Source organism: Bos grunniens, chromosome 4, assembly GCF_055505025.1.
Source record: "Bos grunniens cultivar Pamir isolate PY7600 chromosome 4, Bosgru_T2T1.0, whole genome shotgun sequence".
Lineage (NCBI taxonomy): Eukaryota > Metazoa > Chordata > Mammalia > Artiodactyla > Bovidae > Bos > Bos grunniens.
This window is the reverse complement of record NC_141168.1, coordinates 43398249-43540725: the sequence shown is the minus strand read 5'-3', so window position 1 is coordinate 43540725 and position 142477 is coordinate 43398249. Positions and strand designations below refer to the sequence as shown.

The 142477-nt window shown below is 47.3% G+C and overlaps 4 protein-coding genes and 1 long non-coding RNA gene across 13 annotated transcripts; 2 read left to right on the top strand and 3 right to left on the bottom strand.

The window, feature by feature from the left end:
• Positions 1-1850: 1850 nt before the first annotated feature.
• Positions 1851-14515, top strand: H2AZ2 (H2A.Z variant histone 2). The gene is made up of 5 exons (XM_086396150.1): positions 1851-1955; positions 5059-5136; positions 7805-7918; positions 12243-12372; positions 13360-14515. Exons 1-5 carry the CDS (start codon positions 1953-1955, stop codon positions 13419-13421), a joined length of 387 nt encoding a protein of 128 aa, XP_086252276.1. The 5' UTR covers positions 1851-1952; the 3' UTR covers positions 13422-14515.
• Positions 14516-21823: 7308 nt separating this feature from the next.
• PPIA (peptidylprolyl isomerase A) lies at positions 21824-25811 on the bottom strand. Of its 3 annotated transcripts, XM_086396147.1 has the most exons (6): positions 25698-25811; positions 23881-23947; positions 23401-23431; positions 23214-23302; positions 22543-22715; positions 21824-22168 (listed from the first exon to the last, which is right to left on the bottom strand). In XM_086396147.1, exons 4-6 carry the CDS (start codon positions 23220-23222, stop codon positions 22036-22038), a joined length of 315 nt encoding a protein of 104 aa, XP_086252273.1. In that variant the 5' UTR covers positions 23223-23302; positions 23401-23431; positions 23881-23947; positions 25698-25811; the 3' UTR covers positions 21824-22035. The 3 variants fall into 3 exon arrangements, with proteins under 3 accessions (XP_086252273.1, XP_086252274.1, XP_086252272.1); XM_086396148.1 differs by lacking the exon at positions 23881-23947 and having other exon boundaries at positions 25631-25811; XM_086396146.1 differs by lacking the exon at positions 23881-23947.
• Positions 25812-44472: 18661 nt separating this feature from the next.
• ZMIZ2 (zinc finger MIZ-type containing 2) lies at positions 44473-60692 on the bottom strand. Of its 4 annotated transcripts, none has more exons than XM_086396143.1 (20): positions 60580-60692; positions 54330-54464; positions 54052-54166; positions 53544-53746; positions 53113-53305; positions 52595-52858; positions 52269-52445; positions 51512-51589; positions 51144-51312; positions 50362-50506; positions 50074-50284; positions 49319-49424; positions 48950-49107; positions 47997-48064; positions 47664-47732; positions 47174-47418; positions 46500-46669; positions 46177-46416; positions 45827-45862; positions 44473-45469 (listed from the first exon to the last, which is right to left on the bottom strand). In XM_086396143.1, exons 2-20 carry the CDS (start codon positions 54377-54379, stop codon positions 45362-45364), a joined length of 2805 nt encoding a protein of 934 aa, XP_086252269.1. In that variant the 5' UTR covers positions 54380-54464; positions 60580-60692; the 3' UTR covers positions 44473-45361. The 4 variants fall into 4 exon arrangements, with proteins under 4 accessions (XP_086252269.1, XP_086252268.1, XP_086252271.1 ...); XM_086396142.1 differs by lacking the exon at positions 60580-60692 and adding an exon at positions 60237-60375; XM_086396145.1 differs by lacking the exon at positions 45827-45862 and having other exon boundaries at positions 60580-60652.
• An 8390-nt stretch (positions 60693-69082) lies between these two features.
• Positions 69083-71168, top strand: LOC147374009 (uncharacterized). The gene is made up of 2 exons (XR_015162330.1): positions 69083-69274; positions 70293-71168. It is a non-coding gene; the product is annotated as an uncharacterized LOC147374009 (long non-coding RNA).
• Positions 71073-138269, bottom strand: OGDH (oxoglutarate dehydrogenase). Of its 4 annotated transcripts, none has more exons than XM_086396133.1 (24): positions 138243-138269; positions 124850-125100; positions 110647-110838; positions 108797-108887; positions 102688-102732; positions 95228-95343; positions 92091-92245; positions 91805-91951; positions 91211-91301; positions 90651-90830; positions 86430-86558; positions 80763-80942; positions 80278-80430; positions 79427-79529; positions 79137-79265; positions 78653-78803; positions 78256-78383; positions 77911-78089; positions 77380-77451; positions 76581-76709; positions 75885-75957; positions 72582-72745; positions 72242-72396; positions 71073-72151 (listed from the first exon to the last, which is right to left on the bottom strand). In XM_086396133.1, exons 2-24 carry the CDS (start codon positions 125069-125071, stop codon positions 72031-72033), a joined length of 3105 nt encoding a protein of 1034 aa, XP_086252259.1. In that variant the 5' UTR covers positions 125072-125100; positions 138243-138269; the 3' UTR covers positions 71073-72030. The 4 variants fall into 4 exon arrangements, with proteins under 4 accessions (XP_086252259.1, XP_086252258.1, XP_086252261.1 ...); XM_086396132.1 differs by lacking the exon at positions 108797-108887 and adding an exon at positions 108571-108673; XM_086396135.1 differs by lacking the exon at positions 102688-102732.
• Positions 138270-142477: the final 4208 nt, after the last annotated feature.

Here is a 142477-nt window from a genome sequence, read left to right as displayed (position 1 = left end):
ACACCTTCTTTTCCTACTATGCACTTGCATTTATTATAATTCACACATTTGTCTATTTACTTCTTTTAACATCTCACCCCTGCTATCAAGGACTGTTAGGGCAGGGACAAGTCTATTTTGCCAATCCCTGAATCCCAAGGACCTAGCACAGTGCCTTCAAACAGTGCCAACAAACCACTAGGTGACTGGTTGAAGGTGAAGTCACAGATGGATGCCTTGGCAGACGTATAATGCCATCCACTGAGGCCAAAAACACGAAAGGAGGAGCAGCAATTAACTAAAAATGGTTATTGCTTACTGAATTGACTCCCAACTCTTGCACCTTTTCAGGGTTTCCTCCCCCTGTCTTCAGGCACCTCCTTCCTCACGTTCATCTACACCTTCACTCATTATTTTTCCAAACACCCTCACTCCATCCGGTCCATTCTAAAGGAGATCAGTCCTGGTTGTTCTTTGGAAGGAATGATGCTAAAGCTGAAACTCCAGTACTTTGGCCACCTCATGGGAAGAGTTGACTCACTGGAAAAGACTCTGATGCTGGGAGGGATTGGGGGCAGGAGGAAAAGGGGACGACAGAGGATGAGATGGCTGGATGGCATCACCGACTCGATGGACGTGAGTTTGAGTGAACTCCGGGAGTTGGTGATGGACAGGGAGGCCTGGCGTGCTGCAATTCATAGGGTCGAAAAGAGTCGGACACGACTGAGCGACTGAACTGAACTGAACTCACTCATATTTTTCCAAACTCTTATGTGGAAACTCTGCCTTTTCCTCTCCTGGAACTCGTTACATTTCCTTAAGAGAATCAGGGGTCCCCCCACCCCACGTTATTTCTCCATGTCAGAAGAGAATTCTCACTTTGGGATAGGATCTGCCCATCTGGTATACTTCTGAAATTCCCGCCTTGGTAAATCCCGCCAGAACAAAATCTCCGCGGGGACCATCGGCTCCACACACTCGGAACGCTGCCCGGCGCGGTCAATGCAGACAACTGTGAAAAGAAGCAAAGGTTCCTAACTGCAGCGGGTGAGAACTGGCCCGGAGCCTGGGCCTGGGACCTGGCAACCAGGGGCGGTGCGGTCCAGGGGATGATCGGGCCAGCACACCGCCTAGGGGCTGCCGCGGTTGCGGGGAGTGGGGAGCAGCCGTAGGCTGACAAGTGAGAAAGCCCTGCTTCGCGCCGGTCCCTCAGGTTCGCAGCGGGCGCGGGGACTCCAACCCCATTTCCTAATTTCTCTCCCTTTGCAACGAGCAGCTAACCTAAGGCCAACGGGAAGGCGCTGCGGAGAAGGGCTGCCGGGCCTGGAAATAGTGCCCACCGCGGAGCGAGTCCCCGCTAGCACAGAGAAATCCTCGGAATCTGTGAAAAACCACGAGGAGAAGCAACGAACACGACCCTTTACTTCCCAATCAAATCTCAGCAAATCTCAGAAACCCTAGAATCGACGCTGAGAAAGAGCGGGAAAGCCAGCGCAGCCACCAATCTGTCCACCCATGGCCAATCGTGCTGTCTTTCCCTAAGGTCCGCCTCCCTTGCTCGCGGGCGATGTTCTTATCGGCTGATTTCCGCCAGCCTTCAGCTCTCATTGGTCAGCTCCTCCGTTCATCAGGTTGGGCCTTGTAGACAGGCGGAGAACGGCGTCTGGCTCCGCCCCCAGTCGCGCACAGGCGCGTCTGTGTAGGAGTAGGAGGCTCCGCCTCCGCGGGCCGTGTGCAAAAACAAACAGCCGTTAGGGAGGAGGGGCTGAGGGGCGGGCCCTGGTTAGAAGGAAGTGCGCGATTGGGCAGCAGACGGGGTTCAAACGAGCAAGGCGAGCGGGCATTGGCCGGGGCGGCGCGAGGCGGGCCCCGGTTATTGTCCGGGCTCTCGCGGCCGCGGCGGCAACGGCGGTCGGTGCTGCGCTAGCGGCGGCGGCGGCTCGGCGGGACCGAGGGCACGAGCGGCCGAGACCATGGTGAGGGCTGCGGGGCGGCCGGGAGGGCGGCGATGGCCGAGTGGCGCCGCTACCTGTTGAGGCGGCGGGCGTCAGGCGGCGACGACATCGGTGGGGCGGGCGTCAGGCGCCCGGGCTGCCAGCGGTCCCGGCCTCGCTCGCCGCGGCGCCGGCGCGAATCGAGGTGCGCGGGCTGAGGCCGGGTGTCCCTGAGCAGGACAACCCTCGCGGCTCCACAGCACCTCCGCTGCTGCTGCGACTGACTTTGAGTCATAAATTGTGCGTTGGTAAGAAAAGTGCGGCTTTTTAGAAACGCGAATGGAGGGAACCGGGCTCCTTGTGAAGTTGAGAGGGAAAGGCGTTGGAGGGGGGCCGTGCCCTGCGCGGGAGTGAAGCAGTAGAGCCGAGGCGATGAGTGGTGTCCGCCCGAGCGCCCTCCGGAGACAGCCCTGCCCGAGGCTGAACCACAAACAGAAATTGTGGTTATTGTGACGTTCTCGCGTCTTAGATCTGGAGTCGACCTTGTGGATGGTAGCACCCGGGCTCTGTAACTTGTAGTTGTGCCGTTAACGGAAGCGCTTTCACAGGCAGACTCTGGCATAGATTACATCTGCTCTGTAAACTGATTTGCTCGAGCCGACAATTCTCGTGATGCTTGCTGGTTTCAAAAGGTGTCATTCGTTTAATCTCTAGCAACCTACCATATATTGGCTGTCCCTTTACCAGCAGCTAAAAATACATACACGTTCGCATGGCTAAAAATACAGGAGGCGTGGAGTTGTCATTCTTGTTTTGAAATTTTAAACGTGATGGGCAGTGAACATGTATCTGTTAAACAAATTTGCAACTTGCTTGACATCCAGTTTGCAACTTTTTCTGAATGAAATATACTCCATTGGCCTCCATAGGCATGTTTTCTACCTGGAGATGCTTAGCCCAGGTTAATACTAACTCAGTTTTCAGAATAAAAAATTTTATCGTGCTTGTATTTTGTTTCTTAGCAAACGTATTAAAATGATTGTGCGAAGTTGGGAAGGTGTGTTTATACTTTGAGGAGGTTGTGAAACGAAAGTATTCATTTACTATGCAATTTTATATTCACAAGTTTAATTAAAATTTTGTTTTTGTTGAGTATAAGAAATGTATCTGGACTCTCCAAGCCACGGAAATAGTCATTTAATTTACTGAGATTTTTAAAAACTGATTTCCTGCCTACTTCCTTAAAAAACAAATAGGTTATACAGCAAATGTAATGGATTTGAAACGGTAGGGATAGAATTGCTTAAGATAAGTAAATTGGGAAACCTGAGGAGTTTTGCAGTTAATAACTTTTTTATTGATAACTTTGTGTTTCATAATTCAGTCATAGAGAAATAATGATTATAGTTTTAGCCTCATGCACTAGTTGAGATGTTTCTTATGTTTTACATCAGGGCAAATAGAGCTGAAAAGATTTATTTGAAGAATAAGTGAAAACACATGGTTACTTGAACTGACCTCAGAAATCCAAAGATGATGCAGTATCTTTTTCTTGTATAGCAGCATGGTCAGAAATTATTAAAAATATATGAGGCATTCTTGTAGAAATCTAAAGATTCTCAGTTCTCTTTGTTAAACTTAAATCAGTCTCTCTTGCTAGATTATTAAATTTAAGACAGATACTAATTATTCATTTTTTGTTCCTGCTCCTAACAACTGCCACGGCCTTTTATTTTTTTCCCTTAAATATAGATTTGAGAGATAAACATTGGCTCAACTGAGACATGGGGTATGGGGCATACATAGTTGATTTTTAGTCTAAAAATAAAGCATTACAAAAGGGATATGCCATTTCTACTTCACAAATACCCTCAAACAACTGGCCAGTTTTGTAAACTGATTTTTTTTTTTTTTAAACAGACAAGAAATAGATTTAAATAGTAAAATCGAGCAGTTCAAAAGGGAGTATTGGTTTCCTTCTCAAGTCAGATCCTTAATATTCCCTCCCTAGTAGCAAATAACTTTTCTGGTGTGTTGTGTGACCTTCTAGAAGTGTATGTTACACACATACTCTGCAGTACCTCATTTTTACATAAACAAAAGCTCACTGTGCTTGCACATACCTTGCCTTTTACCCAAATATGTATTGTGATTTCTTCCATATCAGCACATGTCTATAATTCATTTGTTGAAATGGCTGTATAATATTCCATTGCATTTATATACTGTGTCCTATTTGTGAACATTCAGGTTATTTGAGAAACATTTCTATCATTTGAAAGTGTTTTTTCTTTAACTCCTTAAGAATAAGTTTGAATGTCTTTTCTTTTTTTTTAAACACACATAACAGTGACCATTTTGCAATTTTTAAAATGCCTGCCAAGTCTCTATTCCATCCTCTTCCCAGCCTCTGGCAGCCACCCTTCTGCTTTCTGTTCCTGTGATTTTGACTAGGTAGGTCGTGTTAAGTGGAATCAGACATATTGGTCCTTTTGCAACTGGCTTATTTCACTTAGCATCATGTCTTCAAGATTTATTCGTGCGGTAGCATGTATCAGAATTTCCTTCATTCTTACAGTATATACCACAATTTTCCATGATGGACATTTAGGTTGTTTCTGTCTTTTAGCTACTATTTATAATACTGCTGTGAATAAAATAGCAAATAGTATACAAAATATGTTTGAGTCCCTGCTCTCAATTATTGAGTATGTGCCCAGAAGTGCTAGATCATAAGGTAATTCTGCGTTTAATTTTTTGAGGGTTGTTGTTTTTTCTCAAGATGGTATTTTTTTTCCTCTCAAAAGAGGTAAGTTCTGAATATTTCTATGGAAATGATAGATGCTAACATTTAAAAAATTATTTTATTATGAACTATTTCTAACATAAGAGTTACATTGATGATGAATATTCTTCAGTCTGAAATTTGAAAAATATGTTCAAATTTTTAGAAATCTCATTTTAAATAAATATTTAAGTTTTGATTTCATCTTTATATAAATCAATAAATGGCAATATGGCATGTATATTTAAAATTGAAAGAGAATTTTTTTAACTACCTAAAATAAAACTAGAAGAAATTTTGTTTCCTAGATATTTTTGAAATAGCATTTTTGATTCTTCATCTGGAACTTTTTTCACTTAGGCTGGAGGCAAAGCTGGAAAGGACAGTGGGAAGGCCAAGGCCAAGGCAGTGTCTCGCTCACAGAGAGCTGGGCTACAGGTAACTGATTCATTATTAAATTAATTTCTTAACAGTTGTAACTCATGACTCAAATGTTTCTTTAATTACAGAAATGTACTATTGACCTTTGATAATGAAATTAATTGGTCAAAATACAAACAACAAAGCAACAGCCTTTTAATTTGTACTCTTTTCTAAGCAGCGACAAGTTAGGAAAACATCTTAGGCAAATTTGGTGATTTTGCTGTCTTAAAATCTGTTATTTCTAGATAATAATTATGTTTCTAGTACTTTTATAAACTATCATATTGAAGTGAGTATGCTGTTGCTTTCGTTTTGAAGAAGGTGTTTGTAGTGGTATATCAGCTTTCAGGATAAAATAGAAGAATGGACTGTCCACTAGTCCTCTGAGTCTTTCCCAATACCTTCAAATGTAGACTAAGTTATATATACTCAGGAACACTAGGTAATTTCAAATTTTATATATATGAATTGCTGCAACTTTAATCCATAAACTCAAATTTTTCTGGGTGAGTAAGAATTAATTGCCTTACATATAAGAGATACTTTTTAAACAGGAAAGTTTGAAGGCCAGACTATAAGGTAGTGATGCAAAATTTTTAAGGAAGAAGATGACATTTTCTGAATGGTACTGAAGGAAGTGGAGGGGCAAGAACTTACCCTTTATGGGTACTTTCTCTGTTTTGGAGCATCATGCAAATATCAATTAGAATTTATTTGAGGGAATTCCCTGGCAGTCCAGTGGTTAGGACTTGGTGCTCTCACTGCAAAAAGCCCGGGTTTGATCTGTGGTCAAGGAACTAAGATCCTGCAAGCTGCATAGCCAAAAAAAAAACAAGTGGAATTTATTTGCGGTATCCTTACCTTGAAGTTGCAGATGGAAGACAGATTACAGGTTATTGCAGTGGTTTAGGAATAAGGTAACGCATACTTGAACTTATATGTGTGTGTGTGTATGTTAGTTGCTTAGTCGTGTCTGACTCTTTGCAACCCCATAGACTGTAGCCCACCAGGCCCCTCTGTCCATGGGATCCTCCAGGCAAGAACACTGGAGTGGGTTGCCATTTCCTTCTCCAAAAGGAACTATAAAAAGAAAGAAAGAAAGTGAAGTTTCGCAGTCGTGTCCGACTCCTTGCAACCCCATGGACTGTAGCCTACCAGGCTACTCCATCCATGGAATTTTCCAGGCAAGAGTCCTGGAGTGGGTTGCCATTTCCTTCTCCAACTTGAACTTGAGTGGGATGGAAAAGAATAGAAGGCATATATATGCTCCTAAAAAATGAGAGGAGAGGTACAGGTTTGAGAGGAAGATCAGAAGTTTCTCTAAGGCCTAGACCCTAAGGGGAGTTTGTAGTAGGAGCAAGTTATAAAATAAAAATTTAAGTGGAATCATTTGGAAATTCAGTAAAATATCCATGTGAAAATATCCAAAAGTTGTAGATTTGAGTCTAGCTTTCCAAGAGAAGTGATCAAAAGAATTACAAATTTAAAATCACTTAAGTAAAATGGGTAGTTTGTGCTATGGATGAGTTTCCTCAGTAGTGCTTGAGAAAAGAACAAATAGACATTGGTGGACTCCTCACCGTATTTGACATATTTGAGTCAAACAATGAAGACTGAGGAGTAGTCATTGTTAGAACTGTGTAATCCCTGTGGCCTGAGAAGAATGGTTTTCAAGGTCCTCTGTGTCAGACAACATGTCAATCACTGAGGATCTAAAAGGGAGTAAGGCATAGATCCTGGTCTTGGGGACCTTAGAATTAGGGAAGGAATGTAAATAGAACAGTCATGCATTTTCTTCTGAAGCATGCAATCTGGAAGTGGCTAGTAGATTTGATAATTAAAATGTTATTGTTGATCTTTAAGAATGGTGTTTAACAGAAGCCAAGTTTGGGAGAAAATGGGTGACAAGAAAGAGGTTTCAAGTTTACTTTTAAATTTTGCCTTTGAAAAGGGATGTTTAGGCTGTAAGTGGAGGCAGTTACAGTAGACTAGATTAGACGTGTAGAGACCTTTGAACTGTGCAGAAAAGGAGCCAGCAAAAAGGAGGTAATGGAGTTGTTGAATGATGGAGCAGTAAGGATGAGGAAGGTCCTTAAAGTCAGGGGGTGGGGGTGGATGTAGTCAGAGGCATAGACAAGTGGGATTAGGGTACTGTAGAAATGAGAAAGTACCTATTCTCATAAAGTAGGAAGTCACAATATTGGTTTTCTTAACTATCAGGTTACCTCTTGAAACTGAGGAAGGAAGAATGAAGTTGGGGCCTAAAGAAGGTGGTAGAGGTTCATAGTCACATGAGCCTGTTATGTGAAGGAATTAATTAAATAGAAATAACAGTTATTAGGTCCTGTGGAATGTGCAGTTGGTGACTATACTGCATAGTTTCTCTTTATTTTGTATAATGACTCCATATTATGCAGGAATTAATTTGTAAAACTGTGTTTTTTGTTTGTTTTTAAATTCTGTCTTCAGGGGGTGTAAAATTAGGCATGACCATTTGGGGCTAATTATTAGGACATACTAACTTACAACCCCAAAGAACTGTTAATTGGCAAATAATTTTGGCTTCTAATAAATGTAACCAGATTTTTTATCTTGATTTACTTATGTCATTCGGCTGTTCGTTACGTTCAGTAACGTGATGTTAAAACTTCAGTGTTTCCCGTTTTGATGGTCTCTCTTTCAGTTTCCCGTGGGCCGCATCCATAGACATTTGAAGACTCGTACCACGAGCCACGGAAGGGTCGGTGCCACTGCTGCAGTGTATAGTGCTGCAATTCTGGAGTACCTCACTGCTGAGGTTAGTGGTGGAAATAATTATGTGTTGGAATCCCAGAGTTGTCCTAGACATAAATGGCTGAAACCCATGGAGTATGAGTTTGAAACAAAAAGACTCACTCTTGTTAGTTTCTTTTAATAGCAGTTTTTAGATGGATTTTTCAGCCAGTACTAGTGTCAAACAGAACTTTGGTGTGCTCACTTTTAAAGTTAGGACAATAAAGGACAGAAATGGTATGGACCTGCTGCTGCTGCTGCTGCTAAGTTGCTTCAGTCATGTCCGACTCTGTGCGACCCCATAGACGGCAGCCCACCAGGCTCCGTCGTCCCTGGGATTCTCAAGGCAAGAACGCTGGAGTGAGTTGCCATTTACTTCTTCAATGCATGAAAGTGAAAGTGAAGTCCCTCAGTTGTGTCCGACTCTTTGCAACCCCATGGACTGCAGCCCACCAGGCTCCTCCGCCCATGGGATTTTCCAGGCAAGAGTACTGGAGTGGGTTGCCATTGCCTTCTCCTAGCAGAAGCAAAAGATATTAAAAAGAGGTGTCAAGAATGCACAGGAGAACTATACAAAAAAGATCTTAATGACCCAGATAACTGCAATGGTGTGATCATTCACCTAGAGCCAGACATCCTGGAAGTCAAGTGGGCCTTAGGAAGCATCACTATGAACAAAGCTAGTGGAGGTGATGGAATTCCAACTGAGCTATTTCAAATCCTAAAAGATGATGCTGTGAAAGTATTGTACTCTGTATGCCAACAAATTTGGAAAACACAGCAGTGGCCACAGGACTGGAAAAGGTCAATTTTCATTCCAGTCCCAAAAAAAGGCAATGCCAAAGAATGCTCAAACTACCATACAATTCCACTCATCTCACACCCTAGCAAAGGAATCCTCAAAATTCTCCAAGCCAGGCTTCAACAGTACATGAACCATGAACTTCCAGATATTCAGTCTGGATTTAGAAAAGGCAGAGGAACCAGAGATCAAATTGCCAACATCCTCTGGATCATCAAAAAAGCAAGAGAGTTCCAGAAAAACATCTACTTCTGTATCATTGACTATGCTAAAGTCTTTGTGTGGATCACAACAAACTGTGGAAAATTCTTCAAGAGATGGTAATACCAGACCACCTTTCCTGAGAAATCTGTATGCAGGTCAAAAAGCCACAGTTAGAACCTACATGGAACAACAGACTGGTTCCAAATTGGGAAAGGAGTACATCAAGGCTGTATATTGTCACCCTGCTTATTTAACTTATATGCAGTTAAATCATTTGAAATCCCTGGCTGGATGAAGCACAAGCTGGAGTCAAGATTACCAGGAGAAATATCAATAACCTCAGATATGCCGATGACACCACCCTTATGGCAGAAAGAGAAGAACTAAAGAGCCTCCTGATGAAAGTGAAAGAGGAGAGTGAAAAGCTGGCTTAAAACTCAACATTCAAACTAAAATCATGATATCCTGTCCCGTCACTTCATGGTAAATAGTTGGAGAAACAATGGAAACAGTGGGAGACTTTATTTTTGGGGGGCTCCAAAATCACTACAGATGGTGACTGCAGCCATGAAATTAAAAGATGCTTACTCCTTGAAAGAAAAGCTATGACTAACTTAGTGTATTAAAAAGCAGAGACATTACTTTGCCAACAAAGGTTCATCTAGTCAAAGCTGTGGTTTTTCTGTAGTCATGTATGGTTGTGAGAGTTGGACCTTAAAGAAAGCTGAGCGCTGACGAACTGATGCTTTTGAACTGTGTTGTTGGGGCAGACTTGAGAGTCCCTTGGACTGCAAGGAGGAGCAGGCCAGTCAATCCTAAAGGAAATCAGTCCTGAATATTCATTGGAAGGAATGATGCTGAAGCTCCAATAGTTTGGCCACCTGATGTAAAGAACTGACTCATTGGAAAAGACCCTGTTGCTGGGAGAGATTGAAGGCAGGATGAGAAGGGGATGATAGAGAATGAGATGGTTTGATGGTATCACAGTCTCAATGGACATGAGTTTGAGCAAGCTCCAGGAGTTGGTGATGGACAGGGAAGCCTGGGGTGCAGTAGTCCATGGAGTCACAAAGAGTAGGACATGACTGAACGACTGAACTATACCAGCTGAGCTACTAGGAAAGCCTGAACTGAGCATCAGTAATCCATATTTTTAAGTGACTTGACAAACAAGTGTAAAATAATTTAAATACCATACTGCTAATTAAACTAATTCTGAACTATGTATATAAGCAGTAGGTGATATTTGTGGACTTCACTAATGGTCCGTCCAGTGGTAAAGACTCTGCACCCCCCTGCAGGGAGGTTTGATCCCAGGTCAGGAAAGATTCCCAAATGCTGGGCATCATGGCCAAAAACAAAAAAAGTATTGGTGAAGTTACAGGATAACTCTTAGTTAATAAAAATTTAAAGTGGAGTAAAGTTTTACCAGTGTGATCATACATTTTTTTAATGTTATATTAGTTATTAATTTGGCTGCACTGGATCTTTATTGCAGTACATAGGCTTCTCATTGCATTGGTTTCTTTTGTTGTGGAGCAGGGGCTCTAGGGTGCACAAGCTTCAGTTTTGCACATGGGCTTAGTTGTTCCACGGCATGTGGAATCTTGCCAGACCAGGGATCAAACACATGTCCCTTGCATTGGCAGGTGGATTCTTCACCACTGAACCACCAAGGAAGTCCATCACAACTCTTACTGTGATGATATGATGACATGAAATTTGGTAAAAGACCTAATCAATCCTGGTGCTCTGTGTGGTTGTACACATAAATTGCTGTATCATAACTCAGTTTGACTTTTCAGGAAATTAGATAAGTTATTTGGGCAAAAGTTCTTAATTCATGGACCATCACTTCCTCCATAGTAATCTCTCCTAAGTAAAACAAAAGGGACATCATGAGACTCCTCCAACTGCATTCCAAACCAGGAGAGTAATTTGAGTAGCAAGCAAGTCAAGTGATAGAGTTAGCCAGTCTAGTAGAAGCAAGGGGAAGATTCTTACTTGGGAAAGATGTGCTTGGGAGCTAGGTTGAAAGGTTTAGGTTTAACCTGTGTGTTAATTATCACTGCTGTCATTTCATTAACTTTACCAAATCATTTGTTTTCCCATTGGAGATTTACCATTTACTTTAACATTGATAGTGTCAACTTTACTGTGTCACAAGGAGGGATTTTTGTGTAGGTAATATTTTTGTTGGTACTAGTTAGGAGCCTTTCTCTATCACTTTTATATCAGTTTTTATTAATATTTGTTTAGCTGCAGGCTTTTCAGAAAGGTATGCATTTTGTTCATTTATGTGAAGATACAGGCTTCTGCTTCAGAACGTTCATGTCCCATCTGAACTCCCATTTTCTTTATTCTTAGGAACTTACGACTTTTTAGGTTAAGATTAAATAATAAAGTAAATATACACATTCACTCACACACACGAGCATATACACATATGTAATCAACACGTGTCTTCCACATATCTAAGTTTGGGGTTTTAGAAGTAAAGGAAATACTGAAATCTGAGTTTGGAGGTAATTAACTTTTCAGTGTTCGTTTCACACTAGAATCACTTGCAAAAGCTTTCAAAAGATGGTGGTGCCTGACCTCACCTCAGTCTACTCAGGGTTGCAGAGGAGAATGGAATAGAGAGTGCTGGTGGTTTTTAAAGCATACTGATTGTTCCATATGTTATACCAAGGCTTTCCACCACTCTGCTTAAATCAGGAGACTCTGTGGAGTTAGTTTTGTATTGTTTCCATCAAAAGTTTTATAATGCCAGTACAGTCTATGGATGAGAAAAGAGAAATGCAGTTTTATGGCCAGCTGGGACTTTGAAATTACTCTTGCTGAAAATTCCCATTATAGAATAAAGGGCTTCTGGCATACTGCCTACATATTATAAAGCCCAGCGGTGTTAGAAATTCTGAATAAGGAATTATCTTTATACTTTTAAACTTTTCTACAAGTTGTAAGCAATAAATTCCAGGTGTTAAGGGCTATGAAAAATTAGACTACTCGGGTATATTAAAATATAATCATTTTCTAGATGTTCACAATTAGAATCTTGGCTAAGGGATAATAACACTTATTTCTTGCTATAGAAGTTGATGATTTTTGCTCATTTCTAGTTATTTTGCAGAGAATTAATATAAAAGGACCAAATGAAGTACTAAGAGTTCTATAACCTTACTGTAGAAATTTGGAAATAAATTATTGTTGGTTTATTTATGTATCTTTTGTGTTTTATGTGTAGATGCTATAGTGATCTTTTAGCTATAATTGCAAGTCTAAACAGAATCCTTAAACACTTCACCCTTGTTTGATATGCTGTCTCATGGGTGCTTTGTAGGTGCTGGAGCTGGCAGGTAATGCATCCAAGGATCTCAAAGTTAAGCGGATCACTCCACGCCACTTGCAGCTTGCAATCCGTGGTGATGAAGAGTTGGATTCTCTTATCAAAGCTACCATAGCTGGGGGTGGTATGTATTATTTACTCTTCAACGTAGACGTTATTGGCCTTTATGACTAATACGTAATTCAGATCAGTGATCCAGTACTGAGAACATAGAAGGTTAAATTCCAAAAGTGTTAAATCTTACTTTTCTAGGCTTCTTCTCATGATCTGAATATTTCTTCTCCACATACAATGCTGTTTTTAAAAGGAAGTTCTTTAGCTAAATTTCATAGATGAGATTTGAAACCAAGTGTTTAAAATATTTCCTGTATCCTTTAAACTGTGTTTGAAAAAAATCATCTTGAGAAATTGCATAATGTGATGCTCTTGAAAGTCAGACTGAGGGTAACTGAATGAGTCAGTTCTTCATCCTTTTTGGATTACATTTGGAGAACCTCTTGAAAGCCGTGGTTACTCTTCTCAAAAAAAAAAAAAAGAAAAAAAAAAAAACAGAAAATCACACCATTTTACATACAGTTTTAGAGGGGGTTCCCAGACCCCAAGATGAAGATCCCTTGGTATAGATACTTAAGTAAACTTCATTCTAAGAGAAAAACAAATACCGTATATTAACACCGTATGTGGAATCTAGAAAAATGCTACTGATAAGCCTATTTACAGGGCAGGAATAAAGATTCAGACATAGAGAATGGATTTGTGAACACAGTAGGGGGAAGGAGAGCATGGGAGGAACGAGAAAGTAACATTGACATAGATACACTACCATGTGTAAAATAGATGACTAGTGGGAAACTGCTGTATAGCACAGGGGTCTCCGCTCCATGCACTGTGATGACCTGGTGGGGTGGGAGAGAGGCTCCAGAGGGAGGGGATATATGTATCCTTAGAGCTGAGTCACGTTGTTGTGCGGCAGAAACCAGCACAGCATTGTAAAGCAGTTATCCTTCAGTTAAAAAAAAAACATCTTCATTCTTTGTGAATTGTTCTTTGGGGTTGAGGGCCTGAACTGATAGTTTTTCTACTAATACCGTTTCATTTCATTTCATTCTAGGAGTGATCCCTCACATCCACAAGTCTCTGATTGGAAAGAAGGGACAGCAGAAAACTGCTTAGAGAGCTGTCGTAACCAGCCCTCTTCCTCCCTGTCACTGTACTGTAACGGGACAGAAGAAATAATGGGGTTATGTGGAATTTTTAAAACAGTTAAATGGAAAACCATAGACAATTACTGTAGACATGATAAAAGAAACATTTGTACGTTCTTAGAATCGAAGTTTGATAAAAGTACCTTTTCATGTGGCAACAGTTGTGTTGATTGGCTAGGTTTCTCCCTTGTGTTTTATACAAAAATGGAATTGATAAACCATTTTTTAAAAAAAATAACTTGTCTCAAAACTGTTTGTGCTGTGTTGGAAATACTTTGCTTATCCTTTGAAATTTTTAGTATTTCAAATTGGTTATATATTCAGAAAAATCAGAAATTGGGAATCTGCTTCTATCATTGATACCATATTATATTGGATCTTAGATGCTACCTATTTGTAGTATATACAATTATTTTACATACCACTAAAAAAAGAAAAACTGCCAATTAAACCATGATATGCCATCAATTATAAGATGCATCCAAATTTCAGAGATCTTAGAATATTTCAAGAACTGATGAAATACGTGTGAAATTATTTGAATTAAATGAGTACTTACCATATGGCAGGTTCTGTACTAAGTGCTTTACTGATGAAATTTTATTACCCCCATCTTAAAGGTATGGAAACTGAGGCTCACAGATGTTAAATGGCTTGCCAGAAAACATTTATCCAGTAGATCGAAAAAGGCAGAAGTAGGATACAAACTTAGATTTGGCTGACTCCAGAACCCACACACTTAAACCTAGAATTGAAGATTATGTAAGTTGTCTGCTTTTGGCTTAAAATTCCAGCTTTTAGTGATCTTTTATTGGTACAGTAATATTCAGTAATTTGTACAATATTTTTAAAATATTTTTGTCAGTTTCTAAGTATTGTAAGATTTAAGTTAGTGTACCAGTTAATGGTCCATCAGGAAATTATATTTTTTCTGCCTGGAAGTCTTCATTGACAATGGAAATTCTTGAATGTTTTCTAATACAATACCAGTATAAAACTCTCATTTTTAAAAACTTATTTTATTATGGAAATTTTCAAAAATAAAGAGAATAGTATGATGAACCCCCGTGTACTCATCCTCCAACTTCAGCAGTTATCCTGTGGTCAATTTTGTTTTACCTATATCCCTCCTCAGCCCTCATGTTGATTAGTTTGAATCCCGTTCCAGGCATGATTAATTTTCATATCTACATACTTAAGTATGTGTCACTAAAGAAGGGGTACTTTTTAGACTATAACCACAATACCATTATTTTAAGACAGCTAAGACATTTTGTAATACAAATATCCAGTCAGTATTCAAATATTCCTCATTGTTTCCTAATTTTACAGTTGGTTTGTTTGAATCAGGATCCATACACTATGTCTCCATTTTACTGATAGCTCTTCAGTTTCTCTTTAATCTATAGGTCTCTTTTTTTTTCCTTAAAATTTAATTTTTGAAGAAACAGTTCTATAGGATTGTCTCTAAGTGTGGATTTTACTGAATCTTGGCACACATTTTGAAGAAGCTTCTATACTGAGAAGATCTACAGTTATCATGTGTGAAGTTTTGTAGTTTCTAGAAAACAAAGTAGCAATAGAAAAGGCAAAATAATCTTAACAGAATTACTAGAGTTTTAATAGAGTTCTCCAGAGAATTGCTTCAAATTTTGGTAATGTAATTATTTGCTATGTCCTGTGTTCCCAGGATTGTATTTTTGTTTTCTAATGGAAGAAAACTAGAGCAATTGGGCCAGGTTCTTTGGGCCTCAGCCTCACATTTGGTCCATCTTGCTGCATCTGTACACCACTTCCTCCTACTGGCTTGTTGTAAAGTGTGTCCCAGCCATCATATTTCATCTGTTGTACCTTCACAGGTAACTAGGAAGGGTTTGTGTGTGTGTGTGTGTGTGTGTTTTACATGTTTTTTTTTGTATGTGTGTGTGTATTTTTTTTTTTCCCTGACACCGAGTGGCATGCAGGATTTTAGTTCCCTGACCTTAGTTCCCTCAGGATGGACCTGAGCCCATGCTTCAGGAGCATAGAATCTTAACCACTGAACTGCCAGGGAAGTCCCAATAATAATTTGAAGTGAGCCAAATTTGGTCATACTTCAGAATCCATGCAGGATTGGTTCCAGGACACCTCGGATACTCAGATCCACAAGATGCTCAAATTCATTACATAAAATGGCGTAACACTTGCACACAAGATTGGACCATCTTCCCAAATACATTAACTCATCTCTGGATACTACCTAAAACACTGTAAATACTATATATAGTTGTAAATACAGTGTAAATGTTCTGTAAATAGTTGTCAGCGCATGGTAAATTCAAGTTTTGCTTTCTGGAAATTTGTGGAATATTTTTCTCCAATATTATTTTTTAATTTGGCTGCACCAGCTCTTACTTGCAGCATGTGGGATCTAGTTTTCTGACCAGGGATGGAACCTGTGCCCACTGCGTTAGGAGAGCAAAGTGTTAACTGCTGGACACCAGGTTAGTCCTTCCAATATTTATTTTTGGTTATGCTGGGTCTTCACTGCTGAAGGCATATTTTCTCTTGTTCTGGAGGGTTGGGGCTGCTCTCTAGTTGTGTGGGCACTTCTCATTGTGGTGGCTTCTCTTGTGGAGCACAGGCTCTAGGGCATGTAGATTCAGTAGTTATGCACAAGCTTAGTTGCCCCTCAGCATGACTTGTCCTAGACAAGGGATTGAACCCATGTCCCCTGCATTGGCAGGTGAATTCTCAACCAATGGATTACCAGGGAAGCTCCCTCCCGAATATTTTTGCTCCATGATTGGTTGAATCTGTGGACATAAAACCTGTACCCCAATGTTCATCGCAGCACTGTTTATAATAGCCAAGACATGGAAGCAACCTAGATGTCCATCAGCAGATGAATGGATAAGAAAGCTATGGTACATATACACAATGGAGTATTACTCAGCCATTAAAAAGAATACATTTGAATCAGTTCTAATGAGGTGGATGAAACTGGAGCCTATTATACAGAGTGAAGTAAGCCAGAAGGAAAAACATAAATACAGTATACTAACGCATATATATGGAATTTAGAAAGATGGTAACAATAACCCGGTGTATGAGACAGCAAAAGAGACACTGATGTATAGAACAGTCTTATGGACTCTGTGGGAGAGGGAGAGGGTGGGAAGATTTGGGAGAATGGCAATGAAACATGTAAAATATCATGTAGGAAACGAGTTGCCAGTCCAGGTTCGATGCACGATGCTGGATGCTTGGGGCTGGTGCACTGGGACGGCCCAGAGGGATGGTATGGGGAGGGAGGAGGGAGGAGGGTTCAGGATGGGGAACACATGTATACCTGTGGCGGATTCATTTTGATATTTGGCAAAACTAATACAATTATGTAAAGTTTAAAAATAAAATTAGAAAAAAAAAAAACCTGTGGATATGGAGGACAAACTATACTATAGATTTGTTTTAAAATTAATGTTTTTGAAATTTGAAATATTTAGTACAGGTGAAAGGAATGTGTGATGAGAGTCCTCTCTGCCCATAGGCCTTCACCCCTCTACCCAAAGACACCCACTGGAAAACATTTCTCTGTATTCTCCGAAGGATATATAAAAGCACAAAGATACACTTTATTCTGCTTTTTTACAAAAACTATCATGTTATAGGGCTTCCCTGATGGCTCAGTGGTCAAGAATCCACTTGCCGATGCAGGAGACTTGGGTTTGATCCCCGGTCAGGAAGATTCCCTGGAGGAGGAAATGGCTACCCACTCCAGTATCCTGCCTTGGAAATCCCATGGACAGAGAAGTCTGGCGGGCTACAGTCCTTGGAGTCACAAAAGAGTTGGACACGACTTAGCCTAATCACAACAGTATATGTTAAATTGCATTCTACTGCTTTTTTTTTTTTTCACCTAAAAGTCTAGTTGATGCTATTCTGGAGACGCACTACCTTGTTTTTTAAACAACTACATCCTATCTCATTATGTCAGTGATTTTTAGCCAGAAGGCAGTTTGAAAATTTGTGGGCCTCTGACAATAGATGGGGGTAGTGCTGGATGTATTACAATGCTTGAGACTGCCCCACTGATTTCCAAACATCATGTTTGTGCATGTGAAAAATGCATCTAAGTCTAAACTCCATTTTACATGTTAACACAAAGAGTTTCGTTTTGGGTTGAAAATGTGAATATCCCTGACACTTCCCAGGCCTCTAACTGCTTTGTAATCTAATGGAAGCATAAACTTTAGAAAGGCCTAAAGGCTCCTGGAATTATGTCAAAGAGACACAGAGGTCAACTTAGGGGGGCTTGTACTAGTCAAATTTGGGATGATTTGAACATCAAAAATAATGAGTGCAATCATAATACATTGAATGAAAATCCTTGAGTCTATTGTGATAGGAGGAGGGAGGGAGAGATTAAAAGATTTCTCAGTTTTTTGCAACCACAGAATAATTGATTCAGGGGAATTCCCTCGTGGTCCAGTGGTTAGGACTTCATACACTCAACTGCTGAGGGCATGGGTTCAGTCCCTGATTCCCTGACTAGAGAAATAGGATCCCTCAAGCCATGTGATGCAGCCAAAAACTTTTTTTAATTGATTCAGGTGAAGACCAGTAATTGATATTGAAATAAAACAATCAGGTGAAAGATCTGGGAACAGAGTCTTCACACAGACAAAGTACCATCCCACAGGTTACCTACTCAGTAGGAAGTGTACAAAGTACCTTTCCAGTGGAGCAGCTGATGGTCTGTTGAGTCTAAGCTCATATGCCAACTGACAAGAGGCAGAATTAACAATATCTGATTATATTCTTTGCAGCCAAAGATGGAGCTCTATACAGTCAGCAAAAACAAGACTGGGAGTTGACACTCAGATCATGAACTACTTATTGCCAAATTCAGACTTAAAATGAAGAAAGTAGGGAAAACCGCTATTCAGGTATGACCTAAATCAAATCCCTTATGATTATACAGTGGAAGTGAGAAATAGCTTCAGGGGACTAGATCTGATAGAGTGCCTAAAGAACTATGGACAAGGGTTTGTGATATTGTGCAGGAAAACCATCCCCAAGAAAAATGCAATGGCAAAATGGTTGTCTGAGGAGGCCTTACAAATAGCTGTGAAAAGAAGAGAAGCAAAAGGCAAAGGAGAAAAGAAAAGATATACCCATTTGGATGTAGAGTTCCAAAGAATAGCAAGGAGGGAGAAGAAAGCCTTCCTCAGTGATCAATGCAAAGAAATGGAGGAAAACAATAGAATGGGAAAGACTAGAGACCTCTTCAAAAAAAATAAGAGATACCAAAGTAATATTTAATGCAAAGATGGGTACAATAAAGGACAGAAATGGTATGGACCTAACAGAAGCAGAAGGCAGAAGAGGTGGCGTGGTAGGGGGGTTCAGGATGGGAAACACGTACACCCGTGGCTGATTCATGTCAATGTATGGCAAAACCACTACAAAAAAAAAAGGTGGCAAGAATACACAGAAGAACTATACAAAAAAGATTTACATGACCCAGATGATCACGATGGTGTGAAGACTCATCTAGAGCCAGACATCCTGGAATGAGAAGATAAGTGGGCCTTAGGAAATATCCCTACGAACAAAGCTAGTGGAGGTGATGGAATTCCAGCTGAGCTATTTCAAATCCTAAAAGATGATGCTGTGAAAGTGCTGCATTCAATATGCCAGCAAATTTGGAAAACTCAGCAGTGGCCATAGGACTGCAAAAGGTCAGTTTTCATTCCAATCCCAAAGAAAGGCAATGCCAAAGAATGCTCAAACTACTGCACAATTGCACTCATCTCGCACGCTAGCAAAGGAATGCTCAAAATTCTCCAAGCGAGGCTTCAACAGTACATGAACCATGAATTTCTAGATGTACAAGCTGGATTTAGCTAAGTTAGAGGAAGCCAAGATCAAATTGCCAACACCCGTTGGATCATAGAAAAAGCAAGAGAGTTCCAGAAAAACATCTACTTCTGTTTTATTGACTATGCCAAAGCCTTTGACTGTGTGGATCACAACAAACTATGGAAAATTCTTCGATGGGAATACCAGACCACTTGACCTGGCTCTTGAGAAATCCGTATGCAGGTCAAGAAGCCATAGTTAGAACCTACATGGAACAACAGACTGGTTCCAAATTGAGAAAGGAGTACGTCAAGGCTGTATATTGTCACCCTGCTTATTTAACTTATATGCAGAGTACATCATGAGAAACGCTGGACTGGAAGAAACAAGCTGGAATCAAGAGTGCTGGGAGAAATATCAATAACCTCAGATGGCAGATGACACCACCCTTATGGCAGAAAGAGAACTAAAGAGCCTCTTGATGAAAGAGAGTGAAAAAGTTGGCTTAAAACTCAACATTCAGACAACTAAAATCATGGCATCCGGTCCCATCACTTCATGGTAAACAGATGGAGAAACAATGGAAAGACCTTATTTTGGGGGGCTCCAAACTCACTGCAGAGGGTGACTGCAGCCATGAAATTAAAAGATGCTTACTCCTTGGAAGAATAGCTATGACCATCCTAGACAACATATTAAAAAGCAGAGACATTACTTGGCCAACAAAGGTCCATCTAGTCAAAGCTATGGTTTTTCCAGTAGTCACGTATGGATGTGAGTTGGACTATAAAGAAGGTTGAGTGCCAAAGAAGTTTTGAACTGTGGTGTTGAAGACTCTTGAGAGTCCCTTGGACTGCCAAGGTGGTCCAACCAGTCCATCCTAAAGGAAGAGTCCTGAATATTCATTGGAAGGACTGATGCTGAACCTGAAACTCCAATAGTTTGGCCACCTGATGTGAAGAACTGACTCATTGGAGAAGACCCTGTTGCTGGGAAAGATTGAAGGCGGGAGAAAGGGATGCAGAGGATGAGATGGTTGGATGGCATCACGGACTCAATGGACATGAGTTTGAGTTGGCTCCAGGAGTTGGTGAGGGACAGGGAAGCCTGGCATGCTTTAGTCCATGGGGTCACGGAGTCAGGCACAAATAACTGACTGAACGATGCCTTTCTGCTTAAACACTGAACTCGTGTCCATTGAACCTTCTCTAATTTCCAGTTTACAGATAATTAAGTAGAACAAGCAGGTAACACAAAGTGGAGACATTGGCAGCAGCTCCAATGTCAATGATATTCCAAGTCAATGCGCTGGACTTAAAGAGTACAAGTCAGAGGGACTGCAAATGGGCATGAGGTTCTTCCTAGTGTGGTGAATTACAGGGATGGTTGCATTCACTACTGTACTCTTAAAATGGGTGAATTTTATGGTATATATACAGCATATGGTATATACCTGTTTGCCTGCCAAGTCACTTCAGTCGTGCCCGATTCTCTGTGACCCCATGGACTGTAGACCACCAGGCTCCACTGTCCAGAGGATTTTTCAGACAATAGTGAAGTAGGTTGCCATACCCTCCTCCAGGGGATCTTCCCAGCCCAGGGGTTGAACCTACATCTACTTAACATCTCCTTCATTGGCAGGCAGATTCTTTACCACTACACCACCTGGTATATTATGTAGTGTATATTACACATTATAATACCAATAGTTTTTAACATTAATAGAAATTGTTAGAAAGTAGGACTGTTCTAGATTAAAAAGACATCTAACAATCAAATAGGCTTCCCAGATGGCACTAGGGGTAAAGAATCCACTGATGCAGATTCCATCACTGGGTTGGGAAGATCCCCTGGAGTAGTAAGTGGCAACTCACTCCAGTATTCTTGCCTGGAAAACTCCATGGACAGAGGAGCCTGGTGAGTTACAGTCCATGAGGCTGCAAATAGGACACTACTGAGCAACTGAACACACAGCAAACTAGGGACTGCCCTGGTGGCTCAGATGGTGAAGAATCTGCCTGCAATGCTTGAACTGGGTTTAAACACTGGGTAGGGAAGAATCCCAGTATTCTTGCCTGGAGAATTCCATGTACAGAGGAACCTGATAGGCTACAGTACATGGAGTCACAGAGTCGGACATGTCTGAGCAACTTTCAAATATGTAAAACCTAGGTTAGATCATGGTGGGGTTGGGGGAGAATAGCATTAAGACACTGATTGTAAAGAAACTGTACCTTAATAAAGCAGATTTGGGGCTTTCCTGGTGGCTTGATGGTAAAGACTCCACCTGCCAAGGCAGGAGACATGTGCTTGATCCCTGGGTAGGAGGAAATGGCAACCTGCTCCAGTATTCTTGCCTGGGAAATCCCATGTACAAGGAAGCCTGGCATGTTAATATAGTCCATAGGGTCAGTCAGACACAACTTAGCAACTGAACAAAAGCTGATTCTAAACACAACTTTTGTCTTAGAAGTAACCTGTTGCTGCTTAAAATGAAACCTACATCAATACTCTAATGCAAACAAAGACAGATAATTGTTTAGTTTTTATTTCATAATCATAAATTTAACTTTGCAATCCAGCTAAACTTGGAGGGGGATAAGGAAAATATGGAACCCAAAGAACTGTAGCAAGAGCACAAAGATTATAGGATATTTCAAGCACATGGGGTGAAGGGGTGCTCTCCTGGGCTACAGAAGGAATGGTCTGGTGCTTAAGTAAAACACAAGTCAAATTTATTAGATTTGTCCACAGTCAGCAATGGTGATCTTCTTGCTGGTCTTGCCATTCCTGGACCCAAAGCGCTCCATGGCTTCCACAATATTCATGCCCTCTTTCACCTTGCCAAAGACCACGTGCTTGCCATCCAACCTAGAACAGAATAAAAAACATTATTACCTGTGACCAGAGATGTTAAATACTGGAAACATTTTTATTCTTCTACCTAAAAAAAGTTGGCAACACCAATAGATTGCTTTAGGCCAGTCTAAGAAACATAAAGAGTCTCCACTGTTAAGAACCCTAATTTTAGAACGGACCCTTTAAAAAGAACCAACAAATCACAAGCAAATTAGATAAAAGCACCACTTGTAACTAAAACAAGCAGCTAAATGCCCTGTTTTGCTAGAGTATCTCCACTTACTTTCTATAAGCACACTAGAAATTTTCACTATGGTCCATGCCCTTCCACTACCTTAGAGCAGGCAACAGCAGGGAAAGGGTGCCTTTGCCATCTCCTGTCTTACCACTCAGTCTTGGCAGTGCAGATGAAAAACTGGGAACCATTTGTGTTGGGGCCAGCATTTGCCATGGACAAGATGCCAGGACCTGTATGCTTCAAAATGAAATTCTCATCATCAAATTTCTCGCCATAGATGGACTTGCCACCAGTACCATTATGGCGTGTGAAGTCACCACCCTGTGAACATAAAGAGAAACATGTTACTTTTGGACACAGTCAGAAAACATGCCATGTCTACAAGGTTCAAACTTTAAGACTCAAGTTCAAAATAAGGTGGTCAAGGGACTTCTCAGGTGGTCCAGTGACTAAAACTGTGCTTGCAGTACAGAGGGTCCAGGTTCAATTCCTTGTCAGGGAACTAGATCCCACACATTGCAACCAAGACCCAGTGCAGCCAAATAAATGAATAGTAAATAAATAAAACTAGAAGGTCACTTGGAACCAAAATGGTAGAATAGCACTTCATGTGTGCACATATTTTTTTAAATAACATTATAGAACTATAGCAATTTAGATGGCATCCTATCAGTGCAAAATCGTAAAATAAACAAATGCACCAGAAAAGTTTAACAGCAGACTGGCACCAGTGCAGACAAACCATATATACACATTCTGGAGTATTCTAGTTCAATCCTAAATTAAGACAACCCAAGTAAGTATCAGTCTATTTCATACCTGGCACATAAATCCCGGAATTATTCTGTGAAAGCAGGAACCTTTATAACCAAATCCTTTCTCTCCAGTGCTCAGAGCACGAAAGTTTTCTGTTAAAATAAAAGTATATATACATATATATATAGGGACAGAAAGGGAGACACACACACACAGAAGTTAATAATCAGAATACCTTTGTTAAACTAACCTGCTGTCTTTGGAACTTTGTCTGCAAACAGCTGTAAGAGAAAAATGACAGTTAATTAACAACATCTGTTTGCATATTTTGTTGCTTAGTACCCTTGTCTTTAGGGGTTTCTGAATCATAAATTTGTTTTCTCACAAGAACATAATGCTTCTTCAGTAATTGCTCTGAATCCCAAATAAGAACTGTTCCTGACAGCCTTAAGTCCTGTGGTGTTGGGTTAGCAACATGAGACCCAAAGATGTGCCAAAAATCCAGAACCAGCAATGACTCAAATAGTGTGAGGCTTCTAAAAAGTGACTTAAAACTTTTACGTGTTATCACACCTACTTCTGAACAGATATATGGCTTCTCAAATGTACATCACCTCCCCCAACTTCAGTTTGAACCTAAGGACAAGATTTTCAGGAATAGCAAGTACTCCTGCTTGATCAGGGAGTAAACAGGTGTAATTTCAGTCACTGGTAATGAAAATGCTACTACCTCCAATCTGTTAACATAGCTTTATGGATTGGATGAGCAGTCACTTCTTGGTTTCCAGGTCCCTTACCTAGTAGTGGGGTAAAAAATAAAGATTGGTTTCTAGTACAACTGCTTCAAACCTTTCCTGCATATATAAAAAACATTCTGGCCAAAAATGCTTAAACATCACGCTTAAACAAACCCTTTAAAATATTTTATGAACTATTCCAGAGATCTGTGACTAAATCATCTATTGAAATCCTGTATGTTTCTTAGATCTAGTTACTTAGCTTCTAAGTATTGTATGTAAAACATATGGTCTCTCCTAAGTCTAACGTTTCTCAAATCCTGTACTCAACCGCTTCCCTGGTAAACCGTTACTAAAGTTAGAAGTCCGTACTGGCAGTTCCATCTCTATTCTCACCAATGGATATGCCAAGAGCTCCTATCTCATTTCCATTAAGCCGTCTGGCTAACCGGAGACACGCTAGGAAGCGTAAGGCTTAGGCAAAGTTTCCACGTGGCTCCCAATCAATTATCAGCTGACTACAGATAAAAGTGGGGCGTAGATCAATAGGATCTATTATTTCTCCTTAGAGTTTTACCTCAGGGCAAGCTTCCACATGGGCCCTTACCAATTCTTAGCTCTGACTACAGTACGAGTAGGGTACAGACTCAATAGGACCTAATGTTTTCTCTAACAGGGTTTAGGCGTCTTCTATGTGTTTCCAACGTGGACAGTTATCATGACTGGAAACCCTCTGCCCTCATGATCTGTATGGGGGCCTATCCATCCTTGGGATAAGATCCTAAAACTAACCACTGACAGCTTTTGAGAGATCGTTAAGGAGGATAAAACCACTTAGGGCTACACCCTAAGTGAGACTGCAGGACAGAGGAGCCTGGCGTGCTGCAGTCCATGCGGTCAGAGTTGGACACGATTTAGCGACTGGACACTTCAAGACCTACCGGTTAACTGGAACGGAATCGCATTTACCGTTTCAAGAGCACGCCGAGTAACTTAGCTACCTTGCTGTAACCACAAACTGATTAATAAGTACTCTAACTAGTTAAGAAACCATCAGAGGTGCCCTGCCGCGGAGCCAGTCTGGACTAGCCCATTCTGCAGGACGACGACCGGGAGGAGCCCAGGCGCCTCCCACCCCCCCACCCACTCACCCACCCACCCACCGTCACCGCAGCGGAAGGCGGGCCTCGGCGCCAGCGGAGGGAAGGCCGCCTGTGCATTTCCGCTCGGGGTGGGGGCCGGGAAGGGCACGAGGGGCCTCTTTTTACATTTATTTCAAGATTTTAAAGACATCTGGGGAAACCCTGGAGTCTGCCAGCCCCGCAGCCCTATAACCCAACCCTGAACTAGCAGGCGTCCTCCGGGACCAAGGCTAGACTGCTAACCCCACCGACCCTGACGCGCCCGGGGCGGGAAAAGCAGCCTTCAGGTGCGACCGTCGCGTCAGCGCGAAGGGAGCCGCTTCCGAGCCCTAGAGAGTGGCCTCGCGACCGTGGCAGCGGCCTGGGGCCGGCGTCTGCCTTCCGTTTAGGGCGTTGTCGACCCTCTGGGGCCTGCGGTCCCGCGTGGCGACCAACAGCTAGCAGCCCGAGCACGTGCGCTGCCGGAAGGGCGCGGCTGCCCCTCCCCCGCCCGCCCCGCCTGCCCCGCCTTTGTCTACCCGCCGCCCCCGGCCTCCCAAAATGGCCCCTCATCAGGAAATGGCGCCGCGCCGCCCGCGTTCCTCAAGCAGGGTGCCCGCACCCGGTTACTCGGCCTCTCCCCTCGCCGCCCGCTCGGGCCCACCCGGCTCGTCGCCGCCTGCCCCAACCTCAAAAGAGACGCGGCCCAAGGGCTCGCCGTCGACAGCGATGTCGAAGAACACGGTGGGGTTGACCATGGCTAAACGGCAAGGGAAGCTCCGAGGTGGCGGCGTCTGCAAGGCAGCACGAGCCCCGCCGCCCTCCTCTTTTATAGCCAGTTCAAGCCCCGCCTACAGCCGGTCGCGCGCCTCATCTCTAGCCAATCGCGACCACGGGTCAGTCGAAATGACGGCATGGCTGGCCTATGAGTAGAGATGGCGCCCTAGAGGCAGGACTGGAGACGCGCGTGCGTGCTGGGCGATGCGGGCAGGTTCCCGCCCGTGGGCTCCGTCTCCGCGCTGCGGCGTGAGGTCGCGCGCTAGCGACTGCTATGGGGATGGGGATCGGGAGTGCCGATGGTCCTGGTGGGCCGGTGGGAGCTGGAGGGCCGTGCACCTGCCCGGCCTCGCGACCAGGACGTCTCCCCATTGCTCAGAGGGGGCAACTGAGGCGAACGAAGGCCTCAAGGTCGCGCCGCCCGCCAAGGTCGCTTGGGGTCCAGGGAGCGCGCCTCTCTGGGAGGCTAGGTGGCCTTGGCCATCACCATTTTCTCACTGCAGATGAGGTTAAGGCCCAGTCACCTCCCTCTCTGCTTCCCCCTCTCCCTTCTAGTCTGAGAGGTTATGAAATGTTTCCAAATTGTCCTACTTTCCGAAAATATCTTGTACACTCTACTTGAATTTTCTCCAGGAGGAAGACATTAAAGCAAGAGGCTGGCAGACACTTATCTATAAAGACACACTGCGCACTTTTGCCTTCCTTTTAAATCTTTTAAATTCTCTACCCCGCACCCCGTCTTTCAGAGGCAGAATTGAGTTCTGGGTGAAAGACAAAGCACAACTTAAAAATGAATTCCCTTAGTCAAAGATATTAATAATGCTTTTATTACTAGTACTAAATGCACTTATATGACCCTGGTCTTTTGTTCAGAAAACCTTGAGAAAAAAATTTATATATCCTCCAACATTTAGTTGCAACATTCAGAGTTATTTAGTATTTCTGAAACTTAGTTTCTTCATCTGCAAAACCAGGATAGGGATCTGAGAAGCAAATGAGAATTTATGACTGATGAAATCCAGTGTCTGGCATCATGCCATCATTATTAATAATGGCATTGTGAGCTTACATGTGCTCAGAGTTTATAGAGTGTGGTTTTGTTCTCACAACCACCCCATAATCCCCATTTACAGAAAAGTGGAAAGTGAGCATCTTCCATGTTAAATAGCTTGCTCAGAATAACCAGTTTAGGAGTATTAACAAAGCCAGAACTGGAAACTGAACTGCCTTTTTTTTTGCTCATTCCACATCACCTTTTGCTTTGTGACCCTAAGGAAGCTGCTTGTCCTTATCTGATACAGAAAAAATGACCCAAGACCCTCAGGGGTAAACTCTCTCAACTTCTATCTCCTTCACTCTGAATCTTAAAGCAATTAGGAACCCCTCCTAAGAAATAAATGAATGAATAGTAAGGGCATCACTTACGGGTTCCCTCACATTACTATTCAAAGTCTAGTCTTCTCTTTACTACCATCCTCTCACTTCACACAGGTATACCATATGTACACTCAAGAAAATAAATATGCACGTGTTTTGTTTGTTAAAGGGGGAGCCAGTGTTGTAGGGGATCCTTTATTAGCATTATCTCTTGAATAGGACTTCCTTACCGAGTAAAATTTGAGCAGACATAGAACCTCAGGAATGTGAGGCCGTCCAGTGCCTTATTTGGATGATTCCGACCAAAAGCAAATCCAACTGAATTCAACAGAGCCCTGATCTGGTTAGCTGGAGGTGTACTATACCAACCACCAACTGGTAAGCAGAAGTCTGTGACTTTGTCCATGGAGCATATTATAAACAAATGCTTACTTCAAAAATATCTCTAGAGAGAATGTAACAGGGAAAGGTCAGGTTATTCAAAATTATAAAAACAGGCTACTTTTTTTTCATGGTAGATGACGGAAGATGGTAACTTGTCTCATATGCACTTCTTGCCCAGGGCCTCATTTGTGCTTCTGCCACGTGGCTTCTGCTGAGACCCGCAGTGACATCACAACCCACATACCCATGGCTTTCTCCAGGCCTCATCTTCCCTGATATGACTCTCCATCAGGCACAACCTCCTGCTTCCTTGATGGGCTGGACTTTTCTCTCCCATTTCTCCAACCCTGACCTTTTCCTCTTGAACTGTTCCACACATTTGTCCTGTCATAGTCATATATATGATCTTGTTTTCTTCCTTACACATTGGCTATGGTCAACCTTATTCACTCTCATGGCTCAGATTCTCAGGTAACTTCTCAACCAAGCTCCAGGCCCACATTTACTCCAGAGCTGCAGGTGGCTCCTCCCTGCCCACTGGGTCTCTCCTCAAGAATAAACCCTCAGACAGAGCTCTGCCACCTACCCCTCTTCCCCAGGCCTCCCCGTCCCCTAGGCCTGCTCTCCCTCCCCACCGCAACAACTCTGGCTTGGCCTTTTGCAGTAGCCTCCTAACTGGTTACTTGGCCCAGGTTTTTCTTGTTATTTCTAGAATGGTCATTCGCAAAGTAATCTACTTTTGTAACTCCCAAGTTGTACAACCTCTTGGTCACCCATAGTGACCAGGCAGCCCCTTCATAGTCTGGTCTTAACTTGCTCTTCAGCCTCCTGACTGGGATTTTTCCTGCCACGTTGAGTTTCTCATTGCCACCCCCACCCTGCCTTTCCAGTACTCCTTCTTTGCCTGTGGCCTGTGCCACCAAACCTCACCCTGTGGTCCCCATGGGAAATCTTCCTTAGGTCTCCCAGAGGTACTGGGTCTGCTCTGCAGCTTCAAAACTCAGAAGACATGTATTGAATGAATGCATAAATCCATGAAGAAAGGGCCAACCAAAACCTGGCCCTGGGGACTCCCCTGGTGGTCCTCAGGTCTTCCACGGCAGGAGGCAAGGGTTCAGTCCCTGGTGGACAAGCTAAGATCTCACATGCCACACTGCTTAAACAAAAACAAAAGCAGGCCCTGGAGTGCGACTCGTCAGTGGGGTTGTTAATTAATTTGCACACACTGCTCAGAGCTAATGACTCTGCATCCCACTTAGGCATCAGTAATCATCCAGCCACTTGACAAGCAGCTCCTCACTGAAAATCATCGTTCAGGAGCTGAAGACGTTCACTTCAGCCCCATCATACTGTCCACCCATTTGAGGAGGATGCCTGCCCGCACCCTCACTCCTTGCTGGTTCCATCCTCGCTCCTGTCCACATCTATCCAGGCCCATCCAGGCTGTCTAGCTCCATGGCTGCTCTTCCTTTCCCCCTTAGAGGAAAAGAGCTTCCTGCAGCTCTTCTGGCTGCCTGGATCTTCCTTATCCACCAGTCCCTGAAGACCACATCCTTGCCACCCTCCTCTTTCCTCCTAATTCACTCGCAAGAGTAGTCCACGCTTCTGTGATCTGTCCAATCACTCCCCACTCCATACATGTCATCAGACTCCTGCTCCCACCCTTAACCCCAAGCTGCCCTAGCCAAGGCCTCCAGGGACCTCGCATTTATAAACTTGAGATTCATTTGCTTTATGATCGCTGGCATTTGACCCCATCATGCTGCAGGGTTCTGAGCTCTCAGCCCCAGGTACCCATCCTGCTGTTCAGAATGTGTTCAGTGGCAAGCAGGAGAAACCTCAGGCAGGAGCCGGTTTCAACAATAGAAATCCAGGGCAGGGCGCTGATCAGAGTGGCGCTGAGTAGATGGGCCTACTGAGCTGTGGTTAGAAGTTAGGAAAGCTGCATGGAATGGTCGAAATTCCAGCAGGACCACTTTCCCACCCCTGAGAGTTATGTGGGCCTGGGAAGTCTATACAGGAGTTCAGAATGCCTACCACATACAGAGATGATCAGATGCGGACAGAAAAGATGTTTATTTAGCTGAGGATTCATTCAAATTGAAAGGAAGGCCGACTTTTCTGTGCAGGACCAAGATGGGGGCCTCTGCGGCAGGCCAAAAGGAGTCTGTCTGCAGCCAGGCCAGCCTGGCCATTATTGATCTGAGTCAGGTGTTAAAACATGCAGTAGGTTTCTCTCTCTCTTTGACTTAGATATGCAATTTTTTTTTTCCTTGCTGCACTGCCCAGCATGCAGGGATCTTAGTTCCCTGACCAGGAATCGAACCCATCCCCTCCGCAGTTAATGCTCAAAGCTCTAACCACTTGACTGCCAGGGGATTCCTTGCATTTCCTTTTTTTTTTTTTTTTTTAATTTATTTGGCTGCGCCAGGTCTTAGTTGTGGTATGCAGGATTTTTAGTTAGGGCATGTGGGATCTTGTTCCCTAACCAGGCATCAAACTCAGGCCCAGTGCATTGGGAGCTCAGAGTCTTAACTGGTTCAGAAACTGCCAGGGAAGTCCCTGCATTTCTTTTTTAACAGCTTTTAACAAGTGAATTTCATGGTGTGTAAGTTTTATTGAGATGTAGTTTACATACCATGACATTTACTTGTTTTAATCATACAATTCAGTAATTTTTTAGCAAATTCAGAGCAGTGCAAATATCCCCACAGTCTAATTTTAGAACATGTCCCTTACCCCAAGTACCTTGTACCCTTTTTTAGTAATTCCTTGTTTCCACCCAGCAACTGCTTTTAAAATTCTGTAGTTAAAAAGTGATTTAGACTTGTGGTTTGAAATGGAAATACTATAAAGTTTATATATGGTGTTTAAACATTTAAGAGAACTTTAGGTTCAACATATCCGAAAGTCTATTAGAACTATTTATTGCTCAAGGTGGTTTTTTTCTTTGCTAATTTGGACAATTAAGTACTTCAAAAGGAAACCAAATGTATTACACCTATAAATGCAGTTTAAATGTTGGAAGATGTAGTAAAAGAATTCAAATCTGCCATGTTTATAAAGAGACTAATATGATGTACAAGCTAAAGAACTAGGTTTTAAAATGATAGTTTAATAAGTTAAATATCAGTTGTGAAAATATAATAAAACAAATATAAAATGTAACAAACACTGAGTGGCTTTTTTACATAAAAAAGAAGCTGCAGGACTCCAGTCTACATGTCAAGGGCCCTAGGGCCTTTGGTTTTCTGTCCTCAGGACTGTCACTTCACAGTTTCGGATGGTGCCACCACCTCCCCTCCCCTCCCCTCCTGCATCGCCCCAAGTTCATGTTCAAGATAGTCTGGTTGCCGCAAAGACTAAGGAAGAGGGAGAAAGGGAAAGGGGAAGAAGCCCGAGAATTACGCCAGCACAATCCTGTTGGCTAAGCTTTCCCAGGAGCCCCGCCCAGTGGCTTTCACCCTTGGCTGCAGGAATCCAGGAAGATGAATATTTTGATCTGGGCACATTGCCAACCGAGCCACCCGGCTTCTGTTAGTAAGAAGGAAGGCAAAATGGATGCTTTGGGAGATAACAGGCAGCATCCAAGGCACCAATTATTGTCACCCAGCAGAAAAGGGATAGACTGGGAGGGATGGGGGCGTTCTCAGTCCTCAGGAAACCTGCACAATAGGGCACAGGGAGAAACCCCACTCAGCCTGGCTGGGGAGGACCACGCCCCACCCCCACCAGAAATGTTGGATCTGATGGCACAGTGGGGATTGCATCTGCTTAGTGGAGCCCTGATCATTCCAATCTCCCCAATCACCCCGGATCACAGGAGGCTGGGAAAAGTGGTGTCTGGTGTTCTCATGTATTTCCCACTCAGAAGGTGGGGCATTTCCCTAATACAGAAAAGGGCACAGTAACCAAACAAGGATAAATATGGCTTACGATAGTTAAGTCAGGATTCCAGGAGGAATTGGGTGCCATTATTAAGATCATTATTTAATTCTCACAGCAGTCCTTTGAAGTAGGTACTATTATTTTTGCTATTTTTCACAAGAGGAGACAAGCTCAGAGAAGTTGAGTAACTTCCTTGGAGAGAGAGAGCCAGGGTTGATGCCCATTCTACCTGGCTCTGGGTCCTGTGCTACTCACTGTCATGCCACATCCTAAAATTTTTTTAAATCCTGTTAAATATATGTAACATAAAGTTTGCCATTTTAACTAATAAGTGTACAGTTTATAGGCATAAAGTGCATTCCTATTACTATGCAGCTATCACCACCATCCATCTCCAGAACTTTTTCATCTTCCCAAACTGAAACTGTCCCCATTAAACACTAACTACCCATCTTCCACTCCCAGCTCCTGGCACCCATAGATCTGCTTTCTGCCTCTATGAATTTGCTTATTCTAGAAACTTCACATAAGTGGAGTCATACAGTATTTGTCCTTCCGTGACTGGCTTATTTCACTTAGCATAATGTCCTCTAGCTCTATTCAGGTTGTGTCAGAATTTCCTTCTTTTTTGTAGCTGCATAATATTCCTTTGTTTATCCATCCTTCTATCCATGAACACTTAGGTTGCTTCCATCTTTTGGCTATTGTGGATAACGCTGCTATGAACATTGGTGAGTCCTTTCTTTCAATCTCTTCGTGCATATTCTATGAAGTAGAATTTCTGAATCAGACAATAATACTGCTTTAATTTTTTGAGGAACTTCCATACTGCACCATTTCCACAGCTACACCATTTTTCATTCATTCCAGCCATGCACAACAGTTCCAATTTCTCCACATCCTCACCAACGTGTTATTTTCTGTTTGTTTTTACAAGAGCCGTCCTAATGGGTGTGAGGCGGTGCCTTGTTGTGGTTTTGACTTGCATTTCCCTAATGATTAGTGCTGTTGAGCATCTTTTCTTGTGCTTTTGGCCATTTATATGTCTTCCTTGAACAGAGAAATATCTGTTCAAGCCTAATCTATTCTTTAAGTGAGTTGTCTGGCTTTTTGTTGTTGAGTTTTAGGAAGACTTTACATATTCTGGATATTAATCCCTTACCATATATATAATTTACAAATATGTTCTCCCATTCTGTAGGTTGCCTTTTCATTCTGTTGATAGTGTCATGAATTTTTTTGAGTTCCCAGGCGGTAGCCATTATCTTGATCTCATCTTTGGCTGTGTGATAAGTCACACTCAGTTTGGGTTTGTATTTGAGTCCTACCAGAAAGGGAAGGTCACTTTACCCACACAGCCCAGTTCTCCAGGTTCCTGGGGTGATTTCTGCCAAGTCCCTGTGGTGACCATCCAGGCCTCTTTCTCTAATGCTGAAGGCAGAACTGCAGCAGGTGAAGGCAGAGCCAGCAGAGGAAACTGAGGCAAGGACCATTCAGCCCACTGCCCAGGAGCAGCTACAGCACATACGGTTGTGTTGTTGTTTTAGTTGCTCAGTCGTGCCCGAGTCTTTGCGACCCATGAACTGTAGCCCACCAGGCTCCTCTGCCCATGGGGATTCTCCAGGCAAGAATCCTGGAGTGGGTTGCCATTCCCTTCTCCAGGGGATCTTCCTGACTCACAGATCGAACCCAGGTCTCCTGCATTGCAAGCAGATTCTTTACCATCTGAGCCATCAGGGAAGCCCATCATGTACAGAGCGCAGAGCAAAATGAAATGTGAGGCCCTTGTTAAAAAATTATCAAGGGTTCCAGGACAGAGACAGCAGAATATTAAACCAAGTTCATGGGTTGGGTGGTGGTATGGGGGTTACAAGCAGCTCCTGAAGTCAGCTCTGCCACTGCTTTTGGTGGCAAAGCATCAGGTGCCTGGCAGCCCTGGGCACAGGGAACTTTACACACACCCCCTGTTTTCCAAGGCCATCACCAAGTGCTCATGAGGAAGAGTGGAGGCTGGTCCAGGAGATGGAGACTACCTGAGGCTCTGGGGGAGGAACAGGGGCCTGAGGGACCCTCCAATGACAGAGGCTTGGCAGTAAGCACCCGGCAGTGACTGTCTGCCCCTGAGGGGACAACGAGTGAGACCTGGGTCTGAGGCTCAAGCATGTGGGGCTCCTGGAGCCTGAGAGTAACCATGCCAGCCCTGACACCACGTGCCACTGGGGATGTGGCAGGAGAGCCAAGACCTCCTGAAGGACAGGCATGTGGGGCCTCTATGTCCTGACAGCAGGACGTGGCCAGCTGCACCAGGAGGTGAAAGAGCAGAGTGAGACCACCCCCCATGGTGCAGGGGCCCAGCGCCCGCTGCAAGAGACGCTCACACACTCAGATGCCGATTCCAGCAAAGGAAGGCCCAGTCCGGCTGTCTGTGCTGAACTGAATCTAACGCCGCAACAGAGCTCACCCACAGGCCAGGCAGGCTGAGCCCAACAGCTGACAAGCAAGGATGTTCCATTTCCTGGGTGTCCTGACCCTTTACTTCAGCCGCTGCTGCTCTTTACACACTGTGTCTGGAATTCAGTATTGAATGCCTCGTGCCTGACTGCCTTTGAAGTGGGGCATTGACTTTTTCCTGCCATTGGACTGGAACTTGCGCTTTTGGTTCTTCTGGATGTCTAGCTTGCTAACTCACCCCACAGATCTTGGGGCTTGTCAGCCTCCATAATCATGTGAGCTAATTCCTCATAATAAACAAACAAATATACATATCTCCTGTTGGTTCGGTTTCTCTGGAGAACTCTAAATATAGACACAAAAAAGAAGGAAAAGGAAAAAAAAAAAAACACTAGATAAAGTGACCCATCATCTAGAAAGACAACAGTCAGTGGAGCCAGACCCAGTGACGGCCTGTGTCATAAGGCAGAGACTTGATTTATTTAAAGGCATTTATTTATTTACTTATTTGGCTGCTCCAGGTCTTATTTTCAGCTCTATGGGATCTGGTTCTATGACTAGGGACCGAACCCAGGCCCTCTGCTCTGGAGTCTTAGCCACTGGATGACCAGGGAAGTCCTTGTTCTGCTTTGTTTTTAAGTCAGTAACAATAACTAAGAATTGTATTTACAAATAATACATAAGACGTCAATTTTTTACAGACTTTCTAAAAAGAAACTATTTTTAAAAGCAGTTTTAGACTCATAGCAAAATTGAGGGGAAAGTACAGACATTTCCTGTACATTCCCTGTCCCCACCCACCCATCCCCTGCCCTGCCAGCCTCCCCCATTATCAACATCGCTTACCAGAACAGTGCATGTGTTACAGCTGATGAAACTGCATCAACACCTTGTACTGACCCAAACAGTTTACATTAGGGTTCTCTCTTGGTGTTGTATATTCTATGGGATTTGGGGATTTTTTTGGCCATGCCTGATGTCTTGTGGAATCTTTGTTCCCTGACCAAGGATGGAACCGTCTGTTCCGTCTGCTTTGGAAGTACAGAGTCTTAACCACCAGACTACCAGAGAAGTCCCTTCTATGGGTTTTAACAAACATATAAATACAAGTGTCCACACCTGACCTGCCTCTTGAGAAACCTGTATACAGGTCAGGAAGCAACAGTTAGAACTGGACATGGAACAACAGACTGGTTCCAAATAGGAAAAGGAGTACGTCAAGGCTGTATATTGTCACCCTCCTTATTTAACTTATATGCAGAGTACATCATGAGAAACGCTGGGCTGGAAGAAGCACAAGCTGGAATCAAGATTGCCAGGAGAAATATCAATAACCTCAGATATGTAGATGACACCACTCTTATGGCAGAAAGTGAAGAAGAACTAAAGAGCCTCTGGATGAAAGTGAAAGAAGAGAGTGAAAAAGTTGGCTTAAAGCTCAATATTCAGAAAACAAAGATCATGGCATCCGGTCCCATCACTTCATGGGCAATAGATGGGGAAACAGTGGAAACAGTGTCAGACTTTATTTTTCTGGGCTCCAAAATCACTGTGGATGGTGATTGCAGCCATGAAATTAAAAGACACTTGCTCCTTGGAAGGAAAGTTATGACCAATCTAGACAGCATATTAAAAAGCAGAGACATTACTTTGCCAGCAAAGGTCCGTCTAATCAAGGCTATGGTGTTTCTAGTAGTTATGTATGGATGTGAGAGTTGGACTATAAGGAAAGCTGAGCACCGAAGAATTGATGCTTTTGAACTGTGGTGTTGGAGAAGACTCTTGAGAGTCCCTTGGACTTCGAGGAAATCCAACCAGTCCATCCTAAAGGAGATCAGTCCTGGGTGTTCATTGGAAGGACTGATGTTGAAGCTGAAACTCCAGTACTTTGGCTACCTGATGCAGAGAGCTGACTCGTTTGAAAGGACCCTGATGCTGGGAAAGATTGAGGGCAGGAGGAGAAGGGGACGACAGAGGATGAGATGGTTGGATGGCATCACCGACACAATGGACATGAGTTTGGGTAAACTCTGGGAGTTGGTGATGGACAGGGAGGCCTGGCGTGCTGCGGTTCATGGGGTTGCAAAGAGTCGGACATGACTGAGTGACTGAACTGAACTGTTAAGGATTACACAGAACATTTTTATTGCTCTAAAAATCCCCTGTGCTTCACCTGTTCATCTCCCAGCCCCCAACCCCTGGCAACCACTGATCTTCTTACTGTCTCCATAGTTTTGTCTTTTCCAGAATGTCATATAGTGAAAATCACACAGTATGTATTCTTTTCAGGCTGACTCTTTCACTTAGTAATATGTGTTTAAGTTTCCTCTATGTAGTTCAACTGCTTATTTCTTTTTTAAAAAATTTTATTGAAGTGTAGTTGATGCACAATATTATAAAAGTTGCAGGTGTACAACAGATGGCTTATTTTTTAGTGCTGAATAATATTCCATTGTCTGATTGTTCCACAGTTTATTTATCCATTCATCTATTGAAAGACATCTTGGTGGCTTCCAGATTTTGGCAATTGTGAATAAAGGTGCTATAAACATCTCTGTGCAAGTTTGTGTGGACATGTTTTCCACTCCTTTGCATAAATACCAAAGAGTCTGACTGCTGGATTGTGTAGTAGGAGCGTGTTGAGTTTTATAAGAAACCATCAAACTGTTTTCCAAGGTGGACGGACTATTTTGCATTCCCACCAGCTGTGAATGAGGGTTCCTGTTGCCTTGGTGTTTTATTTTTTATCATGAGTGTGTATTTTCTATACAAAAGCAGCATTTCCTGCTTGGGTTGCAAGAAAGTCAAGCACAAGAAAGTCAAGTGACACTGTTGGGAGTAGGCAGCAGCTCCACTTCAGACTCTTCTTATATGGGCTCCTGGGGAAAAAGAGCAGACCCCAACCTCTGGAGAACTTGGGCTCTGTGGTTCCACTCCATCGCAGTCAGGAGGGATTTTGGCTACAGACTGGAAACACCAAACAACACCAGCTCAGGTCACATGGTCTCTTTTGATGTCAGCAGGGTCGGTTGGCCAGTCCATCTGGCGGAGCTTGCTCCACCGTCCTTCACCTCCTGGTCCAGTCCTGACCCCCGCCCACATCCAGCAGCAGGAGGGAAGAGCAGGACAGAGGAGACAGCCCCTTGAAGCCAGCCAGGGTCTCAGCACCGGAAGGGGCCATAAGGAGCTTCAGGGGAGCCAGGAAGGAAGCTGCTTCTCCAGGGGAGGGCAAGGTTACCATGTCTAGGTCTTGCTCTGCTATCAAGCATCAAAGCAGAGGGCAGAACTCTTCCTCAATCAAATCTGCAAATGCCCCCTGGACACCTAAATGGAGAAGATGCCAACAAGAGCGCAGTGTGCTTGTGAGATGCTTAGCAATGGGCAGATGTGACAGCCCTTGGGGAGTGTGGGCCAGGCCACAGCACCTCCCACAGGCAGCTTTGCATCCACCCTATTTGTTTCTGCCTTAATCTCTTTGACAAATGTTCTGGGCGTCGGAATAAATCGGGATACAGGAGATATATGGTCCCTGCCCTCACGGAGTTCACAGTCTTGTGGGGAAGAACAGATAAAAATTATGATCTCCTCTGCTCAGGAATGTTTAATCAAGCTCTAGACTTCCCTGGTAGGGACAGGACACATGGGAGATAAAGGAGAAAACTGAGCAATGCTAGGAGGGATCAGCCAGGTGAGTGTGGGACATTCTACAATGTGACTTATCTGAACCGTTAAAAAAAATTCAATGCAAGGGGAAAAAAGGCCAAAGACTGTTGTAGACTAAATGAGACTAAAGAGATACAATAACCAGTTGCAAAAGTAAACCTTGATTGGATCCCAGATTGAAAAAGAAAAGTGATAAAATGCATTTCAGGGGACTTTCCTGGTGGTCCAGCGGTTGAGAATCTGCCTTCCAATGCAGGGGATGCAGGCTCAATCTCTGGTTGGGGAACTAAGACCCCACACACCACAGTGCGACTAAGCCCACGTGCCTCAACCAGAGAGCCTGCGCACCGCAACTGCTGAGCCTGTGTGCTCTAGACCCTGTGCTCCATAACTAAAGAAGCCCCTGTGCACTACAGCTAGAGAAAGCCTGTAAGCACAACAAAGACCCAGTGCAACCAAAAGAGGGGGTGCATTTGGGGGGGGTGTCTTTTTTTAATTTTTAAATTGAAGGATAATTGCTTTACAGAATTTTTGTCATACATCAACAAGAATCAGCCATAGATAGGGGACACCCATGTCCCCTCTCTCCTGGAACTCCCTCTCCATCCAACCCTTCAGCCTGTTGCAGAGCCCCTGTTTGAGTTCCCTGAGTCATACAGCAAATTCCCATTGGCCATCTATTTTACAAACGGTATTGTAAATTTCTATGTTGCTCTCTCTATACATCTCTTCTCCCTCCTCTCCTCCCACCATGTCCATAGGTCTGTTTTCTATGTCTGTTTCTCCACTGCTGCCCTGAAAATAAATTCATCAGTGCCATCTCTTCAGATTCCATATATATGTGTCAGTGTATGATATTTACATGTCTCTTTCTGACTTACTTCACTCTGTATAATAGGCTCTAGTTTTGTCCACCTCATTAGAACAGATTCAAGTGCGTTCCTTTTTATGGCTGAGTAGTATTCCATCATATATATGTACCACAGCTTCTTTATTCATTCATCTGTTGATGGACATGTAGGTTGCTTTCATGTTCTAGCTATTGTAAATAGTGCTGCATTGAACATTGGGGTACATTTGTCTTCGTTGTGTAAGCCACAACAAAGACCCAGTGTAACCAAAAAACTGGGGGCTGCATTTTAGGACAAATGGGAAATTTGAATGTAATAGATGAGGCTGTGGAATTACTGTTCATTTTCTTAGGTGTGATACTGGTAGCAGAGAACATTTTTGTTTCTCCAAGGTCCATGTTGGAGTATGTAGAGATGAAATGTTTGGAGGCGTGAGTTGGTTCCTTATACGGAGTGAGGGTAGGGGTATGTTCAGGGGTTGAGCTGGAGGCGTGGCTTAGGTGGTTTGCATATCCCTTGGATGGTGTTGAGTGCAGGGGGTATACGCAGTACCCTGCTTTCACTCCCAACACCCACTTTTTCCTCCCAGCTCTTCAAAAGTGGCAGTTGGGTTTTGAGGCTCTTTGTATCTTTTTGTCCATAATTTGCTCCAGCGGCACATACACCCAGTTGTTTTTAGTCCCATATAGTATCTTTGTATTTTGTTGCTCAAAGAGACATTTGTCCAGGTACCAGCATTGCAGCAAAGGGCCCAGGGTCCCAGCCTGTCTCACCCCAAGGTCCTTGGTGGCCCTTTCAGGATGGTAGTTTTGAACCCTTCTTTTGCAAGCTGGTTCTGGGTGGGTCACAGTCACCTGCAGCTGGGTGGTGGCTAACACCCCATGGAGATGGTTTTAATAGAGGAGCGCCCTGGCCAGAAAGAGCTGAGTGTCTCACTGGGGGAGCAGTGTCAATCACTGCTAGTCACAGCTAAGAATGAGGAAACAGGAGCAACTTACATGGAAATAAAAACATGAACTTTACGGAAGGGGCAGCTAACCAAGGGATGATTCACTTATATCAGGCTCAAGTCCAGGCTGAATTAATCTCTGGTGAAAGAGGCCAGATCGGCGATAGCTGAGGGGGTGGGGAGAGTGGTGGAAAATTCTGTCGTCACTGCGACAGTGGATCCACAGGTGCATGGCCTTAGAGAACTCACTTCTGTATGTCAAGTTAAACAAATGGATTAGGCCAATGACTTCCAACACAAAAAGTAAACAGCAAAAAAAAGAAAAAAATCTTCCACAGTCCCTGGGCTGATGAAACACTTGCTTAATGCTGTCTAGACTTCTCCCTCCAACCACTGCGCTACCATCCCTGCCTTCTCTCGTTGAACCTGTGGCAGGTAAGGACACTCTCAACGGCCATCCAAGCTTGGAAAGGCAGAGAGGCTGGGGCTGCAGTGAGTGGAGCTAAGAGGAACGAGGTGGCACGGCAGCCCCCTACTGCAAGGAGAGGACGTGTGTGGGCTGTGCGTGCTAAGTCACTTCAGTGGTTCCAACTCTGTTTGATACTATGGACTGTAGCCTACCAGTCTCCTCTGTCTATTGGATTCAGCAAGAATACGGCAGTGGGTTGCCATGCCCTCTACCAGGGGATCTTCCTGATCTAGGGATTGAACTCTCATTTCTTTTCTCCTGCTTCAGCAGGCAGGTTCTTTACACTAGCACCACTTTGGAAGCCCCAGGGAGAGGACACAGACCGCCAAACCTAGAGGGAGACAAGGCTGGCAACGTAGGGAGCCGCCTCTAAGGAACAGTAAGTATTCCCTCCTTGTCAATGTTTACAGAAGTGGGAGGAAGGTTGGTGTAATCCTTTACATGGTAGAATTCACCCTTCAAGCCATGTGCCCCCAGAACTTAGTTCTGTGTTGGAGGAGGTTTAACTATTGTTTCAATCTCTGTACTGGTAAGTCTGCTCCTATTTTGTTTCTTGTTGGGTCAGTTTTGGTTATTTGTGTTTCTAGGAATTAGACCATTTCACCTAAGTTATATAATTTGTTGGTGCATGACTGTTTATAATATTCTCTTACCTTCCTAAGGATAAGAGATCTTCATGACCGAGATAATCATGAAGGTATGATCACTCACCTAGAGGCAGACATACTGGAGTGTGAAGTCAAGTGGGCCTTAGAAAGCATCACTATGAACAAAGCTAATGGAGGTGATGGAATTCCAGCTGAGCTATTTCAAATCCTAAAAGATGATCCTGTGAAAGTGCTGCACTCAATATGCCAGCAAATTTGGAAAACTCAGCAGTGGCCACAGGACTGGAGGTCAGTTTTCATCCCAATTCCAAAGAAAGACAATGCCAAAAAATGTCCAAACTACTGCACAATTGCACTCATCTCACACGCTAGTAATGCTCAAAATTCTCCAAGCCAGGGTTCAACAATATGTGAACCATGAACTTCCAGATGTTCAAGCTGGTTTTAGAAAAGGCAGAGGAACCAGAGATCAAATTGCCAACATCCGCTGGGTCATCGAAAAAGCAAGAGAGTTCCAAAAAAAATCTACTTCTGCTTTATTGACGACGCCAGAGCTTTTGACTGTGTGGATCACAATAAACTGGAAAATTCTGAAAGAGATGGGAATACCACATCACCTGACCTGCCTCCTGAGAAATCTGTATGCAGGTCAGGAAGCAACAGTTAGAACTGGACATGGAACAACAGACTGGTTCCAAATAGGAAAAGGAGTATGTATATTGTCACCCTGCTTATTTAACTTATATGCAGAGTACATCATGAGAAATGCTGGGCTGGAAGAAGCACAAGCTGGAATCAAGATTGCCAGAAGAAATATCAATAACCTCAGATATGCAGATGACACCACCCTTATGGCAGAAAGAGAACTAAAGAGCTTCTTGATGAAAGTGAAAGAAGAGAGTGAAAAAGTTTGCTTAAAGCTCAACATTCAGAAAACGAAGATCATGGCATCTAGCCCCATCCCTTCATGGAAAATAGGTAGGGAAACAGTGGAAACAGTGGCTGACTTTATTTCTGGAGGCCCTCAAATCACTGCAAATGGTGACCGCAGCCATGAAATTAAAAGACGCTTACTCCTTGGAAGAAAAGTTATGACCAACCTAGATAGCATATTAAAAAGCAGAGATGTTACTTTGCCAAAAATGGTCCATCTAGTCAAGGCTATGGTTTTTCCAGTGGTCATGTATGGATGTGAGAGTTGGACTACAAAGAAAGCTGAGCGCCGAAGAATTGATGTTTTTGAACTGTGGTGTTGGAAAAGACTCTTCAGAGTCCCTTTGACTGCAAGGAGATCCAAGCAGTCCATCCTAAATGAGATCAGTCCTGAATAATCATTGGAAGGACTGATGTTGAAGCTGAAACTCCCAATACTTTGGCCACTTGATACAAAGAACAGACTCATTTGAAAAGGCCCTGATGCTGGGAAAGATTGAAGGTGGGAGGAAAAGGGGATGACAGAGGATGAGATGGTTGTATGACATCACCGACTCAGTGGGCATGAGTTTGAGTAGGCTTCAGAGTAAGTGATGGACAGGGAGGACTGAGGTGCTGCAGTCCATGGGGTCACACAGCTGAACAACTGAACTGACTGACTGATCCTCCTAAGATGAGCTCATTAGTAATTTCCCTGGATTTCATTTCGTATTTTGGTCATTTGTTTCTTTTCCTTTAGTCAGTCTAGCTGAAGGTTTGTTCATTCTGTTGCTTTTCAAAGAAAACAACTTTGCTGACAATGGTTCTCTATTGTTTTCCTACTTGCTCTTCTGTTATTTCCTTCCATGAGCTCTGGATTTAGTTTTTTCTACTGCCTTTAGTTGTAGTTAGGTTGACTGAGCTCTCTATTTGTAGACATTTACATCTATAAATTTCCCTACTTAAACTGCTTTAAGTTCAATCGCTCGTGTCCGACTCTTTGCGACCCCATGAATTGCAGCATGCCAGGCCTCCCTGTCCATCACCAACTCCCGGAGTTTACCCAAACTCATGTGCATTGAGTCAGTGATGCCATCCAGCCATCTCATCCTCTGTCGTCCCCTTCTCTTCCTGCTTAATTGCATATTAGATTTTGGTGTGTAGGGCTACCCTGGTGGCTCAGTGGTAAAGGATCATCTGCCAATGCAGGAGACGACGGGTTATATCCCACATACCGCAGAGTAACTAAGCCCATGAGCCACAACTACTGAGCCCATGTTCCAGAGCCCAGGAAGCACAACCACTGAACCCGTACGCCACAGCTACTGAAGTCCAAGCACCGTAGAGCCCGTGCTCCACAAAATGAGAAGCCACGATAAAAAGCCTGCACACTGCAACAAGGAATAGACCCCTCTTGCCGCAACTAGAGGAAAGCCTGTGCTGCAACAAGGACCCAGCACAGGCAAAAAAAAAAAAAATTTGCTTACAAAAACCAATTTGTGTAGTGTTTTATCCTGTAGTTCATTTGTGGTTTCTCCTTTGATCCTTCAGTTTTTGAAGTGTCCATTTCCACATATTTGAGTTTTCCAGCAGATAACAGTCTTCTGTTCTGTTACCTACATTTCACTGTGGTCAGACTACATTCTTTGTATGATTTCAACCTTTTTTTTATTGAGACTTGTTTTACAGTCTAACATGTGGTCTCTCCTGGAGAATGTTCCACATGCACTTAAAAATAACAGGTACCCTGCTTCTGTTGGGTGAACCGTTCTGTTAGGCCTAGTTGGCTTTTTTTGTTTTAAGATGTGTATTTGGTATGTACATTGTGCTTAGTCGCTCATTTGTGTCCAACTCTGTGACCCTTTGGACTGTAGTCCTCCAAGCTCCTGTCTGTGGGATTCTCCAGGCAGGGGATCTTCCTGACCTAGGAACAGAAACCTACATCTCCTGTCTTCAACACTGTAGGCACATTCTTCACCTGCTGAGCCATCAAGGACTTACTGGGATATACAATACATGAAGCATGTGAAACTCATGCAACCGCCACTCCCCTTGAGGATCAGGACCCCATTGATACTACCACCCTCCCTGGACACACCCATGCTGTTCCGACAGGGAGCACTGTGGCCAACATGTCGACCATCTTGCTTCCCTTCATCACTGCCTCATGTGTGTGAATCCATGAAATGTATATATTTGGTGTCATGTTTTGTAGAACGCCATCACATTTCATCAGCTCCCACAACTTAATTTCATCCTGCTCTGTTTGAGGAGACGCTGCAGTGACACCGGAGCTCGGCCCTGATGGTGTGCACTTGCCCCTCAGATCCTCCACCGCCACCCCCCGCCCTGGGTGGAGTTTGAGTAGCTAGAAGCATCTTGGCTCATCCCCACCTCCTGGTCTCTCCACTCCACCCAACATCCAGAATGTTACAGGCTGACGGTGCAGAGGCCCGGTGAGACCACAAGGTGGGACAACATTCCCAACTATGCCTAATGTCCCCCAGAACAGGTAGGGGAGCATGCCCCCCCACCCCTAGGGGTGGGCTCTGCTGGGCCTGTCCCTGATCCCGCTGCCTACCTGTCCTTAGGGTGGGCTTCTGGGCAAACCCTGGGGGCACTGTTCCTCCCTAAGCCTTTCTCTCCTTTTGTACCCTTGGGCAGGAACATGGCTGCAGAGGGATAGGAAGGCGCACACCTGGGGTTTCAAGATGTCAGTGGGCAACTTGGAGCCCCCCCGTCCTGGACACTGCCCCTCGTCCATTGGGGCCGGTCTCTGGGTGTGCTACCCCCTCTCCCTGACAGGGCTCATAAGCCTTTTCTGCTGGACTGGAAGGCCCATGGGGCCACTTGGGCAGTGAGCACACAGATGAACCAGTGTCCAGCTGGTCAGGCACTCAGACCCTGCTCCTTGGCCCCACAGCTGCTCCACGCCTGAGGCAAGCCCACACGGTGACGTGGTGGCAGATGTGTCTCCCAGCCCTGGTGACACTTCATAAATAGCTCTCTAGCCAGAGCCAACTTGGAAAATTCCAGGGACAAGGAAATTTACCGCGGGTTGCAAATAGCTGGGCCTTGCCTTAAGCAGGGAGCCCCGCCCATGTGTGGTAAGCAGGTTAAGCAGGAAGGAGGGACTTGGCAGGCCCACCACGAGGGAGTCCTTTAATAGAGACAGGCAGACAGGGGACACGACTTGGCCCTGCACCTAGAGTGTGGTGGCCCCTCCTCCCCCACCTGGCGTGGCCCCAGGGTGGACGTGGGAGGACAGGTGGATTTAAAAAACACTGTGGGACCAATTCTTCACTCGTACAGAAAAGGGCAACTTGGGGGGAACAGGCTGCTGGAGAATCTGCACATGGAGCTGAGTCTGAGCCCGACCGCCAGTAGGAGGGAGCCTGCTGCCCCCCACCCCTCCCAGCCTGCACATGGGTGAGGGCAGGAGCCCATGGAGACCCACGCTGCACAGAGGGACCAGCCACCCTACATCTATTAGTGTTTCTACACTATGTACACTATTGTGCTTTAGAGCCCCCCACCCCCAGCCTCAGCCTGAAGCCCCTGCCATAGCAGGTTGGGCGAGACTAGGCCCCAGGACAGAGTAACCCCCTCCTTGCTGGCCTAGGGCCAAACGGGTCATTGAAACAGAAAGGTCAACGCTGGACAAGATGCAGGCTGGTGGGAGCAAGTGGGGTGGGGGGCCTGGGTGAGGCTGGAGTTCAGGGGTGGTGGGTATGCATGAACCAGGCAGGGCTGGACAAGCATGGGCTGGTACAGATGGGGGCAGGGCTGGGCATCTCCTCAAAAACAGTTCTGCAGCTGCAAACTGGGCCAGTGAGAACCCTGCCCCAGGGCTCCGCTCCCAGCCAGTGCAGTGCGGCCTCCAGCAGCCAGGTGTCAGGGGCGGGTCCCAGCTCCAGGTGTACACGTGGGGAGGGCCGCTGGTGTCAGGTGGGGCTGGGCTGGAAAGAAGGGTGCGAGACATCGGTGGGCATATCTCTGCCAGCCAGGTGGTCGACGGATAGGGTCAGTTGTTCTCGAAGAGAGAAAGCAGGTCATCGTTGCTGTTCGTGGGGAGGTCAGGTGGGCCCAGGTAGGACAGCAGCTCATCAGGGTTAGTCAGTTCTGGAAGCAGCTGGGGACAAAGCAAACCTGATAGCAGCTCTGGCCTCAGACCTGCCACATCATCCCAACCGGGTCCCCAGGCCCAGCCGGGAAGTGGGGTGCCCCCCCCGCTAGCCTCCAACACAGGCTAGCACCAGAGCCCCTCAGTCTGCTCCTCACAGGGCCTCTTCCTGCCGAAGACTGCTCTGCAACCGGGAATCACTTTTGTTAAGCTGTCCAAGGGCAACATGGAACACCCCGGCCCGTGAGGGGTCCTGAACACGAACAGCATGAATGCAGAAGGTAGAATTTTCTGCTTTGAGCTGTGCTTTCCACATTTTTTCACACTGAACTTTGTATTCATTTATCAGGATGGAGGGACAATCACCTGTCTTTTATGCACTGGTTCTGGCTCGCACACCACCTGTGAGTCAGACAAGTCAAGTCAGACCCTTGTATCACTGGCCACAAGCCAAGTCTTCCCGGGGACTCTGCATGTGCCATGTTGGCGCGCAGGTCCCGAGAACCAGATGCCTGGACACAATCACCCCACAGCTACTCTGGACACCTGATACTCAACAAAAATGCTGGCATCACCCAGCCAGCTCTCCCCGAGTCTGGAAGCCATGGAGGAGTCACTGTCTTTCCTTCTGTGAAGTGCACGGACCCTGGGGACAACAGATAAGCACCCCGGATCCCCAGCTCCAAGTGCTCCCCAGCACAGGACCCAGTACTCACCTCCAGAGCCGGTTCCGGGGCCTCCCCTGCCCCAGACACGGGGGGCCCCATCATGCCTGTGGCAGCACTGAAGGCCAGCTCGCTGAGAGGCCCCGAGTTCACTGGGCCCAGAGCTGGCCGGGATGCTGGGGGAGGGTTTGGATGATGCAGCTGGGGCCCTGGGGGGCCTCCAAGGTTAGGGGCGTGCAGCCCTGGGGGCCCGGGGTTATGGGCTGGGTCCAGGTGACCTGCTGGTGCCATCTGAGGAGGAGAGAATAACCTAGTAAAACGGCTTGAGGGCTCCCTGGGGGGACACCTGCACAGCCCCTCGACTTGACACTGACCTGGCCTGGGAGGCAGGGGCCGGACTTCTCTGGCGTCAGGAGGTTGCTGGGGATGTCGGGTTGATAGGAGACAGGCGGAGGCCCTGGGGTGAACTCAGTCAGGGTTGGGGTGCTGGGTGTGGTGGGTGGGAAGGATTCGGGGAAGGTCCCGGGTCCCAAGAAGCTGGAACCTGAGAGAGGAGAGCCAGGTCCAGGTGAGGGCAGGGGGCTCACGCTGGCCAAGCCACAAGGGCAGACTGGCCACAGCACGGGTGGGACTCACTGCGCTCGCCCAGAGGATGTTGGCCTTTATGGAAGTTGCTACTTGGGCAAGGGCATTTCTTCTCGTTGCTGCTGGGGGAAGTGGTCATGACACTGCCAGGAGGCTGTGAGGGGACAGGAATGGGACCCACCACACCCAGATACTCCCACCCGCAGGCCTGGATGGGGCTGGTCTGGAAGTGTGCCAACACAGACCTCTGTTCCAAACCTCTGGAGAGGTGGGCACAGCCACAGCCCGGGCCCTGCTGCCGCCCATCCCCCACACCCAGCTGGGCATCTGTACCCCCAAGTCCCCAATCAGGCCCCCAGGCTTGTGGCCCTCAGAGCAATGCATTCACAGGCGGCAGACTGGTGGGAGAGGCTGGATCATCACCCAGGAGCCTAATTTTCCAGGGCGAGTCCCCTGTACTCACCCTGGCCAGGGTAGTCGCCAGGGGCCGGGGCTGAGGGGGGTTGCAGGGGGGTGAAGGGCGTGGCACCCGGGCCCAGGGCAGCGATCATCTCCATCACGCTGGGCATGAGCATGTGGGCAGGGCTCACAGTGCGGCAGCGCTTCAGCACTGGCCCATCTGGCTCTTCCTTGACGTGTAAGTCAGGCTTCACCGGCACTGGCTTCCAGCTGCACGTGGGGTCGATGGTTATCTCCTCGAAGTCAGAGCTGGGCGGGCACAGCGGGGCTGGTTACCAGCTGCCGTGCCGTCTCTCCCGGACCTGCACTGTTCCTAGGCCAACCTTCCACTCAAATGCTTGTGGCCGCCCAGCACGCTCCACGTGCCTGTGGCACCCAAGTTGGACGTGGATTCCGTCCACGGCCTGGAGCCGAGGCTGCTCCATGCTGAATCAGCACGGGGTGTCTCCCTGCCTGTCCCAGGGCTGCCCTCTGGGGCTGTAGGAAAGACTTACTTCTGAATGTAAATGAGAATGCCCAGCATGTACTGGTCCACCTCCAGGCCCTCCAGCAACGCTGTCTTGCTGTAGAAAACCAAGGGGACACAGCTCAGAAGGCTGGCCCGATCTCACCTGGGGCACGGGACCCATCACATCTCCACCCCCCGTGTGAGATGACCCTGCGTGAGGTCACTGCCTCGAGCAGCACCTTCCTTCCAGGCCTGTACTGTGAGCCCCACATCTGGGGCAGGCACTTCTCAGTGCTGATGGAAGGAAATGACTGTTAATAGTCCCTAAGGACGTGCCACCCACCCCCAGAGCCACGGGGACCATCTCTGACACACTCACTTGCACACGGGGCACCTCCAGGTCCCTCGCTCACAGTTAAGCTGTAAATAGGACTCCAGGTCAAAGCACTGCAGAGAAAGGGGAGACAGTTACTCACACTGGGGCTGGGGGTAACCCAGCCATGCCCTGCGAGCCAGCCCTGCAGTTCCAGGGACGTGGGGCTTATTTACTGCATGTTTGAGAAGGCGCATGTGCCAGGCTTTCACCATGGCACCATCCTCATGTAAGAGATAGGATGCCTACGGAGCCTTCATGGGAATGACGTGTGGCCAAAGCAAGAATTGGCCAACCGTGCTGATAGGGAACAACCTCCATGACGTACAGCGATGGGTATACTGCTTATGTAACCAAAAGGTGGGGAGTGAGGGGGAGGGTGCGGGTACTTGTCTACCCACAGTGTTTCTGCAGAAAGAATCTGAGGTGCTGCTCCTGGGGGCAAGGCAGGGAGCAGACTGTGCCCTGCATCCCCAATGCTGTTTGAAATCGGAGCCCCAGGACTTCCCTGGTGGTCCAGGTGGGGCCATGCTCTCCATACAGGGGGCCTGGGTTTGATTCCCAGTCAGGGCACTCTATCTCACATGTTGCAACTCAGAGTTCACGTGCTGCAACTAAAGATTCTGCCCATAGTAACTGAAAGATCCCACATGGCCGCAACAAAGACTGAAGACCTGCACGCCACAACTAAGACGCAGTGCACCCAAGTAAGTAAATAAAAGAGTAAATGAGTAAAATACAGTGGAGCCCCAAGAACCCAGTAAAACGGCTGTTATCCTTAGGATAATATTAGAAGAAACAAAAGCCCAGCCTGAGGGAAGAGGGCAGGGGAGCCAGGCCGCCTGTCCACTGGCTGGCCTGCCCTGCCGCCCACTAGCTGAGGTGCTCAGAGGCCACATCTGCCAAAAACAGTTAAACGGCAGCAAAATCTTTGGAAAAGCCCTGTGGTGACCACCCACCTGTATGTGGCGACAGTCGTGGCCCCGGGCAGGGAGCTGGATCCTGCGGAAGGTGATGGGGCACTTGAGGGCCACCTTGATGGCTGTCTGCTCCACCCCATCCTCTCCGTTGGGCCCTGGGGTGCCAGGGATGGTTCCGCTGCTGAAATTCCGCTTTACTGACACCAACAGGGGAAAGCAGGATGTGAGCGGGGGCAACCAAGCGGGACTAGGCCACTGCTAGCTCAGCACCTCTGAGGTCCATTCTGGGACTGACCGCTACCCTCTGCACGGAGCCCCCGACCCAGAGGAGACAGCCTTGTCTAACATGTGGACGTGCCAGGTGTGGCAGTGGCCCCAGCAGGGCTGAGGAGCACGAGGGCCACTCACTCTTGGTGATGCAGTGCTCCGCGGGCAGGAGGCGCTTCTTGAGTAGGCCCTGCAGCACTGAGCGGACGGACGGCCGATGCACCAGCTGCAGCACGAAGAGGTGGGACTGCAACGGGAGGATGTGGTCGGCGGGGTGCGGCCCGGGGAGGCTATGTGCTGGCCCACTCTCTCTCACAGCTAATGCACAGGCAGGCTACTGCCGCGCCTCCCGGGCAGTCAGGAGCCCACACCCACAGCTATCGGTGAAGCTCACTGTGTGTCTGCACCAGTGTTCAACCAGGGCCTCTCTGTTGAAACACAATTATTCGAGAGGCCCCCGAGTGCACCCTGCCTACAGCATCCATTGGTATCCTATGCTGGGTCCACGTGATAACACCCTAGGCCCACAGGGCTGCATTAGGGCTGCCTTGCCTCTGCTCCCTCCCACCTAAGCTGATCAGAGCTGCGCATCTAAGTGCCTCTTCTAGTGCTGCATCTGGAGCTGCCGGAACCCAGATGACTCCTTCAGGGTCAGCTGGGACTCGGGACTTTGTGAGCTTCTTCCAGGAAAGAGGCAAGCTTAGCTTGCTTCTCTTACATAATTAACATTTGAAGCTTACACGAGCATCAAATCTAGTTACTGAACCTAACCGGAAAGCTGCCAGGACATTTTTAACTGAGACCCTTTTCTCAAAGGCCCATCACGGGAAGGAGGAGAGCCAGTGCCATCTTCTTCAGTGATGACGGCCCCACCCTGCCCTGCTACGGGCACTCACGCAGCAGCAGGCGGTGACAGTGATCTGGATGGTGTTGCGGCCCGGCTGGCACACGTGCTTCAGGTAAAGGGGCTTGTGGGAGGTCTTGTTGTCGCCGCGCTCGATGGTGAGCGGGGTGGCGTTGACGCTGACCTGCACAGAGGCTGGCCAGTTGGTGTTCATCTGCCGGTCCTCGTGGTGGTAGCACTTGAACTGCAGCTCCAAGTCAGGCCTGCATGGGGAGGACGGACGCTGAGAGTCAGGGGGCGGCAGGTGGGGCCGCAAGCCGTGGGGCAGGCGTCCGCTCACCTCAGCATCAGGGTCTTGTAGACGGAGTCTCGGAGCTGGAAGGCATGGTTGCTCACCGCCAGATTGTGCTGCAGGCGGAAGGGCTCCAGGACAACCCCATCCCGCACGGGGAAGGTCAGCCGCAGCTCGTCACAGGGGCCGCTGCCTGGAAGCAGGCCACGCAGGTGTGAGCAGGCCACCGGCCCTTGATGGCCACCAGGCCAGGTAGCCTGCCCCTGCCCCCATCATGGGGCCCATGGTGGAGGGGAGTGTGGCCCCTCGTCCCCTCCCATGGGGCTGGGGCTTAGGACAGCATCTCTCCTAGGACTCTGGGCTCGGCCTTCACCTCCAACGAAACAGGATCTTGGTGTCCTGCCATTCTTCCCTGCCTCAGTCACCTGGCCCAGTGATCCCTGCATCATGACTCGGAGAACACGCTCCCCACCCAAAAAGGTGGCGCTTCTGGTGCTTTCAGAGGGAGCAGGAGGCAGAAGAGGTATGAACGGGCCACCTGCGACCACCCCGGTGCTCAAGTCGGGGTTTTAAGACCCCAGTTGCTGCTGCTGCGGTGGTCTCCCAGATATCAGGAGTGGGCTTCTGGGGGCCCATACATACCCTGGAACCACACCCAAAACTTTGGGTACATGGCTATTTTTCTAGAGAGGTGATCTACACCTCAAATGGATTTGCAAAGAGCTCCATGAACAGAAAATAAAGGTGAAGCCCTCCCCTCACCCCTCAAGTTCTCTGCAGGACTCTCCAGAGCCTCCTGCCCACCTGTCCTGAGAGCAGACCTCACTCACCAGGTGGCGATGGATGTAAGTTGCTCACACTGGGCTTGAGGTCAGGCAGGAAGGGAGACTTGACCTCCTGGCTGGTAGACATGTAGGGGATGGTGCTGCCGGGGGTCATGGGTGGTGTGGGGCTCCCGGGCAGTGGGGAGCTGGGGTAGCCAGGGATGGAACGAGCAGGCTGTGGGGTAGAGCAAACAGCAGAGGTGGACTAGTAAGGGGGTGCTTATTCCTGGAGCACCCGCCGGGAACGGTCAGGACAGGGATGGGGGCAGCCCCAGGGGGGCTTGGTTGGGCCTCCACACGTCCTCCTGCTTGAGTGCCCTCTCTCCCTGCACCCACCCCGTGAGCCTCCCGCCCGCTTGCCCATCTGGCCATACCCCATTCAGGCCAGGCTGGCTGTAGCTGATGCTGCCCCCGTTGAAGCTGGCACCCTGCCCGTTGAACTGTTCTGCAGGCTGCAGGAGAGAAAACCGCGTGAGCCTGGGGCTGCCGCCTGCCTCTGAGCAGGGCCTGGAACTGACCCTAGGAGAGGGCTGGGGACAAGGGAACTCGGCACATGCATGGGTGGGTGTTGGCCTTTTTTCTTCTTTATACACTTTTTGGGTTTTCCAAATAATCTACAGGGAGCACACACAGATGTCATAATTTACAGAATTACCACTACAGAAAAAGAGCTGACCCCACACATCAGAGGGATTTACAGGGAAGCCACAGAGGCTGAAAGGACATAGGTACTCACATCTCCTCGCCCTTCTCCAGCAGCACCTCTGTCACTCAGGCCCTTCCTGACCCCTCTGCCTGTCCCCTCGCTGGGCTACTTGGCAGCAAGCTGAGGGAATGGGGACACTTTTCCCTAAAGTGGCTTGGTACTTGCCTGATGCTCCGCGCTATTCCCTATACCATATCTCACGGTGTAGGAGCCTCTCAGAGAGGCTCCTTTCAAACCTGAACGCCTGTCCTGGGAGCTGCCCTACACTGGTCAGGACCCCTGTGAAGCTCGTGGCTGCCTGGTCACCTGAGCACTCTGGGGCCCACTCCCTAGCCGGCCCTGGCTGCCTCAAGGTCTGTCTGTGTCCCACAGTGCTGGGCGTGGGGCCAGCCAGGGTCACAGAGGCGGGAGTGAACCGGCCCTACCTTGTAGTGTGGTCCCGCAGGGCTGGCGGTGGACAGGGATGGGCTCGCGCCCTGCTGCAGGGGCAGCCTGTGCCCGGGGTAGGAGGATGGGGCAGGGGGCTGCCCAGGGCCAGGTACGTACTGGGTGGCACCAGGCGTATACTGGCCTCCTGGCAGGTACTGCTGCCCAGGGTACACCTGAAGAAGGAAGAGGCAAAATGCCAAGAAGAGGTGTCGGGGAAGCCGGTTCCCACAAGGGACGATGGTGTCCCTCATCAAGCATGGCCAGTTCTCTCACATACAATGGCTCTGATGGCCCTCGTGGGGAGGGAAGCCCAGCTACTCACCTCGCCCGAGTAGGCTCTCTTGACACCCTGTCGGGGCAGCGGCTGGGCCTGGGGGGGGCCTGGGTACCCTTGCTGGGGCAGGCGCTGCCCTGCATAGAGGGGCGCCATGCCCACTGCCCGGGTGGAGTTCATGCCCATGGAGCTCATGCTGGAGGGGCCCATCAGCCCTCCCACGCTGGCTGGGTTCATGCTGCTGGGCACGCTGGGCCCTCGGGGACCACCGTGCTGCAAGAACTGGCTGTTAAAAGACTGTCCAGCCCCCATCTGGGAAAAGAAGACAAGAACCATCCAGACCTTATCCACCAGTGTGGGCGCCACCCCCAAGCCCACCCCTTGCAGGCAGGCTGTCCCCAGCCCGGGTCCTCTCCCCTCAGCTCCCCACTCCTTTCCTGTCTCATCTTCATCACTCCTGGAATACAGCCTGCACGTCCCCAAGCCCTCCACCCTGGTTGCCTGACAGGCGCCCGTCTTCTGGGCCAGCACACATGGGCCACACAGGAGAAGCTGCGGGGCCTCACCGCTCCGTACTGGCTCAGCTCCTGACTCTGCTTCTCCTGGAGGGCGGCCACGGTGGCCGTGGCTGTGGCGGTGGCCGTGGCGGCGGCAGCAGCCACTGCAGCAGCCGCCGCTGCTTGAGTGAAGTCGGTGGATGGCCGTGTGGCGTGTGAGGGGAGGCCCAGGCCCCCCGGACCCCCTGGGCCACCTGCATACCTGCAAGAGACAGACGGCTCAGCTCAGAGGCACTTCCCTGGCCTCTCCTTGGGGGCACATGGCACCTATGGGGAGCCCCATTTTTTCCCAGACACCCCATCATTAGCTCGGGAGCTGGCAGGAGCAGCAGAGTCATAGTAACTCCTGACCACACAGTTCCCTGGTGCCCACCAAGCAAGAAGCATCGCCCCCCAGAGGGCTCCTGGCACACCTGCCAGGGGAGGAGGGCCCTGCTTACCCGGTAGTGAAGCCAGGGCCCCCGGGGTAGACCCCGCGGCCATACACCCCTTGTGGCACGTAGCCCTTGTTGGCACCACCCTCACCGAATGCCTGCTGTCCGAGGCACTGTGGGGAGCTCAGGGCGGAGCTGCCGCCTGCCATGCCGGGCATCACGGAGCTGCCGGGGGGGCTCCCTGCAGGGCCCATGGGGTTCCCCAAAACCTACAAGGAACCGAGAATCACTAAAGGAGACCATGCAAACAACCTGCTTCGTGCAGTGGTTCTAAAGTGGTGGAAAGAAGAGGCCTGGCAGGTGAGGAGGTGGAGGTGGGGGCAGAGGGGAGGGGTGGTCCAGAGGGGTCGTGGGGAGCTGTGCACACGTCCAGGTGTGGAGGCCAGGATCCCATGCCATGCATGAAAGAGCTAGTCTCTGAGGACGTGGGAGACTCAAGAAGCCCTAGCTCCACGCCTCCAAGACCTAAGCTGGGCACTGACGCCTCCCAGGGTGGGGCCAGGGCTGGGCTCACCTGGCTCTGTGCTGCGTTGCCAACTCCCCACACGGTTGTGACCACAGACAGTGATCCTGCTGGCTGAGTGGCACTCTGTTGCCAAGGCACCGCCTCATATGCGAATGGACCATCACTGCACAGAGAGGCACAGGTGGAGAGCCTGGGTCAGGAGGCCTCAGGTGCCGAGAACCCCACCGGGGAGGATCTGAAGGCTGAGAGCAGCGGGGTCCCACTCTACCACCACCTTCCCACGTTCTGAGGCCTAAGAGGGGAGGGCAGCCGGAGCCCCCACTCACCTGTGTGGTGCGGGGGGCAGGGCAGGTTTCATGGGGTTCATGGGGTTCATTGGCTTGGGAACAGCCTGAAGGCCAGGTCTGCGGGAGGCAGGAAGCGGCCCTCACCGGTGCTCACGTGAGACTTGGCTGCTCTGGCTGCAGGGACAAGGGGGACGGAAGTGCGTGGAGACGCACCTGGGAGAACCAAGCCCTGTCCTGCCTCTGCTCTGGAAGGTAGGGAGGGTGACGGGGACCTGGGGGCCCACTCGGCATGCGGGGGGAGCAGTCAGGCCACCCTGGCATTGGCCCGACCTTACACTGCCCACCCTGGCAAACCTCTGCTCGCACCACCCCTCTACATCTAGCCCAGAAGCTAGCATTAGCCCTTGCTGGTCAGGCCCTGCCACCACGAGCCCCTGGAATACCTTTGGAAGATGGAAGAAGGCTTTCTGATCCCCAAAACCTTCCACATTCCCCCTCCCTACCTGAAGGCGTGGATACACATAAAAGCCAGGGAGCATTCAGGACCCAACTGTCAGAATCCACCCCGGCTCCTCTGCTCCAACCACACACAAGGCCCCAGGGTGGAGGGCAAGGCCAGAAGCACACAGGGGGCCAACATGAGGCACTACCCTGCCCCATGGTGGGCAGGCCCTCCAGATGCCGGAGTCACAGGGTCAGCTATCCTCCAGCCAGATTGGGGGCTGGGGGTGTGTGTGTGGGGGACGCCTGCTGGAACTTGGTGTGGGGTCAGCAGCTCATCCTTGGCTGGCAGCGCCCCCACCCCAGGGCAGAAGAAGGGTGACATGTGCCCACTCCCTCATTCTGAGGCCAAGGGGGCTGCCTGGGGCAGACCTGACCCCTACAGATTGCCTGACATCCTGGGTGATGATGCAACAAAGCAGGGACGCACACACAGCACAGTGGACAGAGGGCTGGTGGTGACCCAGTGGACACTCATGGAACTTGTGTGCCAATGCTGGAAAGGGGGGATGCTTCCCCCCACCATGTGGGGCCAGCTCTCTTCCACTTAGCACCTCAGAAAACCAGCGAAGCAGTGGTTGGCTTCTCCTCCAGGCTGCCAACGCCTTCAGACACCACCACAAGCAAACCCTTCACCTACCAGGCTGAGGGCCCTTGCTGGCACTGCCACTTACACACACACACACACACACACACACACACACACACACAACCTGGGGAAGCTAACTTGCAGAGGTTCAGTCTGGCCTCCTCAGAACTCATACAGAAGCGAGCGGGCAGCCCTGGGACTCACTCAAGCCCAGAGCTCACACTCCGTCCAGGCCCCCCACAGAGCACTGGGGTAAGCAGGTCCCGGAACTGGGAGGGGAGGTGATGGATTAGACAAGCAGAGGAAAGAGGCATCTGGTGGGCTTGTCCACCTCATACCTGACCCTGCCCCCCTTCCCTATGGTCCTCCCCAGAGGAGTCAAGCTCCAGACCATGTGACAACCAGGAAGCAGAGGCCAAAAAAGCAAGGGGCTGGTGGCTCCAGAAGGCTCAGGGGTCGCTGGACTCGGGCCTGGGAGCCAGAATCACCCAGCCAGGCAGGGGAAGGCTGGTGGTCCCCAGTGGGGGCAACCACCAGGATGGTGACACTGTAATGAGGGATGGGGGGAGCTGCCAAAAGATAGAAACTCCCCCCAGACCTGCTGAGTGGGGCCTGGAGCAATATATGGGGTTTTCAGGACTTAGAACATAGGCAGGCTACTCTAGACTGTGGTGTTGGCAGGGGGATTGACTCAGAGGTTAACAGAACAAACTAGGCAACTCAATAGAGACCCACGCAAACATACCCAATGGACAAAGTTTTTGACAAAGATGCAAAAAGGAGGAAAGACAGTATTTTCAACAAATGGTGCCGGACCTACTGGACATGCAAATGCAAAAGACAAACATAAACCAAAAAAACCCCCTAAACTTAGAAATTAACTTGAAGTGGGTCATAGATTTTAAACATATAGCACAAAATCATAAGAACTTTCTTAGGTTTGACACCAAAAGCATGATTCATAAAAGGAAAAATTGAATATTTCTGTTCTGTGAAAGACCCCACAAAGAGGATGAAGAGATAAGTTACAGACTGGAAGAAATATCTGCAAGCCACATATCTGACAAAGGACAAGTATCTAGAATGTATAAAGAACTCTCAAAACACAAAAGTTAAAATTAGAAGACAGGCAAAAGATATGGAGACATTTCACCAAAGAGGATGTACAGATGGCAAATAAACATCCGAAAAGATGTTCACCACCACTGGCCATCAGAGAAATGCAAATTAAAACCACACCGAGGTATCGCTACACACCTACCACGATGGCTAAAACAAAAAAAACAGTGTGATTTCCCTGGTGGTTCAGTGGCTAAGACTCTGCATTCCCAATGCAGGGGGCCTGGGTTGGATCCCTGGTCAGGGAACTAGATCCCACATGCTGCAAAGATCCCACATGCCACAATTAAGACCTGTCACAGCCAACAACAAAAAAAGTGACACCATCAAATGCTGGCTAGGAGAAATTGGGTCTCTCATGCATGGGTGGTAGGAATATAAAATGGTACAGCCACTCTGAAAAATGATTTGGTAGTTTCTTATAAAACAAAGCATGCAGCTACTAGACAACCAGGGCTTCCCTGGTAGCTCAGATGGTAAGACTCCTCCTGCAATGAAGGAGACTTGGGTTTGATCCCTGGGTTGGGAAGATCCTCTGGAGGAAGGCATGGCAACCAGTATTCTTGCCTGGAGAATCCCCACGGACAGAGAAGCCTGGTGGGCTACAGTCAATGGGGTCGCAAAGAGTCAGACACGACTGAGTGACTAAGCACATAGCACACTATACAACTTAGCAACTGTATTCCTGAACATTTATCTCAGAGAAGGGTAAACCTAGGTTCACACAAAAATCTGTATGTGAATATTTATACAGTTTTATTCCTAATAGCCAAAGAATGGAAACGCAGATATCCTTCAATGGTGAAGAGTTAACCAACTGTGAGCCTGGAGGCATAAAAAGGTAGGGCTACTGATACAGGCACCAACCTGCAGGAATCTCCAGAGAACCATGCTGCGTGGAAAAAGCCAGTCCCCAAAGGTTACACATTTTATGACTCCCTTTACATAACATCCTTGAAATGACGGAATTACACAAATGGAGAGCACACGGGTGGCGGCCAGGGGTTAAACACGGGGAGCAGGGAAGCGAAGCCAATGGGAATACAGAAGGTGGGCATGGAATATCTGTATCAACTGTATTGATGGAGTTGTACTCTCCAGTGATGTTGTGCTACACTTTTACAAGATGTTACCACTAGGGAAACCCAGTAAAAGATACAGAGCTCTCTGTGTTATTTCTTGTAACATTTTAAGAATCTATAATTCTCTCAAACTACAAATTTAGTTAATGTACAAACACCACCAGCTCTATCTCCCCACAGAGATGCTCTGGGCCATCATTTCCCACACTAAAGCTGGCTGGATTGGCCAGGCCCACTTTGCTGTCCCAAAGGGAAGAGCAGGAAGAAGACAGGGCTCCCTGGCCCGGGTCAGAGTCCCAGGGCACGCTGTGTTAGTTCACAACTGCAGCTTCTCCAACGGCAGCTCACCAGAACTCAGCCCCACTTTGAGTTCAGAGGGTGGAGTGAGGCCAAAGACTTGCATTTCCAGTAAGTTTGCAGGTGCTGCTGCTGGTACCACAGTTTGAAAGCCCCGGAGAGCTGGGGAGGAGGGGGGACAGGGCAGGTGCAGGGCGGGGGCCCCTGTGGAGGCTGCTGGTCTGGGGCCCAGTGCAGCTTCCTATATCACGTGAGTCTGGGGAATTCCACCCCTATGACTTCTCTGCTGTGGACAAGACCACAGACATTTCCAGTTCCCCCCGCCCCCGAGCTTACTGAGCGGGGGCAGTGACTTCCTGCCAAGCTCCTGAACCAAGTCAGCTCTCTTCCCTGACAAGCCCCAAACTCTCCAGGTTGGGGACTGGGGGACCCTCTGCTCCTGACAAAGGGAGAGAGATGTGGTGTGAGTGCAGACCCTCCTCCCACCTCCTGGCCGTCAGAGGAAGAGTTAAGAAGGAGCCTGGGTGTGTGCAAGGCCAGGGCCAGCCTCTGGTGGCTTCCTGCTGGTGGGGGGCTTTCCCTGTACATCAGCTCTCACTGGAAGCCAGGACCTTGGCAGAAAGCCCTGGTGTGATGTCAGTCTAGAAGGCCACATGGCTTTCGGGGGGTCAGATCACATTTTTCTCCAGTAAAAGAGCTACAGACAACTCACTTCTCACACCCCCCTTTCCCAGGACCTCAGAGCATCCGCACTGCTGTCTCCAAAGGCAGATGTTACCATGGGTCAACCTCTTCTGCCCTCACTCCATGCTCCTTGCCTAGGCACCCAGCAGCAGCACGCCTCACAACCACCCACCAGACCCCAGGAGGGCAGTGCCAACACAGTCATAGAGCAGGGACTCGCTGCCTCCTCCAGCACAGGGAATCCACAGTTACCGGTGACAGGCCCCAAACAGAGGAACACTGGAGTCAAACAGACTCAGAGAAGGGAAACTAACAGCTCAAGAGTCCCGGGAGGACATATAAGTGGGGGGCTCACATGCTCAAGTGGCTGAAGTCCTGCCCCTCGACTTGGAAGGCCACACACTGACTGGCTGAAGTGTTCAGAGTTCATTCAAGATGCCCAGGAAGGAGCTCTGCTCAACGGCCCAGGTGTGGGAAATTCCAGAGAACAGCTGAAGAGCTGCCCTGCCCTGAGCCTCAGTTTACAATGTGGAAAATGGGTATGTGGTGGCCACTCTAGGACCAAGAGAGGGGAGGACACATGACCCCCTTTAAATCATCAGCCCCGGCTCCCATCCTGGATCCAAGGGCTAGCGGACACTCCATGCGGAGGCCTGGCTGCCTCTGGAGATCAATCCTATGATCGGGAGTCCTCCCCAGGTACATCCTACCAGTCCTTCTGAATCTGTCTCTCATTATCTCACCTTTCTCTTTCCAGCCAGGAGCCACCCTCTGGGTGTGACAAGTCCCCAAGGCCAGTACTCACTGGGTGAGGTTAGGAATCCTTCACCTATCCTGTTACCTCTGTCTAGCTTCTTCAAGGGAAGCCCTCTGGTTCCAGTGTGACAGGATTTGGTGGGTGAGTCTGTGATCGCCCTATCAACTGTCTTACAGATTGAGTCACATGTTCTGTGTATTTCCCTGTGAAATCTTCTGAGATAATACAAATGACTTAAATACATCACCATGGATATTCCGCAACTATCAGGAAGAGAGTACAGGGAACACGACGTAGGGGAGCAGGTCTAGGGGAGGCAAGGAACGCTCGGAGGAGCAGGGTAGGGGGGTACAGGGCAGCGGGGAGCAGATGGGGGAGGCTAGGGTAGGACACCCCTAGGAGGGAAGGCTGGACACGGTCCCGCCTGAGCTTCAGTATGTCCTGTTGGGAAAACAGTATTTCCACCAAAATCTCGGCTGGGGGCTGAAATGTTAGGGTCGCCAGCCCCAGAGCACACCTTCGCGGGTCTCACATCGCGTGCCAACGGCACGCACGGCCCGGAGGGGCCCTAAAGGTGAGCCTTCAGGCCACAGCGCAGAAAGGAGGGAGCGGGGCCAGTTTGGGTGAGGGCCCGTGTGAGGCTCCTGCCCAGACACCTTGGGCGCTTGGACGGATTCCGGCCAGCCGCAACAAAGGCTCAGGTGAGGGGTCGCCTCGGCGCGCAGCGGGCCAGTCGGCCCAGGACCACGACGCACGCGCCGCAGGTGCGGCAGGTGGGCGGCAGGGCCGGCTCCAGCCCCGTCGGGGCCCCGCCGAGGCGATGCAGCGCCGGGCCCGGGGACGCCGCACCTGCCGCCTCCCGCACCTGCCGCACCTGCCGCCCCCGCCGCCCGCACCTGCCCGCCTGGTCCGCTCACCTCCTCGCCGCCCGGCCCGGCCCCTCGCCGCTGCGGCCCCCGGTCCGCGCTGCTCCATGCGCTCAGCCCGCCCTCAGCGCCGCCCGCCGCCCCGGGGCTGCCGCCGCCCGCGCCATCGCGCCGCCGCCCGCTCCGAGGGCACAATGGAGCCGCCGAGTCGCTCATGCATATGCATGACGCCGCGCGCCGGCCCCGCCCCCAGGCCAGAGCAGTGGAGCCCCGAGACAGCGTTCGGGCGCGGGTGGCCGCGGGCCTGCGCAAGCTAGGGCGGCTGGCCGGCCAGGAGCGGGGCAGGGAGGGAGGACGGCTTGGGGATGACCTGCGCTCCCCGCCCCTTCCACACCTTTCCAGGCGCAGCGTCTGCGGAGTCACCAGCGCTTGCTCTCCGCTCTCTGCCGGGGCGGAGCAGAGGAGGCGGGGCCTGAAAGAGGGCGGATCCAGGAGGAGGGGTGGAACCGGGCGGGTGGGAGGCGGGGCCTGGAAGAGGGCGGAGTCTTGTCGGAGGCCGGGTCTGCGGAGGTGACCCCGTGTCAATGGGCCACTTCTGGGAAGTGTCTTGTAGGAAAAACCACGCGGAATCACACAACGCATTCTCCTCACTGTTCTCTCATCTTCCTAGAGTGCGTCCTGTTGAAACATTGTTAGTCACTCGACTTCTAGCCAGATGAAGCAACCTCTCTGGTGGGTTGGCATCTCCATATGCTATTATCAGTCTTTTAAGTTATTCTCGACTATTATCTACCTTTCCTTTAGGAAGACCACATTCTCCTGATTACCCACTTTTTTTTTGTTGTTGTAGTAAAATACAGCAACAAAGTTTACCATCCTTACCAGTTTTAAGTGTACAGTGGTGTTAAGCACATTCCCCACTATCACATATCCATCACCACCCATAGCTTTTTCATCTCCTAAAAGTGACACTTTGTACTCATCAAACAATAGTTCCCCATCCGCCTCCCACCCACCATTCTACTTTCTGTCTCTGAATCTGACTCCTCTAGGAACCTGATAGAAGTGGAATCATACAGTATTTGTCCATTTGTGACTGATGTCTTGAAAGTCACTCAGTCATGTCCAACTGTGACCCCATACTCTCTAAGCCAGAATACTGTAGTGGGAGCCTTTCCCTTCTCCAGGGGATCTTCCCAACCCAGGGATCGAACACAGGTCTCCCATACTGCAGGTGGATTCTGTACCTGCTTGGCCAAAAGGGAAGCCCAAGAATACTGGAGTGGGTAGCCTATCCCTTGGACAGCAAGGTAATCAAACCAGTCAATCCTAAAGGAAATCAGTCCTGAATATTCATTGGAAGGACTGATGCTGAAGCTGAAGCTCCAATACTCTGGCCACCTGGTGCAAAGAACTGACTCATGGAAAAGACCCTGATGCTGGGAAAGATTGAAGGCAGGAGGAGAAGGGGAGGACAGAGGATGAGATGGTTGGATGGCATCACTGACTCGATGGACATGAGTTTGAGCAAGATCCGGGAGTTGGTGATGGACAGGGAGGCCAGGCGTACTGCAGTCCATGGGGTCGCAAAGAGTTGAACACGACTGAGAGACTCAGCTGAACTGAACTGAATGTCTTGAAGGTTCATTCACATTACAGCTTGCATAATTTCTCTCCTTTTAAAGGCTGAACAGTATTTCATTTTTGTGTGTATACCACCTTTTGTCTATCCATTCCTCCATTGATGGATGCCTCATAATTAACTTGTAATAATGCTGAAATTTCTTCCCTCAAGGCTACCTGAACTCTGTATCTTTTGAGAACCATTACTTCATTGAACAAATATGGTGGCCTGCTGTACCAGGCACTGGGCTCTGAACACCCCAGTGACCATGATAGTAACTCCTCTCCTCCCTGCTCCCACTAGAAGGGACAAAAAGAAAGAAATGACTCACCAGGTAACAATCTGTCCATCAATGTGAGGGTTAGGAAGAAAAATAAAAGAAAACTGGAAGATGGGGACTGCTGGGAAATAGGTTAAAGAGCAGAGGCAGATTCTCTGGAGAGCTGGCCCCAGAAGAGACCCACATGATGAGGGAGGCAGGCACCATGGAATATGACCTGCTTCTGCCTCCAGGAGGCTGTGAGTTTGGGGGGGTTGCTGGCAAGTTCCGGGAAGAGGCCAGAAATGGCCGCAGTAGGGTCCTGAATTTGAACTCTGCAGGCAGGTCTGTTACCTCCCCAGTGTAACAGGCCTAGGAGATGCTGTTTGATGCTGGTTCCCTTCTGGATAGTGTTTTCATGTTTGACTATACAGATTTTTAGACGACCCTCCCTTATTTACTGGGAAACATCTGCCTCCCTAAGGTCTTCCATCTACAACTGTATAAAATGAGAATTTTGCCTTGGAATCTTCTGTTGGAAGATAAACATGCCCAGTTCTTTTCTTTTTAAAAGTATTTATTTGACTGTGCTGGGTCTCAGTTGAGGCACAAGGAGTCTTCCATCCTTGTTGTGAAATGCAGGATCTTTATTTGCAGCATAGGAACTCTTAGTTGTAGCATGTGGGATCTAGTTCCCTTGAAACCACAGGTTCAAGAGTGGGACTTGAACCTATGTGCTGGAACTCAAACCCAGCAAAAACCCATTTGGGGCTCGAACCCACGTGGCCAGTATTTGAACCCAGCCAAAACCCTGCATGGAATTAGAACCCAGCCAAAACCCATGGAACCTGATTTCAGGACCTAATGAAGCTCAGGTTCTTGATGTCTCATTGCAGAAAGAATCCAGTGAGAGACAAAATGATAGGTAAGAAGTGGATTTATTCAGATTCAGAGAGAAGCACACTAGACAGACAGAGTTTGTGGGCCATTGCAGAGGGCACGTGCTGCTGCAAAATGTGGCATGGTTAGTTTTATGCGCTGGGCAATTTCATATGCTAATGAGTGGGAGGATTATTCCAACTATTTTGGGAAAGGGGTGGGAATTTCCAGGAACTGGGTCACCACCCACTCCTTGGTCTTTTGACAGTGCCTTGGAACTGCCATGATTTAGGTCATACCTGAATGATGTAGTGGTTTTCCCCACTTTCGTCAATTTAAGTCTGATTTGGCAATAAGGAATTCATGATCTGAGCCACAGTTAGCTCCCCATCTTGTTTTTGCTGACTGTATACAGCTTCTCCATCTTTGGCCGCAAAGAATACAATCAATCTGATTTCGATGTTGGCCATCTGGTGATGTCCGTGTGTAGAATCTTCTCTTGTGTTGTTGGAAGAGGGCGTTTGCTATGACCAGTGCATTCTCTTGGCAAAACTCTATTAGCCTTTGCTCTGCTTCATTCCATACTCCAAGGCCAAATTTGCCTGCTACTCCAGGTGTTTCTTGACTTCCTACTTTTGCATTCCAGTCCCCTATAATGAAAAGGACATCTTTTTTGGGTGTTAGTTCTAAAAGGTCTTGTAGGTCTTCATAGAACCATTCAACTTCAGGTTCTTCAGCATTTCTGGTCAGAGCATAGACTTGGATTACCGTGATATTGACTGGTTTGCCTTGGAAACGAACAGAGATCATTCTGTCATTTTTGAGATTGCATCCAAGTACTGCATTTTGAACTATCTTGTTGACCATGATGGCTAACTCCATTTCTTCTGAGGGATTCCTGCCCACAGTAGTAGCTATAATGGTCATCTGAGTTAAATTCACCAATTCCAGTCCTTAGTTCACTGATTCCTAGAATGTCGACGTTCACTCTTGCCATCTCCTGTTGGACCACTTCCAATTTGCCTTGATTCATGGACCTAACATTCCAGGTTCCTATGCAATATTGCTCTTTACAGCATTGGACCCTGCTTCTATCACCAGTCACATCCACAACTGGGTGTTGTTTTTGCTTTGGCTCCGTCTCTTCATTCTTTCTGGAGTTATTTCTCCACTGATCTCCTGTAGCATATTGGGCACCTACCGACCTGGGGAGTTCATCTTTCAGTGTCCTAACTTTTTACCTTTTCATACTGTTCATGGGGTTCTCAAGGAAAGAATACTGAAGTGGTTTGCCATTCCCTTCTCCAGTGGATCACATTCTGTCAGACCTCTCCACCATGACCTGTCCATCTGGGTGGCCTCACATGGCATGGCTTAGTTTCATTGAGTTAAACAAGGCTGTGGTCCATATGATCAGATTGGCTAGTTGTCTGTGATTGTGGTTTCAGTCTGTCTGCCCTCTGATGCCCTCCCCTCAGTGCCTACCATTTTACTTTGGTTCCTCTTACCTTGGACATGGGGTATCTCTTCACGGCTGCTCCAGCAAAGCATAGCTGCTGGTCCTGACCTTGGACATGGGGTAGCTCCTCTTGGCTGCTCCTGTGCAGCACAGCTGCCATCTAGTCAAGGCTATGGTTTTTCCAGTGGTCATGTATGGATGTGAGAGTTGGACTATAAAGAAAGCTGAGCAAAGAAGAATTGATGCTTTTGAACTGTGGTGTTGGAGAAGACTATTGAGAGTCCCTTGGACTGCAAGGAGATCCAACCAGTCCATCCTAAAGGAAATCAGTCCTGGGTGTTCACTGGACGGACTGATGTTGAAGCTGAAACTCCAATACTTTGGCCACCTGATGCGAAGAGCTGACTCATTTGAAAAGACCCTGATGCTGGGAAAGATTAAGGGCAGGAGGAAAAGGGGACGACAGAGGATGAGATGGTTGGATGGCATCATCGACTCAATGGACATGAGTTGGGGTAAACTCCAGGAGTTGGTGATGGACAGGGAGGCCTGGCATGCTGTGGTTCATGAGGTCACAAAGAGTCAGACTTGACTGAGCAACTGAACTGAACTGAACTGGAACTTCCATATTGGGAGCTTACCAAACTGGGGAGTTCATCTTTCAGTGTTATATCTTTTTGCCTTTTCATACTGTTCATGGGGTTCTCCAGGCAAGAATACTGAAACGGTTTGCCATTCCCTTCTCCACTGGACCATGTTTTGTCAGAACTTGCCACCATGACCCATCCGTCTTGGGTGGCCCTACATGGCATGGCTCATAGTTTCATTGATTAGACAAGGCTGTGGTTCATGTGATCAGTTTGACTGGTTTTCTGTGACTGTGGTTTTCATTTTGTCTGCCCTCTGAAGGATAAGGATAAGAGGCTTATGGAAGTTTCTTGATGGAAGAGACTGACTGTGGGGGAAACTGGGTCTTGTTCTGATGGCCATCCTCAGTAAATCTTTAATCAACTTTTCTGTAGATGGGCGGGGCTGTGTTCCCTCCCTGTTGTTTGACCTGAGACCCAACTATGGTGGAGGTAATGAAGATAATGGCGACCTCCTTCAAAGGTCCCGTGCACACACTGCCGCACTCAGTGCCCCCAACCCTGTAGTGGGTGACTGCTGACCCATGCCTCCACCAGAGACTCCTGGACACTCACGGGCAAGTCTGGGTCAGTCTCTTGTAGGGTCATTTCAGTATTCTTGCCTTGAGAACCCCATGAACAGTATAAAAAGGCAAATAGATATGACACTGAAAGATGAACTCCCCAGGTTGGTAGGTGCCCAATATACTACCAGAGAAGAGTGGAGAAATAACTCCAGAAAGAGTGAAGAGACAGAGCCAAAGCAAAAACAATGCCTAGTTGTGGATGTGACTGGCAATGGAAGTAATGTCTAATGCTGTAAAGAGCAATATTGCATAGGAACCTGGAATGTTAGGTCCACGAATCAAGTTAAATTGGAAGAGGTCAAACAGGAGATGCCAAGAGTGAACATCAACATTTTAGGATTCAGTGAACTAAAATGGACAGGAAAGGGCAAATTCAGTTCAGATGATCATTACTGTGGGCAAGAATCCCTTAGAAGAAATGGAGTAGCCCTCATTGTCAACAAAAGCACTTGAAATGAAGTACTTGGCATGCAATCTCAAAAAGGATAGAATGATCTCTGTTCGTTTCCAAGGCAAACCAGTCAATATCACAGTAATTGAAGTCTATGCCCCAATCACTAATGCTGAAGAAGCTGAACAGTTCCATGAAGACCTACAAGACCTTCTAGAACTAACACCCAGAAAAGGTGTCCTCTTCATCATAGCAAACTGGAATGCAAAAGTAGTAAGTCAAGAGATACCTGGAATAACAGGCAAATTTGGCCTTGGAGTACAAAATGAAGCAGGGCAAAGGTTAACAGAGTTTTGTCAACAGAATGCACTGGTCATAGCAAACACCCTCTTCCAACAACACAAGAGAAGACTACACATGGACATCACCAGATGGTCAATACTGAAATCAGATTGATTATATTCTTTGCAGCCAAAGATGGAGAAGCTCTATACAGTCAGCAAAAACAAGATGGGGAGCTAACTGTGGCTCAGATCATGAATTCCTTATTGCCAAATTCAGACTTAAATCGAAGAAAGTGGGGAAAACCACTAGACCATTCATGTACGACCTAAATCAAATCCTTTATGATTATACACTGAAAGTGACAAATAAATTCAAGGGATTAGATCTGATAGAGTGCCTGAAGAACTATCAATGGAGGTTTGTAACATTGTACAGGAAGTGGTTTTCCCTACTTTCTTCAATGTAAGTCTGAATTTGGCAATAAGGAGTTCAAGATCTGAGCCATAGTCAGCTCCTGGTCTTGAGAAAAGTAATGCTCAAAATTCTCCAAGCCAGGCTTCAACGTGAACCTTGAACTTCCAAATGTTCAAGCTGGATTTAGAGAAGGCAGAGGAAGCAGAGATCAAATTGCCAATATCTGTTGGATCATTGAAAAAGCAAGAGAGTTCCAGAAAAACATCTACTTCTGTTTTATTGACTAGGCTAAGGCCTTTGACTGTGTGGATAAAAACAAAATGGAAAATTCTTAAAGAGATGGGAATACTAGACCACCTTAACTGCCTCCTGAGAAAGCTGTATGCAGGTCACGAAGCCACAGTTAGAACCAGACATGGAACAACAGACTGGTTCCAAATTGGGAAAGGAGTACGTCAAGGCTGTATATTGTCACCCTGCTTACTTAATTTATATGCAGAGTACATCATAAGAAATGCTGGGCTGGATGAAGCACAAGCTGGAATCAAGATTGCTGGGAGAAATATCAATAACCTCAGATATGCAGATGACATCACCCTTATGGCAGAAAGCGAAGAAGAACTAAAGAGCCTCTTGATCAAAGTGGAAGAGGGGAGTGAAAAAGCTGCTTTTAAACTCAACATTCAAAAAATGAAGATCATGGAATCTGGTCACATCACTTCATGGCAGATAGATGAGGAAACAATGGAAACCATGACAGACTTTATTTTGGGGGGGCTCCAAAATCACTGCCAATGGTGATTGCACCCATGAGATTAAAAGACACTTGCTCCTTGGAAGAAAAGCTATGACCAACCTAGACAGCATATTAAAAAACAGAGACATTACTTTGCCAACAAAGATCCATCTAGTCAAAGCTATGGTTTTTCCAGTGGTCATGTATAGATGTGAGAGTTGGACCATAAAGAAAGCTGAGCGCTGAGGAATTGATGCTTTTGAACTGTGGTATTAGAGAAGACTCTTGAGAATCCCTTGGACTGCAAGGAGATCAAATCAGTCAGTCCTAAAGGAAATCAGTTCTGAATATTCATTGAAAGGACTGATGCTGAAGTTAAAGCTCCAATGCTTTGGCCACCTAATGTGAAGTGCTGACTCCTTAGAAAAGACTAATGCTGGGAAAGATTGAAGGCCGGAAGATAAGGGGATGACAGAGGATGAGATGGTTGGATGGCATCACCAACTCGATGGACATGAGTTTGAGTAAACTCTGGGAGTTGGTGATGGACAGGGAAGCCTGGCGTGCTCCAGTCCATGGGGTGGCAAAGAGTTGGACACTAAGCGACTGAACAACAACAACATGCATGTCCATAAAAGGGCTTGGGCAGTGGACAGAGTCCAGGCTTTAGTTGGTTGAACGCATGGGGGTCAGAGCCCATTCAATCCTTGGGTGGAAAGATCCCCCGGAGAAGGGAGTGGCAATCCACTCCAGTATTCTTGCCTGGAAAATCCCATGGCTACACAGTCCACGAGGTCACAAAGAGTCAGACAGGACTGAAGAATTAACACACACACATGGAGTCAGAAAAGGTCAACATTATCATCATTATCATCAACCGCAGGTTCCAGTTGATCTGATAGTTGAATGCCTGAGGCGGGCTTAAATTCTGCAAAACAGCTCAGGAAAGTGCTTCCCAGTCTTTACCAAAGAACTAGAACTGGAAGTCTTTACAAGTGACCTGTTATCTTAGCTATTGTTACTTCTCTTGCCTGATAACCATCGATCTTTTTCCCCCTTGAAGTGAAGTGAAGTCGCTCAGTCGTGTCCGATTCCTTGCGACCCCACGGACTGTAGCCTACCAGGCTCTTCCGTCCATGGGATTTTCCAGGCAAGAATACTGGAGTGGGTTGTTCAAGGGCAAGCACCGTAACCAAGCTTACGTCACAAAATGGCTTCTCTTAGGGATTTCTCTGGTGGTCCAGAGGCAAACATTCCACTCTCCCAATACAGGGGGCCTGGGTTTGATCCCTGGTCGGGGAACTAGATCCCACATGCTAGAACTAAGAATTAGCATGCTGTGACTAAAAGATCTGTGTGCTGATACTAAGACCCGGTGTAGCCAAAGAAAACCGGTTTTAAAAAAAATAGCTTCTCTTATGCCAAGAAACCTATGCCTGGTTCATTTTTCTCTGGGGACCCCCTATCTTATCTGCTGACAGTAGTACCTGCTTCTTGTCCTTGGATGTAGCTCCATACGGTAGGCAAAATGGAAGCCCCCCCAAAACACGTCCACATCCTAGTCCCTTGAATATCTATCACCTCATATGGCAAAGGGTGTGAGTTATGAGAGGATGAGTTTATCCTGCATTCTTCAGGTGGACACTGAAAACATCAGAGAAAGGCTAGGTGAGCTTAGAGATGGAGACACAGACAGAAATGTGACCACAGAGCTGAGATAGCAGTCGTGAGGCCACCAGCCTGGGAATGGGAAGATTCCTTGGAGCCTGCAGAGGGAGCATGGCCCTGTCAACACCTCACTTTCAGAGACTGGCCTCCAGACTGACAGCGTGAGTTCCTATGGTCCCCCACCCCCACCTCCGGTTTGTGGTACTGATTTGTTATGACAGTCACTGGAAACTCAGATGCTCCTGCACGGCTTCTCTGGTTCTTGAAAGGTCCATCAGCACCTCCCAATGAAACCGTTCACCTCACCTTGAGACTCTAACCCACATGGCTGGGACTTGAACCCCTTGGCTCCTCCTTGGCTCAGGCCCACCTGTCCTGGGTGCCCCTCCCAGGGACAGCCCCTCCTGCCAGGCATGCTGACCCTCTTCCGATACTTTCACAGGTGCAGATGGGAGATGGGCCTTTATATCCAGAAAGGCCAGGAATCTGCATCAAGTGGCCCAGGCACACTCTCAGGCACACACACGCTTATGCACACACACACACACATAGAGGCACGTCAGACACATACACGTGTGCACACACTGACATGCACACTTGTGCATGCACCTGCACACTGGTCCAGGTCCCCTCAAAATCCTGTGTAAGGTCACAGGCTGCTCTCCTAGACTGTGAGGTTCCTTCCTTTCCACCATTGCTCTGATTTTAGGAAAGAGGCAACTGGTGACTGAAGCAGAACAGAGCTGACCAGAGTAGTCTCTGCCCAGTGTGTGGCCCAGCATGGTCTGATTATGCCTCATCTTTCAGAGCCTCAGGTCTGCTCTCCCTGGATGTGGGCAGGGCTGCAAACCCCCTCGGACCATGGGAGTGGGAGAGACCTGCTGAGTCCCTTTCCCCATTCCTATGGCCCCAGCCCTGAAAGAAGGGCCCATGGTGGTGGCTCCCTCAGAAGCCCCCCTACCGGAAGTAACCATACCCCTTGGGCTCTTGGCTCCCCTGCACCCCCTGACCAGACTGGAAGCAGCAAGATGTGAGGGCCCAGCTTCCATCTTGTGTCTTAGCTCTATGTGCTCTGGACTGGACTCTAACTCCCCAGAGTTCAGGACAGCTGCCCCCTCAGAGCGCTGGGAGTCTCTCCAGGAAAGGGGCTCCTGAGCTATTTGTTTTTGTCTCTTTTAGCTCTAACCTGCCTGGCTGACCACATCAGATGGATGGGGTGCTGGTTTTGAAGCCCACAGGGACAGCTGTCCCATCTCCCACTCCCTCCCCACCACCCGCCTGAGACAATGGCAGGTTGGGAGGACCCTTGGGCAACCCCTGGACAAAATGAAGACATTCTGAAAAGGCTTCAAGGACAAGGGACCCTGGTGTGGTCCAGAAGACTGGGTGAACATCAGGGGGCCCCATGATGGAAGTTACCCTTATGTCCACACCCAGGCCTTCCCCTGAGCCTTCCTTCAGTGTTGAGACCTGTCTACCCTCCAGGGAACCAAGGCCGGCATGGTGTGGGTTCAAGGCAGTGGGGCTCTTGTCAAAAGGGGACAGGGCCTTGTGAAGGCTCGGCTGGTATGATGGCTCCCCTCCCGAGGTCCGATGAGTGGCTTGGGCTCCTGAAGGGTGCTAACAGTGTCCTAGGGTGAGCCCACCATGCACGCTGGCTCAGATGGCTGAGTACTTTTTTTAGGTGGAGTGTGCTGGGGGACTAGGAGCAGGGCACACTCAGAAATAAGGGTGCATCAGACACTATCTGCAACAATAAGGATGGAGAGGCCAGGTGAGGAGGAGGATGGTGGCCAATCACCTGGTGCTGCTGGCAACCAGAGGGAGGTGGTCAGGAGGGGGGAGGTCCACCTGAGCCCGGCAGGGAGGAGAGCCGCTTCCCAGGCAGGGCAGAGATGCTGCGGTAGCCTTTTCTTTGGAGGAGACGGCGAAGCAGAAAGAATGACACCATACACAGGCTCAGGGAGAACTCAGATTTTATGGGTCAAGCCAAATGCAATGCAAAATTGTTCGGTTACTTTTTTTAACCAAAATAAATAAATCAGATTTGTCCCTGTGACGGGTCAGGGGAGCTGGCCCCTTGGCCTTGTGCTGCCCCTCGCTCCTGCCCCTCCTCTCCCCCGACCAGCTTTGGCACAGCAGAGAGAAGAATGCTTCGGAGTCTCCATCGCGTTGAAGGGAAGAGGAAAGGAGGTGGCTTGGAAGTGAAGGGAAGGACCAGAGGAGCAGCCGGCGCCCCGGCCCTGAGCGGCACTTCCTGGCCACACCCAGCCCCAGGTGGTGGAGTGTGCACGGCCCCGCACAGGGCCGGGACCCTCTGGAGCGGTGGAAGTGGTCGCTGCAGAGTGGACCCTCCCGCTCTGTGCCAGGTCAGTCTCGGGCCACCTCCCAGCAGCCGTCCTGCAGCAGTGCCCTTGGTCCACCGCATGGTGAGGGTCCTGCCAGAGCCCACCCACCCCACAAACCCTCAGACACCGACGACTCCTGCGAGGCCTTGGGGGCTCAGCTTGGGGAGAGGAGGCCACCCTTGTCCAGGTGCGGGAACCCCTTGCTGGGTGACCAGGACTGCTGGCACAGGGGGATGCTGCATGAGGCCGGTCCTGTGGGGTGAGCTGGGGGGACGGGGTGGGGGCAGATCTTCCCTCCCAGGACACCTGCAGGGGCTCCCTCTCCTCCTCCCGCTCCCCACTGTCTCCATGAAGGCTGTTCAGCTGGACAGAAGCTGTAGCGCCCGGGGGGGCATCTGGCTTGGGGGGCAGCCAAGCACAGGAGGGGCAAACAGCCTAGTTCCTAAGTGAGCACGGGGTGCGTGCGGTATGGACGGGCAGAGGTGCGGGCAGTGCGGAGGCACGATGCTTTAGTTGGAAGCGAGGGGCAGTCGTGAGGTGCAGGGCGGCCCAAGCAGCCCAGGCGGCATCTACGAGAAGTTCTTGAAGGCGTCCAGGTCGAAGGCTGTGTCCAGGAGGCGCTGCAGCTCCGTGAGGTGGGTCTTCTTGTTGCCGGTGGCTGGAGCTGCTGCTGGGTCCCGGCCAGCATACCTGAGGGCGGTGACAGTGAGCGTTGAGGGCCACTGAGGGGACCGGGGCTCGTTACCCTCCCCGGCCCCAGCTGACTGCCCGCGTCCTTACCACACAGGCTTGGCGCGGCTGATGGTGGTTCGCAGCCTGGGCTTCACGTAGTCGTAGTAGCCTTGGTTCTTGTGCTCCTCCTGGCACCAGGCCAGCTCAGCGTTGGGGTACTTCTGGACCTCCTGCAGCAGGAGGTCGAAGGGGAAAGGCGACAGCTGGGGGGAGAGAGAGAAGCTACTGTCAGGAGAAGATGCTCAGAGTAATGGGCAAGGCTGGTGTCCCCAGCAGGGAGCTCAGTGACCCCTAAAAGACGTCCGTGCCAGAAACTCTGGGAAAGCTTGAGGGCCCAATCACTGGGAGGAGGACCGCCAGCACTGGTCTGGGAACCACACGCCCTCACCTGCTCGATCCTGGTGATGGCCACCTGCTCCACCATGTCCCGCGCTTTGCGCTCTCGGGTGAGGTCATAGTACACCTTGCCAGTACAGAAGAGAAGTCTCTTGACGTTTCCTGGGTTCTGTGCTGCAGGGCCATCTTCTGGGATCACCCGCTGGAAGTGGGTTCCTACAAGAGAATCCCCATGGCCAGGGGGTTTGCTCAGGACTTGGCGGAGGGTGTCTAGGGCCTTCCCTCTGTGAGGTGGGGCTGTACCATGGCTGACACCAGAACACACGGTTTCTGAGGGTTAGGACACTACTCCTCCCACCAGCCTGTGATGTCCTTGAATTAATCCACACTGAGAGAGCCTAACAGGCACGGTAGCCTAACAGCCTTGGAGAGCAAGTGACATCGGTTCATTCTTCAGAACGATCTGCCTCAGACATGGGGGACAGCTAGGACTGGTAGAGCACCCCACGACCGCTCTGCTCAGACTCCTCCTGAGTTTACAAATACCAAAACTTTCCGAACAAATATTCAGATACTCATGGCCTGAACCATCCCTCTGGGAACAAGGCTGACTTCAGAAAGCTGCATTCAAAATGAGGGGTTCACTGAGTGACACATACGCGGCACACGACATGCTCACATTCACGCCACACACGCAAACGCTAGGATTAGAAGGAAACTACCTTCACACACAAAAAGGCCAGACATGAGACACCCACTGTGAACATCATACTCATCTGCAAAAGATTGAAAGCATTTGCTCTAAGATCAAAACAAGCCAAGAATGTCCGTTCTCACCACTTCTATTCAACATAACACTGGAATTCTAGCCAGGGCAATTAGGCAAGGAAAAGAAATAAAAGGTATCTAAATTGTAAAGGAATAAGTAAAATCATCTGTTTGTTTTATATGTAGAAACCCCTAAAGATTACACACACACACACACACACACACACACACACACACACACACAAACTTGTTAAAACTAGTAAATGAATTCAGCAAAATTACAGGATAGAAAATTAACACTCAGAATTTAGTTTTATTTCTATGAACAATCTGAAAGTAAAAAAAAAATCCTATTTTAAACAGCATCAAATAAGTAAAATCACTTAGAAATAAACTTAACCAAGAAAATGAAAAACTTGTACACTGAAAACTATAGAACATTACTGAAAGAAATTAAAGATACCAATAAATGGAAAGTCATTTGTGTTCATGGACTGGGAGACTTAACACTGTCACGATGTTAATTCGACCAAAGCAATCTACAGATTCACAATCCTTATCAAAATCCCAAGGACATGGACATTTTTTTTGCAGAAATAAAATCCATCCTAAGATTCATGGTATCCCAAAGGATTCTAAACAGTCAAAACTATCTTGAAAAAGAAAAACAAAGTTGGAGGACTCATGTTTCCTGATTTCAAAACTTATTACAAGGCTACAATATCAGAGCATGGTATTGGCACAAAGACAGACATACAGACCAGTGGAAGAGAACAGAGATCAGAAATAAAGCTTCACGTCTGTGGTCAGATGATTTTGCCAAGAGAAGCAGTAACATCCAATGGGGAAAGGACAGTCTCTTCAACAAATGGTGCTGGGAAAACTGGATACCCATATGCAAATGAAGGTAGGCCCTTACACCACACAGAACACTGACTCAAAATGGATTAAAGGCAGACCAAGAGCTGAAATTACAAAACATAAACACTGAATTTGACAAGGATTTCTTAGATGTGACTTCAAAGGCACAGGCAGCATAAGAAAAAAATAGAAAAAGTGGACTTTATGAAAATTAAAAAAATTTGTACATCAGAAGACAACATAGATGGAAGAAAATAGCTGCAAGTCATATATCTGATAAGGCATCTATATTCAGTAAATGGAGAGAAATCACACAACTCAACAACAAAATAAGCAACCCAATTAAAAAATGGGCAAGGATGTATGACATTTCTCCAAAGACAACATACAGATGGCCAGCAAGCACATAAAAAGATGCTCAACATCACTAATCATTAGGGAAATGAAAATCAAAATTGCAGTGAGATATTACTTCACGGTCATGAGGATGGCTATTGCAAAACAAAGAAACAGAAAACAGTACTACTGCTGGCAAGCCATGTGGAGAAACTGGAACCTTGTGCGCTCTTGGGAACCGCTATGGAAAACAGCACGTTACACTAAAGAGTCACCATGTGACCCAGCAATTCTGCCTCTTGGTATACATCCAAGGTCTTGAAGAGAGACTGGTACACCCATGTTCATAGCAGCATCATTCCCAATAGCTAAAATGTGGAGGCAACCCAGGTGTCCACTGACAGATGAACAAACAAAAAGTGTATATACCATATGCATACAGCAGAATACTAGTCAGCTTTAAAAAAGAAGGATATTCTGACACATGTTACAACATGGATGAACTCTGAGGATATCATAAGCTAGTCACATAAAGACAAATATTATACAATTCCACTTATATGCAGTTCCTAGAGGAGTCAAACCTATAGAGAGAGAAGGCAGGATGGTGGGCGCCAGCGGCTGGGGGAGAAGGGGTGATGGGGGAGTTGCCTTTCTTCAACCGGGGATCAAACCCGTGCCTCGTGCAGTGGAAGTGCTGCATCTTAACCACTGGACTACCAAGGAAGTCCGGTGAATGTGTTTATTAATGCCACTGAACTGTACACTTAAAAGTGGCTAAGATGGTAAATTTTATATAATGCATATTTCACCATAATAATAATAAAAGGGAAAAAAAACAAAGACAGGATTTACCGTGAAAGAAAACTAAAGGGGGCTCCACGGCTGGCAGCAAGTGGGGATGTGCAGGGCTGCTGCGTGCTGCCAGCCGCCTCTGTCTGCTGTCCAGGTGAAAGAAATTGCAATGCTGTGGGCCTCACCTCACACCACTGAGCTGGGTGTTATGCGGCAGGCCCTACCCACCCAGTGCCTTTCCTCTGTCCCTGGCTGCTGTCAGCCCCCAGGAGCAGTGCTCGGGCAGCAGGGTGCACTCTAACCTCGGACTCATTTCACTGCCTCTAAGAGAGTCCTAGGGATGCACCCAGCAAAGGCTGTGGACCCTGGTGGGACAAGAGAAGACACGCTGTTGGACCAATCTGCACACAAGCTCTGACACCCTGGCTGTCGTGTTCTGTCCTGGCTGTCGTATTGGTCGTTTGACCAATAACACCCTGGTTATTGGTCTTTACCCAATAACCAAAAATGTGGCAAGGACCACAGTGAGACTGACAAGCCCCCTACACAGCAGCAGTTAAGACCCCCTCCAAATGCCCAGCCCCCTGACGCCTACCTGGAAGCATCTCGTCAAAGTTGGACCTGGCTTCGGGATGCCGCAGCAGGGACTTTGGGGTGAAGATGATTAACTGAAAGACAGAAGCACAGGCTCATGACAGACCAGGTTCTAAGTATTCCAGAAGGAGGGCAGTAAGGGGCTGCCCAGGCCTGTCTTCAGAACAGGCCCTCCTGCTGCCCTCCTGGCTCTATAATCAGGAGGAGCACAGGTCTGAGGTGAAAAGAGCAAACAGGATGATGCTGTTTGCCCCTGGGCTCTCTTCCTCTGCCCTGAGATGCTGGGCTCTGCTCAGCTAGGCACCCTCTCCTCCAGGGCCCGCCCTAGTCTGCTCAGAACCCTTGGCACCACTACCCTCTACCTGGGAAGGACACCTGAGCCTTTCCTGGGCATCCCTGCCTGTGGCCAGGGCTGCCCTGCTCCATGGGCCTGCCTGGCCCTGCACGGTGACTGGCAGCAGCAGGAGGCATTCTCCCCTTGGACCCTTCACACACACTCCCACTCACCCTTCAACACCCTGCCAAGGAGCTTGCCTCCTGAGGACCCTCTGTTCCTTCAGCCCCCGAGGGGGCTCACCTCTCCTCCAAGCTCAACACACCACCTACAACCCCCCGCTCACATGTCCATCCTCCCATTGGGCTGGGGCCCTGGAGTCCTCAGGCCAGGCCTCTCTGAGCAGGGATACCCTCAACTGACCGGCTTCCGGAAGGGCAGGAGAATCTGGCGACGTAGCACGTGGAAGAAGTTGCCAGGGGTGGAGCAGTTGACGACAACCCAGTTGCAATCATACAGCTGATTTATGTCAAAGTTGGCTTCCTTAAGGTCCTATAGCAAAGAGGGAAAAGGCCAGAGGCCCAGTGGCTCTAAGCACCCTGCTGTGGGAGGCACTGAGGCAGACAGCTTCAGAAGGCCCCGGGTCCCAGCCTCAGGCACCTCAGCTCCCTATGAGATGCACACAAAGGGGACACTGACGGAGCTCAGCCAGCCAGCTCTAAGCTCTGAATGGAATTCTCAGTCCCACATTTATCCCTATGTCTCTGAAAACTACTGCCTGGCCTAGGACAGACACAGGGTCTAGCTAAAACCAATTCAGACTTTCCTTAGAAACTGACTCCCAGTAATTTCCTCTCAGCTCTTGGAGTTTCACTAAAATCACCCCAGAGTTCTTTCCTCTAAAATGTTTGCCTAGGGAACTCCCTGGCGGTCTAGTGGTTAGGACTCTGAGCTGTCACTCCTGAGCGCACAGGTTCAATCCCAGGCCAGGGAACTAAGATCCTGAAAGCTGCAATAAATAACTTGCCTGAATCAAAACACAGACAGTACTACTCCTAAAAGCTTCTGCTGCAGGAAGCAGTCTGGTAGTATCTTCTATGCTCTGAAGAGGCCTCTCGTTTCCAGGACACAAGCAGGCTTGGGCCCACCTGTGACTCCTGAGAGGGACAGAGCACTGGTACCTTCAGAGGCGCCCACAGACGCCCAGGTGGTGGCTACTTACCGGCAGGACGTCTGGATCATCATTGCACATCTGCAGGAACCTCTCTGGCCTGGCGGAGGAATGTTCTGGGCCCTGGAACCAGACACACAAGTTACAGATGAGGAGCTTCCCCCATTCTGACAGCTGCATTCAGTACTTCTCTTCCTTAACCAACTTTCTCATTTCTGGTCTGAAAAACACCAAGTTATCTCTTTCCTGCCAATAGTTTAATTCCTTCTTCTGCCTATGGAGTGGAGGGGAAGTTTCCACATCAGGACAGGGCCCAGTACTCCTGGCTCCTCATGGCTTCCAAATCGGAGTGTTAAGAAAACCCCTCACAGGGCCTGGGGGAGGAGGGAGGGAGAGCACAGGGACTGCCTGAACCCAAGAGGCCCAGCCACACCCCCACTTCTTACCCAGAACAGAGCAGGGCCTGCCTCTTGCCTCCAAGGCAGGTGGGAAACACCAGCAGAGCCTGCACCTGCCAGTCTCGGGACCAGGGTCCCAGGCAGGCCCTTCCTAGGTCTGCCAGGGAAGGGGTAGGGGGCTCACCATGCCCTCCATGCCATGGGGCAGCAGCAGCACAATGCCGTTCTGCCGCACCCACTTGGCTTGTCCTGGGCAGATGAACTGGTCGATGATGCACTGGGCCGTGTTATGGAAGTCACCAAACTGGGCCTCCCAGAGGACCAGGGCGTTAGGACTGGCCATTGCAAAACCCAGCTCGAAGCCTGCAGAGTAGGAGGAAGGGAGGAGACCAGACAGCAGTCAGCTGGTGGGTGGGAAGGGGAGGTGGGGAGGAGGGGGTGAAAAGGGAAGAAGGGGTGGTCGGGGAAGCAGTGGGGAGAGGGTGGCTGGGGAGGAAAGGGAGGTGGGCCTTGCAGGCCCAGTGCTCACCCAGGACCCCGTACTCGGACAGTGAGCTGTTGCACACGGTGTAGGGGGCCTGGTTGGGCCAGAGGTGGTTCATGGGGATGCAGGTTCTCTTGTCCACGTTCTGGTCATGCAGGACGTGGTGGCGATGGCTGCGGCAGAACAGCACAGATTAGCAGGCAGGACCCAGCCCTGCACGCAGCTCAGACTAGACTCCATGCACAGCCGCTGCTGGGGGCACAGAGCCTGGTTCTTAACAGAAGCATCTGATCAGAGCAGGAATAGGGTGCTTCTGGGCCTGAGACAATGGGATCTAATGACTGCTTCCTGGCAGTGATTTTCTTCTGGAAGACAAACACCACAGCCCTTCTTTTGTGTCTCCTCCACTCTGAAGGGCCCACAAGAACACCAAGGCCATTACCTAAAAGTGCCCCGCTCCACATCCTGGCCGCTCAGCCGGATATGGATGCCCTCCTTCAGTAGGGAGCCAAAAGCCATGTACTCCGCCAGAGCCCAGTCCACAGTCCTGTTCTTCACCAGCTCCCCACGGGTCTTCAGGATCCGGCTCAGCCCTGCAGAGGCAGACGGTGTTCACCAGCCGCCCCGAACACTCTCTTAGGACAAGAGCTCCCTACAGCCCCAGCTTCTGGGGTCCAGAGTTGCCAGAGGAGTGGTGTCTGGACCAGGGAGGCTGTGACATCCTGTGCCTTCATCCACCGCTCTGCTGGCTGAGGACCGCGCCGGGGCAGGGGTGAGGTGACAGGGCTACTCTCATCCCACCACCTTGCTCGGCCTTGAACGAGGCAGGAACCTGAGCCAGGTGGGGACCAGTCTTAGGCCAGAGGGGAGTCGGCACTACTTCGGAAGGCCCGGGTGGTGGCAGAGGTGGGGCAGGGCACCCTCACCTCCATGAATGGTGAAATCCTCCACAGGCACGGAGCTGGCCACGTTCCCAATGTGTGTGAGAATGTCCTCCGTCAGGCCCGTGGAGGGGCAGGTCATGCTCCTCGGCTGCCCGTCCAGGGTGAAGAAGCCTGGGACAGAAAGGGCAGGCTGACATAGGAACTGTGGACATGTGAAATGCTGCTGAGAGGTGGCCGAGATCTTCTTCCCTTGAGAATGGCAGTCGGGAGTCCAATTCTGGGACCCATGGGGTGTGGGCGGAAGAGGTTCACCGGTGGCATGCCTCACTCACCAGGCCAGGGGGAGTCCAGCCAGTGCTTGATGTGCAAGATCTTTTCGTCCTTGGACCTGGCGAAGGCCTCCTCACAGATCTTGTCATATTTGGAGATCTCCTCCTAGAGGATTGGGCACAACGCAGCTGTCAGGGCTGCTGTGCACAGGGCATGCCGGGCACCCAGCCAGCACACACCGAGCCAGCACACACTGGCACTTTCCCAGTGTGGAGTCCCTCAGACCCCACGGGCCCCCGGGTTCTCCTCCCAACACGCATCACCTCTGGGAGATCTGTGGGAAGCCTAGTACAGTGTTTCCGTCCCAACGGCTTCTTCTCCACTGCAGACTGTGGGTCCTACTTACCCTCCCTCCAGTCTTCCTGATGAACTGGTCCAGTTCTCGGGCTCCAAGCATAGCCTCAGGAGGACTGAACCTGAGTGCCATCTCGGCACCTGCCCTGATCCCAGCACCACCCTCATTCACAGGCCCCTGACTCTGCATGCTCATGACCCACACCGCTCGTCTCTCTCCATCACCCTGCATGGGCCTTCCCCCTCATGACCAGCCAGAGAGACCAGCTCACAAGTGGGTCCCTCACCACCCTCTCTCCCCCTCACCCCTCTGCACTGGGTTCCACGGGCCTCAGAGGCCACGGTGAAGTCCTCTCAGGTCCCACCTCCCTCATGTAACTAACCCCTCAGTAGCCTGGACCTTCCAGGTTATGTGCTGAAATGCTGTAGTTGTAAATATTTCACACGTTCTCACTTGGACCCTAAGTGCTCTGCAGAAGTGAGCACTGGCCCTGTGGCGGGTCTTTTCCATCCCTCCTTGGCTCCGGAAAGAGCCACCAGGACAGGGCCAGGGACGCACCTCGTACTCAGGCTGGTTGACCACGCCCTGCGACACCAGCAACTCTGCGTACTTCTGCAGCACGGGCTTCTGTTTGCGGATCTGCTTGTACATCAGCGGCTGGGTGAACATGGGCTCATCCATCTCGTTGTGGCCGTTGCGCCGGTAACACACCTGGGCACACCGGGAGACCCCAGCATCAGGGCCCATGTCGGTCGGGACCCAGGACCTATGAGGAGCTATCCCATTTCTCCTGGTTGACACCTCAGTTGACCTCTAGAAATATGGTCCTATCTCCTGCTCCTTCACACACTAGAATTGCTTTGACTGTCCCCCAAGATGAAACAAGAGTGACCTGGGACTATCTTGGGACAGGACCCCAGTTACCTTCTTGCCCAGGTCGGGTCACCCAAAGACACAGGAGCTCTTGGGAGGGGAAGGGAGATGTGCCCTGGCCCTAGGAAGCCCTAACCCCTCTCTCCAGGACACAAGCTAAGGTCACTCACCAGGTCCACCACCACATCCTTGTGGAAGGTGCTCCTCCACTCGGCTGCAACTTTGCACACATACATGACTGCCTCCGGGTCATCCGAGTTCACGTGGAAGATAGGGGCATTCACCACTCGGGCCACATCAGTGGGGTAGGGCGAGGAGCGGGCCATGCGCGGGTCTGTGGTGAAGCCGATCTGCAAGGGACAGGCAGCTTGGCCAGGGGGATTGGGCACACTGCTAAGCATTAGCAGGACAGAAGGAGGGTGGGCCAGGGCAAGCCTACCCCCAGGCCAATGGCATGGTGGGGACAGGGCTGGGGTGAGAGTGGATATGTCTGAGGGTGAGGGTGGGGCTAATGGCAGGCAGGGCAGAGCTGAAGGTCACCTGCTGGAGGTCACCTGGCTGTGTGTAGCCTACGCTTGAGACAGTCCCTAAAGGGCTATTTAAAAAAAAAAGTTTTTTTTTTCCTATTCTGGTAACAAAATTCATACATGTTGAACAGTTTGGAAGAGAGTATGAAAAATTAAAATCATCTATATTCTACCGGTTTCAGTGTAAATATCTTGATGCTTTCCTTTCTAGATGATTTTCTTTGCATGAACACACATGCCAATATAAATATAAAATTTCAGATCCTACTATTTCTATAATTTTGCACTCTGTTCACTAACATGAGTATTTTTTCTTTGAAAAGAAAATTTAAAGGTCTCATCACTTAGATACATTAAAACTTTATCATATATTTGTAATTTTATAATTTGCATTTAAAATTTATTTTTATGAACTACTTCAAACATCCAAAAAGTATGATACTACATGGCCCTGAAAGTTGATGACACGGTTTCCACATGTTGCTATATGTATCCCATATGTCCATAAACAGTACATCGATAGCTGTCGTGTCCAACTCTTTGCAACCCCAGGACAGTAGCCCACTAGGCTCCTCTGTCCATGGAATTCTCCAGGCAAGAATAACAGAAGTGGATTGCCATTTCCTTCTCCAGGGGATCTTCCTGACCCAGAACTGTAACTCGAGTCTCCTGCATTGCAGGTGGATTCTTTACCACTGAGTCACCAGGGAAGCCCCTTCTTAGGCTTAGTGAAGTCGCTCAGTCATGCCTGACTCTGCAACCCCATGGACTGCAGGTTACCAGGCTCCTCTTTCCATGGGATTTTCCAGGCAACAATACTGGAGTGGGTTGCCATTTCCTTCTCCAGGGGATCTTCCCCACCCAGGGATTGAAACTGGGTCTCCCGCATTGTAGGCAGACGCTTTACTGTCGGAGCCACCAGGGAAGTCCTGATTATTAAAATTAAAAAGGCTTACTGGTATCATTTCAGGCTCACGAAAAAGTTGGAGCTACAGAGAACTCCCAGATTCTTTATTCAGATTCAACAACGGTTCCTATTTTGCCCCTTTTATTATACAGACTCTTTCTGTTACACACACACACATTTTTTCTGAACCATTTTCAGGTAAGTTGTAGACCAAAAGACTGTCCCTAGTCCTTAAAACATGGACAAAGCCTTACCAGCCATAGTGCAGTTCTCAGTTCACTCAGTTTAACATTACAGAATACTGTTATAAGACTCCTCAGTATACACATTTCAATAGTCCTAATGATATCCAGCCTTTCCTGCCTCAGCCCGGTACTCAATCCAGCACTTCACTGTGCATTAGTTACTACCTCTCTGTGGTCGCCCTTAATCTGGAAGGCTCCTTACTCTTTTTGGTTTTCATAACACTAACATTTTGGAAGAGTATTTCCATGTCTTTTAAACTACAGAGATATACTTTTTATGTACCTTACATATGATAGCATACTCTATATGCTGTACAGATTCTTTTCAACTTGCTTTCTGTTCAAATTTATATTCATGGTTCATCCAGGATGAAACATGGACCTCTACTTTCCTAGCAGTAGTGGTGAAATCTAAGTACTAAATGGTACCACAGTTCATTTATCCATTCTCCTGTCTGTGGATGTTGTTTCCAACTTATGATTAATACACTGTTACTGTACACAGTCCTACACCGGTTTTCTCCAGCAAACACTTGAGTTATGTGCAAACACTTGAGTCCTCCTAGGAAGGGAAAACTAAGCCACAGGGTCTGAGCTCTACACTCGAATACCCGCAAGCGCTCTCCAAAGTGGCTGGGCCACGCACCCTTCCCCAGCAGCAAGGGTGCCCTGCATTTTCACTCACCATACTGTGACTGTTTCACCAGGATATTAAATATTTTAATGATTATATAATACTGTCTCCTACAGTTTTGCCAAAATTTATACAAAGACTTGTTGGTTTTGATAAACATTCTTATACAAAAATAGTTTGCATCTGATGGCTTCCTTAGGAGAAAAATGTAGAAGGGGAAATCCTAGGTGTGTTCTTAGAAATGAGAGCCTCAGCCAAGCAGGCCTCTCTTTTCCTGCTACAGATCTTCTTAACTGACCCCACATCACGATAGATGGTACCAAAACCAGCAGAAAGACTGAAAAAAACATTAGAAAAACTGTAGGTCTTTACAGAAGTCTGAGAGTTCTTTATTTATGATGAATTGCTTTTACATAAACTCCTTTATCACACTGACTAAAGAAAAGATTAGAACTAGTCAGACACTGATGAGAACATTAAAAAATGATGTACCAGCGAGAATTCTGATGAACACTTACAGAGACCATGCACAATCCCATGGCCTATCTGGGACTCCCCACAGGGAGATGTGGGTAGGCACCAGGTAAGATAGGAATCATAACATGCACGTTACAGCTAGAATCTCACAGAAACTGAACTGCTTTGAAGTTTTGAGGTCTCAGTCCCCCAGACGCCCTCCCCAATATCTGCCACTGTTACTGACTTCTGTATCTTTAAGCGTATATGGTGGGTATATGTGCATCCACTGACACACACACTCACAGATAGAGAGCTGTACTCCACAGTGTATATAGATCCATTCTTTCACATGGCTTTATTACACTGTGGTTGCTGTTAACTTAACATTAGTGCTTATTTACGCGTGTGTGCTAAGTCACTTCAGTCATGTCTGACTCTTTGCGACCCCACAGACTGTGGCCCACCAAGCTCCTCTATCTATGGGATTGTCCAGGCAAGAATACTGGAGTGGGTTGCCATGCCCTCCTCCAGGGGATCTTCCCGACCCAAGGATGGAACCTGTGGTCTCTTATGTCTCCTGCATCGGCAGGCAGGTTCATTACCACTAGCGTCACCAGGCTCTATTCTAAACACTCTGCTGCTGCTGCTGCTAAGTCACTTCAGTCGTGTCCGACTCTGTGCGACCTCATAGACAGCAGCCCACCAGGCTCTGCCATCCCTGGGATTCAGGCAAGAACACTGGAGTAGAGTTGCCATTTCCTTCTCCAATGCATGAAAGTGAAAAGTGAAAGTGAAGTTGCTCAGTTGTGTCCGACTCCTAGCGACCCCATGGACTGCAGCCCACCAGGCTCCTCCGTCCACGGGAGTTTCCAGGCAAGAGTACTGGAGTGGGGTGCCAGGGCTGTATATGTATATGATTTATATGTATTAGTTCATTAAAGCTTGGTAACACATGTATAGATCTATCATAAATTACTTACCAGCTCCCTACTGATGCAGTGGTACAAGTTTTGGTTTCCAGTCTTGCTGCAGCACTGTGGGACATCCCCACAATGCCCCTCCACATGATTATGTATTTCAGCTTTATATATTTACATCTTTCTTCCAGTTTCATTAAGATATTAATTGTGCAGCAGTGATACACACACACACACACACACACACACATATATTGTGACTGAACTGTATGGCTTACGGGATCTTAGTTCCCCAACCTGGGACTGAACTCGTGCCCCCCTGGAGTGGAAGCATGGGGTCTCAACCACTGGATTGCCAGGGGAATCCCCTAAACAAAATTTTAAAAGACTTTGGCACCTCTCCTGTGTGCCAGGATCCATAAGAGATTATGAAATAGATTCTGCCATCAGAATATATTTTCCAAAAAAAAAAAAAATCTCCTGGGATGAAATTCATCTGACTCTGGAGACTACGTATAGAAAAACTTTTCTCTTAAAAAAAAAAAAAAAAAAAAAAAACCTCCCCGTGTTTTGGGCTTCCAATCCCTTTGAATGATCTTTGCTGTACTGTTTCCAGACTGAAGACCATGCTGCTGGCAACTCAGCTCCTACCCAACAAGCACTAAAGACTATCTGTGCTTGGTCATCTGTATAAAACACAGTTCAGTGATGCACTGCTTTTTAGACCTTTCTCTTTCTTTGGTGTTTTTCTAATACTGTTTTCTAAAAGAAGCAATTCAAATATCAACTCTCAAGCAAGTTATTCAACTCTCTGCTCAATTTTCTCCTGTGTAAAATGGAAATGATCGCACCTACCACACGGGTAAGACAGGGATCACGCTTTAAGTTGGAGGATGTGAAGTCACTAATTTAGTCTGGCACACAGGAGGCACTCCATAAGCAGTAGCTGTTATATACTGTGTGTTACACTCATTCTAATGCTTCTCGTCTTGTGTTTGATACTGTACATTTTAAGTTCTGGGGCCTTCACTTTGTACTGACTACCACATTTACTTTCATGTTTAAATTTTCCCTTCTTCCTCTCTATTTCTTGCTGGGACACTTGCAACTGTGTGTCTTCCTCTAACTCATTCCACATGTATCAACAAACCATCTTCATAAATCAAACTGTCTCGTCACTTCCTGGTTTCGGTCCTCCGGGGGTCTCTCAACACATCTGGAGTAAGACCCTGTTTCTTGGGGGCCATGCAGAAGCAGCTGATGGCTGCTTTCTCTCAAAAAAACCCCTCAAACCTTAGATGTGACAGCCTTATCACCTCCCTTGGACAGAGGGGACCCTTCCCTGACTTGCTCCGCTGCCCCCTAACATTTGCCTACTTGACCCTGCATTTCCACCTAAAGGTCAAATCCTCAGAGAAACATCTGCAGGCTAACCCAATGCCCGGTAGGTCCCCTGCCCCCTCACCCAGAACTCTAAGCTCTATGACAGGCAGTGTGCCCTTTCTCTGCTTGTTACCTGACACAGCACCAGTACTTAAAGGCACTCAGATATCTATTATATGAGAGCTCACCCATGTTGGTGGGATGAACTCTCGGATGCACGGCACAGGAAATAACAGATATAACCATGTTAAATGTTTTAGAGTTGGGGAGAGATATTTACTTATAAGAATGTTCAGCAAGTGTTATTTGAAACTGAAAAATAAGAATCTTAGTTAAAAGTCTAACAACACAGCAATATGTTTTATGAAACAACCTATAATGTATATTGTTATCAAAATTAATATTTTAAGAATATATAATGACATGAGAAAACACTGTGGTAAGTAAGAAGTGGATGTAAAACTGTGTATATAGAACCCCAGTTTCTTAAGAAAGAAAAGCCATCTAAATGCTTGTGGGTCTAGTAGAAAATATTCCAAAATAATATCATGCTCTTAAAATAGCATAATTAAAACCTCTCTACTTTAAAGAAAGTATCCTGTTTGTCCAAGTTTATTAATCAGAAAACAACAAATGTACTAAATGATAAGAACATGTCCCTCTAAGTAAGACTGACGTGAGCAAAGAAGCCTCAGGACAAAGTCTAATTGCTGATGTGGCCTCCTTAGCCTGCTCTGCTGCAAAGACCCCAGAGCCACCCGTTACCTGGTTGTTGACGACCACGTGGACAGTGCCATGAGTCGTGTAAGATGGCAGGTCACTCAGGTGGAAGGTCTCATAAACGATGCCCTGGCCAGCAAATGCGGCATCCCCATGCAGAAGGATGGACATGACCTACAGACAGGCAAAGGAGAACCCAAATCTGACGCGGTCCTGGCCACATGTCCACAAGGCACGTGGGAGAGTACGTCATGATCCACTTTTCAAAAAATGATGTAGTATTTATTTATTTTTGGCTGTGCTGGTCGTTGCTGCTGTGTGGGCTTTTCTCCAGTTGCAGAGAGTGGGAGTTACTTTCTAGTTGTGGTGCACGGGCTTTTCACTGCGGTGGCTTCTCTTGTTGCAAAACACGGATTCTATGGCACAAGAGCTCAGCGGTCGCGGCTCCTGGCCTCTAGAGCATAGGCTCAGTAGTTGTGGCACACAGGCTTAAATGTTCTGCAGCCCAGGGACTGAACCCATGTCTCCTGCACTGCAAGTGGATTCTTTACCACTGAGCCACCAGGGAAGCCCCAAAATGATGTATTTTGAGATCATTTCAAACTTAGAAAGAAAGTGGCAGGAAAGCACAGACCCCCAGGCCCCTCCCAGCCCTCCCCTGTGATGTGCTCCAGGTGGTATGCTCCAGGTAGTGTGCTCCACGTCCGCACACCTGCCCCCCAACCACCATCTGCTGCAAAGCCAATGCCCACTGCCCCTGAACCCACCATGCAGGACCCTTTCAAAGGAAAGCAATGCTGGCCCAGAGCCCATCCCCCCCAGATCCCATGCAGACGCGCTCTCAGGGCCACGCCTCTTCGGCTTCTCTGACCCGGAACAGCCCCTTGTCTCTCCTGTCTCCACATTCTGGACAGGCCTTGGGCCCCAACAGTCCTTCGTGAACAGACTCAGGAATGGTGCGTGCCATACCTGGGACACCCGAGGTGGCCTGCCCCATGTGAATGCAGACAGGTAGTTGTCCAGGTTTCTCCCTTTAAACTCACCATTTCTCCTCGGTAAGGAGCACAGTGAGGAGAACCTTTACATCCTGCTCCTCACCACACCCCCACCCACCCAGCAGCCTCCATGGCACCTCCTGGATGCTGCCAGGTGTCACCCCTACCTTTATGCACTCGTGTTACGTAACAGTGTTCTCTCGACTTTTATTTGTATTAATATGTGCTCACGGATTCCTGTTGTATTCAATGGGCTCTAACTGACTACTATCAATAGTAACTTTGACGTTCACATCGTCCTGGGACAGACTTGGTGTGGGAGCCCCATGCCGTCTGAACATGCCCCTGGGTTCATGGTGCGGGGGGCCCTCCCTGCTTTCTGGCACAAGAGCTCTCAGCCTCCTGCCCAGCCCTGGAATCAGACATTTCTCTAAGGAGCCTGGTTCCTTCAGTGCAAGATCGCCTTTAAGACAATTTGTGTGCTCATCACTACTAGAACATCATCACTTCTAGGCTCTTTCAGCCCAGAGCCAAAAAATGGATACTAAGTTCACATACAGAGATTTCTCAGTTTACACACTGCATAACTACAACACCTCCAGTTCCGATCCTTTTTCTGTGCCTCCCTCCTTCCACGTTTATAAACACCTCCTGCACCGTCAGACACCATACCCACTGTCCTCAGTACTTGCTGGCTTGCTACCCCCATGACCCTGCCACCCCTATTCGTTGATGCCCTCTTGCCATGTGTCCTCAGCTCCTCTCACCTCCCTGGTCCTCACACCAGGAAGGGAAGGTCCATGTGCTCTTCAGAGACAAAATCTAGATTCTTTTTGTAGCAGACCTCATGTGTCCTGCCATGGTGGATGCAGGAGCACTCTCTAGGACAGGTAGAAATAGACTCAAGTGTTGGGTTTGTACAGGAACCTCCTCAGAGGAGGGAAGCTTTGCCAGGTCCCGAACAACTGGGGGACACAGCGCCTCTCCCTGATCACCAGGATGCAAGTTTCCTCTCTGCAGAGCCTTCTCTATACAATCTCGGCCTCCTGCCTTTGGGCACTTCAGGCTAGCCTCCCCTCTCCTCTCGCTATTTCTCTTGCTCTTCTGGTGAAGCTGTACTGGGCCACTCGCCAGGCTACCTGCTGTCCCTGCAGTCTCCAGGGTGCACCAGCTGCTGCAATCATACTCCTACCTACTGCTGGTAGGAACAGGTTTCTGCCTGCAGCACTGGGGAGCTGTTTTCCCACATGAACGTCCCAAGGGCCAACCCTGAGCCAAGCTGGGTCAGGCTCGATCTTGCACCAGGTTGCAGAACAACCTTGGCCACATTTATAGAAATTACATATTTTTTTTCTGAAACACTGAAGGTTATGTAACAAATACTCCAGCTTCCTGGATTCTGGGTTTAACAGAAATCAGATAATTGCCTAGAGGTTTGGGATGAGTAGCAAGGACAGCAAGTATGGCGGACTGGTGGGGTCTGACCCGTCCACTGAGCAGGGCAAGCGTGTGCTCAGAGAGAGGGGTAAGGCTGGGGGCCTGTGGGCACGGGCCATTTACACTGGGCAGGGCACCCCCGTGGACCGGGCACTCCCTCAGACAAGCACCTGGCGACCATATGGGGCTAACCAGCCTCTCCTGGCCTCACAGGATTGATTGCTGTTATCATCTGAAGCATGTTAGATATGCTCCATTGCTTTTCTCTAGTTATTTCATTACTTTTGAGGGTGTTTCCAGTATTCTGAGCAAGCAATGCCTGCATGGCTGTGTCTATAATTTATGAATGTGAATATCACATAATGTTTTCTGCAATCTTGTTCCCCTCCCTGGCCACAAATGCCTGGCAAAGTGTCCTAGCCACAGACAGCAGAAATGCTGGAGGTACCAGTCATTGGTGTTGCTCTCCTCCCCATCCCTCCTCTGCCACAGTGGCACTGGTGGCCTCGGGGGCTGCGCAGGAAGCCACTTTGTGCCTGTCTGGAGTTTCTGTGGTACCGTCCAGGCTCCCAAGCCCAGGGAAGTAACTCTCATGTCCCAACATCCTCCCCACAGCTATACTCTTTCTCTGTGATGCAGGAACCACTTCCTATTCCAAATGCCACCTCTGGCTGGGACCCCATTACCCTCAAACAATCCAAATACAGTATGAATAGAGTTACAGTGTCTTGATTTAAAGAACCTAGTCAACTAATAACTGGCTCCACCTCTAAAAAGTCTGAGGCTCACCAGGGCATCCTTCGGCCAGGCTGCCTCCCACCCACTTCATCCCTGTTCTGCCCGTAGCACCTCTCCTACCCGCCACCCCCCACCCACCACAATCTCCAGGGAACATTCTTTTTTTCCCATCTACCTAAGTCCTGCTGTTTAACTAAATATGACAACTATGTGCTCTATCAATGAGAAGACCCGACTGCCTTTCATCCCACTCCCTCCATGCCCACGCACCCCTCCGAAGCTCTTTACCAGTTAGCCTGCAGCTTTAGGCCTCAATGTGTATGTTCTATTGCTTTCTCACACGTGACCCTGTTTCTAGGAGGAATAGATGCTTGAGAGCACGGCGGAGATGCTGACTTCAAACACGCCCCAGAATGCTCACACAGACACTACAAAAAGTTGGTTTTCCTGACTGCTTGGCTTTGAGGTTGTCTTTAGTAAGAACTATATAATTTGTAAAAGACAGACTTACACTTTGAGATCAAACAAGAACAAACAGTTACAGCCCATTGAGGATTTATATATACCAGCAGGCTGGCTAATCAACATTAAGCATTCACCATCACATATCTGGAAAATGCTGGTACTAGGGCCATCCAGACCTCGAGCTATTCTCCACCTCTGTACTAGGACTATCCAGACCTCGAGCTGTCCTCCATCTCTAAATGGTGCCACCCTAATACTGACTGGGCCATCTCTTCTATCTGTCAGCTTCACAATTCCTCCTTTAGGCTCACCCACACCTCTTCCTTAAGACCCTGTCCTCTTGTTCAATGACGAAACCTCTTTGACCATCATGATTATCTTGCAAGACTAGCTTCTCCACAGGTGTGGTGACAACAAAAGCAAACTACTCCCCACCTAGCCCTGGTGGTCACAACTTGGGAGGAGGCGTATCTGTAACTGGGACTGGTTTACTATTGCTACTCTTTGGAAGTCCACTCAGAACATTTTGTTCAATTCCGGAAATGTAAGGTCTGGGGCGTGCCTGTGGCTGTGAGCCTGTCCTGGACTGTCTGGCCTCAGGACTGCCCCTGGCCAGTCCACATGGTCTCACCTTCTTCCCCTCGGTGTCCCCGCAGTAAAACTGCTCAGCTTTGGTCTTGCCCATCACCACGGGATCGGCAGCCTCCAGGTGGGAAGGGTTTGCCACCAGCGACAGGGTGATATTCCTGTCGGTCACACGGTTGATCCTCCGGTGATACATGCCCAGGTGGTACTTCACATCTCCAGAACCCTGCCGGCACAAACAGTTAGGCTTTTACCTAGGCAGGGAGACACTTACTCTCTGTGACAGCCCTGTCTTGTGTTATTTCTACACCCAGAACGCTCATTCCTAGAAGGATGGAAAGGCTTTTTCCAGAATGGCTCCACCCACGGTACAAGCAGGTCCCTCAACTAGAGGACCACATCCCTACCCCTGGCGGGGAAAACTGTGGGGGCTGCCAGGCCTCTTGTCTCTCTTTTCTCTGGGAGGTCAGCCACTGGCCACTTTCTTTTTTTGTGAGTGGTATAGAGGATCCCGGACCCCATAAGTCCTTCTGGAGAAATAAATGAAGCCAGGATCTGGCATAGGTTGGAGCTATGCTAGTTTCTAAAAGAAATAAGATGTCTTACCTCATCAGCTGCCTCCAGCTTTGAGTCGAACTGACAGAAAATTTGCTCCAGCTCCTTCCTGATGACGTTTGCAAGCACATTCAGTCTCCCCCTGGACACACAGGAGTGAGCAGGGTCTGAGCTGGGCCCTGGGCAGCAGGCAATGCTGTTTTATCCCCTTTCTCCCCTGAGGGACAGGCAGTGCCTCAGTCTGCAGCCCAAGAGGAGCTGAGACCAGAACTGACGGGGGACACTTGGCCTCTGCTTGCCTGGCATCCAAGGCCATGACGAGGCAGGAGGAAGAAAAGCAGAAAACAGAGAATGCTGCCAGCCTGCAGTGCGCGCTCCATCCTCGGCCTCCTGGGCCTTCTCAAGCTGAGGTCTCTGCTTCGTGTACCCAGCCACCTTCCCTCTAGATTAACCTCCCTCACCTGGGATCCCAACACGGTCATGAGGCCAATGTCTGTCTACAACCACCTTGAGTGTGACAGTGACTGCCCAGGGAGGGGCTGCTGTGACGATGGTCATCTGGGGGCAGGGACTAGGGTTACTGTATACCAGGCTTGCCCAGTGCCCTGCCTCTGTGCTCCGGATGCTCACAGGGTGGCCAGGTACCTGTGTGGCATTCCCATGATCACGTAGTCCACTCCGTTCTCACTGGACTTGTCAATGATGGTCTTGAGGGCAGGAATCAGTACTTCGCAGCCTTCCAGACCAAAGCGCTTCTCAGATGACCACTTCCGCTGCAGGAACTCCTCAAACCTGGACAGAAACTAAGCCACCCTGAAGAGGCATGTCAGCAGGGACAACCTTGCTCTCATAGAGCTGTGGCCATGCCCCAAACCCACCCAACCCCGTCAACAGACTGTACCACGCAGACGGGGCCAGTGCAGCCCTGTACCTGGTGGAGCGCACGAGCCGGGCCAGCAGGGTCCGCTTCTCCTCGTTGGTGAACTGCATGACCCCGGGTGTCTCAAATTTCTGTCGGATCCACTGGCACTGCTCCAGGTCATTGATGAACATGAATTCTACCCCAATGTGCTGGCAGTAGGCCATCTATATTTAATGCACACACACACAAACACACAATAAAGGGGATGTTCACCCAGGTATGTTGACTGCCCACTTAGCCGGAAGGCTGGGAGGAACAGGTGGCCTCCACTTCAGATGCAGCAGAGCTAGCTGTGACCTGGGGCACCAGGCCTGGGCCCGCGACCTCCTCTCACTCTGAACTTGGCCATGAAATGCTTCTTCCACGTAGCATGGAGCCTAGTGGGCAGGGAGGGAGAGTGAGAACCCCTGGGTCAAGGTATGCTCCTTTCATGGCGGGAGGATAGAATCACCAGCCTGGGGACAAGGAAGTTGCTGGGCAAGGCAGCTCCTCTGACCTCCAGGTCAGACTGTGCCCAGCACTGTGAGAAAAAAAGGCCCTGTGCCACTGGTGGATATCATAGCTCAAAGGCCACTTAACTGTAGCGGGCTTTCAAATTCTACATTCTTCTTCTAACAATTGACTCCTCTTGGGGATATCAGGTTCTACAGAAGCATGACTGCACATATACAAAAGGAAGGGTCCTGAACAGAGCAGGCACTTCGTGACACCATTCACATGTCACAGCTGGGAAGGAGGCCGTGCGTCCTGTTGAAAGCCTAGGGTGACCTGAGCAGGATGCACGCCAGGAAATCAGAGTGAGAGAAAACAGGAAAGGCATGGAACAACCGAGAGTCAGAGAGGCAGCCCTCTGGGAATCCGTCATGGGGACTGTGCTGAGCAGTCTCTGGCAGGGTACTGGGCTGAACTGGGGGCCCCCTCTCATCTCTCCTGACGCTGATCAGAGTTGCCTGCTGGGGAGCCATCTGGAGGGGCCCACACAGCCTTCCTCAGCCAAGTGATCAGCACTTCTCTCCCCTTATCACCTGCTGGCTGTCCTGGGGTCAGAATGAGGGGCCAACAGCAAACCCTAGTCAGTGTTGGAATTAAAGAAGATATGCCCTGATGTACCACTAAATCTTAATTAATATTTTGGCCATGCCACACAGCTTGTGGTATCTCAGTTCTCCAACCAGGGATCAAACCGTGGCCATGGTAGTGGCAGTGCTGAAGCTTAACCACTAAGCCACCAGGAAACTCCCAACAGTGAGTTTTAGGGCCCACAAATGCCCTTACATGCCTTTGCAGCAGCCATGCCAACCAAGCATGCTGCGTTCTGCTTGGTGGTTCTGTCTGTGACCCTCTTTGGTTTTCACAACTAACACGGAAACTGGCTGGCACGGTGTAGGGCAAAGATGAGCCTGGGATCCCAGTGGTGGGCCCAGACCTGGCACCAGGCCCCTGCTCTCTTACTCCCGCCTTTCAGAGCAGAGGTGAGCACCTCTGCACATTAGCTCTGTGATAATGAAACAAAGGGACATTTGCCTGGACTCAAATAAAGGCCAACCACAACACTCTCCCTATCACCCTAGCCAAGAGATAAGAAGAGGAAATGGAGTTGGGAAAGACCTTGATGTTTAAGGTATTTTCACCATCCCCAAACCCTATTTCCCTGATGATTCTTCACATGATAAACTGGGAACTTCTAAACTGAATGTACAAGAAGCCAAGGGATGGGGTATGAGGGCTTGCCTACCCTGACTTCAGAGCCAGGGAGGGTCACCACTTCCACCTGAGCTGTACAGCTCCCTGATCTACTGAGCTGCCGAAGATGGCATATTTCTGCACAAACACACTTGAGAAAACACAGACCAGACACAAAGTTTGTAAACATGAACCTAGAACCTTCCTCTATGAGCTTAAAATGGATGAGTTTTCCTTGGGACCCAAGTTTGAGTTGCAAACCTAGTAGAGAGGAAAGGAAGAGGTGGAAGAAGAGGGGAGGGGAGGGGAAGAGGGAGAAGGAAGGGCAAGGCGGAGGGAAGGGGGGCTCCCTCCTCATTTTTACACACCCAGGCAGGAGAACCCCACCCATGCTCCTTATGCCTGACTTAACGCCTGATGGGGCAATATTTCCATTACTGAACAATTAAAAGCTCAAAGGAAACTATTAGGTCAAAAACAGTATGTTTCCATCATTACCAACATGAATTCAGCTATTAACTTGGAACACATAGTTACTGGGCTCCTGGATCATGTTTTGTCTTTCTTGTCTTGGCTCAGTCCCCAGAAGGGCAGGGCAGGGAGTTTTAGGTGCTGACTCTTAGGTTCTCTACGTTAAGAAGACAAGAAATTGCACTTGTTCTAAATTTTCAAAGAGCTACAAGTTGACTATTATGTCACAGGACCAAGAGCACACTAAGTTCTGTCAGGTCACACAGCAGCCTAGTGCATGCACATTATCACGTGTAAACATACCTAATGCACCACAGTCAGGCAGCTTTACACAGTATCTGTAAACCATGAGAATGAGGTATTCCATGCTAGGACAAGTTGGAATGGGAGGCTCTCTTGGAAGAGCCCTGGATGTGGGGCCCTCTGGGGACAGGGGCGCTACGGCTGGGACCCCTGGAGTACAGGCCCAACTATCCCACAAGAGCCCAACTCCTGGGCTCTGGCACTGACTGAAACAAGAGCCGCGCAGGGCTCTCTGCCCCTTTCAAATGCTGGGATCAGGACAAATGGGGACTCAAGCAGTCGCCTGCAAACACAGTTATGTACCCCAATCTCCAGGAGATTTGTAAAAATGCGTATTTCCAGGCTCCAAAATCGGAACTGACTCAATTGGTTGTGGGTGGGCAAGGGCTTTCCCCAGGTGTTCCTATTCAAGCAGGCTTGCAGACAGCAGTCTTTGTTTACCTAATGCTTTAGGATACATTTTTTTTTTAAGTCTTAGAAGCAAATTCTGCCTTTTTTTTTTTTTTATGGTTGATTGTAAAAATACAAAAACATGGATTTTCATCAATAAAATAGCAAAAAACAAAAGTTTCTTCCCTTACATTAAAAAAATTTATAGGATCAAGGGAAAGAAAACCACCTAGTCTGGAGGCTTCCATAAGTTCTCGAAAGTTCCCTGGAACTTTCGGGAAACAGCCCAGTTTTCTCACCTCCAGGCGTCGGATGATTTCCCGCAGAGGAAGAGCCGACTCCTGCCCTCCAATGAATGTGGTGGTGGGCAGGTGGAAGACCTTGTCCAGGTCAGACTCGTCCAGACCGTAGAATCCTGCGGTGGGGAGGAGAGAGGGGCACAACCACACGGGGGCCACAGTTTAGGAAAAGGGGAAGGGACTCCCCAGAGGAGAGAAAAGAGAATAGAAAAATCATAAAACCTCTGTTATATGTGAAAATAAATACTATCTTATAGCCAGAGACATGAACTTCAGCAACAAACCAAGCTGAATATATTACTGGCATCATAGGAAAATTAGAATAAAATTAATATTATGCATATATTAGTCCAGTGCACCAATTATTCATAATTTAGAAAAAAATGTATTTCAAGGTCCCAAAGACACAAAGCAGTTTAGGTTTGAAAAGGCATTAGGTAAGTCAATCAGAAAGCAAATGAAAAATAGTTAAGGAGAAAATTCAAGTAGAAAACGAGGAACTGGATTAGACCTAGGTCACCTATGTCTTAACGGCAACATTTGTTGGTGGTGAGTGACAGGAAGCTAGGAGACTGAGAAGTGAGGGACAGCCAAGGGGCCTGCAGGGAGAGCTGCCGGGCAGCAGGGCAGAGGCTCCCACAGCCATCTGATGAAGGATGGCGCCTTCTCCCAGAAGAACTCCCAACTGCACATAAAGAACCATCCTCCAAACAGCACTTGGCATTCACAGATCTGATGCCCGCTCTCCCCAGTCCAATACTGACACATATCTACTGACTAATCGCTAAGGAATTTACTGTATCACTATCACCGAATCATCATTGCTATCTGCTGAGCACCACGAGCATGGTGCCTCTCCATCTGAAAGCATATTTCAAGCTGATAAACACGTGGTGCACGGGCTTTTTCCTAGGCATCACACGCTTGTTTCATGCTGCAGTAATTATCAAAGGGGAAGAGACATGGAGGAAAACTGTCAGGGGACACTACGTTAGGCATCTTACCCTCAGGACACTGGCTGGAATGAGGGAAGCTGCAGTTCACAATCCCAGACTTCATGAAACATGAAACTCTAACCGAGTACCCACTGTCTCCAACACCTGACTGTTCAAGATCAGACATTCTCCCATTTCTTGATCTAATTAAGTGTAAATAACACACAGGCCCAGAAAGGGACTCAAGCAGTTGCTTGTAAACACAGCTGTGCATCCAAATCTCTGGGGAATCTGGGAGAGTTGTAAAAATGCACATTTCCAGGCTCTAACGCCAGACCTTGACTGGTCATGGGTGGGCCATGAAGTTCCCTTTCCCAAGCTGGCTTGGGAATGACAACCTTTATTCATCTAATGCTCTTGGGAATGACTACCTTGATTCATCTAATGCCCTGCTGCTGCTGCTCTGCTGCTAAGTCGCTTCAGTCATGTCTGACTTTGTGCGACCCCATAGACGGCAGCTCACCAGGCTTCCCCGTCCCTGGGATTCTCCAGGCAAGAACACTGGAGTGGGTTGCCATTTTCTTTTCCAATGCAGGAAAGTGAAAAGTGAAAATGAAGTTGCTCAGTCGTGTCTGACTCTTAGCGACCCCATGGACTGCAGCCCACCAGGTTCCTCCGTCCATGGTATTTTCCAGGCAAGAGTACTGGGGTAGGGTGCCATTGCCTTTTCCGGTCTAATGCCCTAGGATCCTATTTTTTTTTTTTAATTTTAAAAGCAAAATCAAATTCTGTTTTTCAATTGCTCCTCCCCCTTTTAAAAATTAAAACAAAAACAACCTGGCCTTTTCACCTTGGGGTGGTGGTAGTGATGGTTGAGGGGCTTGGTTATGCTCTGCACCTGTTTCCTGCTGTTATTCTATCAAGAATGAGGATGGGCCATCACATGGGTCTGATAAAGCATGGCCCTGGCCATTCATAGCCCTGCTCCCAGCGTTTAGGAGGAAAACCAGAGTTACTTGGGTGGGGGCACTTTTCCTAGCTGGTAGAAACGCTCAGCAGTGGGGACTCAGGGAACCAGAGTATCCAAAGAGAGCGTACTCTGTCGGGAACACTTAGATTGTGGAATTAACCAGGTGACCTGTGTGTCCCAGAGAAGAACGTGCGCTTGTTGTAGAGCCCTCAGCCTCACCGTATGTGTGATGCTTCACTTCCCCCACCCTGAAGTGATCATTCTTGGACTCAGTTACTTGGATCATTACTGAACTTCAAAGCTGCTAGCCCTGCTTCTGAGTTCCTCAGTCATTTGATAACTTAAATCTACAGATGTTGGCTTCTGGAAAGGTAGCATAGACATATCCTATTCATATCCCACTAAGTGCAACTAAAAACTGCAGATATTGCATACAAAACAAATGTAAGATGATTCCAAAGGGTGGAGTAAAAGGCCAACCAGCCAAGGAGGTCCCTTGGGTTTCCTTTTGGGCTCCCATATCCCAGACCTGGAGCAAAGAACATGGAAACTTCTACCAGTGTAGATTTTAAAAAAGCCCCAACAAAAGCTGCTCTCTTTAAAGAACCAGGAAACGGGCAGCCTAGCAGAACAGAAAACTTCTAGATTGTTAACTGCTCTATTCCACCCAAACACACATAACACACTGCAGCTCCATTGACACCCATGCCAGGCTACAATGTACTCTGACCTCTGACCCTACTTAAAGCTTTCAAAGAAGGCCCAAGAGGAAGCCCACATTTTCATTCTCTCTGGGAGGGAATGCACTAATCCATTCCCCTACCCCAAAGTCAACAGAGACTTTGGGGCCCAAAACATCCATTCCCACTGGGGAGTAACTAGCTGGGCCCCTCCCTACCACAGCAGTGTTTGGAGGAGCCCTGATATAACAAACATTTAAACAAGATCCCAAGTCTTGTAATACCCAAAATGTCCTGGTTTCAATATTTTAAAAAATCACTTATAACAAGGACCAGGAATATATCAGATTGAACGAGAAAAAATAATCAACAGGCACTAACACCAAAATGACACAGATGTTAGAATTATCTAATTAGAATTATCTCCTTCTCAAGGAGTCATTATCAAATTATTTCAGTGAGCAATTAAAACATGACAGACATGAAAAAAATTAAGTCTCAGTGAAGAAAGTCTCTTCAAAAATTGAAGATACAAAGAAGAACCAAATGGGAAATTCTGAAATTGCAAAATATAATAAACCAAATGAAAACTCAGTATGGCATTAGCAAGGGACAGAGGATCAATGAACTTAAAGGCAGAACAATAGAAATGAATCAATCTGAAGAATACAGAGAAAACAGACCAGGAAAAAAAAAGGGAACAAACTCCTGGGGACATGCGATGCTGTGACAAAAGATTTCAAAGTTGTGTTGATGAATCTCAGAAGGAGAAGAAAAAGAGGGAGGCTGAAAACTTTTCAAATATGGCAAAAGACTTTTTAATCCGCAGACTTAAGAAGCTCAGTGAACTCACAGAATAAAGCCAACGAAATCCATGTTGAAATATGTTACAATTAAACCTCTGAATTTAAAGATAGAAAAAATCTTGAAAGCAGCCAGAATATAGTGACACTTTGCCTAGAGGGCAAAACAACTTAAGTAACACTGGATTTCTCTACAGAAGTCATGGAAGCCAGAAGGAAGTGGCACCACATATAAAGAGTTGAAAAAAAGAACTGGTTCCCCAGAATCCCATATATAGTGATAATATCCTATAGAAATGAAGGCGAAATCAAAATATTTTCAAATGAAAAAAAAACTAAGAGAATCTGTCATCCTAAATGAATGACTAAAAGAAGCTGTAAACAGAAAGGAAATGATTATCAGAAGGAATGAGACAGGGGACTTCCCTGGTGGTCCAGTGGCTAAGACTGTGCTTCCAGTGCAGGGGGCTTGGGTTTGATCCCTGGTCAGGGAACTAGATCCCATGTGCTGCAACTAAAGATTCCAAGCGTCACAACTAAGACCCAACACAGCCAAATAAATAAATAAAAATGAAGGAATGAGACAGGAGGAAGGAAGAAAGAATGTGGAACTAAAAAGTACAGGTAAACAAAACAGACTTTCCTTCTCCTCCTGGGTCTTCTTAATTATGTTTGACAATTGAAGCAAAATTTGTAATACTATCTGATGCTGTTCTGAACACATGTAGAGGAAATATTTAAGACAACTACATATTATATGTGGAGAGAATGAAGGGATATAAAGGGAGTCAAGTACACTTTACATGAACTGGTAAAATGATGACATCATTAAATTGTGACAAGTTATGTATATGAAATATCATATACCTACACAACCACTAAAAAGCCTAAAAGACACTAAAAACACAAAGAGATAAATCAAAAGGACTTTATACAAATAAAAATGGAATTTTAAAGTATAGGTTTAAAAACCCAGAGGAAGTCAGGAAAAAGAAAACAAAGAAAGGTAAAGGGACAAACAAAATGAAGGATAAAATGGTAGACTTGAGCCCTAACGTATCAATAGTTAAATATAAATGATCTAAATACACTACTTAGCTGACAAAGATTGACAGAGTGAATTAAAAAAACATACGCTTGTCTACAAGAAACTGACTTCTCTTTAATCAGTAATCTATAAAGTCTTAATCTTAATCTATAAGGTCTTACCATAAGGACTTAGAGAAAGAAGAAGAAAAAAGAAAGAAAACCAATACAAAGAAAGCAGAAGTAAAGAAATAATCAAGATAAGAGCAGAAATCAATGAAATTGAAAAGAGCAAAACAGAAAAATCAATGAAACTGGTGATTGGTTCTTTGGAAAGATCAGTCACACTGACAAACTTGTAACAGGACTAACAAAGAGAGAAGACACAAATTACCAATATCAGAAATAAAACAGGGTATCACTATAGACCCTCCAGATACAAAAAAAGATACTAAGGGAATACTATGAACAACAGACACATTTGACAACTCAGATATAAACAAGTCATTCTTAGAACAGCACAAACTGCTGTTATGAAACAGTATGAAACAGACAATTTGAATGACTCTGTAATTATTAAAGAAACTGAATTCATAAATATAAAAAGCTTCTGAAAAAGAAAACTCTAAACCCAGATGGTTTTGCTGGGGAATTCTACTGAATGTTTAAAGAAGAATTAATACCAATTCTACACAATTTCTTTCAGAAATGAGTGTAGGAAGAAAACTTCTCAACTTACTTTATGAAGTTAGAATTACCCTGATACTAAGAACAAAGACAGTCAGAAAAAAAAAAAAATTATAGACCAATATCCCTTATGAATATAGATGCAGATAATTATATACTATGACCAATTGAGGTTTATTCCAGCAGAGTTTGGTTCAACATTTGAAAAAACAATCAATATAATCTACCACTGATCAGGAACAAAGCAAGGATATTCATTCCCATGACTATTGTTCAACACAGTACTGGAAGATCCAACCAGGGCATTAGGCAAGAAAAGGAAATAAAAATGAGATGATCATCTATCCAGAAAATGCTAAAGAATCTACCAAAAAAATAAAAGTCCTAGAATAAGTGAGCTTAGCAAGGTCATAGGGTACTACATAAACACAATCAATAGCATTTCAATATATTAGTAACGAACAGGTGGACCTTAAAATTTTCTTTTAAAAAGGAAATACTGACAGGTAAATCTAACAAAACATGTACAGAACCTGTATGCTGAAAACTACAAAAAGTTGATGAAAGAAATCAAAGATGATCTAAATAAATAAGACATACTATGTTCATGGATTGGAACACAACATAGTAAAGATGCTAATTCTCTCTAAAATTGATCTATAGGTTTAACACAATTCTTACTAAAATGTGAGTAAGAGTTTTCATAAACATAGACAAGCTTATTCTAAAATTTACAAGGAAAGAGATAGGCCTTAAGAGCAGCCAAGGCAATTCTGAAAAAAGGAAAATAAAGTTCAGCAGCTATAGTAATTAAGATGATGTGGCACTCGTGGAGAAAGACACTTATTAAGGGAAAGAACAGAGAACCCAGAAACAGACTTACCAAATAAGTCCAACTGATTTTTGACAAAAGTGTGAAAGCAATTCAATGATAAGAAAGACAAACTTTTCAGTTAATGGTGCTGGAGCGGTTGACATTCACAGGCCAAAAACCAACCAACCTTGATCTAAACTTCTTATCTCATTCAAGAAATGAACTCAAAATGGATCACAGACTTAAATGCTAAATGCAAAACTATAAAACCTTTAGAAAAATACAAAGGAGAACATCTTCAGGATCTAGAGCTAAGAAAAGAGTTCTTAAACTTGATACGAAAAGCACGATCCATAAAAGGAAACATTGATACACTGGACTTCAGAGTTTAAAACTTTTGCTCTGTAAAAGACCCTATTAGCCAAAGAACAGAAACGACACAAAGGTCCTTCAATGAGAAATTGGTTAAAACAACTGTGGGACACCTATGGCAAGGAATGTTACTCAGCAAATAAGAAAAAACCAGTGTTAGAAAATCATGCTGATTGAAAAATACCAATTCCAAAATGTTACATATCGTGATTCGTAAAACATTCTTGAAATGACAAAACTATAGCAATGGAAAACAGGACAGTGGTTGCCAGGGGTCAAACGTGGGGGGAGCGGATGGAAGGAGAGTGAGTATGGCTGCAAAGGGGCAGCTGAGCTGATGCAGACATTTGTGGCTTGACTGCTGTCAGCGTCAGCATCCTGGTGTGAGAACAAGATGGTACCAGTGGAGGAACTGGCTGAAGGGCATGTGAGAATGTCTCTCTTATTTTTCATATCTGTATATGAATCTACGATTATCTCAAAATGAAAAGTTTAATTAAAACTGGAGTCTCACAAATATTATCAGTAAAATGGAAGAAAACGAGAACTTCTGAGTGACGCCTGGCATGGAAGGAAGACTGGCCACTGGGGTGAGTGACAGCAGGCAGGACCCCTGGGCACCCAACTCTGGATTCTTCAAAGGTGCTCTGCCCAGAACCAGGGGTCATTAAGAATTCCTTACTTCATTAAGTAACTTTTTATCAGCTCTTTAAACGTGGGAAGATCAAAAGAGAAACTGTGTCAAAAATGCCCAGGAAGCAGAATCTGAAAGAATCCAGAGTCCAGTCAAAGGCACAGCGCAGAACGTGGAGGAAAGGATGTGCCCACATGCAGAACGTAGTGTGGCCTCAGGTCCCCGCTGGCGACAGCAGGAGCTAGAGACAGCCTACGCTAAAGATGGAAGCGAAGCGAAGCGACGGTGAGACACATGTGGAGGTGAAAATGCTCTTCAGAACACAAATGGACAGAAGCAAAAATGACACGGTAAGTAGCTCTACCTGCTGGGTAACAGCTAAATGATAGGAAAAACATATCTCAAAATAATGAACAAACTTCAAAACACTCGACAGAGTTGTGTCAACTTTCCCCAAATTGCATGCTGGGGAAAGTTGCATGTCCTGTTCAAATGAAGTCCTCAGCTCCAGAAAAGTGAAAGGCTCTTTATTTTCATACCTCCTACTGTTAGCATTCGAAGTCGTTCCTTGAAAACTGCAAGATCTGAGAGGCAGAGTGGGATAGCATGGGTGAGCGCAGAGGGAAAAAGACAGGTGAGAGTTAGTTTTGAGAGAAAAAAAAAACACAAAAACCCCAAACACCCAAACCCTACACCACTGCAGTTAACGGGTAGCACAAACACTGTCACAGACACAGACACTGAAGGAGAACAGAGGGGTGGGTGGCTATGGTCTGAAAGTGACTTCGGTAAATGTGGAGACGGTTCATGAGCAGCTGGGATCAGTGAATCTGAAGGAGGGAGAGGCCACTTCCTGACACTGAGAAGCCACTGTGTGGTGGTGGCTGGGACCTCCTCACGTCCCCACCCTGAACAAGCGCTGATACAGAGCTCTCCTGGGAAGCTGAATCCACCCAGCCTAGGCTGATTCGAGATGAAACAACTGGGGAAAAGAAATGGAGAAGCCTAGTTTCTAAGGCCCATTCCTCAGAACTGGAGCATCAGGTGGCAGACTAAACCCTAAACCTCAAGCTCCTTCTGGATTCTATAGGGTGGAAGATGGGTCCTTGGACTCCCTTCTCGAGAAGGCTGAACCAGGATGGAGGAACTCGGCTGCTGAGAACGCAGGCTAAGAGCCACAGGCCTGCACAGATGCACACACTCCTGCCCACACCTGGAGGCTTGCCTACACTGGTTAAACTCAAGATGTTGATCTGGACACGCAAAACACTTGCTGACCCTGCTTTCCTGGGTACATGGGCCTGATGACCGAGGGGTCAGAGCATGGTCACCAGCACTGTGGCTGCTCCCTGCCTTGGCAGTGCAGCAGAAGGCCAGTCAATGCATCCTTGGATGCTGATGGCAAGAACTCTGACTCAGAGAGGATGCAGGGTCGCCAGCTCTGAGTGCGTAAAGCTCTCCTCGCCCTCGAGGACAGTGGAAGACCACCAAAGACCTCAGAGCCAATGGCTCTTAAGACAATGGAACACCTGGGTTCTGCACAAAAGCAAGGATTCGCTGCTTAAGGCAAGGATGAAGACTCTTCATTTATTCCTTTTAATCCTCAGAATCAAGACATAGGACCATCCCAAGCAGCCATCAGTGCTGCCTACAGGACTTCCCCCAGCCTCAAAATGAAATGTGAATGCTTATCTGTTAAAGAAATCTAAAGGCAATAGGATCGAAAGTTTATAACTGTTCACTCTGGGTACTGGGCATGTAGTTTTATCTGCACTTCTTGAGTATTTTTAAAATAAAATGTGAACAAAAGACACAAACCAAAGGAAAGTGTTAACAGTAAATATTCTGGTTGTCATTTACAGACAGCACATGGGATTCCCTGCACCTGAGCACTTAAAACATTTTTAAAAATTACTTCTTGATGAGCACAAGACACTCTGCTGGAGAGACAGAGTGGCTGGGATTTGGCTGAGGTGTTTCCAAGGGAAACATAGTTGGCAAGAAGCAGGGATGTGATGCTAGGTCCGGGTGTGTCTTGGTCTGCCAGCTCCTGGGCATACAGGAAGGACACCCCTGCAGGAGGATGTGCATGTGCCCACCATGACCTTAGCTTGGCCTGCCCACCTGAGTCATTTGGGCGATCTGATTCCAACTCTTCACTCGGAGGTCTGGTGGCACCACAGGCTGCACACAGCAACCAATAAATGCTATGTAAATTGCTCGCCACGGCTCTGAAATTACTCAAGTAGATTAAAATTCAACCCTATTTTTAGCTCATTCTTCCAAGCCATCAAGGGGACAACATTCAACCAGAAAGAGCACTGTGGAAGGTCAGAAGGGTGGGGAGACTTCATGTCCTGCTGTGCTGGGGATGAACTAATCCACTTAGAGTAGCAAAAATGTTGCCATAATTTGGACTTCTGAATTGCCCTTTTAACTATGTAACTCAAGTTCATTTCCTAAGATTGACAATTTGCAAACACGAATGGGAAACAGAAGTTTCATGCCTTCTTTAATTTTATTTATAGAATTTGTTTTGAGTTCTCCTTTAAATATGTTTCAATCTGACATTTAAGTACATTTCAATCTGTTTTTGTTGTTGTTCACTATGAATAGTTATACTATAGAATCCAAAGAGAAACCACTTCATGGCATTTTAAAGCTGGAATCTAACTCAAATGCTGTACTTGGAAGAGAGCAAATTGAGGGTGAGTGTTAACAAGAACTTTCTCCACATCCTCATCCTGCCCAGGGCAGTCTCGCTTGGCCCAGAGATAAGACTTCCCGATGCCCCTTCCCCACCCCAGTGAAGCAAGTACCAGATGCCAGCACAGGACTGGAGGCCCGGAGGTGAGAGTGCACAGGCCGCCTGCAATTGACTGGTTTCTACTTAAGGTGGCAAGAACTTGGACCCCTGTCAAAAGCCACACTCTTGGTCCTTCCTTAGGGTCAACCAGGAGAGGCCTTGCTAGGAAACCTGATCCGGCTTGGAGACTTCCAGCACCTCCCTAGGGAGGAATGTGGATCATGTTACCAGGCATCTCAAGCTGGAGCTCCCAACCCTCCTCGACTGGATGTGTGGTTGACTCAGCCTGGTTTAAGTTAAGATGCACTTCTGGGGACCTGGAACCCAGCCCCTAACATAACACATCCTGGCAGAGGTCTCCTGCTCCTAGCAGTCACCGCACAATTCTAGAGCATAACCCACACCTAAAAAAACCCAAACTGTTCTAATGTTAATTTTTAAATTTTTGTAATAAATAATCACTAACCCCACCATCTCGACTGTATCTGTGCTGCATTCACAGCACAGTCTGTGTGCACACGTCTGATGGTAACCCTGACAGGCTGGGATCACCTTGGAGCTCTGCATGGCGGCTGGGTCTGCTGTCTACCGTTAATTCTCTCTTCTCTCCACCTGTCACTGCAAGGGTTCTGAATATTTGGGTAAGAACTCAGTAGAAACTTTTCACATTTTCCACTTTATTTAAAAAACTCTGAGGGGACATCAGCCCCGCTCGCCCTGCATATCCGTGCTGGCCAGCACTGCCCTTGGGAACGGCTTCCTGCCTTCAGCCGGGGCTGGAAGCTACTCCTCTACCCCTGTGCTGCCCCAGTCGCACTACGAAGTGCTCTCAGATGGACGGGGAGTAGTTACCGCCTGGGCCTTGGTTTCCCCACAAGGGAATGGAGAAATTGTGCCGCATCTACCAGAGAGAGGAAAGACAGCTGGAAGTGTTGTCAGAGGGATGCAAGCTTGAGGACAGTGCTGTGTGGCACAGCACACCCCTGCAGTCACTCAGCCACCCAGACCAACACACGGGCCACGCACACCATGCCACGTGAGCTAGCCTGCTTTGTTGTCACTCAGGCGTCACCCCAGTCCTTACTACTAACTATGGCACCAACTATGGGTTATTTGCTCCATTGCTCAATTTCTAAATATCCATTTTTTCCAGACATCAGCAGCTATTTATCTCAAAAGACTGTTAACAATCACAGTAGCTCACACCTTCATGGAACTTAGTAAGCTCCAGGCACTATTTTAAGGAGTTTATTTAATACTGCAACAACCTTACAGGTGAGAAGACAGAGCTAGTCCTGGTAGAGCCCGGCTTTCCACGTAGGAAGCTGGTTTGAGCCCAGGCCTGAGGGTCGGATGAAATGATGGGCAGGAAAGCACTCTAGGGACTGTCCATTGTCCCCGAACAGAGCGCTCCTGTTGATCCAGTTGTTTTTGTAAAGACCTACATACATCAAGCGTGAGATAATTCAAGACTTATTTTCCTACAGATTCAAATATCAATACATACTAGGTTTACACTTATTTCCATGACTTTTCTATCACACTATTTTGAATTCTGAGGATGAAGTGCATTTTTCCTCCTGCAAAGGAGGGGGCTGCTCCTCAACTTTCTCCTAACGTTTCTGACAGGCTCCCAGCCAGAGGATGAGCTCAGGAAGCTCTGGGGCCACCTCTGTGTGTCTCTGGTTTATAACATCCTCCTGCTGGTTCACCCTCGCTGTGTTGACGCTGCACCTTAATGGAAGCACAGATACTTGGGGCACTGTTTCAGAGCTGACTGTAAGGGGAGATCAAGATGGCCTAGAAAGGACCCGAAAGAACGACAGAGGCCCTACCTCTGCGCCTACCCCATGAGAGCTGTGACCTGAGGAGGTGGGCAGCATCAACAGGGCTGGGGGCTCTCAGGCTTCACAGACTCCTGGGCTGGGACGGCCTGGGGGCTTCCAAGAAACCCTTGCCAGAGCTTGTCGCCATGGTGCATCCCACCCTGACCAGCCTCAGGCAGGACAGACAGGAGCTCTAGGCTCCCCAGGCAGTTCCTGTGAGTTGGGAGCCACTGGGAAAGGTCCGTTCAGATATCAAGAACCTGGCAATCAGGGATGGCACAAGAACAGGGGAGATGCAGCGTTAGACACCCCCACCCCCACCCCATGCTTTTCTTGTTTAAACGCTTGACTGTGCATAGGAACACCAGCCTCTGTGGCCCATGCCCCGCCAGGCCCCACAGTCAGAGTCCTTCTCTGGAGAGACAGCCCCAGGGCACAGGACCTTGAGCTATTCTTCAGGCAACCAGTGCTTGGGGGCTCACAGGCCTCCCAGGTGGGGTGAGGGTGGGAGGTCTGCCCTGGCCCAAGCACCTGGAGGGGACTCGCGGTGCCGATGGGCTTCAGCACGAGTGAGTCCCGGTTGGGTGGGGTCTGGGTGCTTTGGGGGCTACGTGGTAAGGAGGAGGAGAGAGGATCCAAGTATCCTGGGGGACAGTGGAGAGAAAAGCCCACCTCTGGGGTGCACAAAGCTGTCACTACTCAATAAAGCAGCAGTATTCAACTCACATCCTGCCAACAATCTGGACTGGTCCTATTTTATATTCAGAAGAGTTGATCTAATCTTTCTTCCAAAACCTTTGTGCAGTTACAAAGTAGAGGAAACCCTGTATCCCCTAGGATTGTTTCCGAAATGAAGACAAAGCAGAGACAAACCTCTAACAGCCATCCTGGGGTTAATGCTATTTGAACTCCAGTATTACCGGACTAGCACCTGACCTCTCAACTCACAACCCAGACCCGCCTCTCGGGGGCGTTAGAGACTATTATTCAGAGGAGGCAAATTGTGTCCCCTCCCAGAGCAGTGTTAGGCAGGTAGGTAATAATCAGTTGTATTAGCATGCACAGTGTTCCTCCTAAACAACCTGGCCATTTAAAAATTAGTCACGTCATCATTTCTGTAGTACAGGTTAGCAGCACGGTGACTTAGAGCAGGTTAACTTCTGAAAGCGACCACAGGTGTGAGCCCTGCCCGGCCCCTGTGCTCACGACAGAGCGGGTGTTGGGGTCGTGGCTACAACCGCCTGTGTGCCACATGCGCCTCCCTGCGCGCGGGATGCCTTCCAAAGTTTCCTCAGTGTGATCACCGGCATTTGAGAATCGAGACACCTCAACTGCACCCCTTGCTCTGGAATTCGCCCCGTCAAAGGCAGGCTGCACTGTGCTTCAGGGTGTGTGACAACGATTCTGAGCAAGACCCCATCTGGGCACAGGCTGCACTGCCCTGAGATTTGGAAACTGAAGCCAGATGTGCTAGTCCCTGGAGTATCTTGGGGACCCGCCTGCCTGGGTGGGTCACGTCTTTCTGTGCCACTAACCTTTTCTGCCCCCAAATTTCACTTTCCAATTTTCAGGCTTAGACAATTGAGCTCATATGATCTGGTTGGAAAGCTGAGATTAAAAATAACTTGCCCAAAACTCACTAAGGCTATATGACTTATAAATGTCAAGTGATCAGAACGAAGGAAACTTAAGAGTCTTTCCCTTTGGCCTGTGGACGTCCTGGCTGCCACGAGCTGGGACACACAGAGAGGAGCCAAACAGCGCAGTGCTGGCTGCTCTCAGACCCTCACCAAGTTTGTCTGTGGATGAGATAATATCAGCGGGCACGGAGGAGTCCAGATCAGCATCCAAAATTCCCAGGGGGTCCAGCTGTGCTACATGGTGCCCTCGTATCTACGAATGGGCCAGCGATGGAGAGGGAAGGACACACACAAAAGGACAGGAGAAAAAAAAGAGGGAAGGGGTAAAAAAAAAGTAAAATTACATTAAAATTAGTGTTTACAGATTCATTCTCACCCACGTTTGAAGAAACAGTTACCGGAGCATCATCAAAATTTACACAACTAATTCCGAGAGGATCAAGTTTTGCAATGTGGTGACCCCTGACCTGGAAGCAATAATACAAGCAGTCATTAAGCAGGTCCTGTGGGCTGTGAGGGGGTTAAAAGTTACATTTAACCTTTCCCTGAGAGCACCAATTAACCCAAAAGTAAGCCTTAGAATAGTTTATTTTAAAGCACTATCGGGCATTAAGGCTTCCCAGGTGGCTCTAGTGGCAAACAACCCGCCTGCCAGTGCAGGAGACATAAGAGACGCAGGTTCGATCCCTGGGTTGGGAAGATCTCCTGGAGAAGGGCAAGCAACCCACTCCAGTATTCTTGCCTGGAGAATCCCATGGACAGAGCAGCCTGGAGGGTCACAGTCCATAGGGTCGCAAAAAGTCAGATGTGACTTAGCATGCAGGCATTGGGCATAAAAGCAGTTCTATAAAAAAGGGATAAACTCCTCAGGTTATGATAAACCTGGCAATCTAAAAGGACCCATTTCCTGGCATCCTGACACAGTCTTCCTGGATAAACAGAAATGGGAAATGCTTGGGACTCTGACTCGAGTGTGAAACCCACTCAGCTGAGAACAGCCTGAAGTCCCTCAGGAAGGTGCACTGGCACCGCTGTGGGGTCAGGGCAGTAAGCACCAGAGCAGGCAGCGGCACCAGGGACTGCAGCGTCTGATCGGCACCGTTTGCAAACAGAAGGACGGAAAACCCCTCCCAGCTTCCAAATTTGTGTCTTTAATTCTTGGACATTTTATTCAGTCTCCTGCTAGCAATTTGCAAAGAGGAACAGCTTTTATGAAGTCACTAGAAGACCGCAGAAATGACTGAGGCTGAATGAGTCAGGCAGTGGTCAGCACGCACCAGCTGTGCCTTTTCTGTAGAAACGCCTGCTGTGAACAGCACCTGAGAGCACATGGCTATCTATTCTCACTTGCCCTGGGGACAAAGCCTCACTTGCCAGGCTCCCCCAGCAGGACAGATCCACTCTGTGCTGCCTGTCTTGACACTTGTGGCAACTAACCAGGTGGGCAGAGAAGAACAGTCCATATGGCCATTTCCAGGAAAGAGAACAGTGGAGGGATGAGGACTCCACAGTGGGCTCCTTTGCCAGGTTGCAGCGATGCCAGGAGAGGCAGCAGGGGAGCCCAAATTCTGGGGGCTCTCAGAAGGGCTGCTCTTGGCTCAACGGTTCCTCTTCTCCTCCTGAGAACTACTCACAGAGCAGATGGTAAGATCTGAATCCCAGGCTCCTCTCCATGCCAGGCAGATATCCCGGAAGGGGCTTCTGGGCTCTGAGCAAGGCCATGGGATCCACTGGTTCTGCCCAACCCTCCTCCAGTAGGAATGCTCGTGGAGAGATGGCCCCTCTGGAGGATCAGCTGCCTCTCCCTGCTTCCATGGGCTCTGCTTCTGTCCCCAAACCCTACAGGTTCACCTTCTCTTTTTGTATGTGGGCGTTAGCAACTGAGAAGGGACCGTGCCTGAGGGAGCAGCATACCCTCGGGGTCACCGCTCCCTCCTGGGGATCAGCAGTTCCCTGGCCACGCGGGCATGGAATGAGCTTCCCTGCCCACAAACCATTCCTGCCAACTCATGGAAAGAAATACGGACAGGCACCATGGGTGGCAGGGGATCTGCTCACATGGCAAGAGCATGTCTGGGCTCCTTTTCTCTTGTCATATTTCATTTTTGCCTCCCTCCACCCCAGAGCAGGGAGCAAGTGCCTAGTGTTTGGTGGGGGGTGAAAGTTAAATGACCACCTTCACTGGGTCAGCAGGGTGCTGTCACAGATGGCCGCCCACCACCTTACCTGGTAAGCCCTGATGAGCGACTGCACCGCCAGGTGATCCTCCACCAGCTTGTCCACGTTGGGCTGGGCCTCCACCAGGGGCCCTGCTCTGGCCACAGCTGACAGGGAGCCCGGGCTCAGGGGGAGTGGGCTCTGGTAGGCGGTGCCTGGGGGCGCTCCAGCATTGGTGTTTCGGAAAAAAATGTCCCATGACTGAAGACAAAGAAGGAATACACGTGTCACTCCACTGCTCCCATAGGATGCATTTTTAGTCAAAAAGAGAACCTCTCTTGGCAGGTCAGTCTTTTTTTTTGGCAGGTAAGTCTTGATTGTGTCCATCTACCAGTAGGCTGGTTGGGTCAACATCTTCATACTCTGGACAGCCTGCTTCTACACTCTGAGGGTGGGTTTCTCAGGGGCTGGGTCCCTGCTTTCATCATTCCCTCCTGATGGGCCTCCTCACCCGCCAACCCCATGACGCACATGCCCTCCCATCAAAACCCCCAAGGCCAGGCACCTCTGCCCCACTTGCGTGTGCCAAATGCTTCCACACGGGCAGCCCAGGATGGGGTGACTGGAGGACTTCTTGCCCCATCTGTCCCCTCCTGGTAATCTAGCAGACCAATGCTCTTGGCACTCCTGCCTGAAGGGCTACAACTGCCCCAGATCCTCAAACCCCCATTGAACCTCCTGAGGGGGACAAAAGGTATTTAGACGCCAGGGGCTTTCTAGACCCCAGGGGCTTGGCACAGCCTTCAGGGCCCAGGCCTACCTGCTCATGCTCACTTCCTGAACACAGAACAGAATCAGGGGCTGTATGTGAGAGGCAGTCCAGGGCTCAGATGTGTGAAGCCGCAAGGGCCCCTCACTGACCCCTAGAGAAATAGCCATTTCTGTACTTCATTGAGGAGGCTGCTTGGGAGTTAAGAGCTCAGGTTGTGTTGTCAGGGGCAGAACCTTAATTCTGAGCTCTGAGATCTTGGCAAATAACCTAAATTTATGTGCTCAGTTTTTTTCATCTGTAAGATGAGGACAAAAATAAAAAAATCTATATTCTTCATAGTTTTTTTTAAAATAAAGACTAACGGCATTCAGCACACAATCTGGTAGGCAGTTCATATTACTGGTAGTAACTGAAAATACTGCTGGCTTCAATTTCCTTTGTGCTAATGTGAACTAACTCCTCTTCCTATTATTTTTGACTATTTTGTGTAGGATTCATTTTTTTTTTTTTGGTCCATGCTGTGTGGCTTGTGGGATCTTAGTTCCTGACCAGGGATTGAAACTGTGCCCCCTGCAGTGGAAGTTCGGGGTCCTAACTACTGGAATACCAGGGAACTCCCTGATTCAACTTATAATTTGCACAGATACTGTGAACTGTAATAGTTTATCTCAGACGAAGATGTGAGGTTTTAAAAAAATGTAGAGGTCAGAAAAACTAAGGTTTAATAAAACTTCATTGCCAAAATAAATATAGTAAAACTCAAGCAGTTTAGACCCTGGAGAAGGAAATGGCAACCCACTCCAATATTCCTGCCTGGAAGATCCCATGGATGGAGAAGCCTGGTGGGCTGCAGTCCATGGGGTCACAGAGAGTCAGACACGATTTAGCGACTAAACAACAAGAAGCAGTTTAGAAACGTGAAAACACTGTCTTTCTTCTCTGCCATGCGTTTTTCCAGTTTCTAAGATTCTTCTGTCAGTGAACTCTGGTGAGACTCCTTGAAAAACCTGGAGAGGAGAAACTTCACTAGATTTGTGTGCACCTTCCTAGTAAGTGCGACCAAGATGTTGTTCAGATGGGCCTGTCTGGGAGCTTGCACAGGTACCAAATGGGTCTGTGTCTGGGCAGAAACCTGGAGATTGGTCCCGAAGGTCTGGCTTTTTTAGGCAGGTTCTTTATGTCGCGTAGACAGATGACTTGGACGGTCCAAGAGACGGCTGCGTGTCACCACCAGTCACAACCCTCTTGGGATGGACACAGGCCTGGAACATCACACAGGGCAGCCCGGCCTCTCACTAAAAGTGTTTCTGAGGGGAGTGCTCCAGAACATTTATATCATTCTACAATAAGAACATATTCCTTTTGTATTCAGAAAAAATTAATTAAAAAAACTCCAACTATTAGGGAGATGATTATACAACATGGTAAATACATGAAAAACCAGAACTGTATATTTTTTATGTGAATTCTATCTCAGTAGCATTTAAAATGCTTTAACAAATCTCACTATTCAAAGTTTTATTGTTTTTACCGTTCTGGTTACTTTTTAGTTTGTCAGTTGATGGTAGAAGGGAGATCTGGGGTTCTCTTGTGGCGCCAGCCTTAACACTGACTGTAGAGAATCTCACATCATGCAACCTGACAACCAAGGACATTCTTCATCTGGGGCATGGAACCCCAAGACCAATCTCTCCCTCTGAGTTCTCTAACAGGAGTAAAAGCAGTATGTCCACCAGAGAAAGCAACTGACTTAGTCCTGTGAGAGAAAAAGAGAGGATGTCTCAGGATCAGCAGCCTAGGGCAAGGTAAGGCTGCCCCGGGCTTGGCATCCACCTAGTTCCTTCGGAGGGCCTAAGGAGCAGACATGCTGGACACCCCCAAATATTTCCAACTTTGTGGAGCTTGAACAGCAGGCCATGCAAGCTCCATGCATTCTGGGAGTGGCTCTGGCCCAGGGCTCTCTCTGGCTCCCACCCATGCCTCCAGTAACCGAGGGCCTGGACTACAAGGAGCCTTGCTGACATAGCAGGCAATAGGGCAAGAGTCAGACCAGCCTTGCACGCCAAGAACCAACAGCCTTGTAAAACCCAATCTAGTTTCTACTTTGCCCCCAGCTGGTTCTGGCACTGGAGTCCCTACCCTTACCTGTGTCCACACTAAGTCCTGCTGTGGACACACACCCTGGGCTCTAAGTGGGGGTGGGGCCGTGCCCTGGGGGGCAGGGCATGACCCTGAAACCAAGGAGCCTCTGGAGAGCAGCACACTTTCTTCAAGCCTTAAACACCATCTTCTGCCTCACAGAATACATGAAGACGTCTCTGAAATGCAGTGGCAACTGCCCAACAACAAGACCTTGGATAGAGAGGGTCCCCTGGCTGCAAGCCGACCCCTCATCCTGAGGGGCACCAGCTGCTAAAAGATCCAGAGCCAAAAGGCACAGCAAAAACCACAAGTTCATCTTGCTTCAGAAAAATCAGCTTTGACTAACAAGAACAGTGGTGGCAGCTGCAGGGGTTGGGTGAGGGGGCAAGTTATCAAACTGATGATCTGAGTACCTGGTGTGCCAACCACACCCTCCTGGGAAAGGTGCAGGCAGGCAGGACTGACAGAGCGGCCACCAGGCAGAGATGCTGATCAGGCTAAGTGAGTCAGAGCAGGGCAACCCAAGGATAAACATTATCTCTCAGGCTGGCTGACCCTTGTCAAAGCCAGCAAACAAAAAAATCAAAGAATTTCCAGGGCTGACACCTGGAGGGCACAGGCCTGGCAGACAAAGGCTATAGGACCTTCCAGTCCAGGACCAGGGAGGTGGGGGGGAAATCGCAGTTATCGGGCCTCCTCTCTCTGACCTTCTTTTGTGCTTGGGATAAAACTCCAGGTGATTTTCAATTGGCTGAGGACAACAACGACGGAAATTCTGCTCAAGCTGGAGGCAGTCAGAAAAAACTGGTTCATACCGGTATTGCAGAGAGCTGGGAACCATTGGGAAAGAATATGCCAGGAATGCAGCGTCCTCCTTTCCTGTAATTCACCCCCACCGCCCGCACCACCAGCACACAGCAGCTGGTGCGCAGTTCTGCTCCCCTGCAGCTTGGCCAGGCCCTCCCCCACGAGTTCCAGGCAGGAGGGGCGGGCACTTGCACTCAGGTGACTGCCAAGCCAAGGAGCCCACCCCAACAACCAGCAAGCCCCCCTTCACCAGATCTGATCACTTGGTGACAGACAATTGTTGGTTCACACAGTTTGCAAAACCTTCTCATTGCAACTTAAAGCAGGTAAAGTTTAATGAAGTCAGACCTCTTAAAAAGGCTGTGAAACACTGTAAAGCAATTATACTACAATTAAAAAAAAAAAAAAAAGGCTGTGACAGTGAAGGTCATTTTTTGGCTTGCAGGTTTCACCAGCCCTGGGACTCTGAGCCACGCTTCCTCTTCCTGCTGCACTGTTCCCCAAGGTGCCCCTTCTACCCACCTCCCCCACACCTGACCTGGCTTCTACATTCATTCAGCCATCTGCACACCCCACCCCACCCCACCCCCACCGCCCAGGACACTCATCTCCGAGATGTGATGCCTGATGTGATGCATGGCTTTGTCACTATCTGGAGGATTTCCCTTTGGATAATCGCAGCCCTCATGTGTACACACCTCAGCTTGATACTTTATTTACCTGTGTGCGTACCTGATGCCAGTTTTATCTCTCTGGCAGCAGCTTCCCTGCTGCCAGAACCAAGTGTCTGCAGACCTGCTGCAGGGACAGGTGACCATGAAGCTGAAGTGATGGGTTAGTTCGAGGCCCCTTCCCAAATGAAGAAACAGGTGACCACGAGGCTGAAGTGACAGGTCAGTGGGGTGCCCTTCCCAAATGAAGAGAAAGCTTCAAGAAGAGGATGCCTGTGTGGTCTCACGTGCCCCCTGCACCTAGACCTTCGCAGCCTTGATACCATGGAGGTGAGCAATCCTGGCCCTCAGAGGAGCTGTGGGCTGGCCACCCACCTCCCGTGAGTGGGTTTAAAGCCACCAACTTGTTGCTGAAACAACTTAAACCAAAACATGATTTCAAGTACAAATAAGGATAACATTCTGGTTGAAATGAAACCAGAATTCTTATGTTTACTTTTAGATAACTAAAGGCATTTAACTGCAGTACATGAAGCTTTGTTTTCAAAAGCCCTCACTCCTATACTGCTCCATAAAACCTCCCAGACTTCTTACACAGGCCTCATGGGTTTCCCCTGAAGTCACCCGTCCTCTTCTCCCCTATTAGGGGAGCTTGTCAAAGCTCCAAACACTTCTCTAACGTCTAAGGAAGTTGGTCCGGTGGCTGGCACGTAGGAGGTGCTCAACATCCTGCTAAGTTAAGGTCAGACAGGACCAGGCCCCTTCACATCTTGGTAGGGCTGGTGTGATGCGAGGTGCTCTGCTCAGTGGGCTATCAAAAATGGTGCTGGGGGTGTCAGCTGTGGTGCTGGGGCGGTTTCAGATGCAGCTGCGTGGGATGCCCGGCACACTGTCTGGAGAGGTACTAGGTATGGTGTCAGGTATAACGCTAAGTGCTGCACGTGGTGGGGTATCAGGTGCGGTGGTGGCCGTGGCGTCAGCTCTAAGGACGTGGCGCGTCCAGAGTCCTCATCTCAGACAAGGTGCTGACCTCAGTGAGGGTGGCAGTGCTAATCAGGGGACACGCGCGTCAGCGGTTCACTGAGGCAAGCGGACTTTACCCTGTTGATTGTCAGCAGACTGCAAGAGTCTCGGGGCCAAGTTCCTGACGGTGAAGGTCACAATAGAGACTTGTTCACGAAGGGTTTGGTTTTGGAGGGGTTGCAAACACACTACCACGGGCCCTTTCCCCCACTTCAAAGGCCTCCAACGTGTGTCAGATATGTGGGCCAGCGCAAGTGTGTGACCTCACAGGGCCACACACACGTTGAGCCCACCGGAGGGGGCCTGCCTGCTGCCTGCCCACTCGTGGGGGCCTGGGAGCCCCAGTCTTGCCCCCTGCAGGCTGGGCAAGGGTGCAAGTCCCTTCAGCTGTCTGCCTGATTCCTTGCCTATAAAAGTATGGAGCATGGACTACTTAGGACAGCCCTGTATTTGTGTAGCATTTTACACCCTTAAACTGTGGGTATACTAATATTTGTTCAAGAAACTGATGATCAAAGCTTAACCCTAGTGTTACTGATGCTTCTTCTCGCTGCTCAATCCTGTGACTCTGCATGCTGGACTGAACAGACTGCTTTCTCTTGTCCAAAGTCCCCTTCTGATGCAACTCCTGCTGCCACCCTGCCGCCCCCTCCCTCACTACGGAACAATCCTCACCCTCCCGCGCTAGGCGCCCTGGTACGGAACATGATGTCACCTAATAGCCGCCACCACCCTATGCTGGGCTCTTTGCCAAGGACCCTGACGTAAAACCGCCCCGGGCAGTGGGTGCGGGAGCTTCTGGCCACCTCTTGGATGGACCAAACCCCAGGCTCAAAGGCCACCACAACTGATAAATGAATGACGGCCAGGTCTGGACGTCAGACCCCAGCGCTGTCACAAACAACCGTTTCACTGTGTTCTGATGCTGACAATGTGTTTTAACTGCCACAAACATGAGATTCAGGGGAACAAGTGACCAGGGAAAACTCATGCATGGCCAAACAAGGGTTTGGCGGGTTCAGGCTAATTCAGTCAAATAAATGGACAGGCAGTGGCTCCGATACTTTGGCCACCTGATGCAGAGACCTGACTCACTGGAAAAGACCCCGATGCTGGGAAAGACTGAAGGCAGAAGAAGGGGACGACACAGGAGGAGATGGTTGGATGGCATCACTGACTTGATGGACATGAGTTTGAGTAAGCTCTGGAAGTTGGTGATGGACAGGGAAGCCTGGCGTGCTACAGTCCATGGGGTCACAGAGTTGGGACACAACTGAGCGACTGAACTGAACTGAGTGGCTCCTGGAGCCACAGATGGTCACCCATGACTTGCTGGCCAACAGATACGGCTCAAGGATCCCAGTGCCCTGGAGAGTGTGGGCACCTCTCCGAGGCTGTCTCCCTAGTCACCCCACACAGGGCTTCTCCAGCTTAGAAAGTGTACATTAATTCCTAAGCACCCAGCTTTCTGTGCACACCAGCCCAACTACTGTATGGAGCCAAATGATTCATGTCTCTGCACTGGGCAGTGTCTACCACCCTCCTGGTGTGCGCCATCTGTGCTAACTGCTGGGCTCCATGCCTTTTCTGAAAACACCACGTGTGACTTCCTAACATCCTGAAGAGACGCTGCCCAGGGTGAGGGGAAGAGGAGGCCCTTGGTGGACAGCCACAGGACCTCCACCAAAGGTCTGTGCTTCAGAGCTAAGCAGTCTTAAAAGCCATGCACAATGCTGGGCTTCAGACCCCTCCGACCAAGGCAGGGCCTTGTTCAAACCATCCCCAGCTGAGGACGGGCAGAGCCATGCCCCGACCCAGCTCACTGCCTACAACCATGTCTAGGAGGAACCAGGATCTGGGCCTGCCAGACCCTTCACCACAGAACTATTTCTATAGTTAAAACCAGGGGCTCTGCTTGGGGATTCCTCAACCACAGAAGTCAAGTGAATTGTGCTTGATTAGAGCAACACTTTGTTTTTAAAACCAGTGCTGTACAGGCGAGAGAACATCTCCAGACAAGTTCTTCTATCTTCTCTCTGTATCTGTGTGTGGGTAAAATGTCAATAAACACACAGGATTAGCAAAGAAAAGCCGTCCTGGCTTAGTCCTAAGTGCTGATGGGGAATGATGCTTCCTGAGTTTCTGACCCAGACTAAGGGTGGTGGCCCCATCATATCATTATAGAAAGCACTGTGGTAAGCTGCTCAGCGGCCACACATCCTTCCAGGTCCACACAAAGGCCCCCTGAAGTGGTTGTGAGGCTCCTTCATTGGAGGCGTGTCCCTGGGGACTGACCCAAGATTTGTTTTGATCACAGCCATGGGTAGGAGTGGCAGTGTGTAAGTTCTGGGTGGGGCATCCAAGGCCAGCAGGCTCTTCTCCCCTCCCCTCCCCTCTCAGAAATACGCTGAGCCCTGTGAGGCGGTCACTCTGGTCCCTGGATGACGGCAGGGCCTGGCGAATAGTTAGCACCAAATGCCAGATGTGAGGAGGTCCTTTGTGGGGCTGCAGCCTAGCTGAACCACAGCTGCACGGGAGCTGGGAACCAGGAGAAAGACTTCGTTGGTGGTGTTTTGAGTTGCTAGCTTTTAGGGTTATTTATTTCATGAACACTCACAGGAACTAGATTTTTATTGCAGGAAAATATTATATGCAGGACATCTGTGACCACTCTCATGAGCAGTCTTCCTGGGATTCCTCAGCAAGTGAGCGCCCATGCCCTCTGCCTGGCTGGCTGCAGCCAACAGTGCATTCTGTCAACTCAGCGTCACAACTTCCAAGGGCAGCCATGTGGGACCACACGCACATCTGATCCCCCGTGCGCCTACTGGGCATCCCACCTGGAGGACCCAGTCCAGCGAAACCAAGCCTCGGGCCCAGAGAGAACTGTGTGTCTGTGAGTCATGACCACTTAGAGAGAAGGCCCTAAACTTACAACCTGCTCGCAGACAGCAGAACCCAGAGCCTGGCAGACGCTCAGTGGGGTCTGGCACAGATGGAACAGGAAGAGCCAGTGGCCTAGAGGCTCTGAGCTGATGCTGATCACCAACCACCACAGCTCCTTTCTGGGAAAAGCCCCAAAGGATCCCTCCTTCTGACAATGTTTCCTTCCTTCCTTCCTCAGAAAGGAGGCGCCAGGAGAGTGGCTGGGGTGGAGCTCGCCACTCCCTTCTCAAGAGCAGACCCAGCCCCAAGGATGACGCTCCTTTCTTGCTTCTGATGTTCTCCTTCCCCTTGCGGTCACTTTGGATCCCTCTGCAGTTATCACTGACATTTAAAAACCCACTATTTTTGCTTAGCATACAGTATGAAAGGGTAATCATTAAAAAGTCATGCTCCCAAAGATGCAGCATGCTTTTATTCCAAGTCTGCCCTCCTCTCGCTGCAGGCTCAGCTTTGTCAGCGCCCGATGCCCTCACCCTCTTCCAACTGCCAAGGGGTCCACGTCCCCACAGCGCTTCACAAAATAAGCAAACACTCCTCTGCTTGACCCCTGGGGCCTCTCAACACATGTCGCAGCCCAAACTTTTGGTTTTCACGTACTGCCTTTGGCTCCAGGCACCGAGCCCCGCAGGACCCTCTCCAGTGCTCACTGAGTGCCCCCCGACCCTCTGTCCCTCTGCAGTGCCTTTCCTGGGCACAGGCACACTGTCCCTGGTCAGGCCTATTCCTTACCGTTCAAAGTTCAGTATGACTGGCACTTCCCTTCAGAAGCTGGTGGGGTTTACCCTGTGCTCTAACTGTGCTTTGCTTATAGAATTTTTACAGGCCTGCAAGCTAGAGGGCCCTGAATGCTCACACCTCCTGACAGCAACTCAGTCCTCCAAAAAACATTGTCACGAGCTGCAAACTGCCACACACGTAAAGTGAAGGTGCTGCTTCATGACCCCTACACTTTTCAAAGGTGCAAATTTTATTTCCCTGATCGCATAAACACAAATCCTTTAAGAGTAAAACACCATACTGGAGTTTTACTGGAGTTAGGGAAGATATTCTTAGCGGTTTAGTTGATTTAACACAAAAAGTCACCAGGGTTGAGATTCCTCCTGATGTAGGAAGCTCAGTATGGAGAAACTTCAAAATGCAATTGAACAGCCTTGTTCACTGAAAGCCCATTAAGCATACCATGTGCGTATTTTTCTCCAAGGCCAGCAGAGAACTAGAGAGCACCATGGCTGTTTTTAAAGTGCAGCCACGGCAGTTTCAAGCGGCAGGATGAAAAGGAATGGTGTCACTGCATACTGTGGATGACACATATCTGTTTCTGCTTTGCTTGTCTGGTTCAATTACAGAAAATTACAGGATTGTGTTTCATAAGCAGAGAAGAAAGAAGAACAGCGTGGGCCTGAAGGGCGGCGTGGCCAAGTTCAAAGACGTGGGACCGAGAGCCTGGAATTCGCACCTCAAGTCCCTAAGAGGTCCTGTTGTGACCATGCGAGACAAGAAAGCTGTTATTACTCTTGGCGGCAGGCTGGCAAAAGGCAGGAGAGGAAATGGACTCAGTTAGCAGTGGAGGAAGACAGGCTTTCAGGAAGTGGGCAGAGGTCACTCAGAAGGCTAGGCAGGGGAAGCAAGCTCTAACGGACAAAGGACAACGTGCCAGCCCAATCAAAAGGGGCAGGGAGGGCACCACAGGGAGGAGAAGGCACAGGGCCTGAGCCTGGGTCCTCCCAGGCAGGGCTGACACCACATGATGCCTGTGGGTGGGGTCCTCTGAGGGTTCAGCAGCTCTCAGTTACCTGTTTGTCTAAAACACTAACAAGGACAATATGGCTTTGATTCTGTATTTTAGATGTAATTAAAAATAAGACGTCACAATCTGACTTATCCCCAACATGGCCAAGACCTAATGAGTGGGGGTTTTGCATGCTGACAGACCAAGCCTGGCTGAAGGTTCCTAAAAGGTTCGTGTAGTTAGATTTACTTGACAATGTGTTTAATACTGAAGTGCAGAGGCTGGACTGTAGAAAACGATGGGGAAGAGATGGCTGTCCAGGAAAGGACCACACCAAAGGACAGGAAGACAAGAGTACAAAGGCAGATCCAGGGCCGATCAGGTAACTGGGCACAGAGGTGCAGGGAGTGCCCGGGGGCTTTGCACCCCTGAACTGCTCGATTACTACAAACATAACTTTCATAATTAGACATCTAGAAACAAAAGTCTTCTTTAAAAAGAGGGATAAGACAAAACTATAAAGAAAATTATAAAGTCAAAAATGAAATACACACTGAGAATCAGACTACAGTATTAGAGAATTACCTTGCTAGTTTGTTAGATATGGTTAAGAAACCATTCCCTTGTTAGAGTCACTCAGGTACATTTATGACAGAAATAATAATGGTTTGAGATTTGCCTTAATAAACACAAGTGGGAAGTATTTTACAAAACAAACCAACAAACAGAGAAATAAGCAGGGAAGGAGTAGATTTTTAAGGTCTGGCAAACTGTAGAGAGATGCTGAAGCTGGGCACTGGGTCTCCTCGTGGAGGTTCACCTTATCTCCTGTCAACTGGGGGGGAAAGCACAATGTTAGAGTTGTGAGTTACATTTTATTTGGAGCAAAATGAGGACTATAGCCAGGGAGTCAGCATTTCATATAGCTCTGAGGAACTGCTCCAAGGAGGTTGGGGGGTGGTCAGGATATTCGTAATTTTGGTGAAGGGAGAGTATATGCAACCAAGCACTTCTTCTTTGCAGAAGGCTGATCTAATCTTGTGAAGGTTACTGCTAATCACAAGGAGTAGATGTCACTATGAAGGAATTTAGTGCTTTTCTAGATATGAGGAGATGAAAGAACTGGGTTCATAAAATCTTCCCTGGAAAATAATCTAACTACCTGAAGACCTGTCCTGCCAGTTTTTTCCAGAGCCCAGAGCGCCTGCTTTCTGACCTCCTCCTTGAACTCCTTTCAAGCGGTGTTAAAGGTTAGCGGCTGCAGAGGTTCATAATTTGATCTTTGGAAAGGTAGATAGCAAGTGTGAATTTGCAGTTGACACTCTTACTACATGTTTGACAGGTCATAAAAAGTTTAAGAAATAACAGGAGAGCAGAGAGGCAGAGATGCTAAATGTGTTCTGTTTCTGCTGAAAAAAGTCCAGTCCTAGCAGCTCCCCCGTGAGCCTTCTGCAAATGGAGGGAAGAGCACAGCAACTGAACCAGCTCTCAGGCAGGGAGTCTGATATCCCCTATCTGACGCAGAAACGAGAGATCAGAAAGATGATCAACCCAAATCTTAAAAGCTAATTTTCTTTATATCTCCCTATTTTTTTCTAACACAGACCAAAATAAAGCATTTTTAACAAAGTCAACAATTTCCAAGATCTTCTGTGTGTCATAGATGCCTCTGAAAATCTGAGCAAAGCTCTGGAACATCTCCATCAAAAAGTAAGCACATATCAGTTACTGGGCCTAATTCAATGTGGAGAGGTGATCAAGTCCACTTTGCTGGGAACCCCGAGAAGGGGCACTGCCGCTGTGAATGTCCACTGATTTACACCATCCTGCCCCTCTCCCTCTAGGATACGCTGAGTCCCCAGAGAACCTGACAACAGAAATCAGCAGATGAAATCCGGCCCAAAGATGCCAACCTGCATGTATTCTCTTATTAAATTACAAAGTCCTTTTTGGAGATCCTTTCCCCACACCCCTGGAGAGTCTCAAAGAGGTGCTTGCTCTGACCAGTGGAGCCCGAGGAACCAACCCTCGCTCTAGACCCTTCCTCAGAAGGCTGCCTCAGTTTCATCAGTAGTCCTCTCACTGTGCTGTCCTCACTCTAGGACAGATGGACTCCGTGACTATTCCACCCAGCCTGAGAGCCCCCAAGTGCTTCCCAGTCATCACATGCTACCTTTCTTGATGCTATGTGATAAAAATACTTTTCAAGAATTGGTGGGGGGGGGGAAAAAAGAATTAGTGCAGCAAAGAGCATTTTTAGGGTGGTGAAAATACTCTGTATAATATATTGTAACGGTGATGTAATACATAATACATGTCATTATGTATTTGTTCAAAACCACAAATGCACACCACCAAGAGTGAACCCTGGTGTAGACTATGGGCTTTCAGTAATGATGACATGTCAGTGCAGGTTCATCAATTATATCAAACATAAGTCTGGTGGGGAATGTTGATGGTGTGGGAGGTTCCATGTATAGGAGCAAGGAGTGAGTATATAGCGTATCTCTGTACCTACCCCCCAATTCTGCTGTAAACCTAAAACTCCTCTAAAGAGCAAATCTTAAAAAAAACTTTTAAGCAATAATAACAGTAATGATATTAACACAAATACTAATAATGGTGACAGTCACTGTGATGGTTGCTGCTCCACTTTTCAGAGCTCTGCATCGCAGAGTGGTGTGCTTCTTCTCTGCAACCCATTCCTGTGACGCAGGGCATCCATACACGGACACCCCCAAGCCTAGATCCGTATTATCTCCTAAGAGCTCATTCCAGTGCTATTCCCCCCTAAACTAAATAGAACTTAAGAAAACTTGTTTGGTTCTACAAAGAGGTTACATCTGAGAAAAGGAAGGTGAGGGACAGCCTGGACATGAGACGAAAGTCTGACTCTAAAACCTCTGGGCTAAGTTTATTTGAAAGAGAACCTTGCAGCAACTGTCCTCAGAAACTGCTAATATCTGACGTCACTGGCAGGGCCAGTTTTATAGGGCACTTCTTTCTGGGTAGTCCACTTGTCTACCATCTTGGGAGACACACCCCCGATCTCCTCCCATAGGAAACCAGATTTCACCTTGCTCATGGAGCAATGCAGCTTCCAGGCTGCCATGAAAACAGGGAAGGAAAAGACCTGGCTAGATGTCCTCCTTTGCCGGGCAAGGAGGTTCAGACCAAGAGGTGGCATTATCATACCAAGAGCCCTGATAAAACAGGGCTGGGGGCTCCCGCAGTCACACAAACATATCCAATCCTAAATGTCACTAACACTTTAGGGTAAAGGGTAAAGATTATACTCGAAGGCCTGACAGAAGCAGGCTGCTTTCTGAAGACAAATCCCTACAATTCACAAGGAAGGAAGAGGCCAGATCAACAGAGATGGCAGCCAGCCTCTGATGGGCACTTCCTCTGTGTAGACCCTGAACACCTCGCATATACTGTCTCCTCAGATCTTCCCACACCCTGCAAATGGGCCACAAGGAGCTAAGCAGCTTGGGGACCCACCCTTTAGCACCTGTACTGGGCCAGCTTCCTGACCTGAAAGCCAAGAAACAGTTATCAAAACTCATAAATATCACTGGCCAAAATGCTCTGAAGAAGTTCTGCCATCAAGCATGCTCTGTATCAAGTAACCACATGAAGGGAGAGGTTCTAAGGAACAGCCTCATACGTCAACACAGAGAAATTAGAAGGAAGCCTTCACAGAATTTACTTTTAAATACAGGAGAGGGACATAAACATGCTGATCTAAAATGTCATTTGTAGAGAAATCTCATGAGATGGTTTTCAGGTGTTCCGAGGACAGTGGGATGGACAAGCTTCCTGAAGGTCCTTCCTTCCGTGCGCTTCCGCCGTCCTGCAGCAGCCTTGGTGACGTCCTGGGAGTGGTGCAAGTGGTTCGTCACCTCCGTGGGGGTTTAACACGTTGGCTGTTCCAGGGAGCAAGGCCTTGAGCGTGCCGCACATGGAGAGAGGGAAATGCCCCTCCAGAGAAGGTGGCTCCTGTTGGGCCTGGGCTGACGGTCGAGTTGGGTTGATGCAAAGAACTCGAGTCGGTGGGGCTTCTAGCCGCCTGCCTAACTTTCTTCTTGAGGGTCCTTAGAACACATGCACTTACCTGGACGGCCAGCCACCACCGGCCAAGACTCCAAACACGAAGACACCTGCTCCTTTGAGCCTTACCTTGTGTACACTTTTGGGGTTTTCCAACCAAGCATAGTACATTTCCTCCACATAGTTCGAACTAGTCCCGCTGAGGAAAGGCTCTGCAGCAACGGGGGCAGTATAGCACCGTATCTGCCCAAACGTCCTAGCTGCTGCTGGTCTGTTTTGTGAAAATGTCTTCACAGTCTGGGAAGCCGTTAACGGCCTCAACTTAGCAGCACAAGTCCTTAAGTGAAACATTCTTGTCCTGATGTCTCTCTCACGACTGTCTGCACCAAAAAAAAGAAAGAGAAGTTAGAAAGCGCGTTTTAGCAGACAAGCCTACTGGGGGGAAAACCTCTCAGACTCTGGCTGGAGGAGAAAGAGTCTGTAAATGCACGTGTGGCTGTGTGTTCTGCTTGAGAGAGCACGGCAGAGCACGAGGTAGTCAAGTGGACCAACCTTCTACATACAGGGCCTGCACTCAATATGGGGAGGCAAGAGCACAGCTGCAGAGGTCATGGTCTTCACTTGCAAGTTTTGATCTAGGTTGAGGGCTATGATATATCATGACAGGGGCGCTTCCCTGATGGCTCAGCAGTAAAGAACCTGCCTGCAATGTAGGAGATGCACGTTCGATCCCGGAAGTCAGGAAGATCCCTTGGAGCAGGAAATGGCAACCCACTCTAGTATTTTTGCCTGGGAAATCCCATGGACAGAGGAGACTGGTAGATCCCCACAGTCCATGGGGATCGCAAAGAATTAAGACATGACTGAGCACATATAAATTTATATGTTGTGTAAAACAACTATAGGAAAAGGCAACAAGGATGAATTAAGGATTAGGTTAGTATTAATTGCAAAAGGAGAAATACTTTCTAATCTATCCGGAGATTACTGAGCCCTGATGGACTCTTGGTATTCTGGAGAACACAGAAACACTGGGGAAATATTTTGCTCACCCTCAAATAATTCATCTTTGAGCAGAAGAAAAAAATATATTAAAAATAATTACAGCAAAAGCACTGAGCACCTGAGAGGCACATAAAATACCAACAAAACTCCCTGGGAGAACCCACTTCTCCTAAGTGCTCCTTTCCAGCAGCCAGGAAAGTTTGGGGAAGGGCACAGACAATAGGGAGGCCTTCGCTCTGAAGAGGAGGGGAAGGCAAGGATTTATAAGAATCAGTAGGAAGAAAGATCAGACAGATGGAAAAGTTTGAAAAACACAGGGGAGGAGCAAGAATTGTCTTGGCCGGCTGGAGGAATGGACTAGCTGGATGGCCAAGGGTCCGGATGCCACATTTCCTAAAACTGGAGCCAGGAGAGGGCCAACAAGGGAGGCAGGGGGCTCTGAAAGACAAAGGTATGGACAGCAGTGACCACAGAAAAGTCCACCTACCTCGCACTACTCTACAGTCAGTAGCTTGACCTGTTAGGACTCTTCCAAACCCACCAGCTCCCTCAAGGCGGGCATTAGCTCTTCTGCTTTATAGGTCACCTTTCTGAGTTTGTTTACACTTTCCCCAAGGTTGAATGGATCTTGAGTTTGATGGTTGTAATTTTACTAAATATAATATATAACTCTAACTACACTATCCACTTTACAAAAGCAGCTGATGCACCCACTAGACCATGAAAGAGTTTAGACTGTCTGGGTTGGGAAGATCCCCTGGAGGAGGGCATGGAACCCACTCCAGTATTCTTCCTGGAGAATCCCCATGGGCAGAGGAGCCTGGCGGGGCTACAGTCCATAGCATCACACAGAGTTGGACACGAATGAAGTGACTAAGCAGCTGCAGCGGAGGGTCTTGAACCACTTCCAATCATGTGTAAGCATTCAGATGCCTCTGGAAGGGGACAAGGACACTGTGCTGCTTCTCTTCCCATAAAAATCCCAGCTGCCCAATGGTCTCTTCCAGTCATAGCAAAACAGACTGGGGAAGGGGAGGGGAGCCGTTGGGCAGAAGTGAGGCTCACCATAGCCCTCTGCCCTGGGAAGTGGTGACTGATGGTCTAATAAACGATTGGCCTTAAAGCAAGTGCCCTGACTGTAAAGTGGGAATCACACCTCACCTCCACTCCTGCCTGAAGGAAATCCAAGCTTTAAGACAGGTTGAGAATTACCCAGAAATAAATGTTACATAAACTATCCTCTACATCGTTTGTAAGAACCCCTTCTCTTGACCCAAATATGATCAGGATATGCATAAAGGACACTGGCCTGTTTGGCTGCTTGAAAAAGACAGGTCAGCAAAAGTAGAATTTCAAAGCTAAACAACAAACAAAAACTTGCCCCTTAAAAATTAAATGCAATCTTTAGGATACTATCTTAACTCCTTTTTTAAAAAAAACCTTAAGTAACTTCAGTAGTTCTTCCTACTGCCAACTCTATTCCAATTTTCTCAGCTATTAAGTTTAAGGCTGACAAAAAGCTATCAAAGACACTGATGGCAAAAATACTATGACCGTTGCTTTTCACATTAATTAAAAAAAAAAAAACTCAGGCCGACACTCATCTGTTTCCTCCAACGTCATTATTATCTGCTGCTGCTGCTGCTAAGTTGCTTCAGTCATGTCCAACTCTGTGCGATCCCATAGATGGAAGCCAACCAGGCTCCCCCATCCCTGGGATTCTCCAGGCAAGATTGGGAGTGGGTTGCCATTTCCTTCTCCAATCACTATTATCTAGGCAGCTTGAAATACTCTGAGTTGAAGTATTCTCCTAGAACACAGCAGTATCATCACCTCCATTAACAGTCATTATTCAGTTGCTGCAATACCCAATTAACAGGCATCGCACTGACAAGTACGAAACTGTTCATCTCTTCTTTCTAAAGCAGTCCTTCCAATACGATACAGTAAACAAACCACGTTACTGAGTTATCTACAGTCGTAAAATCTGACAAACAGCTCAGTGCTGCCCAGCATAATTACTAACAATCTTCAAACTTCCCTTAAGATGACTCATATGAGTCATAGGAAAACTTTGCCTTCAGCAGACAGCTCAACATCCCCCTGCCTCCACTCCAGGATGACCAGGAACAGCTGTTCCCTATCTGCAATCTGAGAGACCCACAGAGCAGACATCAGGTATACATTTCAGATTCTGGAAGGTTCGGATTCCATCCTTCCAATTCCAGAGTCAACATTAAGAATAGTGCATTTCTGGTAGGAATGCTGAACCGTTCAAACACTTTCATGAAAGCTTTGAGTTGTTAAAAAAGCCCAAGTGTTCTGACTTGTGGTTGAGAACAATATTTCTACTTGATAGGGTGCCAAATATTCTTAGTGGGGAAAGAACAGTCTTTTCAACAGATGATGCCAGGGCAACCGGAAATCCACATGTGAAAAAATGATTTTGGACCCCTGTTTTACACCATACACAAAATTAACTCAAAATGGATCAAAGACCTACATGCAAGAGCTGACACTGTAAGACTCTTAGAAGGTTTCTAACTTTCAAAATGGAGTAAATCTCCAGAACCTTGAGTCAAACAATGTGCCTTAGGACACCAAAAGTACAAACAACAACAACAAATTGGACTTCATCAAAATAAAAACTTCAGTGTTTCAAAGTGAAAGTCGCTCAGTCGTGTACAACTCTTTGTGACCCCATAGACCAGGCCAAAATAGTGGAGTGGGTAGCCTTTTCCTTCTCCAGGGGATATTCCCAACCCAGGGATCAAACACAGGTCTCCCGCACTGCAGGTGGATTCTCTACCAGCTGAGCCAGAAGGGAAGTGCCTAGTGCTTCAAAGGACACCATCAAAAAAGGCAGTCTAAAAAGGAATATATGCAAATTATACAGCTAATAAGGCACATGCATGCAGAATATTAAGAACTCATGACTCAAAAATGTAAATATAACTCTATAATGAAAAGTAACCCAATCAAAAAAACTGCCAAAGGATACAAATAGACATTTTTCAAAAGAAGACACACCAACGATCAGTAAGAATGTTAAAACATACCCAATATCATTAGTCATAAGGCAAAAAAAAAAATTGCAAATCAAAATCACAACAAGATAGGACTTCAGGCCCACTAGACTGGATATAATCAATACAATCAAGTGTTGGAGAGAACAGAAGAATTAGAACCCTCATACAATCCGAGTGGGAGTGTAAACTGGTGCAGCCACTTTGGAAAACAGTTTCTCAAAAAGTTAAACATAGAATTACCATGTGATCAGCAACTCCACTGCTAGGTATACAACCAAGAAAAACAAAAACATATGTCCACACAAGCCCTTGTACACAGATGTTCACTGCAGCATTATTCATACTAGCCAAAAAGTGGAAAAATTCAGAATGTGATAGAGCCATACTATGTAATAGAACTAAGCAATAAAAAGGAATGAAATACCAATACATCCTGCAACACAGATGACCTTTGAATATATTAAGTGAAAACAGTCATTCACACACAAAAAACACAATATTGTATGACTTCATGTATATGAAATGTTCAGAACAAGCAAATTGATACAGACATAAAGCCCAGGGTTGGGGGCAGTAAGGATCAGACAGGACTGATGGGTATGGGCTTTCTGCATTGACAGGTGGATTTTTTTACCACTGAGCCATCAGGAAAGCCCAGGTATGGGTTTTTTGGGGGAAGGGGGAGATGAAAATATTCTAAAACTAGATTATGCTGATGGCTTCACGACATTATGGTATACTGTAAGACATTAAACTGTACAGTTTAAATGGGTGAATTATATGGTATATGAATTATACCTCAATAAAGTTTTTTTTTAAATCTTTGTCAACAAATATGCCCAACCCTAAACTTCATTGATTCTTTTTTTGGCTACAAAGAATGGCATGCGAGATCCTAGTTCCCCAACTAGGGACTGAACCACTGCCCCTCTCCACCTCCATGCAATAGAAGTGTGGAGCCCCAACTGCTGGACCACCAGGGAAACCTCTCAATAAAGTTGTTTTTTAAAAAGTCTAAGGAGAAACACGAATCTGTCAATATCAATAAAGTACACAAAGTGACACTCTTTGTAACCGTTAATTTCAATACACAAGTATATAAATCTATACATTTGAGAAAAATAACATTAAAAAAAAAAGCAAAAACTAAAGCAAAATTTGTTTTTAAGGGTTAAGTGCTCTGCCCTTAGGAAAATAAAACAGAACTTTATCTGCGCCTAAACATTCCCCAGTTAGGCAGCACACACTTTACCCAAGGTCACCTCCCCATTCACAGGATGGGGAGATAAACTGACTCCTGACGTCTATGACCGTCATGCTGGCTAGGCAGAGGAGTAATCAGAGGTAAAAACAGCTTGGACAGTTTCTCAGGACATGAGTCTTTGAGGGAAAAGCACATGCATAGTTAAATAGTTGTTACCACTGTATGTTGCCTGAGAACCATTTTAAAAGTACAACTTACCTTGAAAGGCGGTTTTTTTTTGGCGGGGGGGGGGGCGCGTTTCAGACTCAAGATTCTCATAACAAGTCAAGAAAACAATGCTTGCTACATACCCACGGCTGTTACTCCAATATTCTAGCTTTAGCAGTGATACAAAGACATTAGGTACAGAGAGAGCACAAATACCAATTCTCTTTTACTGGCTGAGAATCTAAGGAGAATTCAACATCTTTCACCTGTGATGCCTCATCAACCATAAACTGAGAGGGAGGTAATGCAGGTTACTCTTAAACTGCAAAGGTATTTTGCCATCATTAGATGAGTGGTGGCTGAGCCTGCAGGGCAAACAAAGCAGAATGATCCTCACTATGTGAGCCTTAAATGTGCCACTTGATCTATGGTCAGTTTCCTCTGCCATAAAGTGAAGGGAACAATCAGTCCTGCTTTCTCAATGTCTTTTGTAACTATGATACAAAAATGAAAGTATTTTACACTTTAAAAATACTTTTATGACTAAAGGGCAATTTACCAGAAAAACAAAAAACCAACCAACCAGCCAAATAAACAAACAAAAAACAAGAAAAGCAATCCTGCAGCTAATGCTATCTCTTAAAAAAGCTGAAGTTTCCAAGGTAAACCTAAACAGAAGTAAACTTGGAGCGGGTAAGTGACCAGACTGTAAGGAAGGACTTCCACCTCTGAACCAGGAACCCTAAACAAGCTTCAGTGCACAGGCCTGAAGACTGAGCTGTCCTTCCCCAGACTGACACTGTTAGCAGAGGTGCCCTGACTGTGGTGATGCATGGTATAGGTAAGCTGGCATCTTTTAAAGGTGTTGGTTAAAGTACAAATTATTAAAATTTTATGAAAAGAAAGGGCAGTTGTCAATATTTATTAAAAACTTAAAAAGTATATACAGAACTTCTGTTTCCCACTACATGCAGCTAATAATAAGAGATGTTTCATTAAAAAAAAAAATCACGATTCTGAAAGGTGGAGAGGAGACAGACTGGGAAGGGATCTTGGGGCCCAGAGGACTCAGAATTGAGTTCTCATTTTCTTTTTGCCTCATATATTCCAGGCTAGGTGCTGAAGAAGTTGGCAACCCAGAAATACCAACTACTGTAGACTCAAAAAAAGCTGCAACGTAAGTCTGCCCTCTCAGGCCAGCAGACTGAGAATGGGGCAGTCTAGCAGGACAGGATATTTTTAGACAATAACCACTCTACTGCAACCAACCCCACAGAAAAATGGTGGCCCGCTCCCACTCCACCTGGTAGTATCAGAGAAGATCAGCGACTTTCATCCCCACCAGTGACAACGACCCCCTCCCCCCAACAACATTCGTACAGGCCAGGAGGGAGCCTGGATTTTACTGCCCAGAGGCACAAGGCAGGGTGGAATCACAAAGGTCTAACTGAGAAATTACCACACAGCAGTGACAAGGAATCCCTACCCACAGATACCAAGGAGGCCAGGTGAGGAGCCTCTGCCTCCACCCAGTAATAACCAGGCAGCACCTCCTATCCCCCCAGCAGTGTCAGAAGCCTGTTCTGTTGCGCTCACCAACACTAAGATGACACACATTAGAATAACGTGGCAAAGCTGTAGAAGAGCCAGCATCAATATGCTTCCACAAGCAACTATGAACATGCTTGAAACAAATGAAAATAGCCTCAGTAAAGAAAAAGAAGATATAGAGATGAACCAAATGGAAACTTCAGAACTGAAAATTACAATAACTAGCATAAAAAACCTGATAAACATGAACAAAAGGAATTTCCCATTCTGAACAAGAGGAAATAGACTGGGGGAAAAAAAACCAGGGCCTCAGGGACATGTGGGACTATAATAAAAGACCTAATGCTGCATATAAATGTCATCAGAATCTCATGAGGAGCAGAAAGGGGAAGGGGCTGAAAATGTATTCAAAAAAATAATGGCTGCAAACTTTCCAAATTTAGCAGAAGACATAAACTTACAGATTCAAGAACCTGAGAGAACCCCAAACAAAATAAACCCGAAGAAATACATTCCACGATACATCATAAGCTTTTGAAAACTACAAACAACTCAAATAGTATATTTCTCACCAGAAACTATGAAGGCCAAGAGAAAGTGGCACAACACTTTTCAAGTGCTGAAAGAAAATAACTGTTAATCCAGAGCCCTATAGCCAGCAAAAACATCCTTCAGGAAAAAGGGGGGAAATAAAGACCTTAGATGAAGAAAAACTAAAACAATTTATGGACAGAAGATTTATCTTAAATGAATGGCTAAATGAAATCCTATAAACAGAAAGTAAATGATAAAAGGAAAACTTGTAATATCATGAAGAAAGAAAGAACAAAAACAAAATATAGGTAAATATAATTTCCTTTCCTCTGCTGCTGCTGCTAAGTCGCTCCAGTCGTGTCCAACTCTGCGACCCCATAGATGGCAGCCCACCAGGCTCCCCCGTCCCTGGGATTCTCCAGGCAAGAACACTGGAGTGGGTTTCCCTTCCTCTAGAATCTTGTAAATGATGTGTAATGGATGAAGCAAAAATTACGACACACCTGATATGGTTCTAATGCTGTGTCTATAGAAGAATTATTTAAGACAATTTTAAGTGGAGTAGGATAAAGTGATGTAAACAGAGATATGGTTTCCATATTTCACTCAAAATGATAAAATGATGACACTAGTAGACTGTGATAAATTATGTACACACAATGCAATACCTAAAAATCCACTAAAAAAGCTACACAGATAACACTAAAAAAATACTACATGTAATTAAAAGTGGAATTTAAAAATGTGTTCAAGTTAAAAAAAGAAAAATGTGTTCAAGTAATCCACAAGGGGGCAAGAAAAAGAAAGCAGAGGAACAAAAAACAAAAAAGAAAATAAAGAATAAAATAGCAGATATAACTCCTAACATATCAATTATTACACTAAATGTAAATGATCTAAATATACCAGTTAGAGACAGGCAGAATGGATAAAACAACAGGATCTGATAATATAAGAAATTTCAAATATAACAATACAGGAAGCTTGGAAGTGTAAGGATGAAACATTATGTATCATACAAACATTAAGCAAATGAAAGCAGGAGTTTATTTCATCATCTAATACTACTACTATTATCAGACAAAATAGACATCAGAGCAAAGAAAATTACCAGAGATACTAATGACAAAAGATTAATCTACCAAGAAAATACAGCAATCTTAAATCTTAAAATATAGCTATCTTAAATCTATGTCATACCAAACAACATAACTGCAAAATATGTGAATCAAACTAATAAAAGTGAGTGGAGAAAAAAACAAATTTAAATTATAGTTGGAAACTTCAACTCCTCTTTCAACAAGAGACAGAAAAGCTAGATATGAGGTCAGCAAGGAAACCAAGAAACTCAAAAGTACAAACTACAACAACTTATCCAGTTTGAAATAGCTACTCAAGAAATTTCATGTGTAATTTAAAAGCTCCTGAGAAAACAGACTCTAGGAAATTTCCTGGCACTCCAGTGGTCAGGACTCTTTACTTCCACTGCTGGGGGCATGGGTTTAATCCCTGGTTGGAAACTTAGATCCACATGTGGCAATGCCAAAAACAAAACAAACAAAAAACAGTGCAATCTACCATACTGACAGGCTCGAAAAGAAAAACTGCATGCTCATATCAATAGATGCAGATAAGGCACTTGAGAAAATTCAACCACCAGGATAAAAACTCTCAGAAAACTAGGAATAAAAGGGAACTTTAACTTGATAGTAAGCCTCCACAAAAGCCTACAGCTAATACATACTACTTAATTGTGAAAGAGTGACTGCATCTTTTTAAAACTGGGAGCAATGTAAGGATGTCTACTTTCATCCCTACTATTCAATATACTACTGAGAACTGTAGCCAGTGCAATAAGCCAAAAAAAGGAATTAAAAGGCATACAGATCAGAAAATAAGAAATAAAACTACTACTATTTGCAGATCACATAATTGATTATCTATGTATAAAACTTTAAGGAACCTACAAAAACATTTATAGAATAAGTGAATTTGCAAGGTCATAGGATACAAGATAAATATATAAAAACCAACTGTATCTCTACAAACTATCAAAGGACATATGAAAAAGAATTTTTAAAAAGGAAACTGTAAGTCTAACAAAACGTGTACAAGGCTTGTATGCTAAAAACTACAAAATACCAATGAACAAAATAAAAAAACCTAAATAAATGAGAGACATACCTTGTTGGTGGACTGGAAGATTATCTCCAAATTGTTACACAACTCTAGCACAATTCCTATCAAAATCTCAGTTAGAATTTCTGTAGATAGAGGTAAGATTACTCTAAAATTTATAGGCAAAGGCAAAGGAATTAGATTAGCTGAGACAATAGTAGTGGGAAGAACCGATTTACTTAATTTCAAAATTATGTAACTTCAATAATCATATTGTATGGTACTGATGGTGAGACAGACAAAAAGACTGATGAAACACAACAGAGGACTCTAAAACAGACCCGCACAAGCACAACCAAGTGATATCTGGCAAAAATGTAAAAGCAATTCAGTGGAGGAAGAACAGTCTTCTCAACAAATGCTGCTAGTTGGATATTTATAGTGGAAGGAAAAAGAGAGAAAGAATAAACGGAAAAGAAAAGAAAGAAATCACTCAAGCTAGAATTCACACCTTATATAGAAATCAACTTGAAGTCGATTATAAATTTAAATGTACAACACAGAACTATAAAACTTATAGAGAAATATGTAACAGAAACAAGAGCGAGGTGGTCTTTAACTTGCTACTAAAAGCACAACCCAGAAAAAACAAAGTTCATAAACAGGACTTGACCAAAATTAAAAAAGTTTTTGCTCTCCAAAAGATCCCATTAAGAAGATGAAGACAAGCTACAGACAGGAGAAAATATCTGCAAACCACATATCCAACAAAGGACTAGAATGCTTAAGAAATTCTCAAAATGAAACATTAAAAACTGCAAATGATCCAATTACAAAATGGGCAAAAGATATGAATAGGTATTTCATGGAAGAGGCAAATAAACACATTCAGTATCACTAGCCATCAGGGAAATGCAAATTAAAACCACAATCACTACGCATCTATTAGAATGGCTAAAAATTTTTTAATGGTATTAAATGCTACCAAGAATATGGAGTAAGTGGGTCACAAACATTATTGGTGGGAATGTACAAGAAAAGTCTGTAATAGAATGTAACAGAAAAGTCTGTCTACTTTTAAAAAAACTAAACATGAAACCACCCTATGACCTAGTGATTACACTCCTGGGAATTTTTCTCAGAGAAATGAAAACTTCTGTTCACATAAAAACCTGTATGTATATATATATATATATATATATCCTATGTAAGAGTGCAATGTGGGGCTGTTCAACACAAACATAATAATGTACTTTTGTGAATGAGAGCTGGCATGTCAAATGCATTCTCTAGAAAGATAACTGGTGTAATATTAAGATTTGTTTTCTAAAGTTGATACTGTCGGTTATTTTTGTGAACAGCCTGATGTTTGGGACCTTTTTTTCTCAAAATAAAAAAGTCCTTATTAAACCAAGAATTTGAAGGAAAAAGAAACCCCAAAAACCTGTATATAAATGTTTACAACAGCTTAACAGTCAAAGAATGGAAACCACCCAGATGTCCTTCAATGACTGGAGACTTAAATCAACTGTGGTACACCAATAGCCTCGTACATCAATAGCATCAAAAGCATAAAAATGAACAAAACTACTGATATAGGCAACCACCTGCATGCATTTTCAGAGAATCATGCTTAGCGAAAAAAGCCAACCCTAAAAGGTTACATACTGTACGATTCTCCTTATGTAACATTCCTGACATGTCAAAACTATAGAAATGGAAAACAGATTAGTGGTTGCCAGGAGCTGAGGAACTGCAGGCAGGATGGAAGTGGGTACAGCCATAACAAGATAACAGGAGGGACCCTTGGCATGACAGAAAGGTTCTCTATCTTGACTGTCAATACCTGGTTGTGATATAGTTCTGAAGTTTTTGTAAAAATGTTATTTGAGAAAATGGGTAAAGGGACAGTGGGATCTCTCTGCACTATTTGTTATAATTGCATATAATTGATTTGCATGTACAATTTCTCAAAATTACAAAATTCTAGAATAAATTTCTCAGTAATTGTACAATTATTCCAAAGTAAAACTATCTAAAAATTTTAAAGAAGATGGTACAGTACTTTTCTCAAATGGGGCAGTAAGGAGTAAGGCTAATTAAAAGCAGATCTGATATACATAGATATATATGCAAGATACACATATAGCATGGTAAATATTGCACTTTTAATAAGCTGTGTGTTCAAATTCAAATGAAATCAACAGAAATTAATGTATTTCTGAAATTAAAGTTAGTCTTTAAAAGTAACTAAATTTTGGTGATGGCTGCTTACTATGAATACACTACAAACTAGTGAATTGTATACTTGAAAGAATGAACAGTATGGTACATGAATTATATCTCAATAAAGCTGTTTAAGGAAAAAAAAAGGTACTTGAAATGTGGAAAATGCTCTTCAAAATTTTATCAGGATACTCTAATCTTTCTTCAACTTTCAAAATCAGCTAATTTGCAAAGCTAGAATAAGTACTATGCATTTTCAGACCGTGAGGATCTTGCACAAAAAAACTGCAGTTTGACTACTGCACCTCTTGTTACAGTGCAAGCAAGACTTCATCCAGGCCGTTTATCCTTTTAAAGCTGCTCAGAGCCCAAACCTGGGAGTCAGCCTCTACTCCCTGCTTCAAAGTACAGGTAAAACAAAGCAGAGAAACCCCAGGACAAAAGAGAGTTCACACCTCAGGTCTGAGTCACCTCTCCTCTGTCATGGGTGAAGGGCAGAGAGAGCAAGTTCTTGTCTATACTCAGTGTCTCGCCACCAGTTTTCTACCAAGCTTCGTTACACAACTTACACTGACTCAGGTAGCCTTGCGAAAGGAAAAGGGTACACTAGTGTGTTCCTCGAGGAAACGCGCTTCATCTCAACATGAACTACCATATCCCTGGAAGAAAGAAGCGTACTGACTACAGTAGGGTACTGCAAGCTAGTCTGCCCATTAAGGGTGTTGCCCCCAGAGAGTTCACAGGGAGGATGGGTACTCTGGGTACTAAGCATGGAGGGATCCTGAGTATTTGGGCACTGAGCGCGCATGCAGCAGAGAAACCTGTCCATTAAGAGTGTCACCCTGAAGAGCACAGAGAATAGAAACGATGAGTGCTGAGTACAGTAAAGGTACTGAGGATAGTGGAGGTACTAAGTGCTGGAGGGTAATTCACTCAGGGTTCACCCCCGAAGAGCGCAGGGAGGATGGGTATGGGGGTACTGAATACACAGGATATTGTGGGCTAAGCCGCTCCTCAAGGGCGTCACCCCAAGGAACATAGGAAGGATGAGTACGACAGAGGAGTACTGCAAGACAGAGGGGTACTGCACAGTAATCTGTTCCTCAAAGGGTCGTCCCAGGGGCGAAGGGTCAGTCCGGACAGAAGCCGACCAGCGTCTTCGCGCTCTGGGAAAAACGAATGCCCACAATTCACAGCTGGTTCTTCAAGGGCGCGCCACCCTTCCAGCCGTCCAGGCGGGGAGAGGACACAGCCTGACGACTCCCACGTGACGCCTCCTCGACCTTGGGGGTCACCCCTGCCGCTGCGCCCGTTCCCTCACATCCGCCGCGCAGCCCACCCCTCTGCCCATCACAGCCAATGGCTTGCCGCTCCGCGCCCCGCGCGACCTCTGCGCTCGCCCGCACCCGCCAATCTCCGCCCGCCAGGAGGCGCCCCCTGCACCATTGGCTGCCACGTCCGTCTGTCAGGCTCCGTCCCACCCACCTCCCCCCGTCAGCCCCGCTCCAGCCAGCTCCACTCCCTGTCACCGGGGCGGCGGCGACAACGAGGGTGCGGCGGCCTTACCCCATGCCAAGACCCTCGCCGCCTGCCTGACCGGCGCGGAGCCTCCCAAATCCGGCGGGACCCAGCCGCCGCGCAAGCCTACCTGTCTCCGGCTCAGCTCCACCCGAATGAGGTGCCGACACCCCACTCCGGGGCACCAAACTCTCGGCCCCGCCTCAGCGTGTGGCGTCAGCACGCCGCCCCGCCCTAAGACGAGAGGGGCCGCCCCAACCTCGTGAGCGGAGTCTTGACGTCACAGAGTCGCGCCCACAACTCTGGTGGCTCGGCCTTGGGGCCGTAGTGTTAGCTCCGGGGTTGTAGCTTGCTTTTGGCACGTCGGGTCCTGACCGGCTTGCGTGACAGTTCTGAAAGGGGTCTGCATGTTGCTAAGTACTGTCTCCTGCAGTAAGCTGTCCGGAGTCCTTTGATGGAGAACTGACCTGGTATGTGATGTCAGAAACAAACCTTGGTCGGCAGTGCGCGCTTGAGGCGCCGCAGGCAGTGACCCACGGAGTGAGAACCAGGAAGTCCTAACCCTGACACTAGGTTTTCCCAAAGTAGGCAACGGGCTCGCGGGAGTCTTCACTTGGTACATGGATGGTTTATTATGCCATTTCATCGAATACCAAGTGGTCATCCGCTTTTAGATGTTATTTTACTTACTGCTGAGAAAGGGAAAGAACAAAAACACTTTTACTAGGACACCTCAATCGTAGATAGAGCACTATTTTCAAAATGTGGAGGACAAAAATCTCAATTTTGTTGAGATATGGTAAGTTGTAAGCAATCACATACAGAGAAAGTCCTTTCAGTTCTTCAGTCTTTATTAGCAAGGGAAAAGCCTCATTTAATGCTAAAGTGTCTTTAATTCCATTTTTTCTTCTTTCCCTTTTCTGACCAAGATAAAACAGGCTCACAACTTTTGGTGGACAATAATATACGTAGAAGTTACCTGGTCTTCCTGATTTGTGATAGGTTATCTTTGAGATATATGGCAAGTAATAGGTTTTCTGATTTACTGTAATGCTAAAATTTTTCTTTTGTAATAAAAATGTCCATTTTAAAACTATAGTAACTAGATACTAGTATGGGAAGGTGGCATCCAAATGACTGACAGGAGGGAAAGGCTGTTCCACACTGTCTTGAATTGTTCCTCCGTGTTTATTCCCCACAATTTAAAGGCAAGGACTGTGTCATGTGGCATAGCCAGGGATACTGGGGTGACAAAGGGCAGTCATCTGGTCATAGGGATCTGACCTTGAAAGCTCCATAGAGGACACAGGTGTCTGAATCTGGGCCGAAATTCAGACAGATTTTGCCACCTGCTGGCAAGTATGATACAGACTTGTAGCAAAATTTCTTCAGTGAAGTAAGTGAAAGTCGCTCAGTCCTGTCTGACTCTTTGGGACCCCATGGACTATACAATCCATGGAATTCTCCAGGCCAGAATACTGGCGTGGGTAGCCTTTCCCTTCTCCAGGGAATCTTCCCAACCCAGGGATCAAACCCAGGTCTACGGCATTGCACGCCGATTCTTTACCAGCTGAGCCACCAGGGAAGCCCACATTTCTAAAAGAGAAAAAGCAAAGTAGAGGTGGGCTTTTTTTTTGTTTTGTTTTTTGTTTTTTAAGTAGGGAGTAAGGGGCTTCCCTGAGGCTCATTAGTAAAGAATGAGCTTATTGCTCCTGCAGTTCAGGAGCCTCTGGTTCTATCCCTGGGTCAGGAAGATCCGCTGGAGGAGGAAATGGTAACCCATTCTGGTATTCTTGCCTGAAAAATCCCATAGACAGAGAAGCCTGGTGGGCTGCATTCCAGAGGGTTGCAAAGAGATGGATACAACTGAGTGACTGAACACACACACACACACATCAGTGCGTGCGAGAACAAAGTTAGGCTGATACGTGTTCTGAGGATTTGAAGACTAGGAGAAAGTGAAGGAACCAAGGAACAAACCAGTATTTTTTTTCTTTCTCTTTTTATTGTGGTAAAATATAAGAAAAAATTTGTCTTTTTAAAGTACAATTTAGTGGCATTAATCACTTTACAATGTTGTGCAAGCATAACCACTATCTATTTTACCATTCCAAAGAGAAATTCACAGGAAGCTGAGCGTGGTGCTCTGTGACAGCCTAGATGGGTGGGATCTGGGTGGGGAGTGGGGGGAGGTCCAAGAGGGAGAGGACATAGGTACGCATACAGCTGATCCATGTCATTGTATGGCAGAAACTAACAACATTGTAAAGCAATTATGCTCCAATTTAAAAAATAATAATAAAAGGAGAAATTCTGTAACCATTTAACAATAACTTCCCACCCCCTCCCTTCTTCCTTCTGAGTAGCTTCTATTATACTTTGTCTCTATAAACTTGATAACTCCATCTACCTCGTATACAGTATCATATGAGGTACTGTATATATCTCATACAGATAGTATTTGTCCTTTTATGTCTTGCTTATTTCACTTAGCATGTTTTCAATGTTCAGCCATACTATAGCATGAATCAAAATTTCTTTCCTTTTCATGGCAGAGTAATATTCTGTCTTATGGATATACTCTGCCTTGTCTATCCATTCATCAGTTGATGGACATTTGCTTTGTTTCTACCTTTCTGCTTTTGTGAATAGTGCTACTGTTACTGAACTAAACTTGGGTCTACTTGCGTGACTGGCAGCAAGACCAATCTACTGACACCAGTTTGTGGTGAAAGAAAATACAGTGTTTATTGCAAGGCCAAGCAAGGAAAAAAGGCAGCTTGTGCTCAAAAGATCAGAACTCCTCAATGGCTTTCAGGAAAGGTTTTGTTTGTTTTTTAAATTTTTATTCTTTATTTTTGGCTGTACCATGTGGCTTGCAGGATCCTAGTTCCCTGACTAGGGATTGAACCCATGACCCCAGTAATGAAAGTACAGAGTCCTGATCACTGGGCTGCCAGAGAATTCCCAGGGAAGTGTTTTGAAAGGCAACTTTAGGGGAGAGGGTCACAGGGTGCCTGGAGGACATTCTTCTGATTGGTTGGTGAAGTAACTAGGTGCTATTTCAGCAGTCGTCAGCCTTCTGGTTCCAGCTGGCCTGGGCTCTATGAGCTTGTGTTCAGTATGCAGTTAACGTCCTCCCCCTAGTGGGGGTTTTTGTATCTGCAAAACAACTCAAGGATATGGTTCAGAATACCATCTACAACTCTTGAGGAGGTCCTTGACTTTGTTTTATGGCTAAATTATTATTAATTTGCCTTGACTGTTTTCCTTTCTTTTTGCTTTTTCTCACTTCTCTGATTAAATTTGCTCTTTGGAACTTAGGGTAAGCTTAGGGGCTAAAGCTTATCTACAAACAAGAGACAGGGTAGGGCTTCCCTGGTGGCTCAGTGGTAAAGAATCCACCAGCCAGTGCAGAAGACATGGGTTAGATTCCTGGTCCAGGAAGATCCCACATGCCTATGTGCAACTAATATCCCACATGCCTATGTGCAACTAATATCCCACATGCCTATGGGCACATGGGAGCAACTAAACCCATGTGCCACAACTACTGAACATGTGCTCTAGAGCCTGTGAGCCATGACTACTGAGCCCGCATGCTACAACTACTGAAGCCTGCACGCCTTAGAGCTCATGCTCCTAACAAAAGAAGCCACTGCAATGAGAAATCCATGTACTACAACTATAGAAAAGCCTGCTCACCACAACTAGAGAAAAGCCTGAACAGCAATGAAGACCCAGCACAGCCAAAATTAAATAAAATTAAAATCATAAAAAAGAATACTGGATACTGGAGTCTGTCCCTGGAAAGTCCCACAGGGTCCTGCTTGGTTTCACTACAATGATCATTGGCTTACAAGTGTCTGTCAAGTACTTGTTTACAATTTTATTGGGTATTTCCTAGGAGCATAAGTGGTTGGTCATATGGTAATTCTATCTCCAGCTTTCTGAGCAAGTGCTAAACTGTTTCCCACAGGGCCCATACCATTTTACATTCACACTAGCAGTGCATGATGGTTTCAACTCTTCCGCATATCCTTCAGTACTTAATTTCTTAAGAAACTTTTTTTATTATAGCAATATTAGTATGTGAGGCGATATCATTGTTGTCTTGTTTTGCATTTCCCTAATGACTAATTACATCAAATTTTTTATGTGTTTATTGGCCATTTGTATATCTTCTTTGGAGAAAAGTTTAAGTCGTTTGCCCTTTTTTGAATTGGGGTTTTTGTCTCATTGTTGAGTTGGAAGAGTTCTTTATATATTAACCCCTCATCAGGTATATGAGTTGCAAATATTTTCTCCCATTCTGTAGGTTGTCTTTTTGCTTTATTTATAACGTTATTTAATGAACAACAGTTT

What these genes read in the sequence shown, in the direction of transcription:
- H2AZ2 (XM_086396150.1), top strand. An exon ending in CACAGAGAGCTGGGCTACAG is followed by an intron (nt 5,137 to 7,804) that starts GTAACTGATTCA and finishes TCTCTCTTTCAG; the next exon opens with TTTCCCGTGGGCCGCATCCA. An exon ending in TGGAGTACCTCACTGCTGAG is followed by an intron (nt 7,919 to 12,242) that starts GTTAGTGGTGGA and finishes GGTGCTTTGTAG; the next exon opens with GTGCTGGAGCTGGCAGGTAA.
- PPIA (XM_086396146.1), bottom strand. Translation starts at nt 25,766, where the DNA reads ATGGTCAACCCCACCGTGTTCTTCGACATCGCTGTCGACGGCGAGCCC. An exon ending in TTCCGGGATTTATGTGCCAG is followed by an intron (nt 22,716 to 23,213) that starts GTATGAAATAGA and finishes TTATGTTCACAG; the next exon opens with GGTGGTGACTTCACACGCCA. An exon ending in TGCACTGCCAAGACTGAGTG is followed by an intron (nt 22,169 to 22,542) that starts GTAAGACAGGAG and finishes ATTCTGTTCTAG; the next exon opens with GTTGGATGGCAAGCACGTGG.
- ZMIZ2 (XM_086396143.1), bottom strand. Translation starts at nt 54,379, where the DNA reads ATGAACCCCATGAACCCCATGAAACCTGCCCTGCCCCCCGCACCACAC. An exon ending in AGCTGAGCCAGTACGGAGCG is followed by an intron (nt 52,859 to 53,112) that starts GTGAGGCCCCGC and finishes TTCTTTTCCCAG; the next exon opens with ATGGGGGCTGGACAGTCTTT. An exon ending in ATTCTCATTTACATTCAGAA is followed by an intron (nt 47,419 to 47,663) that starts GTAAGTCTTTCC and finishes GTGCCCGCCCAG; the next exon opens with CTCTGACTTCGAGGAGATAA.
- OGDH (XM_086396132.1), bottom strand. Translation starts at nt 125,071, where the DNA reads ATGTTTCACTTAAGGACTTGTGCTGCTAAGTTGAGGCCGTTAACGGCT. An exon ending in ACCCCAAAAGTGTACACAAG is followed by an intron (nt 110,839 to 124,849) that starts GTAAGGCTCAAA and finishes CTTTGTCTTCAG; the next exon opens with TCATGGGACATTTTTTTCCG. An exon ending in ATCATGGGAATGCCACACAG is followed by an intron (nt 91,302 to 91,804) that starts GTACCTGGCCAC and finishes CTGTGTGTCCAG; the next exon opens with GGGGAGACTGAATGTGCTTG.